The sequence below is a fragment of the Phoca vitulina genome, unplaced genomic scaffold, assembly GCF_004348235.1.
Source record: "Phoca vitulina isolate PV1807 unplaced genomic scaffold, GSC_HSeal_1.0 scaffold37, whole genome shotgun sequence".
Classification (NCBI taxonomy): Eukaryota; Metazoa; Chordata; class Mammalia; order Carnivora; family Phocidae; genus Phoca; species Phoca vitulina.
In genome coordinates, this window is record NW_022589740.1 from 11,892,371 (window position 1) to 12,014,266 (window position 121,896).

Genomic DNA, 121,896 nt, shown 5'->3' on the forward strand with positions numbered 1-121,896 from the left:
AACACTGTGGCTCATAAACGGGGAGGCTCTGTAATAAGGACTCATTAGCAAACAGGTTACCTTAAAGCAGCAATCGGGCAGGACTGCTAAAAGTCCGTGTCTTTCCTTTGGGCTGGATTATGTGACCTGAAGTCCTTTTTTCCACTCTGAATTAACTTCCCAAAATGGATCCCCTATTTTGAAACAGTGTGATTAATGGATTTTCAAAAATGTCCCAGGAGAAACACTGTAGTCATTGACTTAACTGGCATTGAGAGTAAAACAATTATTAGTTTTAGAAATTTTCCTTGCCTCTTTAATTATGGAGGCTAAATATTTCGTCATTCCTGATGATTAACATGCTAGCGCACATGAAAAGGTAAGGGGGAGGTCTCTTTAAACAGGTGCTGAATGCCGTACTTGCAATAAACATCCCCAGCCACCATGAGTCCCTACATCTGGTAGAGATTTTGTAGCCACCAACATCTGGAATTTAATTTGCTACATGTAGTAGAAACCCTTTTCATTAAAAAAATAAAAAAAATTCTTCTTTATTCAAAGTAATTTGCAGTCTTTTATAATCCACTCACACGCACCCCTACACACCCCCTTTGGAAAAAGAAAAAAAAAAAATCTCCACAATGCCTACTGTGAAGACCCTAGGAATTTTTTGGCTTTGCAAAATAGTAACTTAATGCAATTCAAGCGAGGTTATTCCAATTCCTTTTTCCTCATTTCAATGCATTGATGAGCTCTGGCCTTATAATTAAAGTGGCCTCTTATGTTATTTCAGCCTAATTATTCAATGCTGTCATCTACCTATTCCATGGCCTGTGGATTCAACAGTACATAGGAAGGCATGGTAAGAGGTGGCAGGATGAGCGTGAGGGGTGCAGCAGCGAGTTCATTTGTGTTTATTGCATACAATGTTCTTTTCCTGTGGAAATGGGCTTTTGTGACAGTTCTTTTCCTAGTTTCATGGATTGCCTGCCCCACTGCAAAAGGCCTATCAATAGACACCCTTACTTTCATTTGTGAGACCCCACCACCATTTCCTGGAGATAAAAGTGGCTTAGATTTCAGCACAACATAAAACATATTCCAAGACATTTCTTGAATGGAGTTAGGATATTTTTTTTTTTAGATTTTATTTATTTATTTGACAGAGAGAGACACAGCGAGAGAGGGAACACAAGCACGGGGAGTGGGAGAGGGAGAAGCAGGCTTCCCGCTGAGCAGGGAGCCCGATGTGGGGCTCGATCCCAGGACCCTGGGATCATGACCTGAGCCACTCAGGCACCCCTGGAGTTAGGATATTTAAAGAAAACCTAACAGACAGACCTTAGGTAAGATGGCTCTTGCTCTTTTATGTTTTGCCATCTTCAAATATGGCGTCAACCCAGGTCCAGAAAGCAAGAAGGAACCATTCGATAATATTAGCCCCCTTGGTCAGTCTCAGTGATGGCAGGATGCCCCACAGGACAAAAGGCTAGAAGCTGACATTTAGATCCTGAATGTGTCTTTCTCAATTCTTTTGTAAACTTGGCCTATGGACAGTGTCCTGCGCCATATAAGTCAGTAAGTACTTCTCAGAATGATTCCCTCCTCCTTTGAAACATCCCGAAAGGAAAGGAAACGTTGACTCTGACTTTTCCCTCAATTACTCATACTCAGCATTTCCTACCATCACTAACACCCATCTCATTAAAAGAAAACTGTCCTCAAACAGTTACAGCTGTTACAAAAATGTTATGTTCCTTTCTTTCATCTATTTCTCCTTACAACAAATTTTCCCTTTGGGTCAAATACATCAGATTCAATCTGCTAAAGCACTCCGTTATTTTTCTAATAATTGAAATGTGAATTGATTGCCTGCAAAAAACATGTTTGGTCCAGAAAAACACATCCCTTTTGAAATGGGAAGGTTACATATGGGAAATATACAATATGGCAACAGTTTAGGTTGGTTCCCCTATGTCGGTAGCAGCTGACCTTCCAGTAGTCTTTAGCTTTAAGACAAAATGAAACCTAAAGTTGGGGGAGTAAAGGAGGACTTGTGGTGGGCTTTGTATTGTATATGAGATTGGGAACATATGTTTTTTAAGGAAAGGAAGCCTGACACAGTGAAACATTTTGACACAACAAAGGAAGGAAATTGATCTAAGGGTCTGTCTGTAATGTGCCATTTGCTGTGATCAGTCTCTCATTCAAGCCTGATCTCTGGCATCCCTGTTTGTATTGGAGCCATTTCCTGCATGATAGTACATTCCTGTTTGACACACCATGCCTGGGAAAAGGCAGTATCACCTACCCCCACCCAGGCAGACACAAGCTGTAAGACGTCATCAGAACTCTTCCGTTTCCGTTGCTGGGCGTTGGTTATTCTGCAGGGCTTGCATCTTTCTCTACTGACTTCCTGCTCAGTTAAGGGAAAACTATCGAAGTGTCCAAAGACTTGGTTTCAAGATGAATTGGCAAAGCTTAGAAAAGGAAGACAAGAAAGAGGAGGAAATCTATTTCAAGGTCAAAGATTTTATCACCAGAATTTTGAAGCCTCGTAGACTTTATCTGTTCCTTGCTACTCAAAGTGTGATCCCTGGACCAGCAGCATCGAATTACATGGTTGCCTATTACAGATGCAAAACCTCAGACCCTACCTAAGAGCTACTAAATCAGAATCTGTATTTAAACATGATACTCAAGTAATTTGTGTGCACCCTTCAGTTTGAGAGACAAGGATCTCAACCCATTTATTTACAGACAAAGAAACAGTCTCAAGTAAGTGGCTTGTGCCAAACCATAAAGTTATACACCAGAGCAGCTATGACAAGGACCTTAATGAATACGAATGCTTCAGTTAATCTACTTTTGCCGTTATGTGAAAGGAAGACATACAGCTCAAATGCCCCAGGAGCAAAATTCCTTCAAACTCATCACCATCTTTCAACTCACAGGCCAAGCCAATTTCCCCTTATCCACCAGAGACTCTTCACTTCTGTCTTCATCATCTTGGAGTCCATTACAATCCTCCTCCTCCTGCAAACCCCTGAACTTTTTAGGCTCCTTTCTCATAGCACCTACCGTGAATGAACTCAACCACCCACGTTCTCCATACCTGTACCCAAACAGCTGAGTAAACCTGGAGAAAAATCACTCCACTGAATAGGTTGCTATCACTTCACATTTAAAATCAAACCTCAGCCAAACCCTTAGCAGGGCCGATTAATCTTGCTGTTTTTCTCTAGGAGTAGCTTTTCCACCATTTTTATACCTTTTCCAATTTCCTTACACTTACCATCATGCACTCTCAAGTAATGACTTATCTCCAACTTCAGAGGTCATAAAAGGAATTAGCCATCAAAACCCTCAATTTCCCACCACTGATTCTAAATCGACATAACTTCCTGCATCTGCCCACACTCATCTTCTCCTGGTCCCCTTTTTGCAGTAGTTAAATCACCCATCTCCTAACAAAGGCTGGGTCAGAATAGATGCTGTGAAACTCATTCACTGTCCTCTTTGGAAGGGACTGCCGCTCCATAGATCACCTCTCTTCCCTAAATATGCCACATGCACACATTCTTGCTTCTGAGTCCATTTCATCAGCATTCAGGTTTATTCTAGTACCTCCCTTCTTAAACAAGAAGCAAACTAGCAAAATCTTAGAGAAAACCTCTCTAATTCGATCCCTATTTCAATGCTTTCATTCATAGGTAGCTTGTAAAGTTCTCCACACATGTAGTCTGTGCTTTTTCATCTCTCATTCACTATTTTTCTAAAGATTTTATTTATTTATTTATTTATTTATTTATTTATTTATTTATTTATTTGACAGAGAGAGAGAGAGAACAAGCAGGGGGAGCAGGGATGGAGAGGGAGAATCAGGCTCCCTCCTGAGCAGAGAGCCCGATGTGGGACTCCATCCCAGGACGCTGGGATCATGACCCGAGCTGAAGGGAGATGCTTAAGGGACTGAGCCACCCAGGCACCCCACTTATTCACTATTTTTCAGAATAACTTCATTGCTGTATGATCATTTTTTTATTTAATTAATAGGAAAAAATTAAAGAAGAAAGCAAAAAAAAAATTACTGGAACTCTCACAATCCCAAAATACGCATCTTTTTTCCTTTGTAACATTTTTTCATCCAAAAAGAAGATGCATAGGTAGGGGAGGAGATGTAAAATGTAAAGTGAAATTGTACTCTAAGTACAATCTTTTTAAAGTAAAATTTAATTTTTCTTGAATTTAACAGAAGAAATGTTTAGAAAATAAAATTAAGACTGACTCCCTACTTTGAACAATAAGGAAATTCGCCTTTTGTAATTCACATTTTTAGTTTCATAAGTTATATTATTATTTGAACTTTGTCAAGGTTTTTAATACTTAAAATCTGTTTTGTGATTATAAGCCTCCAAGTACTCAGTCCTGGTTTTCCATTTAAATGTATCTCATCCTGAACACTGATCATTTTTACCATAGGTTTTCCATTCCTGAGTATATTCAATACATATGTTTGGGGTATCTGGACACTGGGGAGATGAGTATGAAAAATGGGTAAGATCCCTGCACTCACAGAACTTAAATTCTAAAGGGGGAGAAAGAAAATAAGGCAAAACAAAACAAGATACTTCTCAGACTGTGTGCAATCAGTGCTATGTATGTAAGGATACCTGATGAATAAGTAGGGGAGAAAGGTATTTTAGCAAAGAAAGACGCCTCTTTAGATGTGACATGTAAGCTGAGTCCTGAATAATTCAAAAGACTCCATCACTAAAAGGCCTTAGAGGAGAAACCTTCTACATGGAAGGAACAGAAAATGCCTAAGGTAAAAATAAGTGCCGCTTGTTTAAGTACCAGAAAGAAGGTCAAGGTAGCTACAGCTTAGTGGGAGAGTAGGAGAGGAGCTTATATGGTCAGAGAGATAGTCAGGAGTCATTTCACACAGATAATTTCAGATGATGAAATTCAAAATGCAATGTAAAAGCTTTAGAAGGTGTAAGCAAGAGGCAGGAAGAGGGATGTGAACTGACTGACATTTTTAGAAGACCTATTTGACTGCTGTGTAGAGGATGACCTGAAAGAAGAGGTGGGATGAAAAAATAGAAGCAGAAAGTCCAGTTAGGAGATAATAGTAGTAATCCAGGCAAGAGATGATGATGTGGACTAGGGCAGTAAGAGTGAAGACACGGAGAGTGACATCTTTGGGATATACATCACAAGTAAAATGGATGGAACTTCCTAGAGTGGATGGAATGACTGATGGAGGAATAAGAAAAATGGAACCAAGGACAAATTCTAATGCTTTGTTTGTTTGGTTGGTTGGCTGGTTGGTTGGTTGGTTGGTTGGTTTTGTTCTACTTGAGCAACTGGGTTAAAATTAGTGCCACTTACTGAAATGGGCAAGGCTGGAGAAGTAATAGGTTGGATTAAGAAAAGGGATCCAGGAGTGTCACATTTCAGATATCTATCAGAAATCCAGTAGACAAGAGGTATCTATGTCTAGTCTAGAGTTCAGTGGAGAGAGAAATTTAGAAGTGGTCAACATATGGGTAAAATTAACACCAGGAGGAAAATCACCACGGGTAGACAGTGATCTTCAGTCCTCACTGTGCAACAAAATCCTTTGAGTTTTAAGAAATACTCACGCCCAGTTCTCTAACCCCAAAACAGCATATGTGAAGATTGAACATGGCACCAATGTACATAGAAAAGTGGACCCAGGACTAAGCCTTTGGATACAGTCACCTCTGGAGGTTGGGAAAAGGAGAATCCAGTAAAGAAGACCGAGAAGGAAGAGCTAGGGAGAAAGGAGAAGTAGGTGTTGTCCTAGAAGCCAAGCAAAGAAAGTGACTCATGAAGGACGGCGAGGCCACTCTGCTGCTGAGACATTGAGAAAGATGAGAATCAAGTATCTATGGAGGAGGAAGCCAAATGACCATCTGTTTATTTTTATCAGGTAAAGGGAAGCCATCAGCTAAGAAAGTGTAGGGACAGAGTGATACTAAAGGTTGTAGGAGGGAGAGGAAAGTATATAAAGATCATTTTGAAGATTTAGAGAGGAAGGAGAACACAAAGAAAGCCAGGAAGTGTCAAATGCTCTTCTGAAAATAATGGGCATAAATTTAAAGTGGGACTGGTCATTCTGTTTGTATTATTTACTCCAACCTCATTCAGGTGCTCAAAGAAGCAGATGGTTGGATTTAATCATGGTAGGGTTTTTGTTTAGAGTTTTGTTTTATTGTTTGTTTGTTTGCCAAGTGAATATAATAAAAGAAGAGAGAGAGGCAACACAGTGAACTTATACCCTCGCTTCCTCAGGGTTGATTGCAGTGACAGCCCATAGCAGAAAAGCCTTCAATATGGGATATCTCTTGCTCTAAACCAAGCACCAGCCATACCAGAAACGCTATCGTTCCAGGGAGAATTTGCCAAAAAGAGAAAATAAAACAACAACAGAAGTATTACTCCTACTTTCAAGGAGTGCATTAAGTAAAGCTAAGCTGGATACAGGGAGTGAGAGGAGAAAGGTTGATGAATTATGAAACGCGGCAGGTCATTGGGCTGATAATCCCAGTGAAGTGGAAGAATTGGTAGGATGTGGACTTGAGAGTGAGCCAGAAGCCCAGTCATGTGAGACTCTGTTCTAATTGCTTTCAAACCTTACATTTTCCTTCTGGGTGCACTCTGAAATCTTCAGCTTTCTCTCTATGGAAATCATTTGAATTTCAGCTGTGTGTACTCTGTTCTTTGTTGTCTTTAATTTATGCAAAAGTTTTGTAATGACGTTGTTTTGGTCCTTAATTTGTTCCCTTAGCTCTGAAATTTTCTGCATTTCATGCTGTTGTTTTTTACCACTCTATCCTTCAGTTCTTATTTTTTATGTTCCTGTTCTAATAAAGAATGCCTGGGGTACCTGGGTAGCTCAATCGGTTATGCAACCAACTCTTGATTTCGGCTCAGGTCATGATCTCAGGGTCATGATCTCAGGGTGGTGAGATTGGGCCCTGCGCTGGGCTCCGCACTGAGCATGGAGCCTGCTTACAATTCTCTCTCCCTCTCCTGCCCCTCCCCGCTCTAAAAAAAATTCCTGTTCATACTTCTTTTATGACCCAAAGCACCCATGGAAATATGGATTGAACTATTCATTTGTGTTTTACCCACTATGTTCTCACTCCTTCCCTTCTTCACCCTCTCCTTCCCTTCCTTCTTTCCTTTTTTCTTTTCATTCCCTTGTTCCTTCCTCCCTCCCTTCCTTCCATCCATCCATCCTTCCTTCCTTCTACCTTGGCCCTTCCTTCCTTATCTCCTTCCCCTTACTTCCTTCAACTCTCTCTTCCTTTCTTCCCACTTCCCTTTTTTCCTTCCTTCCTTCTTCTCCATCTATCTAGCACCATGTGTTTTGTTTTTTACCCATCTTTAAGGCGGACAGCTCTAACCAAAGTTCTCTTTGCTCAGACAGAATGCAAGTCAGTTCTCACTGACATCTTTGCAGCTCATTTGAGACTGCACTGTTTTCTCCCGAGTTATGGGCTAAAGAGTGAATATTGTTTTAGATTCATTTTTCCATAATCTGTGGTGCAAAGAAAAAGGAGAGAGCTCTGCTGGGGCTCTGGGTAACCTTAATTTGAGGACACAAGTTCTTCTATTTTTTCAGAAATTTTCTTAATATCCTAAGAATTCACATCACCTAACTGTGAGTGCTGTCCCCGCTAAAACTATTCCCATGGGGCAAGGGTGCCCAGACTCTTTCCTATGCTGTCTACTCACTTCATTCATCTGCTTCTCCAGAAATTTGGCAATATTCATAAAAATTTTATAAGAACTTTCACCTACTGGGGCATCTGGCTCAGTTAAGCGTCCAACTCTTGATTTTAGCTCAGGTCATGATCTTAGGGTCATGAGATCAATTCCCTGTGTCAGGCTCCAGGCTAGGCGTGGAGCTTGCTTAAGATTATCTCTCCCTCTTCCTCTCTTATTAAAAAAAAAAAAAAATTCACCTGCTATCTCCCCTTGTACTGCTTCTGGAAGGTGGAAGTGGGCAAGAAGCCATGCTAAGCACAGCCACCACAGAATCTCCTGATTCTCTCTATGGCTACCAGGTTCTCACAGTTAGAGAGTGAGATTATAACCATTTCCCTGCTCGCTTGCTGCCGCTGAACTCATTGCTGGTTTCTAGCATGTTTGCTGTTTGAGGAACAGAGATTTTTCTGATCCTCTTTCACACTACTGTCTAGCAGGGAAGCAGCAGAAATGGAGTCTCTGCCCTCGGAGAGCTCACATTCTAGTGGAGGAAGAAAACCAACCAAACAACCAACCTCGCAAAGACAGGAAAGTTTCACGGTATTCCAACAGAAATAAAAGGCAGGGAAAATAACATCTCTTTAGAAGTGTCTCACTAATTTTACCGTTTGCTCCGTGGATCAATGACTCACAGGAGTCCAGTCCTACAAAAGAGCACATCACAGGCAGCCCCGTGGCTTAGATGCATGGAAGCTTGACGGGAGACTGCTGTTACGTGGGCTGAGATCCCACACTTAATGGCAACACTAGGTACTTGGGATAGTCATGGAAGAAGTCACAGGTTAGACCCACTAAACCAGTTCTGTCAACTGGCTTGCAGCACGTACGGGGAAGCCCAGATCTGTAGGGTTCGCAAATTTCTGTGGTCGACTCAGACCGTGCGATTTCAAGCTACGAGCAATCTCATAACCAGCTTGAAAAGTCCTGACTATTTAACAGTGGACTCTGGGAGCAAGAGGCAAGCCTTTGAGCCTGTGACCATGAGGACGGCTGCTCTGGGACCCGAGCTGCCGTCCTCGCTTTTGGAATGGCTTTGCCTGTCTTTGTCTCCATATTGTCATTTTTATAAGAGGATCAATGGCATCTAGCTGAGGGAAGTTTGTGAAGGTTAAATCAGATGACGAGTTGTCCATAAAATCTCCCTAATTCATCAAGAACATACAGTGGAGGGTCTACTTGTGAGCTGAGCTCTGAACCAGGGATTTTGAGGAATCTCAAAATCACCGAAGACAGGTTTGCACACGTGGTCTCAGTATAACTCAGGCATGAAGGTGCGTTTCCTTCTCTCAGGTCCTATTTCTCCCACACATATGTGTCCAGTTTAAGCCACCTGAGTGTCCAGGAGTGACAACCGAGCCTCCTACTCTAGTCCTGACTCCGTGGGGACTTCGGACCAGGTATTCTGGCTTTCGTTCTGCGACCTCCTCATTTGGAAGAAGCAGCTCGTTCTCAGCACTCAGGCCTGGAGACCTCAGAGGGAAGTTTTGCACAGTAGATGGGATTAAGTAAGAATTTTACCTCCCTCCATAGCCCCTGGTCCATTATTATATGTGACCCTGAGAATCCCTCTGCTCAAAGTCTCCTAAATAGGGAAATCCACGAAGGGCACCCAGGTCGCCAGCGGCCACATCAGCCAAGGCCTGTTTCTATCCTGGAAGACAAAGTACAGCCCGTGTCTTCCCTGGATAGCTGAGCTCTGCCCCCTGAGCAAAAACCTCCTATGGCAAGGCAGAAAGCACTAGGTCTGGATCCAGACAAAGGCCTCAGTTTTCTCATCAATAACCTGGGCATCATATACACACTTCACAGTGTCATGTAAACACCAACTCAGATCATGTATGTAAAACATTCAGTCTAGCGGCTCATTAATGTTAGCTCACATTATTGTTAAGTACATCTGCTTATGATTAAGGATCTCTTTCTAGTCTTTGAGAAGCATTACCTCATATGACTGTCTTAAAACATGTGCCTTTAAGTAAACCTCCAACTTACTATTCAGGACTTGTTTCACTGTGTTGCTATTTTTTAATTATTTCAAAAAGTCTTCTACGATCCTTTATGCTGTTTTGCCAACAGGAATTTCTTTGTGTGGTTTCGCTGTAGATGTCAGTTTTGACTGTTATAAAAATCTTATTCAAGAGTCATTTGTTCAACCTTTTTTGAAAAATCCTTTTATCTAATTTCTATTACTTCCCTTTTTTCTTTATTTTTATAATGCAGACTGCGAAGGAACCAGGGCCAGGATGATAGCCGTGGGGAAATTTTTAGGGGAGGCTAGACCCATTTATTCACTTCACACACATCTGTTGAGTACATGTCTCATGCCCCTGTGCCAGGCACTACTCTACGAACTGAGGCCACAGAGAACACAAACACAGTCCTTGGCCTCAAGGACCCTAGTGATTAAGTAGAAGATACAGACAAGCCAAGTGGTAATAAATGTATGGTGTGAGAAACGCTAGATACAAAACTTCTGACGCTACAGAGCCTGTGGGTCAGAGTAAGCTACACTGGGAAGGAAGGAGACAGAGAAGCATTTTGTAGTTTGGAAGTGACAACTGAGTGACTGAGGTATAGTCAGCCAAGAAAGGTGACAAGGAAGTCCCAGACAGAGGGAACAGCACATGCATAATTACAGAACCACGACAGAGACTGGTATGCTCAGAGAACCATGTGCAGTTTGATTTTGTGAGAAATCAGGAACAGGGAATGGAGGTTCCTGAGGTGAGGCTCTGTGAGCCAGTTCAACCAGCTTATACTGCACCCTGATGGCAATGGGGAGTGATCAAAGGACCTTAATCAGGGGAATGAAGAGACCAGATCTGTTCTTGGAGAGGTTGCTTGGGAGGGATATGGAAAGACTTAAAGGGGGAGAAAGCCTGAAGATGGAGAGACCACTTAGTAGATGAGTACAACAGGCAGGAAATGAGGAAGGTCAAAGCCAAGGCAATAGCAGTGGGATGCAGAGAAGCAGAGAGCTAAAGAGACATGAAATAGCCAGATCAATAACTTTTGGTCACCATATAGATGTGGTAGGTAAGGGGGACAGAAGGATCAAAGTTGATTCTTAAACGCTTGACCTAGGCATCTAGACAGAGAGATTACAGTGGCATTCATTGACAGGAAGCACAGGGGGAAGGTGGATGTAAGGGGTAAATAGTTACCCCTTTTAGGTATCCTAGGTTGAACTGCCCATAAAATATCCAGACCAGATAGAAAGAGTGGTGCAGTAAACAGGTTACAATATGTATGCGTACAAATCATTACATTGTGTGTCTTAAATTTACAGAGTGTTATCAGTGATATCTCAACAAAGCCTGTGGTGGGGGAAGTGGTGAAATAAATCTAGTTTGGAGTCTAAGAGACAGATCTAAGGAGGACATAAGTGGTAATCAAAGTCAGAGACACATGTCAAGAATGAGCAGAACGTGGGGCACCTGGGTGGCTCAGTCGGTTAAGCATCTGCCTTCGGCTCAGGTCATGATCCCAGGGTCCTGGGATCGAGCCCCACATCGGGCTCCCTGCTCGGCGGGAAGCCTGCTTCTCCCTCTCCCACCCCCCACTGCTTGTGTTCCCTCACTTGCTGTGTCTCTCTCTGTCAAATAAATGAATAAAATCTTTAAAAAAAAAAAAAAAAAGAATGAGCAGAATGAGAAGAGAATGGAGGATCAAGGAAGCAAGCCTGAGGATCATAAATACCAAAAAAGAAGAGACGTGGAAAGACAAAGCCAAAGAGTTATAAAGGAAATAAGAAGAGTTGGAAATCATATTAATACTCAAGTTTCAAGACTCAGGTCAGGTACCACCTTCTCCAGAAAAGCCTTCTCTTGGTCTCCCCCCACCTCACCACCCTGTTTCTGCCGTTTGCTCATGAGCAGAGTTATAGCCCAGCACCCATGACCTTCTATTGAAGCACAATTTCCCTGTCTCCTCCATACCCCCAATCTCCAGCCTCTAAAGCTCTCAAGGACAGGGTCCAAATCTTACTCATCTCCATACCTCTGGCACCTAGGTTGGTTTCTGGTACATCCTATCTGTCCCATCAATAAATGTTCATTCAACTAAATTGAAATCATGGCAGGAAAGGCATTCAATAAGAGGAAAGAATCCACTTTATGGACTACTTCCAAGAAGCCAAGTCAAAACACGGTACTTAGCCACAGACAGTGAACTGACAATGTTCTTGGCAAGAGAACTTAGTGAACTAAGGGAGGCAGAAACCAAACCACCATGGAAGTGGATGGAGAGAGTGTCAAAAGTACCAGCAGCTTTCTCTTTTAGGGAATTTGATGGTCAAGGGTTATGTCACTGCATGTAAGAGCTGGTCGGAAAAGGATTTTCACCCTAATGTCTTCATTTAGTGACAAAGTTCTCAAAAATCAATGCTGTTAAAGGAAAATGAATAAGCATAGTGGAAATGGGAAGGTCACGGAAAATCAAGAGGGATTTTTTTTTTTTAAGTTGGAAGATAGTGAAGCATAACTGTAGACCAAAGGGAAATAAAAACACGTGAGGAGAGAATAAAAACACCAGAGTCAGAGGCACCACTGATAAACTGATGTTCTGAGAAAGCAAAATGGGAGGAGATCCAGTGAATAGATGTAGAAGGAAGGCCACTGTTCTCACAGAAACGGACGGGAATGAAAGGAATTAAGGCTTTGGATTCAGACCCATGGGTCAGGAAGCAGAGGAGGAGAAGCTCAGGTGGGAATGCCTACTGACCTCTATTTTCCTGATTGAATGCTAGACGGCATCCTCTGCTGAGTGTGGGGCACTGCTCGGGAGCGTTAGGAGACTGGTGAAGGTGTGTGCAGTTGAGGACAAACAAGAAGTTGCTAACTGGAGAAGTGCAGGAAGGTTACCATGCGGTGTGAAAGATGCTGCCAGCTTGCTGCTTGCCAACAGCCCACTCCTGCCCCCACAGGGCCCCTGCTGCAGGACTTCCACAGGTTTGCATAGCACCTGTATGAATAAAAGACCCGAGCTGACACAGGAGGATGGAGAAGGACCCTGCTGTGTGGCACTGGGTTATAAGAATTATGTTTATGAGGGAAGGAACACATTTTTTTACATACCTTTAACTCACATTCTGTAATCTAAATAAGAATACATGATGGCTTATCCTTTTAAAATCCAAGTATCCAAATATCTAAGTTCTCACCACCTACATTCAACAAAAGTTATTTCTGCCGTATTTGCATCATTTAAGAAATAAACAGGACAGTGGTGGTTACCGGGGACTGTGGAAAATGCGGAGACATTGGTCAAAGGGTACAAACTTCCAGTTACGAGATTAACAAATTCTGGGATCTAATGTACAGCGTGGTGATTATAGTGAATAATACTGCATTATAGGGATGGCCGCGTGGCTCAGTCATTAAGTGTCTGCCTTCAGCTCGGGTCATGATCCCGGGGTCCTAGGATAGAGTCCCTCATCGGGCTCCCTGCTCAGCAGGGAGCCTGCTTCTCCCTCTCCCTCTGCCCCTACTTGTGCTCTCTCTCTCTCTCTCTCTGACAAATAAGTAAAATCTTTTTAAAAAAAATATTGCATTATATACTTGAAAGTTTCTAAAGAGTAGAACTTAAATGTTCTCACCATACACACAAAATGGTAATTATGTGACAAGATGGAGGTGTGAGCTTATGCTATGGTGGTAATCATATATATGATTATCAATATGAAATCAATATATGAGTGTATCAAATCAACACATGTACTCCTTAAACTTACACAGGGTTATATGTCAATTATAGCTCAATAAAGCTAGGAAAAAAGAAAAAGAAACATGACAGGTATCATTGAAGCCTCTTAGTACCTCTTCCTTCTTCTGTCCCCAGAAATCACCAGATTCTTTCACTACGCTCTGTTTTCATAATTTATCACCAAGGTATATTATCTATAAGCAATATTGATGTTAACATGACACTACAGTTTCCAGTAAAAGAATATTATACGGAATATATATATATACACAGTATTGTTTTGAATGTTTAAATTGTTTAAATAAGTGTCACTTCAAGGTACAAATTCAACAATTTGCTTTTTTCACTCTACTTTTTGTTTTTGAGATTGACCATATTAATACATGTAACTGAGAAATTAGATTTATTATGGTTTTAAGTGAATGTTGGAAACACTAGTTAATTTTACTTCAAAAAAATCCTTTTACAGAGAGCTAGGTTTTAGTCATGCCTTTCTTAATTTAATTTTATTTTTTTAAAGAGTTTTTTTTTAATTTATTCATTTGAAAGAGAAAGCAAGTGAGAGCATGGGGGGGGGGGGCAGAGGAGAAGGAGAAGCAAACTCCCCGCTGAGCAGGGAGCCCCATGTGGGGCTTGATCTCAGGACCCTGAGCTGAAGGCAGCCGCTTAACTGACTGAGCCACCCAGGCACTCCATGTTTTCTTAATTTTAATGAACTTTTAAAATATACTGGTTGTATTAATTGAAACAAGAACAGAAGAACACTTTATTTCTTTGTGAGAAATACAAAGATATTACAATACAATAGATATTACAAATTCTTTGACAAACATAAAATAAACAGACATTGTTTTAAGTTCACAAGTCAATCATCTTTGGATAAGAACTATTAAACAAACTCCTGCATATTATACAAAGTTCTTTGTTCTGTTTAGTAAACAGACTTAGACAGAGATAACTTTATGATAACAAAATATAAAAGAAGCATAGATTAATTTAAAGACGGTGGTTACTGGAATGGAAATACTCTAACTTTTCTGCATTATCTTTCTAATCTAAACAAATAGTGGCTTAACCCAATGTTTTGTGTTCACAAAAGCCCTTATGCCAAGGACTTCATAGAAATTTCTTATTTATCACTGAAACTGCAAACTACATGTTTTGATGATAATTTTAGCTGAGGCTACTTCCAAGTATTTGGGGTCAACAATGTTGTCTAGTAAAGAGCATTAGAGAACCTATAGGTAGAATTTATCTCCACATAGTACCAATTCATTTTAATTCTTTGCAGTATTCCATTTTATGTGAAGATCCGACATTTTTATCCACTTGCTGGTGAAAGAGTTAGGTTATTTCCAGCTTTTGATTCTCACAAGCAATGCTGCAAGACCATTCCATGCCCACACCTCTGTGTACACAGATGCAAGAGTTCTGATAGGATCCTAGTAGGCAGAACTGCTGGGTCCCAGAGAATATGCATTTTTAGTTGGATATGATATGAGGACCATATCCTTATGAGATAGTATCAGATTGTTCACAAAGGAATTATCCCAGTGCACCCGCTCACCACCTGGGTGGGAGACCTCGGTCTTGTTTCTCCACATCCCCACTCACATTTAGAATTATCAGGCTTTTAAGTTTTCATGGATCTGTTGGATAAGAACCCATGTTTTAATTTGTGTCTCTTTGGTTGCAGATGAGACAAAACACTTCCCTGGGCTTCTTGGTCATGCTGGTTTCCTTTTATGTGAATTGCCTAATCATATCATTTGCAAAAATTCTCAAGGTTTTGTCCTTTTCTTTAAAGATTGGCAAGGGTTCTTAATATATTCTAGATACAAATTCCTTTTCAGTTTGACATGTTGCAAAAACTGTCTTCCAGTCTATAGATTCAGTTTTACTGTCTTCATTTGTTTACTATTCTCCTTTTCTTCCTCATTATGTTTTCTTCTTTCTTGCCTTCTGTTATACTTATAACATTTTTATATACATTTTTTTCTCCTTTGTGGTTTTAAAGCTATACATTGTTTCTATGCTTTTCATGGTTACTCAGTTTTTTGACCTACAGAGTTAGCTACAATATTTTTCTAGTGAAGTCTGGAGGAATGGTTCTCAAAGTGTGGACCCCAAAACAGTGGCCCAGTATCACCTGGTAATTGTTAGAAATGCAAATTCTCAGGTCCCACCACAGACCTAATGAATCAGAAACTCCAGGTGGGGCCCGTAACCTGTGTGTTCTTTTTTTTTTTTTTTAAAGATTTTATTTATTTATTTGAGACAGAGAGAGAGCACATGAGAGGGGTGAGGGTCATAGGGAGAAGCGCGGGACTCGAGGATCATGACCTGAGCTGAAGGCAGTCGCTTAACCAACTGAGCCACCCAGGCGCCCAACCTGTGTGTTCTAAATGATTCTTAACACATGCCAAAGTTTGAGAATTATTGAACATCTCTACCCACCTCCTAAACAACCAAAGTCTTCTTTTCCTACCCAATCAAAAGACCTCAACTCCCACTTCTGCCTTTCCTGCTTCCTTGGTATTCTTATGTAGAATTTTGAGTGTGTGCACGTGTGTGTGTATGTGAATAGTGCCAATCGTTAATTAAAATAATAACATTATTTTCTGGGTTTTTGCATCCCAATTCTTAGATATCTGTTAATAGCTCTTTCACTGAGAATGTTAAGCAGCAAATTTTCCTAATGTTTTTTGAAACTGTATGGTCCTTATTTTTGAGTCATACTTTATCTGGATTTAGAATTCAATTTTTGCACTTATTTGCTATCAGCACCTTGAAAGTGTTACTTTGTTATTATCTGGCATCGGCTGCAGGTAAGAAGCCTGTTGTCCATCTAATAGGTATTTATTAGCAGGCATTCTGTCTCTCTCGTGGTTTTTAAGACTTTTCTCTCCATGCTTGGAGTTCCACAATATTACCGTTTTGTGTCTACATGTGCATCTATTTCTATTTATTCTCTTCATTATCCTTTGTGTTCATTTACATGTGAGGATTTGTGACTTCAAATCTGAAAAGTCCTCAGTCTCTCTTTGAATATTGCTTCTCACCCTCCTTCCTTTCTTCTGAACTTCCTGTTGGATATAAGCTTCTCGGTCAATCTTCCATGTCCTTCCCTTATTTCTCCATATTTTTTTTTTCTCTTCCCTCTGTACTACATTCTTGGTGACGTTCTTTTTTTTTTTTTTTTTAAGATTTTATTTATTTATTTGAGAGAGAGAATGAGAAACAGAGAGCACGAGAGGGAAGAGGGTCAGAGGGAGAAGCAGACCCCCTGCTGAGCGGGGAGCCTGATGTGGGACTCGATCCCGGGACTCCAGGATCATGACCTGAGCCGAAGGCAGTCGCTTAACCAACTGAGCCACCCAGGCGCCCCTCTTGGTGACGTTCTAATACAATTATTGAGAGCACACTATTTTTCTTCACATGTGTCAGCCTAATGTTGATGCAACCTATTGTGTGCTTTATTTCAGTCTATGTTTTTCATGCACAAGATACCTAAGTGGCTCTATTTCATATATACTTCTTAATTCCATTTCTGCTTATTTTTGTTTGGTTAATTCTTGCTCTTTCTTTGGAAGTCCTTATTTCATTTACCACCCTGAGGATCCTAAAAACATGTACTTAAAATCTTTTTCATATTTCTCTATTATTTTCACTGTATCTAAAGTCAATTTGTCTCCAGTGGTTGGCCGTCATAGGCTAGATTTCTTCATATGTTCTGGAATTTGCACCTCAAGTTCTCTTTGATGAAATCTTTCTTTCCTTCCCTTCCAGCCAGCCCCCACTTCTAGTGGTGGACCTCTAACTGCCTCTGGCCCTCCGTGCCCTTTATGGTACTGCAGATAGTGAGGATCTGCCACTGTCTGGGGCTTGCCTCATTTTGGGGGTGTGAACTAGTACAGTGTCTTTCTTTCCTGGACACAAAGTTTCATAGACGTAGCAGCCCTAAGGAGCTTTCCAGTCTCCTTTCTTAACTAGGGGAGCCTTACTCCAGACCCTAGTTTCTAGAAGCTCCTATCTACTTTCAGACGTACAGCCCAGGGGGGTCCAACCCCAACCCCAAACATAGCTTTGTCTTTTTGTTGTGTTTCTGGTATGGGAAAATGTTATTCTTTCTTGTTAATGTATCTATTTCTTTCATTTTCTCTTTTTATACTGTTACATGTTTGGAGCAAAGATGAAGCTTCAAAAAATAAATTTATAACGTCTCCTTGATACCCAAGGTCTGACGAGGAATCTGCTTTATTATGTTTTTAGGACCCAGGAAGGTATACAGAATGCTGTAGACTTCCAGTTTCCAGTCTGGCACGTAAAGAGCTTGGAAGCTGTCATTCCATCCTAACAACGAGTTAAAAGCTGAATAAACTGAAGATCAACAACTGAACACACACAGAATCACAGCAGAAACCTCCATTGCAACCAGTACCAGGGGAGGAAACCTCAGAGTAATTGACAAATTGCTGGAGGCTCAGTGCTGACAAGTAGACAGTGAGTATCAGAGAAAAATCCTCTCCTGCTCCCAGCAGGGGAAAAGGATCCATTTTGAAATACTCTAGAGAATTCTGTTCTTCTTAACAAGACCTGCTCTCAAGAGAGCCTAACCTGCTGGGATTTTATCAGAGCCTAACCCATTTCTGGGATGGGAACTCTCCAACCAGAGCCCACTCCCATCCTACCCCACCTAAGTGGAGGGGCAGGGGAGGAGGAAGCTTGTGTGAAGTTGATAGTGTGGAGGCACAGCCTCACTCAAAGACTGAGACCTAATCCTAGGACTAGCAAACACTTCCCCGCCACCCCCCCCCATACCTCACCACCACATTACTAAAGATCTATTTACTGGAGTTTTTTTTTTAACCCAGTACATCATGTCTAGCTTTTAACAAAAAAGCACAAAACATGCTAAAGCAAAAACAAAAAACAAAAAACAAAAAAAAAAACCAGTTTGAAGAGACAGAACAAGCATCAGAACCAGACTCAGATATGCCAGGAATGAGAACTGTTATTAGGTCTATTATTATGAGACCGGGAATTTAAAACCACTGTGATTAATATGCCTGAGGCTCTAATGGAAAAAATTGAAAACATACAAGAATAGATGGGTAACCAGAGAGATGGGAATTCTAAAAAAGAATCAAAAAGAAATGCTAATCACTGTAACAGAAATGAAAAACGCCTTCAATGAGCTTGTTTGTAGACCAGAAACGGCTGAGGAAAGAATCTCTAGGTTTGTGCAAATGTCAATAGGAACTTCAAAATCTGAAAAACAAAAAGAATGAGGACTGAATAAAAACAGAATATTGAAGGGCTGTGCACCAATTACAAGAAGTGTAACATAAGTGTAATGGGAATATCAGAAGCGGAACGATGTATAGTAATCAAGTCTGCATCTGTAGGACCAATTAAATTTCATCTTCCAAGCACTTCTCCTGGAACATAAGACAAGTACTCTCCCCGTAACTCTTTGTGAAATTTTCTCATCACTAGATCATAAGCCACCCAAGAAGAGCATCTTTGAAGTCACATCTCATGTGCAGCAGGGATCGAGGTAGGAACGGTATAGACCATCACTGTAGTGTAGTTTGAGTAAGACCTAAACAAGTGCTGACAAATGCTATCACAGATACATGGCTGGTCTAGGTAAGATTGCTGTATTCCTCCCACAGTCCCTTGGCCGTTACCTCGTGACCCTTCTCAGTGCAATGCTCTGGTCAGTCACTTCCAATTTACTGGAGCTAGCATCCAAAATCAATTGTTATCCGTATTTCCTAAGCTGTGTCTGAGGAAGCTTCCTTCTATAAAACATTATTAATTGGTAAAAAAAAAAATACTATTATTATTATTAAAATGTCAAATGAATTTGCAAATACTGAATCAAAATTATACAGTTGTTTTTTAACTGCCAAACTTCACCATGTATGTTATTCATTTCTATTTTCCGAACTTCCTAAACCAGGAAGGAGCAGCTCATAGAATGAGTGTTCCCTGGAACAGACTTGGAGACATATGGTTCTAGAAGCATTCATGGATCCATCATGTATGGGAAGGTAGAGAAGTCTGGAGGTAAAGCAGCGGTTAGCAAATTTTCTCCATAAAAGGCCAGTTAGGAAGTATGTGGGGTTTTACAGGCCAGAAGGTCTCTCACAACTACTAACCTCTGTTATGGTAGCAAAAAAAGCAGCCATAGTCAACACTGGGTGTAGCTGCATTCCAATAAAACTTTATTTAGGAAAAGAGGCCTGTGAGCTGTAATCGGCCTGCTGCTGCTCTAGAACATAACGATGATACTTTGACACACATACTAACTGGGTGCCCACTATGTATGCTCTGTCTCCACAAAGACGAAGCTATGTGTTGGGGGAGACCACAGAATTTAGGGCACAGACACATACAAAGTCACGAGAACGTCATAGTTTATATTTACAGGCAGTTTTTCACTTGACTTGTTTTAAAACTGCTATTTTTAGGAGCATCTGGGTGGCTCAGTCGGTTAAGCATCTGCCTTCAGCTCGGGTCATGATCCCAGGGTCTTGGGATCGAGCCCCGCATGGGGCTCCCTGCTCAGCAAGGAGTCTGCTTCTCCCTCTCCCTCTGCCCGCCCTATCCCCCTGCCCTACCTTGTGCTCTCTCTCTCTCTCACTCTCAATAAAATCTTTAAAAACTAAAATAAAATTGGTATTTTTAGTACTACCATTGCACAGAAAAGGATGCTGAGACTCAAACTTCCTCTGGTGACCATGCTGGGGAAGGAAGCTAGAAATCGAAAGTGGATAGCCACACTGCTACTACAGCATTTTTAGGTCACTTATACTTTCTGTGTCAACTTAACATTGCCTCCAATATATATTCAACCACAATAAAAAATCAGGAAAAATTAACTAATTAGCTTTTGCCTTACATGATAGAAATAAATCCAAGCCCAGGGCGTTCTGGGTTCCCGGGCGGAATAGATTCTTGGGTTGTTCAAAGAGGCTGACTGCATCTCTTCCAACTCACTAGTCGTGGAACTCAAAACCTGGCCAGTAGGAAGGAAAGATAGAGACACCCTCTGTTCTTTTTCAATGTTTTGTTTCAAAATCCTGATGGAAGAGTTTTATTGATCCAACTAGCCTTTATCCTACAAAACTTTCCAAACAACGGCTCCACAGCTTGGTTCTTTTCCAGGTTCTGTTGATTCTGGTAAATCAAGCTAACCCCAGGCATGTTTGGGCTTTGTTCAAATCACCACCAGCCTCCATTTACACGCCTGTTCCCCGAGCCAGCTGTTGGGCTGCAGCATTCCAGTGTCCGCTGCCCCCCGTTACACCACGGCCTTCCCTAGGAAAAGAGAACCCCAGGACGAGTCAAGCATTTGGCATCGCCCCACTACAGAAGCAGGGAAAAGGAAGCGACTTACAATGAAAGGGGATATTGGTGCCCACGATTACTTTCTCAAGCTCTATTCCCATATCCTTTCTTTTTTTTTTTTTTAAGATTTTATTTATTTATTTGACAGAGAGAGACACAGCAAAAGAGGGAAAACAAGCAGGGGGAGCGGGAGAGGGAGAAGCAGGCTTCCCGCCAAGCAGGGAGCCCGATGCGGGGCTCCATCCCAGGACCTTGAGATTATGACCTGAGCTGAAGGCAGACCCTTAACGACTGAGCCACCCAGGCGCCCCTCCGGTATCCTTTCTAACTGTAACCTTTTTTTATTTTGTTTTGTTTTTTAAAGATTTATTTGACAGGGAGAGACACAGCGAGAGAAGGAACACAAGCAGGAGGAGTGGGAGAGGGAGAAGCAGACTCCCCACTGAGCAGGGAGCCCGATGTGGGGCTCGATCCCAGGATCCTGGGACCATGACCTGAGCCAAAGGCAGATACTTAACGACTGGGCTACCCAGGCGCCCTAATTGTAACCTTTTTGAATAAGCACTAGGAGTTAGACTGTTTCAGACAAAAGAAACCATTGAAGTCCCCATAACACTATAGACCAAGTGGCTATTGTGAAACAATTAGCATTGTGGCCAGACAGAGGGCTCCAATTTTAAAAAAGTGCTGCGTTCCTTGAAATTCCGTAGGCTTTGGCTGCCCCACTGGCCACAGACTGAGCTGCTGGATTGTTTCATGGAGCAAATGTGGCTCTCAGCCTAGGTCATTCGTTTCTCTTCCTAGAATTCCTATGGAAAATCTCCTATGAAACAGATTTGAGAGAATGAATAAAGAGCTTCCCTTTGAACAATTGTCTTCCACTCCCCCAATCCCTGCCAACCCAGATGAAAGAAAAAAAAAATTATCCTCAGACTGCACAAGAGAATTTGGGCCTCCTAAGGGCTTATGAAAGCTAAAGAAAGTGGGGGCCATTCTTCAATGTGTTTAAATGAATGATCGACACGAAAGCAAATTCCTGAAATCCCGTTTCGGCTGACATCATTCAGGATAGCCCATTCCCAAACAGAAGTATTGCGCCTACATCCACCAACGGGGATCGTCGCCACTCCTAAACATCTGTAACTTTACCTCACCCCAGAGCTCTGAAGAAGGGGAATCATTCAGGCATTTGTTATTTCTGCAGAACAAGCCAAACTTGACCCAACAGGGGACAAAAACAAAGCAAAGCAAATGAAATGGCAAGAAATAGGTATGATTGTTGGAAGGCAGAATACAGAGACAGGGGATGGAGGAGAGGGTTTGTGCTTGGGACTGTGTAACGGACAGTAAAGAACACCTGCCCAGCATTGAGAACCCTGGCTTCTGTTAAATTTTAATTAAATAGGGAGCCCACTGATTAATGGGGCTCTAATGCTGTTGCAGCTTACGTAAGCAAACCAAAATCTCAGCCTACACAGACTGTTCCTGACTTCCTATGGTGTAAGATTTTCCTACTTTAGGATGGTGCAAAAGCGACATACATTCAGTAGAAACTGTACTTCGGATTTCGGATTTGGATCTTTTCCCGGCTTAGCGGCACGCAGTACCATACCCTCTCCTGAGCTGGGCGGGGGCAGCGAGCCACAGCCCCAGCCGGCCCCACAATCACCAGGGTAGGTAACAGATAGGCTTACAACTGGTCTGTACCCACTCAGCCATTCTGGTTTTCATTTTCAGTGCAGTAGTCAATAAATTACATCAGATATTCAAAACGTGGCTATAAAATTGGCTTTGCGTTAGATGATTTTGCCCAACTGTAAGCTGATGTGTTCTGAGCACGATGAAGGCAGGCTAGGCTAAGCTATGGTGTTCCTCAGGTTAGGTGTACTAAATGCATTTTCAACTTAAGACGATATTGTCAACTTACAAAGGCTTTATGGAGATGTAACCCCATCTGAAGTGCAGGAGGATCTGTCTCTGCCTCGAGGTTGCAAAATCAAAACACCGATCCCAGCCAACCAGGTTTTAGGTTGTAGCCAATCAGTCATTTCCTTACCTTGCTTCCACCTTGTCTCCAGAAGAAACTCTCCCCAGCTGCTGTGGGTGGAGTGTGCCTAGTCACTTGCAGGTCGGGGCTGCTGGATTTGACTCACTTTTTGCTCAAACAAAGTCTTAAAATTTTACATGTGCCTCAGTTTATCTTTTAACAGTTCTGATGTCAGGAGTGGGAACTTAAGGAGACCCCCCCCAACCCTCTCCAAGCGCCCCCACCGCCACCACGTGTCCCGGCAGCAGTGAGCAAGCCCACCCACCCACCTGCTGAAGCCCTTCAGCTCACTGCATTCCGGCTGGCTCTGGCGGTTGCCTCCCCATCCCAGCTTCACGGATTTTGTGAGGAGCTTTCACACTCGCCAAGCACTTCTTTCTCCAGGACTGAGTCCGGAAACTGGCCCGAGTCAGACTGGGTCCGACTTGGAAACCAGCCCGGATTTGGGTCCGACTTGGAAACCAGACCGAGTATTGGTCGGACTGAGTCTGACTTGGAAACTAATCCCGACCTGGGTCAGACTGGGTACAACTGGGTGCAACTCGGAAATTGGAGCAAGGTTGGGGTCAGACTGGGTCCAACTTAGAAAAGGGACTCTGTCAGACTTAGACTTTCTGTGTTTGATTTCCATCTTAGTAGAAGATCTCCTCCCTGATATAAAGAAGTAAATTAATAATGGGCTTGGGTGGGTGGGTCGACCTGGGTATCATTCAATTTGAAACATCGTGGTTCTTTAATGTTTTGTTTTTCCAGATTTAAGGAAAGCTTTTTCTCTTTTCTCTAAGCTATCAGCAATTTTGGAAAGTATGCTTTTGTGAACAGAATTCAAACATTTGCTATTTCTCCCTACCTGAGCCCTGTGGTTCTAGAGGCCAGGAGTCCAAAATCAAGGCTGTCATTCATGTTGGTACCTTCTCGAGGCTCTGAGGGAGAACCCATTTCTTACCTCTTCTCTGCTGTGTCTGGCTGCTGGCAATCCTTGGCGTTCCTTGGCTTGTGATCTCATGACTCTAGTCCCTGTCCCCAGCTTCGCATGGCCTTTGCCCTGTATCTCTGTGCCAAATCTTCCTCCCCTTCCTCTTAGAAGGCTGCTTGCCATGGTATTTAGAGGCCATCCTAAATGTAGGGTAATCTCATCCCAGGATCCTTAACTTTATTACATCTGCAAACACCCAACTTCCAAATAAGGTCACATTCAAAGGTACTGGGGATTAAGACTTGAACAGATCTTTTGGGGGAACACGGCACAGTCCTTTTGGAAGCATGAGAACAAGGATTCCACACCCCCCTCTTTCATTCCAGGTACCGGAAACCCATAAATGAGTAAAATCAATGCAGTCCTTACCCTCAGGCTCAGACTATTCTTCACCTTCCCTCCTGCCAGTACCCCATTGGAAACGGTCTCCTAATTTTTCTCTTGGCTTCAAGTCCAACAAGTGTTACATCTGAAACAAAATTAAAAACCTATAATAGCCCAAACAGGCAAGCTCATGCTACAGTAACAACCACCATGTCTCCGTATCTTAAAACAATGGTTTATGTCTTATTTGTGTCTGTGACAAACGAGCTGAGGATCTTCTCTATGTCATTCTCACTCGAGGACAAAGGCTCATGCTTCCATAGTAGCTCAGGCAGGAAAAGGCTCAATGACAAATCAGATAGCATCTCTTAGGGTTTCTGCCCCAAAATGGCATGGGTCACGTTCACTCATTAGCCCCGGTCAATGACATAAGTTCTGTGGCCATGCCAACTTTAAGGCAGGCAGAGAAGTACAATCCTGATAGAGGCTTTGAAGTGGGAACTACTGGAAATATTCAGTGAATAGCTCTAACAGCTACCACAATCATCCTACTGTTTAAATATTTTCCGTGGATACATCCACCTGCAGGGAAAAGTGTACACTCCTTAGCATGGCATCCCAGGCTCTATGTAGTGACCCCACTCTTGATTTTCAGCTTCATTTCTCCCTCCTCCATTAACACACACACACACACACACACTCCAGCTACACTAAATTTGACTACTCAAAATTCCCTGGTAGCGTCAGGACATTTGTTCACACTGCTCCCTTTACCCGGAGCAACCTCTGCCCTTATTCTTTCTCCAAGATTCTTCTTAAAGGGCATTTCCTCTTTGAAGTCAATTCCTCAGGTCGAATTAAACCCCCCATCTGTGGTCACATTTCCTTCTTGCATATCTCATCTCTGCACTGATCTAAGCACTCGAGGAGCAAATCGTGTGCTGAGCACTGTGTTGCAATAGGGAAAAGGGCCCAGCCCCAGTCCTCCAATGCTTGTGTCACTTGTGTCGTGGGGGAGAGATCTGGGTAGAGAGCAAAGCGTGTATGAAGCCCAGAGATAAGAAAACATGTGGTGGTTTGGAGAACTGAAAATATGTACTTAGGAAATATGGGGGAAATATGTGGCCTTCACCATAAAGCAAACTGAACCATGGATCTTGAATTGGAGAACAAGAGAGTGCCTATTTCCTACTTTCATGATTCATCAAGGTGACTCCTTAATTTGGCTCCTTATCAGTCTCTAAGAGGGATATTCCTCTTTGTCTCTCTTTTTATTTTTTTAAATGTTTTATTTATTTATTCATGAGAGACAGAGAGACAGAGAGGCAGAGGCAGAGGCAGAGGGAGAAGCAGGCTCCCCATGGAGCAGGGAGCCCGATGCGGGACTCGATCCCAGGACCCTGGGATCATGACCTGAGCCGAAGGCAGACGCTTAACCATCTGAGCCACCCAGGCGCCCTCTCTTTTTTTTTTTTTAAGTAAACTCTACCCCCAACATGGGGTTCAAACTCACAACCCCAAGAGCAAGAGTCGGATGCTCTACCCACTGAGCCAGCCAGACACCTCCTCCTCTTCATCTCTCAGGGCCAACTCCTATCATTATGTATTTTCTTTCTTTTTCTCTACTCAATTTCTTGCTTAATATCCTATTAGAATTCTCTTAATATAAACATTTTTCAATATTAATATTGTTTATCAAATTTCTCAGTTAGTATATCTTTTCTCTCATTTTGATCATTCCAAATCCTTTTGTTTAAGGTATATCTATAAATAGCATATAATTATTACGTTTTTTTTAAATTGAGGTATAAGTGCCATATAACCTTATATTAGTTCCAGGTGTACAACATAATGATTCGGTATTTGTATTTACTGCAAAATGATCGTCACAAATCTAGTTAACAAGTCACCATACATATTTACATGATTTTTTCTTGCGAAGAGAACTTTTAGGATCTACCTTCTTACAAATTTCACTTTTTAATCTCAAACTGATTTTTGTATCCAGTATTAGAAAAGTGAGTATAACCTGCATCTATGCATTATAATTACTGATGTATTTGGATTAATTTCTACCATCTTTGTATTTTTTTTTTTTTTTTACTATTCATTCTTACTGCTTTTCTTCTTTTTGTTTTCATTAAATAGATCAATTTTTTAAACTTCTTTCTTTTCACTTTCCAGTTTGGAATTTATGCCTTTTGTTAATTTTTAGCATACATTCTTACACTTAAAATATGCTGACAAAGTCAAAGTTAATCAGTATCTCTTTTCCCTACTGAAAGAGATAGGACCTTGGCACAGAGTAACTTCCTCTGCCTCCCGAAGAGGCCGGACACTTGGTTCCCGGACCTGTTTTGAAAACATAAGCAGAATTGTAGTTGTTAGTTGTGCTATTAACTTAGCTCCACGTTCTGTTTTGTTCCCTACTTAAGTATGTTTTATGCATCTCTTAACCTCATGCACAGTCATTGACTTGGCCTTTTTATCCCAACTCTCTGTTTACATACTGATTGTAGAAACCTAATGGGACTGGACGGTAACATTTGTCTTGAAATTCTCTGATGTACCTGATAGAAGCAGGTCTGAAGGGTGCCTTGTTGTCCAAAAGAATGCATAGCTCGGGGCGCCTGGGTGGCTCAGTCGTTCAGCGTCTGCCTTCGGCTCAGGTCCCAGTGTTCTGGGATCGAGCCCCGCGTCAGGCTCCCTGCTCAGTGGGGAGCCTGCTTCTCCCTCTCCCACTCCCCCTGCTTGTGTTCCCTCTCTCACTGTGTCTCTGTCAAATAAATAAATAAATAAATAAATCTTTAAAAAAAAAAAAAAAAGAACGCATAGCTCTAGGTTGTCTCAAGCCCCGCCCCCTTAAAGGTTTCAAGAAACCCCTCACTCTCCTCTCATGTATCCACCTCCTTCACCAAACGTATATAAGCTGCCCCTGGGCTCAACATGGCAAGACAGCTTCAAGAATGATCCCTTGCCTTCCTTTGGGCTGCCCTTCTGATAATAAAACTTTCATTGCTTCAAACCCAGTGTCTCAGACATTGGCTTGCCACATGTCAGGTGCACGGACAAGTTGAGTTGGGTAACAATGACTTCCAATTTATTACAAAGTGTTTTATTTCCAGGTTGTTTCCAAACACAAACACAAATATTGTTATACTTGTTATTTTACAGAAAGTACTTTTCAAAATCATGTTCCATGTTTTACTGCTCTCTTTATTCATCGTTGCTTCTCGGACCCCATAGCTTCACTCTGCAAACATTTTTCTTCATCGTCAGGTAGAGTCCCCATGGCTGTTTACAGCACCACCCTCAGAACTGGATATCTGGGACCTCGGCGTGTGACCCAGCATTTAGAGGGTTTCTCTTGCCCGCCATTCACAGTGGCCATCTTCAAGAACCAAGGAATCCAGGAGCCCAAGAAGACACACCCTTCTGGGCATGCACCTCTTGTCCTCTTCTGGACCATGTTTCAAAGATTCAGGACTCTGGACTCTCCTGTGTGGATGGCAAACTGTTAGGGGCTGGCTTTCAGTATAAGTTTCTAGTCCCAGTGAAACTTTAGCTCCTGTTCTTTGAACTAGTTCCTTCCTAGTTTCCAACATGTATACATTTTCCTTTATTCATTTTGAGCTCAGCTATGTGTGTGCGGCGGTGGGGTGAATTTGAAAAAAATACATTATCTAATAATTCTCTATGTTTTGAGTAGAAGGGTTGTTGGGGGCTAAGGGAAGCTAGATTGTGTACGTACTAAATCCACCGCCTTAACCTTAATTTGACATGTAAATTAAAGTAAAATTTAAGTAAAATAAAATTTGTTGAATCACATTGATTAGTTTTAAAATGAAACTAGTGGGGCGCCTGGGTGGCTCAGTCGATTAAGCGTCTGCCTTCAGTTCAGGTCATGATCCCAGGGTCCTGGGATCGAGCTCTGCATCGGGCTCCCTGCTCAGCGGGGAGCCTGCTTCTCCCTCTGCCTGCCGCTCCCCCTGCTTGTGCGCGCTCGCTCTCTCTCTCTCTCTCTGGCAAATACATGAATAAAATATTTTTGTTAAAAAAACTATTATACATTAAGTAATCCTCTTACTGTTGCCCAAATCATACCTTGGACTAAGTATGATTAAAGCTATGGCCTAGGGCAAATTACTTTATCATTCTGCACTACAATTTCTCTTTTTTTTAAAAAAAAGATTTTATTTATTTATTTGAGAGACAGAGAAAGCACGAGTGGAAGGAGGGGCAGAGGGAGAGGGAGAAGCAGACTCCCCACTGAGCAGGGAGCCCAAAATGGGCTCGACATGGGGCTCAATCCCAGGACCTTGGGATCATGACCTGAGCCGAAGTCAGACACTTAACCAACTGAGCCACCCAGGCACCCCTACAATTTCTCTTTTTAAAAAAGGAGAGTGGTGTGGGCTGCACATAGCGACTTCCTTCCAAACATTACAGCATAGAAAGAGGAGAAAACAGAATGACTTTACAAATGAGAAGCCTGACAAACACTACCTCTACCAGAGGATCAAGGTTAACATCAAAGATAAGTCATGTTGGGGCACCTGGGTGGCTCAGTTGTTAAGCGTCTGCCTTCAGCTCAGGTCATGATCCAGGGTCCTGGGATCGAGCCCCGCATCAGGCTCCCTGCTCCGTGGGAAGCCTGCTTCTCCCTCTCCCACTCCCCCTGCTTGTGTTCCCTCTCTCGTTGTGTCTCTCTCTGTCAAATAAATAAATAAAATCTTAAAAAAGAAAAAAAGATAAGCCATGTTAATAATATGTACACTTTATACAATGTGATGAGAATGGTATTTTACTTCTGTGGTGTTCTTCTCCAGTATAATTATGAGAAAAATATCAGACAGATTCCAGTGAAGGACATTCTATGAATTACCTGACCATTACAACTCAAAACTGGCAAAGTCATTAAAAACAATAAAAAAGGGAAAGTCTGAGAAACTGCTATACTTGAGAGGAGCCCAAGGAGACATGACAAACACATTTACATAGTATCCTAGATAGGATTCTAGAACAGATAAAGTACATCAGCTAAAAACTAACATAGACTGAATAAAACATAACCTCTATGTAGTTCATTAATTGTAGCAAATGTACCAACTACTCTAAGATGTTAATATATGGAAAACTAGGGCGCCTGGGTGGCTCAGTTGGTTAAGCGACTGCCTTCGGCTCAGGTCATGATCCTGGAGTCCCTGGATCGAGTCCCACATCGGGCTCCCTGCTCAGCAGGGAGTCTGCTTCTCCCTCTGACCCTAACCCCTCTCATGTGCTCTCTCTCATTCTCTCTCTCTCAAATAAATAAATAAATAAATCTTTAAAAAAAAAAAAAATATGGAAAACTAGGTGTGGGGATATATGGGAACTCTATGTACCGTACAATCTTCACAATTTTTCTATCCATCTAAAACTATTCTAAAATTAAAAGTTTATTTAAAAAGATCTTTTTAAAAAGGAAAAAAATTGGATGAGATGAGTTTTAAGAGAGTTTTTAACCTCAACATTCTGATATCTAAATATAAAATAATGAATCACTATATCTAAATATAAAATAATGAATCACTAAGGTTAGCAAGAGTAGAAGGAAATTGGATCATGCAGCTTCAACAATATGTTTGCAACCATAAATACCATGTCACCAATACTTATGTATTTGTTTGTACCTTCTCTATGTAAGGGCCAAGGGCAGGCCACCCCAAGATGGGCCACTTTGGCAGGAACGTTATTTTCAGTTAAAAGCAATAAAAACCCAGCAGATTCTGGAAAAGCTGTTTATCTCCAACCCCTCAACTGCCTGCTTACACCAGGAAGAAAGCTATTTAACAGAGATTCCTCTTTACCTACAAAACTTACCTACATAATAGGGAAACCTTTGCTCTCCAAACATCTCCTCTCACCTTCTTGTTAATGGTCTTTCTCCCCTTTGTATCCTCAGACCCCTACCCCTCTTCTTAGCTCACAGAAGCATCATGTTGCCTCATTGTCTTTGGAATTTCCATGTCTGTGTGGATTCCTTGTACATATGTGATTAAATTTGATTTTCTCCTGTTAATCTGTCTCATGTCAATTTGATTCTTAGTCCAGCTACAAGGACCTTGAAGAGAAGAGTACATTTTTCCTCTCCAACAACTGACATAGTTGGTAGGATACTTTAACTCACCGGACACCGCTTGCCCCGGACACAGCTGCAGCTGAGAGGTCCTTGGGAAATCTGACAAACAGCCAGCCCAAGTTAACATTTCTTGCCGTGGAAGCCTCCTGACATCTCTATATCTGTGGACTCAGATGAAGGGAGAGTAGTGAGAGTCCTTTTTCTCTCCTTGTAAATTTAGATTAGCAGGAGAAAATACTCATGGAACCAGTTCCTTGGGCCTAGTTTGGTAGAGTACTCTTTGGTTACCGATGCATTTCTTCCCAGAGATGGTCTTTGTTTTCTTTTGTCCGTGTCATTTGATGTGCACATGAGGTAAAGGCTGTTGCTAAGGGACATCTTGGAAGCCAAAGCCACAAAACCGATGGGTGCAGATTGAGCATTTAAAAGCTATTAAGTGCTCACACGTCAAGAAGACGCGCATGATGGGGTAAGTTGGTCACAGAATGGGTTACATTGACACTAGGTCACCTGCTAACCTCAAGAAAACTTCCGTGCATGAGGTACACTGTAAAACCACACACAGTCACCAACCCCGTGGCATATACCTCTTAGGTGTTAATATGGCTCCAACAGACCCAAAGCTCAGCTAAAGCTGAGCTAAAGTACATATATTTTTCCTTTTATCTTGTTCTATGTCCTAAGAGCTTGGCTTTGTGACCAATGAGAATATTCTCTTTGGTCTCCACCACCCTGAGGGTGCACTTAACTGAGGTGAACTTTGGAGTCCAAACAGACTGGGGATCCAAGTGTCTCTCGCTCTCCCTTTCTTTCTCTGCATCTGGCCATGCCAGCTCTCAGGGGTGTTTGTCGTGAGACGTCCCAACCCACAGGAACCTTTGTCATGTCAACTTTTGTTGCTTGGTGGTGCGGAAAGTCCCATTCCAGTATTGCCATCCCAGTGTCGAAGATTAGCAGGTCTGTGGCTAGAGGCATCTCATGTTTTGGCGGGAGGCTGGAGACACTGTTTCCATTCCACCATCCCTGCCATGTGCTACAAACATCTTTACTTTCTTAGGCTAATTTTGAGAGCGAACTTTTGGATCTTGGGGCTGCTTCATCTATATGCCCTCTTTGGACACCTCTTGCATTTTGGTTAAGCCATTAAGGCATACTGGTTTGAGTCGCTCTTAATAGATCCTACTCACCAATGGCCAGATGATGGATCCTTTAAATTGCCTGTATCTAAAAGAAAACTATTCTTGGAGCGTCCGGGTGGCTCAGTCGTTAAGCGTCTGCCTTCGGCTCAGGTCATGATCCCAGGGTCCTGGGATCGAGCCCCGCATCGGGCTCCCTGCTCCACGGGAAGCCTGCTTCTCCCTCTCCCACTCCCCCTGCTTGTATCCCCTCTCGCTGTCTCTCTCTGTCAAATAAATAAATAAGATATTTTAAAAAATAAAAAGAAAAGAAAAATATTTTTCCATCTTTGGAATTTCCATGCCCATGTGGATTTCCCATATATATGCTATTAAATTTGACTTTTCTCCTATTAATCCGTCTCATGTCAATTTGATTCTCAGTCCAGCTAGAAAGACTTTGAAAGAAAGAGGAAATTCTTCCTCCCCAACATCTACCAGTATTACCTTTTCTAGATGTATTTATATTGATACTTAAACATAATTCATTCATTTTAATTGGAATATACTAATCCAATCTATGAGTACACTATAATGTATTTATATGATCCCTCAATAACGAACATCCACGTTCTGCCCGATTTTTTACTCATATAAACCCAGCCATAAATATCCCCACATATTTCCTTGCACACATGAACAGGAAACTCATAGGAATATATATAATTAGGGTAGCTTACATACAAAGCTAGTTGATACTACTAATTTGATCTCCAAAGTGTTTGTACTCACTTTCCAGCCAACAATGTCTCTAAAAGTTTCGTTTCCTCTACATATTCATGAACCCTTTGAATGGTATCTCACTTTTTTAAAGATTTATTTATTTATTTTAGAGAGAACACACAGTGGGGAGGGGCAGAGTCTTAAGCAGACTCCTGGCAGGGCTCAATCTCCCAACCCTGAGATCAGGACCTGAGCTGAAACCAAGAGTTGGTCCCTTAACCGACTGTGCCACCCATGTGCCCCAATATCTCACTTTTTAATTGCATTATCCCTAAACACTAATATAGTTAGACATCTTTTTCATGTATGTATTTGCCTCTCGGGTTTCCTGTTCTGAGTTGGATTATGATCAACATTTGCCCTTTTTTCCCTTGGTTTGCCTTTATTTTTGTTAATGATTTAGAGAAGTTCCTTATATGTTTTTGCTACTAATTCTTTTTTTGGTTATACTCGTTACAAATACCTTATCCAAGTTTACGCTGTGTCCCTTGCTTTGCTTAAGATATCTTTTGTCATACAAAATGATTACATTGTAATCTAGTAAATTTTTTCCTTTTTTTTTTTACGTTTTGTTTTTTATGTATTTTTTTTTAAGATTGATTTATTTATTTGAGAGAGGGAGGCAGGAGGGCCAGAGAGATAGGGAAAAAGAAACTTTAGCAGACTCTGCACTCAGCACAGAGCCCCACATGGGGCTCAATCTCACGACCCTGAGATCATGACCTGAGCCAAAACCAAGAGTCGGATGCTTAACCAACTGCGCCACCCAGGTGCCCCTATGTTTTTTATGTATTTAACATCTATTTCTCTCTTCCGATGTCAAAATCATATTCTTCTGTATTTTCTCTAAAAGTTTTATAGTTCTACTTTTCACACTTAAATGTTTAATTCATATAGAGTTTGTTTTTCTTTGTGGTGTTTGGTAGGAATCCAACTGCATCTTTTCCCCTGGAAAACCATTGATTCTCACACTATTTATTGAATAGTTTATCCCTTATCCAGTGATTGTAATGCCATCTTTGTTACAAGTCTATTTCTGGATACTGTGATTCATTCCACGATTTAGGCTGCTTATTTAAATGCACATTTGGGGGTTTCAACCATAGATTCTAACTCAATCCATCTAGAATGGAACCCATGAATCTGCAGTTTTAACAGTAAGCTCCATGGTTCTGATGGAAACAGCCCATAAACCTCACTTTTAAAAAGAAGATTCTGGGCTTTGGAAAACAATCAAGAATGCAAAACCCAGAAGATAATATTCCATAACAGTGATGTCTCGCCTTTGTAACTGTTCTTTTTCCATGTGGTACCTGAAACCTTAATACTCACCATTATAGCCCATTTCAAGGTAATCTCACAGAAGTGTAATCAGAGAGAAAGGCTAAACTGTTCTCTCTAAATTTACAAACTCATACCAATCAGACGGGTACATCTAAATAGCTAACTCCCCCCAAGGTCATTAGCAGTAGACTTAACTTCACCCACAAAGCAAGGTTCTACTTACCACTGATGAAGATGCTCTCCTTGACCAAAATGAGTCGGGCTCCTCTGGGTTCTTCTTCTGACTAGGCCCCTGACCTTGGGTTCATGGGACCTTTTGGCCCATTTAATCCAGTTTTAGCAGGAATCCTGCTGTGTCAGTTTAGGGAAAATCCCCCACCCTCGGCATCTTATCACACTGTCAAAAATCCTGTAAAGCCGGAATCCCCCTACTCGTGATGTTTCCTCTTAGTAATTTCCCATCACCCAATCCCCACCCTGCTCCTTGGCTACGAATGTCCATTTGTCCTTGTTGTATTCCGAATGGAGCTCCATCCACTCTCCTAGTACAAAACTCCATTATGATAACCCCTTGAATAAAGTCTACCTTAGCGTCTTTAACAAGAGTCCTGAGTATTTTTTTCTTTAACACTGTACACACCAGTAATATATTCTCTGTGTAGCCCTCACCAAGACAAAGTTCTTTAACAGGGTTGGAACCAAATTTCGTTTTTAAAATGTGAGTTTTTGAAATTTGGTGGATCTCATTCCAAATCCTCAATTATATAATTACCAAAAAAATCCATGTTTCAAAGAAACACACTTAATATAAAATTCATGTCACTTATCACAAAGTTAGACAGTCAAGTGCATTAAGGATAAACAAAACAGAAGCAGTATTTAAAAATTTAGATTACATGAAACATTGTGAAGAATCTGTTGTTAATAAACAACACAATGCATACTTTTTTACACACTAAAATGATACATCTGTGCATAATATGATAAAGGTCATAATGTTAAAGACTAAATTCAAGGTTGTCATGTTGAGGGCTTTTAATTAAATTCAAGTGAGATAGCATTGAAAACTGAATTCAAGGTGAAGGTCAAGTGATAAAGACTTTAATTTCATGGTTGTAGTGATGATATCAGTATAACGCATACACTCAGGTGTATTAGACAAAAACACACAGTAACAAGGAGGGCAGGATTTCTTTAAATTGAGCACTAGGTATTATATAAAACTGATGAATCACAGACCTGTACCCCTGAAACAAACAATACATTATGTTAATTTAATTGAATTTAAATTTTTAAAAAAGTTAATTGCTTTCTTATTAAAAATAAAACAACAAACTCAGAAACTTAGTGACGAGATTCCACTGGCTCTGACCTGCTAACTTAAGTGTAGAAATAGTTAATGGAGGGGCGCCTGGGTGGCTCAGTCGTTAAGCGTCTGCCTCCGGCTCAGGTCGTGATCCCAGGGTCCTGGGATCGAGCCCCGCATCAGGCTCCCTGCTCGGCGGGAAGCCTGCTTCTCCCTCTCCCACTCCCCCTGCTTGTGTTCCCTCTCTCGCTGTGTCTCTCTCTGTCAATAAATAAATAAAAATCTTCTTTAAAAAAAAAAAAGAAATAGTTAATGGAAAAAGTTAAAAACTCTCATTCTTTATTTCCAATTACTATTCTTTAAGTCTTTCATTGGTACTTTTATGCTTCATATTAATCACTTGTCTTTTGTAAACAGATAAAGAACCCAAATAAAATGAAAAGAACCTCTCCTGTTAATTCAAATATGTAGCAAGGATACAGGTATTAAGTTGATAATTTCAAAGTTGACTATCCAAAATATCCAATAATTATACTTGTCAATAGATTCTGAGTCCAATTATTTTAGATAATATCACATTAAAAATTCACAACTGAATTTTTTCACAACTGAAATCAAAAAATTATCCCATTTCAAGGAATTGGAAACAAGAGCCAGAAAACATAGATCATCAATATAATAAAATAACCCTGCCTTCACCCGCAACAATAATAATTTTGTATTTGTAATTGACCCTCTTCCTCTGGATAAAAGTGCACAGGAAACTCCTAATCCTTATGATCTCCAATTTTGTTTATATATCATCTATCTACCTGGATCCTCATTTAACCTTGCGGGCATATGTTTTCAATATAAAGCTGTAACAAAGGAAAGCTATAATTACCCAATCTCTTCCTTTCAGCTATTGAAATAAGGCAATTTACAGAAATGCAAGACACTATAAACAAAGGGATTTTCCAGTGCTCACAGAGCACATCTTCCAGGAAGATGCTGGGATAAATATGCTTTCTTGTGGCCAAGCCCCTGCACCTGGAATCCAAATGGATTATATGTTTTTTGGAGCCAGGTAGGGGTTACTCCTCTAGCCTGTGTTCTGAGAACATGGCTTAAGGGGGAGGAAAATCATAGTATTATCCATAACCTTCTTTTTTTTTTTTTAAAGATTTTTTATTTATTTATTTGACAGAGAGAGACACAGCGAGAGAGGGAACACAAGCAGGGGGAGTGGGAGAGGGAGAAGCAGGCCTCCCGGTGAGCAGGGAGCCCGATGTGGGGCTCGATCCCAGGACCCTGGGATCATGACCTGAGCCGAAGGCAGACGCTTAACCAACTGAGCCACCCAGGCGCCCCTATCCATAACCTTCTTGAAGATGATCAGAAGGGATTCCATTCAAATACAAATGCTGGTATATTGTCAATGATATTGACCCCATTACCCAGTGACTGATTATCTGGTTTGTGGATTTTCCAGATTGGTAACTTCCCCTAGGCTTTGATAGCATCAGCTTCATTTGTAGGTGAAGTATGCAGGAGAGCAAAATTCCTTCAAATCAGGTACACAAAACTTCCAGCAACACATTACTTGTAGCATTATAGACACTGTGGACTGATATTAAAATGGCATCATTGCCTAAGAGGAAACTAGTTTTAGACAGGAGGACTAATCTGACTTCGAATTCATTTAGCAAAGGCTCAGGATCCTGAGGGCTGGACATGGAATATGTGAGCAGGGGTGTGAGAGGTACAAAGAGGTCTGGGAATGTGGTCTTGCCCAGTCTGACCAGACCGCCGCAGTGGACCCCGGGGCAGTCCGGAGGAGGTGTGACAAGGAAGAAATGGGGGTGCAGAGAGACACGGGAAAGTTGGCTGCCAGAGGCGCTCATTTTCCAAGCCCTCCGCTCGGCTTCAGCTTGTCATATCAACCTAAGCTTTGAACAATTTCACCGTATGTTAGCATTTTTCCTGCTTGATAAGAAGCAAAAGGGAAATGTGGGTGAAGGACGGAGCAGGAATTAGAAATGAGTTGTTTCTAGCCCATGTGAGTGTAGGGCAGGAGGGATTGGAAGAGGCAAACTATCAGCTGAGCTGCAGTCTTCCCTCCCAGGACCAGGGAGCAGAAAGCCGCACACCACAGCTCTGGAACAGGGTGCAGACACATGGTCTCACTTCCTAGCTGCCTTTCCACATCTTGTAGCGCTAGCCCGTACCCAGCTGGCTTGCTGAGTTATAGGGCTGGCACAACAAAGGGCACAAATGCAGATTTCATGAGGACAGTCAAACTGAGTCACTGAACATGTACGTACGGCCTGGCCCAAAGTCCTGTTTTCTAGATACAAACAACTGAGTACAGAAAACGTGTTAGAACTAGACCACAGGCTTTCATAAGGACTTCTCAGGGGTTCCCAAATCTGGCATTATCTCCAAAGTCTGCTTTAAACAATACAGATTCCCTAATCCTTAGCCCTAAAACTACTAAATTAGAATTCACAGGTGTCTGGAAGTCTAAGGTTTTTGTTTTTCGTTTTTTGTAAACAAACCACCCACGCATTGTTATTGTTGATGATGAACCATGTTTGGGAGCTGTTCTCATTTAATCCCCTTTGTAATTTTACCCCAGTATCGGCAGTCCCATTTTACAGACGAGAGAGCTGAAGATCAGGACTAGGAATCCACTCAAAGTAACACACTGCTAGTGAAGACCCCTGATTGGCATCAAACCTAGCTTGGTCACCAGAACATCCACTGTATCTATAGCAATGAACTGTATTAGGCACTTCATTGTCTCAGATCCACTAACTACTCACGAAGAGCCAGTTTCCTTGGAAGACTGTGCACATGCACATTTTGGGAGGCAACCAGTTTTGGATGGTTTTTCTCTCCCCGATCAGAACTCTCTTCTTCCCTGCCGCATTGGGAGCTAACGATGCTCCTTGCCCCCTGAGATCTGCAAGATCCTACATTCTCCCACATGGGAAACCTATCTGATCTAAGCCTTCCACTCTCAGGAACTGGGTGTTTAAGACCAACAGGGGCTGGTGGGAGGAGGTGGAGTCTCCCACGGAGTGTCCCACCCTCTCTCAGCAAAGACCAATTTCATTATCCCCCAAGCCCTTCCAACCGCCTCCCACCCCCTCCATAAAGTTCATGTGTTAAAAGGCTTTCACTTACAAATCTAACTGCTTGTATGAAGTCATTCATTCTATCTTAAAAAAAAAAAAAAAATCTGCAATTGACAATCAGCGCTTCCAGGAATGTGAAATAACCAGGGTGGATACAGTTCCATCCCAAAGCAAAGAAACTATGCTTTTGTTAATCTGTGCAGCTTGATTGTAGCTGAATATACATTTTCCTTTAAACTCCTAAAACTAACAAGAACTTGCAGAAAACAAAGGATGGCTGGCACTCCATCGTGGGAATAACTAAGCCAAACAAATAATTCTAACAATGAGAATTTCAGATGATGGAGAGAGGCTTTTATCACGGGCTCCAAACCTCTGCCCCAGGAACAGTTACAGAATGTGCTGTTCACATCAGATCTGCCTTGCATCTGTCACACGAAGTTCTGTGGAAGACCACGGAGACCAGGGTTAAAAACACAATATTCAGACTTGTTCAGATGTGTTCTCTGCTGAAGGAAAGAAGTAACAGGAGCTCACTACACATTATGGGGTTCTCAAAAAAGTTCTCAGACTTTTCTTTAGAAGAAATACCTGGGGAGCTTGTTACAAAATTACATTCCCAGCTCCAACTCCCAGAGATGCCAATTCTCCAGTCTGAGTTGGGGCTGGAGATTCTCCACGTTCATCAAGCACCTCAGGTGATTCTGATGCTGGTTTTTTCCTTAACTTTCTAGTTAAAAAATTCTCAAACCTTATGAAAGTCCCAAGAAGAGAATAGTGAACACCAGCAGACGCTTCACCAAGAGCAAGGGTCAGCAAACTTCCTCAGTAAAGGAACAGAGTAAACATTTTCAGCTTTGAAGCCATGTAGACTCTGCACCCAGCTAGCTACTCAGGTCTGCCATTGGGACATCTAGTCCACACGGAAGCAAATGGGTGTGGCTGTCTTCCAGTAAGACTTCACTTACGAACACTGAACTTTAATTTTCACATCACAAAATTACGCTCTTCTTTTGACTTTTTCCAATGTGTTACCTTTAAAGGTGTAAACGCCATTCTTCGCTCAGAATTGGTACAAAACCAGTCAGGGGGCACATCTGGCCTCCGTGTCACTTTGCCAACCCCTGAGGAAGCCAGGTGTGGTCATACAGCCTAAGCTCTTCAGAGGATGAACTTGAAATTGATGACTTTTCTTTCCCTTTTTTTCTAAGATTTTATTTATTTATTTGACACAGAGAGAGAGCACAGAGGGAGCGGGAGAAGCAGGCTCCCCGTTGAGCAGAGAGCCCAATGTGGGGCTTGATCCCAGGACCCTGGGATCACAACCCGAGCTGAAGGCAGACGCTCAACCGACTGAGCCACCCAGGCGCCCAAAATTGATGACTTTTCATATCCAGACTAATCACACTGTCCATCTTAGGAATATTGAAAAACTGAATCTATGAGGTTGTTTTCTGACTGACTCTGATGTATTTTCAGATAGAACATTTCACAGCTTCCTATGGCTGATATTTTTGGATGCCCTGTGGGGCGCAGTTCCTCATTTAGAAATCTTCATAGTTCAGTCATTCTCTAATTTTATCACATAAAATAAAGTGTGTGTATGCCCTTCTCCACAACACCAGGGCCTGATTAGCATTTTTTCGGCTTCTCTCTCTTTTTTTTAAATTTTATTTATTTATGAGAGAGAGAGAGAGAGAGTATGAGCAGAGGCAGAGGGAGAAGCAGACTCCCCGCTGAGCAAGGAGCCCGACCCGGGGATCGATCTCAGGACCCTGGGATCATGACCTGAGGCCAAGGCAGCCACTTAACCAACTGAGCCACCCAGGTGTCCCCAGCTTCTCTCTTATTTTGAGGACAAATGGGTAAAAAACAGAACAAAACCCTCTGCCTTCCAAATGACTCCAAAAGTCCAGGAAGATGTGAATAGCATCTTGTTATTTGTGAACAAGGGACTGGGGATGCCTTTCTTTGATTTTTTTTTTCCTCCCTGATCTTTGGTTGAAAATCAGCTCCCGCCCAGAGTGTCTGCTTGCATTTCTAGCACACTGGGTTATTACCAAGTTAAGACAACAGTAATGATACAAATCTGTTACCCAATTACTCCCATTCACAGTCTTCACCTTTAGGGGAATTTCTCCAGTTATTAAACATCGTTTCCTAAGTATGTGAAAGCCAAACAAGAATTCTGGAGGGTAAGGTCCAACTTTGCATCACAGAATCAACAAACACAGTCATGATGAGCTCTGTGTACTTACCTACGAGCACCAAGTGCGGAGGGGGGGAACCCCACTTGAATTCACTAAGTGCATTCCTGTTTATTAAAATGCCTTCCACTGGACTTATCCAAACATGACCTCATCTCTTAGGGAATGAAGACCTAGTTATCTGAAGCCTTCAAGCATCTATCACCTCATGGCCCACCCCTCCTCACAACAAAGTTACCCACTTAATGGCAAGAGGATGTGTTCTCTTCTGATGAAGCTGCAGAACAGAGAAGTCATAATCCCCCCTCCCCCCCACCATCGCCATCCCTGCATCTGAGTGTCAGCTTTGGAGTCACATCCTGAGACCTGGTGCCTGCCTTTCATCTTCCTGCAAGCTCTCCTCCAGCTTCTGAAGAGACCACGTGGCATACCAGCTCAGGTGCGGAGGCAGGAACCTCAGAGCAAAGACTTAAAACCCTCATGTCTGTTGACATATGAGAAGGCCCTGTGTTTCTCATCAGCTGGCTGATTTGTGGACGGCCACATTTCTGGAGCTCCGCCAACTGCCTCACCTGATGGAAAATGCTTATGAACTTATAAATCACCTTTGAATCTAGTTTCCCCATAGAAATAAAACAGATTGCTGGTTCCCCCATTGCCGGAAATGTATTTAAAAGCTTAGCTGACTGACTTAACAATGTGAGGCGATTAAGGACTAAAAATCATATTTAAAATTCTATTAAAAGAAGACTAGTGAAGCGCTGTTTAGGGCTGGGGGTTCTGGAACATAGGAAGAGCAGGTAAAAATAATAGATACCTGTGATTTTGTTTGAGTCACAAAAAATTACAGACTCGAGTTAAACAGTGGACCTATTACATTAGTGCAGTGGTTTTTAAACCTGCCTGCAAGCTGGAATCACCCAGGGAGCTTTAAAAAAATTCCAATACCCAGGCTGCATCCCACCCCAATTAAATCTGAGTGTCGGGGGGGCGGGGGCAGGTCTTTATATTTTTTAAAGCTCCCAGGCAATTCCATTGCGCAGGCTCGGTGGAGAAGCTCTGCACTGCAGAATGGGTTCATCTACTTGGCAGACAGTTTCCCTTCGTCATCTCTGCCAAGAGCTTCTTCAGGGCTGGACGCTGGAATAAAAAATAGCTGATCGATTGACTGAGTCACACGCATATATAAAAAATACATGCACACATATTTTTATTTATTTAACTTAGGCCCTGACAATTAGCATACAAATCAGAAAAACTGAGTGCCTCGGAACTTACATCGCCTCTCCAAATCTTTAAAGAACCAAACTCTAAAAAACACACATCAAAGATATTTAAGTCATAAAAAAACACACACGCACACACAAACTTTAATCACCTTCAGGAACCATGATCCAATAATATATTTAATAGGTAAGATCTCGTTCATCAATATACAAAAGAAAAAAACAAAAACAACAACCCTCAACTTTAAGACACATGCCCTTAGCAAGAGCACTTAGAGTTAGAATGGTTTATCGGTAGCAGTTTGAGGTAGCATATTTTGTAAAGGAACAGAAGTCTCAGACCTGCTCTGCAGTGTCTCCTGGATGCCATGGGACAGGCCCTCAGCCTTTGCTCTTGGGAGAGGAGGGTGAATTTGTCCGTATTCACTGCCAAGTCAGCCTGAACTCACTTCCTACCCTCTCGCCATGGCCATGTCTTCAAACACTCCATGTATTGCAGGTTTGGGAAAGGGCGAAAGCATCCCCTCGGTGTGGTGTCATCCCTGGCTGAGGAGCTAATCTTTCTGCTACATGCAATTCTCACTGGCAGGACACACATGTACCCAGTGGGAAGGGAAATCTCGCATCATGGCACTTTGTTTTTAATTGGCTCTAACAATGTAATTAATTAAGAGTGACCAACTCCTCTAAGGCTCTACAGAGTACTGTTTCTGAATATCCCCCCCTCCGTGATTCTGGCCCTTCAAAGGCTCTCCCTTTTTTCTCCCCCTGAGTACAATATTTTGGGGTATCATTAAGCTTTCTGTAATTTTCCTGGCAGGATGGTGAGCAGGAAAGCTTAAAAAAAAAAAAAAAATCACATGAAAACAACAATGAAATCCAGCTACAGGAGCCCACCCCAAGAACAGACTTCCTTTGTGCCACTTGAAACGACCCACGCGGACAGTTCAGGAACACGGCCTTCTTCTTTTTAAAAAAATGTAAATATTCAGCTCAGCTCTGCATTTTAAACACAAATATACAGTCGAAACAGGCTAAGGATTAAAGCTGCAAATACGGTCCCAACAACTTCAAACCTTGGTGCAGATCAAATTTTTTGCCCCGGGGGCCCAAGTTTAAAGGGATGTCAGATCCCTAAAGCCCTTTCATCCCAGTATGCTTTCCGTGTGAAACTTCGACCCTGGGAAGGAATCAATGTACGAATGAATAAAAATAGCACATGCCCCAGGCAAAAAAAAGGGCATGAGCTGGGCCTGAGTTGCCAGTTAAGACTCTGTCATTGAGCATCCTATAAAATCTGCAAAGGCTGCCGGCCCCGATCCAGGGCCCAGGGCATCACTGAACACACCAGCCACCTGTCAACAGCTGACCCAAAGCAATGACACAACCGGGCATCAGACTTCAAGTATCCAATGTACTACAAGAGCTGGTCCGCTCAAGGACTCGGGCTGACCCTCAGAGGCCCCCACCACACCCCCACGGCATCCTGTCCTACAAAAGGTGAAGCTGCTTACAGTCACTAAGAGACACACGGAGTGGTGGGTGAGGGACAAGAGAAATGCTCTCCGAATATACCAGTCTAACAAACACAAATAAATTCTTCAACACTTTGTACAACTAGAAGGTGCGCGAGCTGGTATTCAAGCCATCCCTTTAAATTCTTTCGTCCCCTCTCTGTTATCAAACAGGAAAATGGTTCCATTGGGTTAACAGTGTCACTTTAAAATGCCATAAATTAAATAAGTTAGTTCACATTTTTTCTTCCCCCAGCACTTAAGTTACAGTGAGTCCCTAATGTGCTTTTGCAGTCTGCATTAACAGCTCCAGATCTCTCCGGCGGACAATGCTGGCTCGGGGACAACCGTATTCATCCAGCTGCAAAGGTAGGAATTGTTCGAGCAGCCCAAGGCCCTGGCCAGCAGGACTGGTAAACAGCTTAGCCCATGATGGTTTAAACTTTCCGCTGAATCCCAAAAATATTGTACTCCCTTAAAAAAAAAAAAAAAGTGCAATTTGTCCATCTACTCATTCCAGGCAAGACAATGCAGGAGGTGAGTCGGAGGTGAGCAAAACAAAGATAGCTATGAAACAGAAAAGCTACACTTCCTTACGTCAATGAACTCTGACCACCCACCTCTTGCCCCAAATAACAAACCACATCCCCAAACGCTTCCTGGAATAATGTCTCCTTATTTAAAAATTATCTTAATGATACCCACTCCAGCAAAATAAGCTCACGAAGACAGGCTAGGGGCTATAGTCCACCCTAAAAACGCATCTGTGGCTGGACTCATAAGAACTTCAAGGAATAATACAAATACAAACCTTTGTTATAAAGATGAGCTGGTTTGGCTAATCCCAGAGGTACTAATGAATCGGAAATATTTAAATGCTTTATTTCTCCTCTTGTGCTCAACAGAACAATTGACCTGTATGTAAAAGTCAGAAAATTGGAGGGAATTTAAATAAATCAGCATGTATTGAGTACCTTTCTGAACTTAATATAGCATAGAAATACTAGATAAAAGCAGAACTAAAAACAAACGGGGGGGCGGGGGGGAGCTCAGATGCTTTTCACTTCCCTGCTGTTACAAGTTCAGGCTCCCCAGCCCCACCCAGGATAGATGTTCTATCTATTCATGTCCTATTATCTACTTATAAAATAAATGAATAAACACCAATTTTAAAAAGAAATACAATCTGCGCCCCATGGTTTGGTTTAAATGCCATGTTTATTATGCAGCATATCAACACATATACTTAAATCTGTTTGTGGATTTTCTCTTCTCCTGATCTCTCTCGCTCTCTCTCTCCTCTTTCAATGCTATCCTGGCTTAATTACTATGGCCTTGTGATTTATTTTAGTATATTATAAAACAAGCCCCTTGTATTATTTTAAGTTGTTTACAAAGATTTTATTACTCTCCCACATTTATTCTTCTACTATCCTTTTCTTCAACTTTTATATAACCATTAGTATTCATTTTCTTAATGTGGGTCTTGACATGTCGATGTCATTCTAAAGCAGGGGTGACCATTCAGAGTCAGAACAGAGGTCCGACCACAGCAACCTTACAGGCCTGACCCTCTTCAGGCTCGTCCCATGAGATCACTTACAGGTCCCCAGGGACCCGCACACCCCAACAATCCTAGTTCTCTAAGAGACATTGGTAGTTGCTCCATAACCTCTTAACACTTAGTTAAGATACAACATACAGGGGCGCCTGGGTGGCTCAGTCAGTTAAGCCTTCGGCTCAGGTTATGATCCCAGGGTCCTGGGACTGAGTCCCATGTTGGGCTCCCTGCTCAGTAAAGAGTCTGCTATTCCCTCTCCCTCTATAGCTCCCCCTGCTTATGCTCTCTCTCTCTCAAATAAATAAATAAAATCTTAAGGAAAAAAAAAGGATACAACATACATACAGAAAAGTATCACTAAGTATATAGCATATTGAATTTCTGCACACTAAACGTACTCATGTAACCAGCCCAGATGAAGAAACAGAACACTACCCATATCTTAAAAGCCTTCCTTCAGTCCCCTTTCCAGAAACAACCTAGTGACTTTTTAATGAGTTGGTTTTAACTCTTAAATCTATAGGGTATCTTACAGGACTGCCATGTTATCCTAAAAATTTATGGTGAGCTGTATGCCCAGGATTGGTTTCAGTGAACTGAGTACATATTTTCACCATTAGGAAAAATCTTTAAATCCTTAAAGAAAATTGAGGCCTTGGAAAGGAACTCCCTAGAAGCATCTCAAAGCAGAAGACAGAGCTTCACCTGCACACTGAATATTACACTCAAATAATTCAATGACTTTACGGGACTCACTGAAATCTGGTTCTGTCATATGTAAAGAGCGTCAGGTCATCAGATGACTGAAGATGCGTTCAAAAACTAGACAGGACCTCACTCTCCAGGAAGCTTATGCCCTTCCCTTAGTTGCTTCATTAAGTATCTGCTTGTGAGTCAGCATCTGCAGCACATCGAAGGGAGGCAGGGAGGAGCCTGAATTCGGCTCCTTGCCTCTAGGAGGTGGGGTCTAACCAATCGCCAAAAAGAAAGGCTTTGCTTATGTGCATGCTTCTTCAGAGACCAACAAAACAAACTGCATCAGGCCAGGGCTCTTAAAAGAGAGACCAGATACCTGTCCACTTAAAACTCAGTGGACGGGGGCGCCTGGGTGGCTCAGTCGTTAAACATCTGCCTTCGGCTCAGGCCATGATCCCAGGGTCCTGGGATCGAGTCCCGCATCGGGTTCCCTGCTCAGCAGGGAGCCTGCCGCTCCCCCTGCTTGCGCTCTATCTCTCTGTCAAATAAATAAATAAAATCTTTAAAAATAATAATAATAATAAAAATAAAATAAAACTCAGTCGACTTTCCAATCACTTCCATGTGAGCTAGGCGGTGAATTCACAGCACAATGCTGTCTTATCAATAGGACAGATGGCCACAAAGGTCAAATCGTGTATAAAATTGCTTTAAACTGGAAATGAACCTTCTGAGTGAGTTAGGGGCAATGTAATCGACCAACTACTAAAAAGTGGGCAGAAAGGTTCCAAAATACCGAGCAATTCCCCTTCTAAGAGGTTTCACACCATTTGCAAACTCTGCTCACATCCAGGCTCTCACTGAGCAATACTATGCAGTTTAGACCACATGGGCGTCAATCTGAGATGGGAAAGGAATGACCACCTTTCAACAGTCCTAAATGCCCACACTGTAAAAGGGTGGAAAGACAAACCAAAGCTCGGCGTTAACCAGGAGTCACCTGTTCCGATGGCCTGTCCCCTCTTGCAGAGCAAGCGTCACCTACCTTGGAGGGATACCTGTTCTCAAATACTCTTCCATGCGACTGATATCGGCAGGAGAGAAAATCTTTCTTTCCGTTAACCGGAAGGGAACGCTGCAGGCATCCACAATGAGGAGGAGGATGCCCGCGTCTTGGATGGTAAAGTCGGTGCCATTGACCTGAGAACAGAGAAACACGTCTTCTGCTGTCATCACCCCATTCATATCTCCAAGATGCCTCATCTTTGATGAGTCCGAGCCCTTCCCTCGGTCTTCTAAACCCATGAATCAAATTCTATTTCCAGGATTCAAACTGCATCATCCAGTGACTCTTTCTCCGCCAACATCTGAAACCCTGCCAGTGTTCTAGATTGTGCCTCTGATTGGTCTTTACTGGTTGGATTGGATGCTCTGAGCAAGGCACAGCAGCTCACACTCAGATGAGCAGCGTGACTCTCGCTGCCGGCGTAAGAGCTTCATGCCTGCCCCACTCTCTCACTGGGGTCAAAGCTTCTAAACTCAGTGACCAGGCCCCAGGCTCTGTGCCACAGGTCCCATAGCTCACTTACGGTCACACTGGTTCAGAGGAAAATACCATGCCTTCCCCGACACAGAAACCCCCCAGCAGAGCTTAGGTTTGCAACACCAGAGGAGCTAGACGGCCTCATCTCCTTTGTCCCACCCATAGCTCTCCTTTAAAATCAAAATGGAGGGGCGCCTGGGTGGCTCAGTCGTCCAGTGTCTGCCTTTGGCTCAGGTCATGATCCCAGGGTCCTGGGATCGAGCCCGACATCGGGCTCCCTGCTCTGCGGGAAGCCTGCTTCTCCCTCTCCCACTCCCCCTGCTTCTGTTCCCTCTCTCACTGTGTCTCTGTCAAATAAATAAATAAAATCTTTTAAAAAATTAAATAAATAAATAAATAAATAAAATCTTTTAAAAAATTAAATAAATAAATAAAAAAAAATCAAAATGGAAAAGTGGTCATTTCATCAGGATATAAGCTACAAGGTATTAATAGATTTTGTTCACAATTATTGTGAGCTGAAATTTCCAGTAGTCCTCTTTAAAGTACATTAGCGGTTTGAGACCTCTTCAAGAAAAATGAACTCTAGACACATCCAAATATCATTAATTTGTCAGCCAAAAAAGAAGGAAAAAAGACTTGCTGGACTAAAAAATAATTGAACACTAATTTAAGCCATAGGCAATGTTCTTATTTTTAAATGTGTAAAATTGGGGCACCTGGCGGGCTCAGAGGAGCGTGCAGCTCTTGATCTCGGGGTCCTGAGTTTAAGCCCTGCACTGAACATAGAGGTTACTTAAATAAATAAATAAAAACTAAAAAAAAAAAAAAAAAAAAAGGTTTATCTTGAAAAAAAATAAAATGTGTAAAATTATAAACTATGCTAAAGCTAACAAAGGAGAAATGCCATCATCACTACACTTGTCCATGTTTGGGGAAATTTTATTTAAATTTTATTTCTTTTTTTTTTTAAGATTTTATTTATTTATTTGAGAGAGAGAGAGAAAGAACGAGCGCTAAGGGCAGAAGGACAAGCAGATTCCACACTGAGCACAGAGCCCAACACGGGACTCGATCCCAGGACCCCAAGATCATGACCCAAGCCGAAGTCAAACACCCAATCGACTGAGCCACCCAGGTGCCCCTAAATTTTATTTCTAATCGCTACTGGTCTCATAGGAATCGAATGATTTTTTTTGGCTATGTTTATATTGCTCTAATCCAGAGAACAATTCTGGAAATCCTTGAGGTAAAGTACCACTTTATATTTGGGAAGACTGGAAGTGATTCTCTTATTTTAAAAAATCTGAATGCTTCAAATTGAGATACATTTGAGAAAAAATATATAATGATTCTCAACACACTTAAACTGTCCTCTTGAAAAGAACCCCTTAAAACCTGTTACTTAAAGACAACACAAAAGTGTCCATAAAGACTTAAGAAACACCATGTCCTAGCAAAGATTCTTCAGGCAATGCTTGGGTAAAGTATCGGAGGTAAATATGACAAAACACAATACTGTAACTTTTCTGGGGTCCTGAGCACCCCATGTGCAGCAATGGAGTTAAAAAAACTGTCTTCAGGGCGCCTGGGTGGCTCAGTCGTTAAGCGGCTGCCTTCGGCTCAGGTCATGATCCCAGGGTCCTGGGATCGAGCCCGACATCGGGCTCCCTGCTCAGCGGGAAGCCTGCTTCTCCCTCTCCCACTCCCCCTGCGAGAGGAGGTGCTCCCCCCCTCGCTGTGTCTCTATCTGTCAAATAAATAAATAAAATTTTTAAAATATATATATATATATATATATAAAAACTGTCTTCAGACCCTGGAGCAGAGCCTGCCTGAGATTTTTTGGGCAAAACAGTATCTTCTTGAACTGTTTAGTGGACTTAGTGGAGCAGAGCTACTCAGCACCTACTTGCTTCCCTTCTGCAACTAACTCTCACCAGATACCATGACAACAAGGCTGGGATCAGGTTCTCCACGCAGCTGACTGCACTGAGATGCTGAGCTAACAAATTTTACGCCAAAAAAAATTACATCATGAACATGCTACAAAATGAACAGTTGCTAACAGAGGGCAATAGGCATACATATATAGTTGAGAAATCTTTGAGCTACATTTAAATAGAGATAGTCTGTCTTTCTTTTTAATTTTTTGTGTGTGAGGTCACAATATTCATCTGCTTAACAAATTTTAAGGGTACAATACATAATTACTGACTACAGGGACTATGTCATATAGCAGATCTGGAGAGCTTATTTATCTTACCTGAAACTACATGTCTGTTGATCAATAACACCCCATTTCACCCTCCCCTCCCCAAGTAGGGATATTCTTAATTCAGAGTTCAATCCTGGAGATGGGTGGTGGTGATGCTTGCATACCATATGAATGTACTTCACACCACTGAACTATACACTTAAAAATGGTTAAGACAATGAATTTTATGTGATGTATATTTTAACACAATAAAAGAAATTGGGAAAGAAAAAAAAAGAGTAAGATATAATTTTGTCCGCATACATGTGGATTTGTGATTGTGTTGCTCACTACTTTAAAAAACTGAGCTCCTATGGTTGGAGGATGCATCCAACAGGTGTAGGGGATTAAGAGATACAGATTTCTCCAGTATATGTATGTATAAAATACAGAAGTAAAAAAAAAGAAAAAAAGTAAGTCACAGGGAGGAAAACTACAGCATAGGGAATAGAGTCAGTATTATTGTAATAACTTTGTATGGTGACAGATGGTGACTACACTTACCATGGTGAACATTTCATAATGTACACAGATGTCAAATCACTATGTGGTACTCCTGAAGCTAATACAATATTGTATGTCAGCTATATTTCAATTATAAAAAAAATGAGCTCCTTAAAGAGACCACATGAGGGGCGCCTGGGTGGCTCAGTGGGTTAAGTGTCGGGGTCCTGGGATCGAGTCACGCATCGGGCTCCCTGCTCAGTGGGGAGCCTGCTTCTCCCTCGCCCACTCCCTCTGCTTGCGCTCTCTCCCTCTCTCTCAAATAAATAAACAAAACCTATAAAAAATAAAAATAAAGAAACCACATGAGGCTAGGACCAGGCCCTGGCTAGATATTAGTTAGATGTCTAGATAGCTGCCACCCCGAGAGCTCATTATACAGTGGCACTCTGGTCAACCTGATTTTGGACAGACCTCAAGCCAAGAGCTGGTTACCACCGGCTAGCTTGGCTCTTCACCCAAATTCTATGTGTTGACAATGAGGCTCAGGCCTATACTTCCATAAACCCGCTTAGAACAGAGGACTAATACTTGGTGAACCAATTTTAACATTCACCTCAAAGTCATCAATAAACACAATCCAGTGAGAAAAAAGACTTAATACATTTAACGTACTTAAAAACGCAAATGTTGGGCACCTGGGTGGCTCAGTCGGTTAAGCGACTGCCTTCAGCTCAGGTCATGATCTCAGGGTCCTGGGATCGAGCCCTACATCGGGCTCCTTGCTCCACGGGGAGCCTGCTTCTCCCTCTCCCACTCCCCCTGCTTGTGTTCCCTCTCTCGCTATGTCTCTCTCGGTCAAATAAATAAATAAAATCTTTAAAAAAAAAAAAAAAACGCAAATGTTTAGGAGGTAGTTACACCTCTATTATATTGCTTGCCACCAAGTGGCTGTTGCCAGAGATAATTCATGTCACCGGGATAAAACATAAGAAGTGAGAAGCTGAGGCAGGGTACGTGCCAGATGGTACTTACAGAGATAAAAGACAGGTCTCCACGCTGAGTCTCTGCTTTACTGGGTGACTGGAATTGCACGGGGAGGTAGCTTTTATGAGGATCACTAGTAAACACCACCTAAACAGGGAAGAAGTTCCATATTTCTGTCAACCACATCTTCCTTCAAAAGGGCCTCAAAATCAACTCAATTTTATCAAACCCAATGGTGTTTTTTCTCCCCTGTGAACTTTTTGTACAGATTGAATGGCCTGGATTTCCATCTTTTGATCCGGATTTAATATAAGAAATGTATGTTCCTCATTTTCTGGAATAATCCCAGTCTCAAATAACTGTAATCTTGTTCAGAAAATCAATTCTGCAAATGACTAAGTAAATGTGCTTTACACTTAGACGTTTGTCCTTTTCAGACCAGCTATCTTAAATTGGGACTCAGTCACTCCAGAACTGAGAGAAGTAACGGTGACAAGCATTACAGTGTTCAAAAGTGCATCACCAGGCTAATCTTCTACCTGACTTGCAACGTGTCCCATAAATGAAGCCACACCTTATATCCAGGCCCCTAATCTCCCTGTTCTATTGCCTTCTGTAGCTATCGCTTTCCCACAAGTGCTTCATCTCCTTTCCCACCACTCTGCCTTTGCAGATGCTGTTCCCTCCCCCAGAATGCCCTTCCTTGTTTCCTTCCACTCCTTGAAATCACTCCCAGCCTCCAAATCCCACCTTGCACCTCCTCCCTAAAGGCTTTCTTCTCATTCAAAAGCAGGCCGAACTCTCTCACAATTCAGCACTTAAAGTATATATTCCTGATGAATGCATGTCAACAACTTCATTCCAAGGGCAAACAATCATCATGATACTCAACGTTCAGAAGCTCAGGTTTGGAGTCAAAAACCTGTGTGAATTTTCCTACTTACTCCTCATGTACGTGTGTTTCTTTCTGATATTCAAAACAAACTCATTCTTCAAATTTCCAAGTAAAAGTGAGGTTCCCAAATGCTTCAAGTACTTTGCAACAGTACCAAGTCAGTAATCGATACATTTTTTAAAAAATAAATTCTAGGGGCGCCTGGGTGGCTCAGTCGTTAAGCGTCTGCCTTAACTCAGGTCAGGTCCCAGGGTCCTGGGATCGAGCCCCACATCAGGCTCCCTGCACCATGGGAAGCCTGCTTCTCCCTCTCCCACTCCCCCTGCTTGTGTTCCCTCTCTCGCTGTGTCTCTCTCTGTCAAATAAATAAAATCTTAAAAAAAATAAATAAATAAATAAATAAATTCTAATCAATGTTTCAAGCACAGATAAAAAAACAAGGAATGCTAAACATTAATGTATGGAACCATTTAAAAAGATAGGCTTAGGATATTTCCAATGATGATTATTTTTATAAATTATCATGTTGCAATTGTTATAATAAATTATATAATATTTTCTGTAATGAAGGATGTTAACAAATTCAGCTTGAGAATTAGGCTGGAGAACTTACTTCCCCACAAAGATTATCTAAAAATATCACTTTAGGGACGCCTGGGTGGCTAAGTCAGTTAAGCATCTGACTCTTGATTTCAGCTCAGGTCATGATCTCAAGGGTTGTGTCATCGAGCCCGGCGTAACAGGGCTCTGCACTGGGCATGGAACCTGCTTAAGATTCTCTCTCTCCCTCTCCCTCTGTCCCTCCCCCCAAGAAAATAAAAATTAAAATAAAATAAAAAATAAAATGTCACTTTAATAGTCAAGATATTACATGGTACAGGCAAGGATCTATATAAACTTCTTCATGTACATGGTTGGCTTGGTTGATGGGTTGGTTGGTGAGTTGGGTGGCTGGCTGGTAGGTTGGTAGGTGGGTTGGTGGGCTGGTTTTAAAACGCTGAGGTGGGAGAATAGAAGTGGCACAGGGATATGAAAGATTCAAACTGTGGATAGTGAATTGCCTTTGAAAAAATACTCATATATGATAACAGGAAGAATAAATCCATGTTCCTCTCTCAGACCTTACTGCTACCAATAGGCAAAAACAAATGAGAAACATTTTTGATTCAGTAGAACTAGGGTGGGACCAAGAATTCTAGTATTTTACAAGTTCCCAGGTGATGGCTGATACTTTAAGAACCATTTCCCTTGGGTGCCTGGGTGGCTCAGATGGTTAAGCGTCTGCCTTCGGCTCAGGTCATGATCCCGGGGTCCTGGGATCGAGTCCCACATCGGGCTCCCTGCTGAGCTGGGAGCCTGCTTCTCCCTCTGTCTCTGCCCCTCCCCTGCTTGTACACTCTCTCTGTCAAAAATAAATAAAATCTTTAAAAAAAAGAACCATTTCCCTTAACCTATATTTATCTGTGTAAAGGTTAAGTATTAATTAGAGCAATATTAACTCTATACTTCTTTTTCACTTGGAGCTGGTCTGACTTCCTTTGAAAATCCCATGCACAACTTGAGCTCATATTTTGGATTTACTTTCATTGCCATGTTTTCTCAAGATCCAGAGGGAGACCTTGTAATTAAGAAGGAGAAGAATTTTACTTCTAGCCAAAGTTAGTTTGTACTTTTAATTACAGGTAAATGTAATAGCACATGCTTCAAAATTAACAGTAGCTTTCCACCTTAAAAAAAGGTGGGGGGGACAATTTTCATATGAGTTGCATTTTTTTTTAAGATTTATTTATTTATTTTAGTGGAGGAGGGGCAGAGGCAGAGGGAGAGAGAATCTCAAGCAGACTCCATGCTTAGCACAGAGCTCAATGTGGGGCTGGATCCCACAACCCTGAGATCGTGACCTGAGCCAAAATTAAAAGTCAGACACTTAACTGACTGAGCCACCCAGGTGCCCCATATAGGAGTTGCATTTTTGGAAGAGAAATTTTATAGTCCTCAATAAAAGTATTTTTCTACATGACTGACATGTAAATCCAATAGCAATACTGTAACAGAGTCACATCTGAGGGGGGTAGGGGGAAGATGAGGACCAAAAAGTCTAGTCATCCAAGGTAAACGGATGTATCACGGGGTAAAATATTTCTATTATGAATTTGGACTAGTTTGCTTCTTAGGATTATCACATTCTAGAATGGGCCAAAATTCAGGAGAAATCATGCAGTATTTATAACCTGGCAAGACCGATGTTTCAAAGAAAAATGTGCCTACTACCAAAATAAAGAAACAAACAAAAAACTGCTTTTTGATTCTTTTCCGCCCACAGCCTACTCTTCCTCCTTGTTTACCTGGCGGGTCCCGCAGCCTTGACAGAGCTTGGTGAGCATGGAGGGCATGCGCTTGAGTGCTGATGGCTTCCTGTAGTACTGGGGATATGCTCTGGCCATGCAGTTACTGATGTCTTTTGAGTCTGTTGCTGCCTGGATCTTGACTCTTTCACATCCCTGAGATGAACAGTAACTGTGGCCGTCCCTGTAGCTTTTGGCTTTGAGATACAAAAACAGCAACCTGAGCGGAACACAAACCAATCCATGGGATGTTAGACGGACTCTCACAAACTCACAAAAATTCCTCACATTGGCCTCAACCCCATAGGGCTATTCCTCTAATAAAGTAACTTCTCCTTAAAAGAAAATAAATGACAAAACTAATGAAGTCGTTTCTCCTTCCTTTCTATCCTCCTAGGGCCCTAAGTCAAATGCAACACTACTTTCAGAAAATATTTTGATGACCCGATTCAGTCATTCTGGAACATATCAAAGTTAATTTCTGGAGTGAAATAGTTCAATAGGTAATTTGGGAGGACGGACTTTGGTTTGGTTCAAAACTTCCTTGGAAAATTTTAGACTTGTGTTGAGTTTAGGATTTCATAACTTAGTGTGGTGGTTTTTTGTTTTTTTCTTCTTTTGGTTTATAAATCATTTTGGTTTAAGGCATAAATTTGAAATAAATAAAAATAGCAACTGTGACTTGCTTGGCTAAGGCCAAGATATGGTCTCCCATCAATTCCTGTGATGATTACTAAGAGCAGATGGGCCTGAGGTCCTTCTGTCTGTACTTCGGCCAAAATCAAGGGAAAGGAACAGACCCGCCCACTCGGAATTATCCTCCTGCTGCCAAGATGAATGGAAAAGTAACTTCCAGGCAACAGTCCAACGTCTGTCAGCAAACCTAGTCTTTCTGAACCAAAGGAAGTCAAGACTATAAAGCATTTGATCAAATGTGATTGATTACTGGAGATCATGAATTCATATTTTAATATGAAGTCAGTGAACAATGAAAAGTTGCAGTTATGAGGTAAAAACCAGCCATTGTCCTAACATCAGTACTTTTAACATATATACATAAGGAATGAAAGGGGCCTAATTAAAAGTCATCAAAATGAATAGAATTAAAAAAGAATTAGAACCTCGAAGGCTGAGGGATTCTAAAAATGTTGGAATGGAGAAAAATATTTCCCAGCTAATCATTCATTTGTGATCCCTAGACCATCCTCACAAATTGGGGTGCTCCATTTATTTTTGTGGAAAATCAACAGGGAATGTGGAAGTTCTGTCATCTGTAGAATAAATGTCCAAATAGGTTGTTTTAAGTCTTACTGAAAATCAGCGACAATTATGGTAAGAAAAGACTTAAGCTCATCACACAGGCTGCTGGAGGGGCCCTGGAGGGCAAATGAGCTACATCTTCTTCAAAAAACTAACAAGACACTTAACTGAACCCCAACCTCATGCCCCTTCTCCCCATTCTGAACTTTCATCTTTCCCCCAAACATGCCATGCTGCGTTCTTCCATGCCTCCATGCACCTATCCGCACTGCTCCTGGGGACACCTGACCCCTCTCTTTTTCCATCTCCTCCTACTCATTCCTCAGGAGTTAGCCCCAGTGTCACCCTCTTGGGATGTCACTGGTCATCCTATGCTGGGCTTCTGGGTGACCTCAGAAGGCACAATGAATATCGCACTATAGGAATTACAGCATTTAAACCTCTAGCTCGCTAATGACTTGCTTTACGGGCCCATGTCCTTCAGTGGACTGTGAAAAATGGGTCTTATTCACATGAGTATCTTTACAGTACCTAGACAATGGCATGTGATAGGAATGTCAGCTTAAGGAATGGATACTGAAGGAGCATGCTACTTGCTGGAAGAGTACAGGAGATCAAGCCTACCATAGCCCAAAGGCTGAGAGACTGTAACTGGATAAAGGCAGACAAAGCCAACAGGACCCCGGGTGAACAGGATTAGAATTAAAAAGTGGAAAGACGCAGCCTAGAGAAAGTTGAAAGCAAATACGCCATGGTTATACAGTGGTTTGGTTTGGTTGTTTTTTTAAACTCAAGGTCAGCTTCAGAGATCACCTTAAAGGAAGAAAAAAATGAGCTTTTCTGAAATATGAATTCTTTCCCATGTAAATAATCATCTTAAGGGCTGTCATAGAAAAAAAAAATTATTTTAATTTTCAATTGGGCCTACTGGTTCTTCATTGACAAGGGTAATTTCTCTTTCCCAATTGCCTTAATAGGTATATGCAAACATCTTCATTTGATTCCTGCCGCCAACTATAATTACGAGTCCTTCTACTTCTCTAAACCTCTAATAGTGATGAGCAGAGAATTACCCACATCAGCTGCTTTCCTAAACAGCCGTCCCATCACAACCTATTCTTAGTTAGGCTGAAGAACTAGTAATTTCACCATTAAAGAAAAATAGCAATAATTCTCATTCACTGGTTGCACCCAATTACCCCGTGCTGGAGTCAAAATAGAATTTCCTCTCAGACTGCTTCCTCTGCAATTCTTCCAGTGAATGCACAGGCTCATATTCTTCCATTTTGGATAACGAGCCATTATGGCGCTGTAAAAAGCCAAAGGTAACCTGAAAACTTGTGTTTGATGGATAGCAGAGGCCAAGTCGAATCCAGTCATTCCTGTAAAGGAGAGACAATAAAACAATGAATTCACACTTGAGCCTATGTATCTTGAGTACTACAGCATATGTAAATTTCAGCCACGATTTCTCTCCTCCTTAAATTTCTGATGCGTATTGATTGAGCCACTAACAATGGAAGTTCTGTACCACGACATACTAGCAAATCGCCTGCCTCTGTACGTTCCCCAAACTTCTCTTACCAATATATTTACGACAATTGTCTCGCTTACAAAAATGTCTTGGTCTCAACAGGACTTAAGAGAATGTGAATAGAAGTTGGATAAAATGTACTTAGACACTGCAAGAGAATAATAAAATTAAGTGAGATGACTGGGAATGGGATGTATGAAAATGGAAGAAACACTAACAGCCTGACAGCGGGAGTGGAGTGTACGCTGGTAAAATCTTTCCAAAGAATTTTTTTTAATTTTACTTACTTTTTTTTTTTTTAAGTAATCTCTACACCCAATGGGGGACTCAAACTCACAACCCTGAGATGAGGAGTCACACGCTCCACAGACTGAGCCAGCCAGGTGCCCCTCCAAAGAATTTTTTTGTTCATAAATGTATTTTTTTCCTTTATGATTGCATTAGGATAAAAACTTAGTGGTAAAACTGCTGGATATAAAGGCATATGTATTTTATTTATTTATTTATTTAACAGAGAGAGAGAGAGAGAGAGAGAGAGCACAAGTAGGCAGAGCGGCAGGCAGAGGGAGAGGGAGAAGCAGGCTCTCCGCCGAGCAGGAAGCCTGATGTGGGGCTCGATATCAGGACCCCAGGATCATGACCTGAGCCGAAGGCAGATGCTTAATCAACTGAGCCACCCAGGTGCCCCAAGACATATGTATTTTTAAAGCTTTCGATGCATATTACCAAATTGCTGTGGTTTTTTTTTTTCTTACGTAATATCCTGTCTTTAGATACAAAATCAACACTTTCTGGAAACCATTAAAAATATTTCCCCTTTTTTAATCATTTGCTGATTGAAGGCATTTTCTAAGTTGTGGTAAAATATCCATAACCAAAAATTTATCTTTTTATCCACTTTTAACTCCACGGTTCAGTGGCATTAAGTACATTCACAAGGTTCTACACTTACCACCACTCTTCCAAAGAATATTTAAACAACAGGTAACAAGGCCTTAAAATTATTCATGCAGATTTTACCAGTAATCCCACTAAAGAATAACTAGTAACAAAGACCAGGAAAGATGCTTTACACAGTATCATTTATAATAGCAAAAAGGGGGTGTAGAGGGGCTGGCAGAAGTAAAACAAGGTATGTGCTCACGGAGGAAGAGAGTAGTCAAGTAAATTTTGGTATATCTATATGCTCCGAAAACACATAAGGGTGGAGAGAGACAGGAGAATAATACGTTTCTAATGCCTCACTCTGATTAGAAGAATTATAGGTTATTTCCATTTTCTTTGTTTTTCTCTATTCTCCTTATTTTATTTAATGAATAAGCACAGCTCTTACTGTTTTTAAAGTGTTATTTGTAGAAATGGCACTGTGACAGGATCTATGACCTCTCCATAATCACATTAAATTTGGGGGGGAAAACTGTCCTTCTCTTCCTCTTGCCTCTGACCATGATGTAATTTTTATAAACTTTCAGCTACTTAAGCCAGGAAAATCTGACTGAACTTCCAAAGCCCATGCGGATTTTTGAAACTTCTGGGTTCAGCCTCGTTTCACTTTAAAAGATTTTTATTCACTCAGTACTTTTCCAAAAGTTACGTGTGATCTTTACAGAACCCTGTATACCATTTGGTTGTAATCTCTCGCCTCAAATTCATACCCCGCCGGATAGAAGTCTCTGAATTACTGATCACTCTGACATTTCTCCTCGGTCCTCTCTGACCATCACTGTTTCTTTCACTGCCTTCTCTGCGGCTCATTCCTGGGACTGGTCATATTGGACTGGCTTTTGGAAACCTCATCCTGGACACAATGTGAACTAAGGATTGGAGGTGGGGAGATCACGTAGGATCCAGGAGAGAGATGATAACGGTCTGAACTCAGCCACAAGCAGTAGGGGTGGAAAGAAGTGGAGAGACTTGAACACCGTTAAGGAGACAGGACCAACAGGCTTTGGTCGCTGATGGGATGGGATGAAGGAGAAGAAGAGTCAGTGATGAGTCCTGGGATTTTTGCCTTGGTTGACTCAGTAGGTAGGGTGGCGATTCTCCAGCAAAGGCACAGAGAAATAGCAGTTAATGTTAGAGGAAAACAGTCATGGTCCGGTTTAGAGCAGGTGCTGGGGCCCTAACATCGCAGAAGGGCAACCACTGATATTCACAGCTCCTTGGAAGTGACCTACGTAGAGCTGAATTTCTACATGTTCTAGGCCCACCTCTGTTCATTTCAAGTGGGTGTTTTAAGAGAGCTGTGACAAGTCAGAGCATTAGGACCAGCCAGGGGAATAGGCCGTTTCAATTTTTCCAATACCTATCTGAGCAGTCTCATGGAGTCCCCAGCGTTCACCATCACACCCAACTAGACTGGTTACCATGGCCTTTCGAAATTGTCCCATTCCTCCTTTCCAGCATCATCTGTCACTTCCCCTGATGCACCCCATGCTCCCATCACACTGAATCCATCCGTCCCTGAGCAGAACCAGCCCTTTCTCAATGGTATTGCTTTTCCAACAAGACTGGTCCCTTAGTATCACTTCATCCGTGCAGCCTGGCCCAGGCCCCGGAGGCAGCATTATTGCTCTATCCTTTTTCCACTAAAAATAGCACTGGTTTGTCAATGTACTTAAAATTTTTTCTACCTGGGTAATAGGCGCTCCCGAAAAACAAGTCCTTTTCTCGTTCATCTTTAGATCAGCAGGCACACAGAAAACACTTGAATAAATTAATGTAAAAATAGAGCCTTTGATTGAAAGTAGTATTATTAGGACAGACAACTGAAATCAAGAAGGGACAGAAAGATGCTTTCCAGCAGGCGTGGTAAGTGCCTGGCATTCACACCCTGATTCTTCTCCCTCTTGCCTGTAGCTGACATTACTTAACAATCACGCCGCTCTCTTCTGTCAGGTCTAAACTGGGCCTCGAAAATTTTTTCATTTTCTAGATAACCAAGTGCTCAGTTGGAATGCCAGATAAAACTTCTTCCCATCCCAGCTATGGGGAATTAAAGCCCTCGACAGACTATAGTAAAGGCTCTTGTTAAGTGGCTTTCTGCACACAATACTTCGACCACAGACAAAAAGAAATGTTTTTTAGGGACGCCTGGGTGGCTCAGTCGGTTAAGCGGCTGCCTTCGGCTCAGGTCATGATTCCAGGGTCCTGGGATCGAGCCCCGCGTCGGGCTCCCTGCTCAGTGGAGAGTCTGCTTCTCCCTCTCCCTCTGCCTGCCTCTCTGCCTACCTGTGCTCTCTATCTATCTGTCAAATAAATAAATAAATAAATAAATCTTTAAAAAAAAAAAAGAAATGTTTTTTAAATGACAGGATTCAGTCTGTGAAACTGCTTAATTCCATCAACAAAAAACATGTAAGAAGAACAAAGTACGTGAAATCGGCATTCTTCACTTGCTACCAAAGCAATATGGTATCATTTGTCTCCACGAAATTATGACTTGCTCCACTATTTGAAATAACAGTAATGCAGACATACTTGTTGAAGTTTACGAGGTACAGAAAAGCAGTCCTTGGTGCCGGTCCATTCCAGTGGATGGTGTAGCCCTTTTCCAGCATGATCACAGGCTGGTACTGAGGAAAGGTAGCCTTCTGGTTAATGCCCCGGAGCACCATAGGGTAGGAGGGATACTCATCTCGCGTGATGGTCATAGTCAGATTCTGAGTGCTCCATGTCTGCACATAAACCTTCAAAAAGCAATTAAGAATTAAAGGGGAGAAGACTCTTAACTACAGAGAACACACTGGTGGTTACCGGAGGGGAGGTGAGGGGCGGGGGGTGAAATAGGAACTGGGGATTCAAGAGTACACTTATCGTGATGAGCACTGAGTCATGTGTAAGATTGCTGAATCACTACATCATACATCTAAAACTAATCGAACACTTTATGTTAACTATACTAGAATTAAAATTAAAAACCCAAGGGGCGCCTGGTGGCTCAGTCGGTTAAGCATCTGCCTTCGGCTCAGGTCATGATCTCGGGGTCCTGGGATCGAGTACCACGTGGGGCTCCCTGCTCAACGGGGAGTCTGCTTCTCCCTCTCCCTCTGCCCTTCCCCCTCTGTGCTCCTGCTCTCTCTCTCAAATAAATAAAAATCTTTTTAAAAAATTAAAAACTTAATAAATTTATTTTAAAAAAAGAATTAAAGAGGAGAGAACGAAAGCTTAGATAAGCTAAACAAACATCTGCAGCACAAAGTTCATTGTCTCTCCTTCCAGAACAGAGGTTCTGTGATCTGAGCCAGACTAAATGAGTAGTAGCCAACTTCATCCTAAGTTATACTTAAAATGAAGCCGACTTAAACTGGAATGGTAAAAACAGACCAAGCATTCTGCTAGCCAAGATCTTCATCATCTCTTCCACTACCACAGGCCAGCTTATTCATCAGAACATAAAACCTTTGCGGCTTATATAGCTTGTCAAAGAAATACCTCAGTCTGAAGAACACACATACAAATCTGTAAATTAATATGAAAACTGATACCCTCCAGTCAAATCTGAAAGCCTTTCCTCTAAAACAAGAGATGGAAAACTGAAATATCTTAGAGCTTTGGCTTTCAATTTTCCATGACCTACCTCAGCCCAAGAAGTCATTTTTCATGCATTCAAAAAAAAAGAAAAAAAAAAAGCTATAAAGCACTTTGCAAAAACTGGAAAAATATATTAAACAGAGACAAATTTGAAAATTCTGAATTTATTCCAGTGGCATTTGCGCCCCTCGCTGTGCCAAAATGAAACCTTCTCCAAATGCATCCTCCAAAGAACACACCTCAGAACAATTTCCTAAAACAAATCATTATCCTGTAACAGAATTCTCCAGGAGGATTAAAACATTTGCAGAAGACGGCATTTAATCCACAATAGTTCTTTTTCTTCCTGTCATTTCTACGTTTTGTCTGTATTGATTCCTCATGTATACAACCCGTGAGCCAGAAAAGCTCCTTAGGTCTCATTCATGTTTGACTATTTCAATATAATAACACTCTTCTTGGGGCGCCTGGGTGGCTCAGTCGTTGGGCATCTGCCTTCGGCTCAGGTCATGATCCCAGGGTCCTGGGATCGAGCCCCGCATCGGGCTCCCTGTTCAGCGGGAAGCCTGCTTCTCTCTCTGCCTCTCCCACTCCCCCTGCTTGTGTTCCCTCTCTCGCTGTCTCTGTCAAATAAATAAATAAAATCTTTAAAAAATAATAATAATAATAATACTCTTCTTTATGGACACCCCTTAAAGATTTAAAATAAAGATAGGAAATACATATTTTGAGACTACCAATTGTCTTCATTTAAATATATTTAGTATGTACTATATATTAAATTATAGTTACTAGACATACATATTATACTTATTTTTAAAAATGTTTATATTTAATCTATATTTATTATATAGATTATATAAATATATAATATAAAATATAAGTTAAAATAATATAACTTTAAAACTAGGTTGTAATATAAAAAACAGATTATATATATTAGGTTATATGTAATAGACAACAGGAGATAGATCAATCTCCTGCCTTCTTTCAAATCCAGAAAGGATAGGAAGTGACACGTGTAACTTTATTTTTTTTTTAAGATTTTATTTATTTATTTGAGGGGGGGAGAGAGCAAAAACGGGGAGCAGCAGAGGGAGAGGGAGAAGCAGACTTCCCACTGAGCAGGGAGCCTGATGTGGGACTCGATCCCAGGACCCTGGGATCATGATCTGAGTCGAAGGCAGACGCTCAACCGACTGAGCCACCCAGGCACCCCTGTAACTTTAATTCTCCTTATGTTTCCACCTTTCTTCCTGAGCCCCTTTAACCCTTGAGTTAGCGAAGAGTTAAAATATATTTATAAAAGCCAAACAATTATTATTGCATCTTGAGATCCAGGTGCTTCTACCTTTTGCCTAAAAACATATAGTCTTATTTTGTTTCTACCTTTTGCCTAAAAACATATAGTCTTATACATTATCTAAGTAACAAATGGCTGCAGATCTGGGCTCCCAGCCCAAAACTCAAATTCTCAGGAGAAGATTTCTGACTTGTGGTCCTACCATTCCCAGAACCTCCCAGGAAGCATTAGATGACTTACTTCTTTCTTCGTCCTCCAATAAAAATTGAATTACTACTCTGCTTTGTAAGATAGGATTAGGTTCACATTCTCGAATACATTTGAAATCCAAAGGGTTGATGGGCACATTTATAATAATTTTCTATTTCATTGGTGAGCACATACCACTTTCAGACACACACCCATGAAATTTAACTAAAACTGTAGCTACAAAAAAGAGCTAAAAGCTTTTTGGTTTTGTTTTATTTTAATTCTAGAATTTCTACAGCATCTTAGGTTAACGTAGGTTTGCTGGCAATTCTGATTAAGAATAAGATGAAAGGAAAAAAGAAATTACATTTCAAACCACATTCTTTTCTTCTCTACTCTAGTTAATTCTCCATTTTTTCCTTGTCTTTTCCAGAACTTAGGCAAGAATAACATTTTTTTTTCCTTATGGGGATGAGAAATCCCACAACAAAGAAGTTAATACTCCTTTAAAATTAAGCCAGAAAACTCCCTCCAATATTTATCCCTCTGCCTAATTCTCTAATTTAGTAGAGATAATGACCCTGAAAGCAAAGAATAAATCTCCCTCTCAGAGGGCACTGTGGTAGCATGGCAAGAAAACCTGGCCTAAGACTTAGGTAATACGGGTTCTCACCCCACCTATATCCCAAGCATATTTAACCAAGGGCAAATTGTCCTACCACTCTTGGACCCACGTTTCCACTTGTTTAATTGCTTTGGAGCAAGAGAACTTGAAATAAAATTGTATGAGTCCATGATCCCTCATGAATTTTTTTTCCCTTTTTTCCTAAAGAAAAATCATGCTTTGGAGTCCATGATCCCTCATGAATTTTTTTTCCCTTTTTTCCTAAAGAAAAATCATGCTTTGGAAAGGATCAATCACGCTGAAGAGCAGGAGAACCCTGCTCGTGGAAGCGATGCTGCTGGGAGCTGGTTCGGAGCCAGGCATCGTCATGCACAAGGGCTTACCTGGGCATAGTTCCCGCTGCAGACCACCGCGTTCCATTTGGTAATGTTCACACAGCTCGGGTGGCGGATCAGGTAGTTGTCAATTCTTCCCACATAAGCATCCTTGTATCCTGTCACAGAGCCATCAATGTCGTGGAATATGGAGTTCTTATCACCATCCAGCTCGCAATCTTCAAACCAGGGGCCAGGCTTTCCAAAGAAGACATTCAAAGACACCTGCCGGCAGTGAAAAAACAGGACCTCACAACATGAAGGCTGCTACCATCCTGGCTGGCATCCCCTGCAAGGATCCAACAGCATATCTATTTCAACCGCTTTAAGGTTAGAGCACTTGCGAGTCACAGTTCACGGTCATCAACAATGGCACCCAGTCAGTCAAACTGTTCAATTACTTATGACATGGTTGGGCAAAAAAAAAAAAAAAAAAGTTACAGAGCCTTGCGGATTGTGGAAGCCAAGTGGCAAATGTTTAAAACATATTTGGTGTTTTCCTTTTTTTCCATTTAAAAACGATTACCTGCTCTCCAGACAAAACTAACCTTGGTAAGAGACTCAGAACAGTCGTGGGAAGGGGAAATATGCAGTCATGCATATTTGTTAAAAATTATAAACTTTACACTCAAGGTGTGTGCATTTCCCTGCCTGCTAATTATAACTCAAGTAAATAAAAATCTATTATAAATTCTATCTTCTGAGCTAGTTCATCATTTTATTTCACTCCAAATGCTTTAGTTGCTTGTTCATTTGACTCCCCCTACCCATCCCACCACCAAAAAACAAGTATAGCTGCAAACTGAAACACCGTCCAAGTGTTGCCTTGGTATGCTGGGGGACCGCTGGACGCACCAGAATCTGCTGAAAAGTGTTACTGTCTCCTCAACATCGACCAAACCCAGCAGAGTAATTTCCATGTCAGGTAGAGTTAATTTAAGGCTTTTGTTAGACACATAGTTCACAGCTGCAAAGCAGGCTGCAGGTGACACGTTTTATAGTCCTTAGCTGCTTCTTATTAGTGGTAAATTATTCACGTTATGCAAAGCCTTGCAGATACACCTCTAAAATGCTTTCATGTACTCATCACCCTCGGATGTTGTAAAATCAGCTGAACATCTAAATGATGGGCAACTCAATGAAAAATCAGTGATGTTTGGGACAAGTGGCTCTCCATTCTTAGTTGTAGGCTTTTTTTTTTCATTTCCCTGTACCTTCTATGGTTGAATCTAAGAGACGTTTAGGGCATATTTCCCACCTTTTCGGAGAGAACGAAATTGGCAAACCATCCCCTTTACAGACTGTTCCCAGGGCATTAGCACCATCAGACCCCCCCAGGCTGATGACCACTACACTCGAACAGCACGGATGTTAGAACTCGGGAACCCCACAGCCAATGTTAACACCCGATGAACTGTTTTTCAGAACAACTGCATCAGGGGTCACTAGAACTCCGCGTACGGAAAGGTCTGTGTGGGCAGTAAGTGAACGCCCAACCTCTACCCTGGAAAGCTGCTCCAAGGACCGCCCTATTTACTTATATGGGAAGCTATCCACTAGTGTAGCCCTCCCTCTTTCCCCTGGAGTCACAGGACCTAAAAGAGAACCGGTCAACCAAGATGGCACCCCAATCTGCACCTGGGCTTCTGTTTCATGCCTCAGCCATTCTGGAAAACCAGATACAGACTCTGGTAAACTATCCCATGTTCTATTTTAAACGAGGCAGAGTCTGCCTGTGGACATGAATGAGAGAACTACGAGCCACTTCCCAGTTGCAGCCCCCGTGGGAGCGGTGAGCAAGGAGGCCTGAGACTCAACCTCCCTGTACCACAGTCATCTTGGAACAGGCAAGATGGCGGAGGGTGAGGTACGTAATCAACTATCCTGTGCGCTCAGGGTCCAGACGGCACTGATGAAACTACTAAGAAAACGATTTCTCTAGGCTACTGCATTGTTAACAATTATTTCTCAGTCTTCTTTGCAGTCTTCATAAAAACCTTCCAACAGTTTGTAGCTGTATCTGGCTTATACCAGCCCCGTACTCCTCTTCTTTCCCATCCTTTTATCCTCTGGTTCCCCAGAAGAATAAGCCCCAGACAAGTAAAATACCAGAAAGAACTCAGCTCTCTTCGTAGATTATTACAAAGAACTTCCCCAAATGCTATGTCCTGCTGTTCCTCTGAAACTCTCCCATACCCATGCCCGTGTCATCACTTTAAGCCAATGTCCCTTCTGAGGTATCACTTGAAGGTCAAAAATACCTTAGGTCACACAGGACTTCTGTTCTCAACTTGAACTCAACAGGACAGTGTGCATGGAATGAGGAGTCTCTCTTGCATCTACTTCTCCTGCCAGTTGTAAAGACTCAGTACAACTGAGTTACTTTGTTACTTTGTGTTTTTGTCTTTGGGAATGAGCTATTCTCCGCCCCCCCCCCCGCCCCCGCCCCCGCCACGGTCACCACATGGGTACAGTAAGGACATACTTACATGTGGACCAAACTTCACGAGGGAGATGTTATTCCTGGGAGTTATCTGCCAGGGATTCTTCACGAGGAACCCAATAGCACTGGTGTACCTATCCGGGGTGGGCACGTATTTTTTGAAAGTACACCTGGTTAGATGAATGGGTCCGTCATAAATCTGAAAGCCTCTAATGGGGAACGTCCTGTTGAAATACAAGATTTTGTTTAATGCACATGGGCCCCTCCCTGTATCGGCACTTCACTCACACATTTGTTTTATAAACACTATTGAATCTCCCGGACACACTAAGCACAATTCTAGGATCCAGTGGTACCAAGATAAGATCCCTGTTCAAACGAAACATACACTGCAGTGGGAGAGGCAAAGAGAACAACAACGGATAATTTCAGATAGTAAGTGCTGTGGGGGCAGTGAGAGATGGTACTACGACAGATTGGGGGTGAGAGACATGCTGTTTGGGACAGAATGGAGGCCCCTCTGAAGACGTGACTTTTACTGCCTTGAATCAACCCAGTTAAGACCTTTTATTTGGGAACGCATACACTTTCATTTTGATTCCAAAATCTCTGGCAGGAGAACAAAAGACAAATCTGTGCTTTCACAGAGAGAACCTCCTTTCAAGCCACTAAATGATAGTAATAAGATGAAATGATACACTTAAAAGTATAAAAGTGTAAATCCTCAAGGCTTACTATGTCAAAGGGGCTGGCTGGAATGAGAAATTCAGTTTATTCATTTTCCTCCTTTCTGTTCAAACACAAGCTCCTTAACCGACTAATCATATATCATTAATCATAATCAAGGTACAAAAACCCGTAATATTCTGTATCCTTTAGGTGTCTACCCTGTTAAATTCTTTTTTTTTTTTTAAAGATTTTATTTATTTATTTGACAGAGACAGAGATAGCGAGAGCAGGAACACAAGCAGGGGGAGTGGGAGAGGGAGAAGCAGGCTTCCCCTCGAGGAGGGAGCCCGATGTGGGACTCGATCCCAGGACCCTGGGATCATGACCTGAGCCGAAGGCAGACGCTTAACGACTGAGCCACCCAGGCGCCCTACCCTGTTAAATTCTTTAATGGCACTGCCGAGGATTTCTACAGCAACTTTAGTTTACAACTTGGCAGTGTTTTACAGTAAAAGCGTACATGCTAGCAAGGAAATGAAATAGTCTGGTTAAAAAATCTATGCATCTTGATATATTTCTAAGGATAGATCCCAAAATGGTTCTCTCTCATAGAAAAAGTCGTCAAGACCCAGTAAAATAAAGACTGGATCCATTGACCAATGAGGAGTCTTTGTTTTGGAAAATCCTCCTTCACAAAGAAGCAGTAAGCATTTTGAAATAAAACTGGAGGCCACATAATGTATATGATTGTCGAGTCAGGATTTTGCACACCTGAAACATAATACTGTAAGTCAACTATACTTCAATTAAAAAAAAAGAGGGGCGCCTGAGTGGCTCAGTCGTTAAGCGTCTGCCTTCGGTTCAGGTCATGATCCCGGGGTCCTGGGATCGAGTCCCGCATCGGGCTCCCTGCTCGGCGGGGAGTCTGCTTCTCCCTCTCCCACTCCCCCTGCTTGTGTTCCCTCTCTCACTGTGTATCCCTCTGTCAAATAAATAAAATCTTTAAAAATAAATAAATAAATAAATAAAAAGAGAAAAGAAAAAGAAACTGCAGGCTAATGTAAAATAAAAGAATGGAGCTGGCCACCATCAAACTCCCACCATCTGCCAACCAACAAGGCCGTTTTTCGTTACACATCAGAAGAGACAGCCACAGCGTAACTGTGACAGGCACCGTACTGAAGGCAAACTCACAGGATTTGAATCCCACCTCAGCCGCTTTTAGTAAGCTCCTCATTTGTAAAGCAGGACAATGTCAGTACCTACCTCATTGGGCTTTGCAAGGATTAAGCGAAGAATGAAGTATTTAGGACGGGGCCTGACACATTGTCAGCGTTTAATAAATGTTAGCTATTAAAAATCCATGAAGTTTCTGTCCCAGTGGTTTCCACATAGTCTGGCCAACAGCAGTGCTACACAGAGCGTAGCTTATAATGGCATTCAAGATTTCCCAATGACAAGCACAGGGGGAGTGGGACCAAACTCACTCTTGGCCAGAAGCTAGGAAAGCCTGTTTGGCCCTCAAAGCTAGCAGCCCGTTGGGCCCATCCCCCCCGACCCGTCCTGGCCCAACAGCCACAGACGGTGCACAACTTCAAGGGAATCGCTGCTTGATGGATTCTGGCAGTAGCTCTAATGTGAGACCTTTAGAACATGAGTTGTCAGGAAACAAACTGAGGGTTGCTGGAGTGGGGGGTGGGGTGGGAGGGATGGGGTGACTGGGTGATGGACACTGGGGAGGGTATGTGTTCTGGTAAGCGCTGTGAATTGTGCAAGACTGTTGAATCTCAGATCCGTACCTCTGAAACAAATAATGCAATATATGTTAAGAAAGAAAAAAAGAAGAAGAAGAATGTAGCAGGAGGGGAAGAATGAAGGGGGGGAAATCGGAGGGGGAGACGAACCATGAGAGACGATGGACTCTAAAAAACAAACTGAGGGTTCTAGAGGGGAGGGGGGTGGGAGGATGGGTTAGCCTGGTGATGGGTATTGAGGAGGGCACGTTCTGCATGGAGCACTGGGTGTTATGCACAAACAATGAATCATGGAACACTATATCTAAAACTAATGATGTAATGTATGGGGATTAACATAACAATAAAAAAATTAAAAAAAAATAGAACATGAGTTGTCTTTCTCACAAGGAAAATGAGGACAATTCCAAACTTCGTCTCAGAACTAAGGTATGGATTACTTAGTTAACAGTTCCCTAAAAGCTCTGAACAATCTTTCTGGGGGTAAGTACTATTTTAATGACTCTGTGATTATTTTGACAGAAAATATGCCAGTAGTCTCCTCCGTACAACTGAAACACTGGTAATTATATGGCCGGGGTTAGGGTTTGAGGCAGCTTCGGCTTCTACCACTCTTATTTTCTAGGACTCGTTTCAATAGGTTATTTCCTTTTTCCGGTGGCTATTTCTGCAAGCCAACCTCACAAATTGAGGCAAAAGTGACCTCATGTCATAGTTTACAATTTGGCCAACTTTCTGTGGCTCAAGAAAGAAGAAAACAAAAAAAGCGGCAGCTTATATAAGGCCTCACGCAAGAAATGAAAAACGAGGTTGCTTCCTTCGTTAAACAATTGATAATGAAATCTATAAAGCGTTTGATTGTTCATGCTCCAGAATTCCAGAAGATAACATACACAACGGTAATAGCAATGATACCAAAAATAATAATAGTGGTAATTAGATAAGGTGGGAAAAGTGTCACAGTGGGAACCAGTCCACCCAGGATTACTACAGAATCTTCCGTAAAGGGTTAGGTTTTCATTTACTGTTCAAATGTAACAGTCTGCTGCTAAGCAATGCTTACCTGTTCCGAGGCAGGGTCCGGGGCTTCTGGTCTATTCCTCCAGTACCCACATACTTGTTCTGACCACCCTGGAAGCCGTAATTCCTGCTCTCCCCAACAAAGAGAGATTCGGACACCTCTTGGCTGGAGCCTTCATCACTTGGGAAGCTTCCATCGCTGTGAAAACGAGTATAACCATTACCCTCCCCTCTCCGGGAGATTTAAATTGACCCTCAGATAAAGGCAAGCGATAGCTGGGGACCCCTGGGTGGCTCAGTCGGTTGGGCGTCTGCCTTCGGCTCGGGTCATGATCCTAGGGTCCTGGGATCGAGTCCTGCATCGGGCTCCCTGCTCAGTGGGGACCATGCTTCTCCCTCTCCCTCTGCTGTTCCCCCTGCTTGCGCTCTCTCTCTCTGACAAATAAATAAATAAAATCTTAAAAAAAAAAAAAAAAAAAAAGGCAAGCTACAGCTGGAAAAGCTGAAAGTTTTCAAAACAGCCAGGAGCTTCTTCGAATACATTATTATCAAGTCATCAGAAAGTCCTTCTAAACTGTGAACATACCTCATAGAAATCAATACGTGGTTTGCGGAGTAAACAAACGAAACTGCATTCAGCAGCAACAATGGATTAGTCCCAAGCAACAGCACTGCAACCGGGAGAATGAACTTGCCCAGAAAGTAACAGTTTCGAGGGCAAGCACGTTTACGACAACAGCCCAAATAACAGTTCTCCGGAGACAAAGATGTCACATGACAAGTTCAGGTCTGAAAGATCACTGCGAAGTTAGACCAGCTTCTAGGAAAGAAGTTACTTAGTATGTTCCCAACTGTTATTCTTCCTCTCAAGTGTATTCTTCTTTTTTTTTTTTAAGATTTTATTTATTTATTTATGAGAGAGAGAGAGAGAGCACAAGCAGGGGGAGTGGCAGAGGCAGAGGGAGAAGCAGTGTCCCCACTGAGCAGGGAGCCCGACGCAGGGCTCGATCCCAGGACGCCGGGATCATGACCTGAGCCAAAGGCAGACACTCAACCGACTGAGCCACCCAGGGGTCCCTCAAGTGTTTTTGTCTAAGCAAAAAATTTGACGGACCTGCCTTTCTATGTAATTCCAGCTATATTAACCTCCAACTTTGGTACGAATTCAATTAAGAAAAATGTATTTTTGGCCCTCTAGTGGTATCAGGAAGTGGGTGCTGTTTTGTTTTTTTTTTTTAATGCTAATATAATGATATAACATTCCTATGTCTGATCAAACAAAAACAAAAAACCCAGGCTATTGTACCTTACAGCTTTAAAATAATCAAGGAAGTATTTTTAAAGTGACTACAAACCTGGCAAAGGTCAGTCCTATTCCATTATCTGCAAATCTAGAAGAGAAAAGAGAATAAAGAACACTTGATTTACCACCTCATGTGACAAGAGATCATTTCTCTCAGGATTCAAGTTTTAGGAAATGCAGAAGGTTCCAGTAATGTTTACTCTCCAAGACCACAGAAAGCCGTTTCACTTCCCAGTAGCTAAAAGCACAGACTCCACAGTGAAGGCACCCGGTTCAAACCGTGGCTTTGCCGATTACTGGTTGCGTGACCCTGCGTGACCCTGCGTGACCCTGCGTGACCTTGAGCAAGTGACTCGAGCTGACTCTCCCTCAGTCTGCTCACCTAGAAGTTGAAGCAATAACATAACCCTCCTCATCGGATACTCAGGGGCATTAAACATCCTAATTAATCGCACCCCTTTAGGACAGCGCCTGGCACAGAGTCAGCAGGCTGCAGTGTGGGCTGTCATTGTTACTTTTATAATTATTTTGGAAAACAATCAGATCATGGTATCCTCTTTAAAATCTTCAACACTAATACCCAAGCTACTTCTACAGACTTAATACAAAATTAATTTTTTGCACGATGGAAGTCAGAGGTGACGGTAAAATGCCAGGAGCTAACATCAGTGCTAGCCAGAAAAAACATGTTTTTCTAGACTCTTGAACACCAACTCTTAGCTCAACGTACATGAAGACTTCTCCTAAAATTATACAAATGGGAAAAAGTGAGATGCTTACTGATTCAAGTCATGTTAAGACATAAGTCAACAGACTTATTAAGGTGGAATTCACAACTTTTGTTTTGAATGGCAGTGGAAGAGTATCAGAAAAACTTCTGAGTTTCCAAAAGGAAAGGAAAAAAACCCAGGTAGTTTCAAAATCTTTATTTAGCTCTCTGACATAGACCATGTTTGTTCTATCAAGTTAAATCCCCAGTTTCTGCTCAATCTCATCAAAAAACTCTGTCACCAGACAAGTTCAGTTCCAATAAAAGCAGCAGAATTCCAAACATTTGCAGTCCGTGAGCGTGAGCATACTTCCTCAGAGCTCACCCTATTAGTAATAATAATATGATTCCAGGGGCGTCTGGCTGGCTCAGGCAGAAGAGCAGGCAACTCTTGATCTCAGGGTTGTGAGTTCGAGCCCCACGTTGAGTACAGAGATTATTAAAAACAAATAAACTTAAAAATAATAATAATACTAGGGGCGCCTGGGTGGCTCAGTCGTTAAGCGTCTGCCTTCGGCTCAGGTCATGATCCCAGGGTCCTGGGATTGAGCCCTGCATCGGGTTCCCTGCTCCGCGGGAAGCCTGCCTCTCCCTCTCCTACTCCCCCTGCTTGTGTTCCCTCTCTCACTGTCTCTCTCTCTGTCAAATAAATAAATAAAATCTTTAAAACAAACAAAAATAATAATAATAATAATAATAATAATAATAATAGAATTCCAGAAACTATCACTGTACTTTTAGTATACTGGGGTTTTTTTTTTAATAGCTTTAAAAAATAAATACATCAAAAATAAATAAATAAATTCATACATACATCGGTGTTATCAGATAATGACTTTGCAGAGAATACCTACGCTGAATTCTGAACGACAATGTCTCCCCCTCTGACCCAAGCTCCGTTGTCATTATTTTTAAAAGAAATGAGCCTGTCAATTAAAGCAGCAACACGTGGCTTTTCAGGGTCTGCATCCTGATGAGGCCTAAACCTTGGGGTTTAAAAAAAAAAAAAAAAGAACTTTTTAAAAAGGCACTGGAAACCAACTATTTACAATTTTAAGCTTAAGTGTCAAAAGGCAGGATTTATATTTGACCAAAACAAACAAACAAAATCTTAAGGCACAACTTACAAATTCATTATTTGTATTTCAGATATTGAAAAAAAAATTTACGTTTACTTACGTAAGATTCCAGAGAACTAGTTTCATAAATTCTTAGTTATTTTTTTAAATCAACTTATATTATAGAATGGGATACTGCAGAACATTCTAAACATGAAAACCATTTCAAAACAAACAAACAAACAAAAAAACCCTCAGACCAGGAAATCTGGTATGTTTTCACAAATTCTTAAGCTACATGACACTAATATATAAACATACTGAGGGACGCCTGGGTGGCTCAGTTGGTTAAGCAACTGCCTTCGGCTCTGGTCATGATCCTGGAGTCCTGGGATCGAGTCCCGCATCAGGCTCCCTGCTCGGCGGGGAGTCTGCTTCTCCCTCTGACCCTCCTCCCTCTCATGCTGTCTCTCATTCTCTCTCTCAAATAAATAAATAAAATCTTTAAAAAAAGAATTTCTTTAAAACATACTGAATAAATTCATCAGATATGTCAACATACATATATGTGAACTAGAATATTATTTGAGTTGTGTGCTGGTGAAATGTTTTAGATACAGAGATAAAACTGTTCAAGATCTTAAACATGCCTAAATTTAAGACAGATTGTATTTAATTAACTTATTCATTACAGAGACTGAATTTTACCTTCTTTATTCTCTTCTTTCTAGAACACTTACAAGGACCTTAATAAAAAGGTCAAAAAATTGGTGTCAAAAACTGTCCCCTACAACAAATTGAATAAATAATTCCATAAGGTCACCTATTTTTTTTAAAAAAAGATCATTTCTATCTTAATCTTAAAAAGCTTGGGGAGGGGGGGAGAGAAACAACTAGATAGCTTTTAAAAACCAATTCAGCAGTTTGAGATTTTTTCTTTTTTTTTTTTTTAAGATTTTGTTTATTTATTTGTCAGAGAGAGAAAGCACACAAGCAGGGGGAGTGGCAGGCAGAGAGAGAAGCAAACTCTCTGCTGAGCAAGGAGCCCGATGCAGGACTCGATCCTGGGACCCTGGGATCACGACCTGAGCCGAAGGCAGATGCCCAACCACCTGCGCCATCCAGGCGTCCCAACAGTTTGAGATTTTCAAACATGCAGTCACCAAATACCATTCGCTCAAATGTCACTACCTTGGTTGCTGGCCCACGGTAGGTACTGTGATGGGAGAAGAAACCAGAGAACAGCAAGTGCAAAGATCCTTAGGCACGGCTGAGCTTGGCACACTCGGAGAACAAGCAAGTTGGCTAGAGAGTAAAGAGCATCAGGCAGGGGTGCCTGGGTGGCTCAGTGGGGTTAAGCATCTGCCTTCTGCTCAGGTCATGATCCCGGGGTCCTGGGATCGAGCCCCGCATCTGACTCCCTGCTCAGGGTGGAGGCTGCTTCTCCCTCTCCCACTCCCCCTGCTTGTGCTCTCTCTCTCTCAAATAAATAAATAAAATCTTTAAAAAAGAAGAAGATAAAGAAAAAGCATGGGGCAGAGGATAGAGAGCTGAGCATGTGCCAGGCAAGGATGTGATTCTTTATTTTAAATGCAGTGGGAAAAGCGGAGCATAGAATAATAGCTGTGAGGGCCTGGGGGGAGCAGGATACAGGGAGGTGATGGCCAAACGGTACAAAATTTTACTTATGCAAGATAAACAAATTCTATTTTTTTTTTTTTTTTTTAGAGAGAGCACATGCGCATGCACCAAGGCTGGGAGGGGCAGAGGGAGAGGGAGAAAGAGAATCTCAAACAGTCTCCATGCTCAGCAAGAGCCCCACACAGGGCTCAATCTCATGACACTGAGATCATGACCTGAGCCGAAATCAAGTCAGACGCTTAACTGAGTGAGCCACCCAGGCACCCCTGTGCAAAATAAAAACATTCTAAGGATCTACCGTACAGCCTGGTGCCCATAGCTAATAATCCTCTATTGTGCACTTAACATTTGCTCGGAGTGTAGATCTTAGGGTAAATGCTCTTACCACAGATGCATGAAAAATATTCTTAAATTTTTAAAATGATAAAGGATATGAGAGAAAACTTTGGGAGGTGATGGCTAAGTCTATGACCTTGACGGTGGTGATGGTTTCATGGTTGTATACCTATCCCCAAACTCCCCGAATTGTATACATTAAATATGCACAGTTACATAGTAATCATACCTCAAAAAAGCAGGTGGATAAATAGAAAGACAGACAGATAGATGTGATGGACTGTCTTCAGAAACAGGGAAGCAAGGATACAACTAGATTTCATTTTTTTTTTTTTTTTTTAAACTGGTCACTAGCTGCTACTTGGTGAAAGGATTGTAGACAATGGACCACAGGAGACCAATCTGGCAAGCGTTATATCCGCCCTTCGACTGTGTATATGACCCCTTACACTAAATAGCTCTGACCTAAGGGGTGAAAAGTCTGACTCTAGGCCATCACCCACTCTCTGGCATTGTGCTTGCTGGAAAACAGATGCGCAGTCATTACATAATATCAAGCAAACGGAAGAGTTCTGGAAAGAAAACTAGACAATGTTCTAAAAGCAGGCAAAAAAAAGAAAGTATCATAAGGCAACACTGTGCTGCCATCTTGTCTTTTCTGAAATTCCTTTTTTTTTTTAAGATTTTATTTATTTATTTGACAGAGAGAGACACAGCGAGAGAGGGAACACAAGCAGGGGGAGTGGGAGAGGGAGAAGCAGGTTTCCTGCTAAGCAGGGAGCCCAATGCAGGGCTCGATCCCAGGACCCTGGGATCATGACCTGAGCCGAAGGCAGATGCTTAATGACTGAGCCACCCAGATGCCCCTTTTCTGAAATTCCTATCCATATAAATCAACTGTTGACCACTTGCTTGGATACTCTTTATTTTCAACCTCTTTCCTACTTGATGTGTAGATGATAGCTATCTTTCCCAATTTTTCATCATCCTCATTCATGAGCTTTCAGCATGCTTTCCAACCTCCCTTAATTGTCCACGGCTTTAAATACTAGTTGGTTTTCATGCTCTTTCATTCCTTTGGATGAAATGTCCCAATCTCAAACCAAGTTTTCTTGGGTTACAATTTCCCATATTTGGATGCCTGTCATTTCAGATCTTGAAGACACAAGGAAAGGCTCATCTGATTAACTGTTGAGTCAACTTCTCCTCTGTTGAACAGACTAAAAATCTTCTGGATCCCATGAGCCTGATGTTTAATTCATGGGCTGGCTTTTTACTCATTGTGTTAGAGTTTTATCATTTTTACTCATGTCTGGACTGCATGAATGCATGTGGGCATAGTCTACACATTAGTTTATACAAAATTAAATGTATACACCAGCTGCCAAATGTTTTGTTACTCATCTTCTATAATCAGTTCTTCTCAATAACAACTTCCAAATGGAGTCTAATTCCCAATATGTGTGCATTTATAAACTGGCAAGAGAAATAATAGAGAGCAGGGAAAAAACTACCATCATCATAATATCATATACACATACCCGGTAAAGAACTCAGGCCATTATGGATAAATTGTTTTATTGTCAAGTCTAATTCAGAATTCTAATGAATTCTGAAATATATATATTCTCATCCATCCACTCATATACTCACACATCACTTTTAGGGCAGGGAAGAGAGTCAACTGTGTTGTGTTTAAGGATCTTTCTGTTAATGCTAAGTAAAGTACACACTATTAGTTCTACCAGTTAAAATAAACTCTTAAAAAAGCAGGAGTGTCCTGCCAGCAAAGATTTCTTTGTTTTGCCAGTTACTATTCTCTTCTTGGTTCATCATTGGTTGTCATCTCTACGCTCCTTTTTCATTTTTAAGTTCATCTCCTCTTTCCCTATTTCATATCTTACCTGGCTATTACGTGTCTGGTAACTTGTGTTTTATTTAAATCATGTCCGTAGTTTCTTGGCTTCTCAAATGCCATCTGATCATTGCCTGAAGATATTTCAGGCTCAACTTGACCTTTAAGGAATCCTGATGAGTAATTTTACTAACTGTACTTTGCCCAGTTTTCTCCTGACCTCATGCTTTATTACTGTGTTGGAAGAACCCTGCCTTGCACTTAAATGCACTCACCAACCCACAGTGTGGCTCTTATCTTATTCCCTCATGAACAACAGGGCCTGGTATCTTTTTCTTAAATGTCTATCAACAGAGCCTATTAAATCTAGCACCCTTTCAAAACCGGATGTCGGTCAGTCAACTTAAAGTATCAGGAAAATAACACGTATGCAGTTTCTGCTGAATAGGACTTTAAGTTGCTATCTCTTTTCCAGAAACTCTTATTTCCACTGGGGACACGTTATTTATTTTGGCTCTTATTTAGCATGGAAGAGAACTTTGTTGAAATGTTCTCCCTATTCCAACCACATTTTGCGGTTATAAAAGAGAGTAACATAGAGCCCAGCAATGATGGGACTCTGAGCCTACAGACAACTGAACCAAACTAGCTTGCTCATCAAGTTCAAGACCTTTCCCTGTGAAATACATGCAGTGCAATGCTCCATTTTGACCACTAACAATAAATTCTACATGCCTTGGTTTTCAGGAATGACACTAAAACATCTTAGCTCGTTTTTTCAAGGAATCATGCTCTACTTTAGGCCAAATGTAGACCCTGTTTTTCACATCTCTCTCTCCTTCTTCTTTCTCATTCTGCATCTCTCTCTAAGATCAATTTACAACTGTGAAAAAAATGGAGAAAGTACTGACTTCTTTGGCATCTCAGTAAGATTTTAAAATAAACACACCAGCCACAGGACTTAGAACAGCAGAAAAAAATATTTTCCCAATGCCCTCCTGCAAACTTTGAGAACTTCAGTTTAAATGTGTTAGCAGAGGGGCACGTGGGTGGCTCAGTTGGTTGAGCGTCTGCCTTTGGCTCAGGTCACGATCCTGTAGTCCCAGGATCGAGCCCCGGATCCGGCCCCCTGCTCAGCGGGGAGCCTGCCTCTCTGCCCCCCACCCCGCTCATGCTCTCCTGTGCTCTCTCTCTGAAATAAATAAAATCTTTTAAAAAATAAATTGAATAATTAATTAAATAAAAATAATAAATGTGTTAGTGGAGAAGAGAGCACAATGGCTTAACTCAGGAAGTTTTGCTTTGGCAAGATATGGCTGGAGCGTGAGGTCCGACGATGAGCCCTACCTTGCACTGTTATCCAAACAGAGGTACTCCCTTGGGTCTGCCGCACTAGCATTGGTTGTTTTGACACCTTTGTCAATAAACAAGCCAGCCTGGAAAATATAATAATGGACCAAAATGAATATGAATCCTAAAGAATCAATCTAGACATATATAAGGATTCATGAAAATTAATTGTAGCTTCTCACATCCACCAAAAAGAGGCAAAAGGAACAAACAGCAAAGGTTTTATGAAAACAATTACTTTTCTGGATATTTTACTTAATATAATTTTACTTAGTCATTCAACAAATATTTATTTAGTGCCTACCTTATGGGAGGCACCAAGTATTATACATTAACAAGAAAGCCATTGTCTTTGCTGTTGCTGACATATAAACTAGCAGGAAGAGGTGCAATTAAATAAACAATTACAATCCAGTATGATACGCATATGATGAAGGAAGTAGACGATGCTTTAGCAACACAGAAGAGAGGCACCAAATGAGATCTTTCTCATAGGTGGGAGACACAGGGTGCAGGGGAGGTCCCCGCAAAGCAGTGACCTCCTAAAGCTGAACCAGGAAGGATGGGGAGGACACAGCCACAAAAAAGAATGGGTTGGGATAAAGGGCGGGGACTGCATGGGAAGCAGCTGAAGAGCCCAGAGGAAAGTACTCAGGGATATCGTTTGTACAAAAAGCCTGGAGGTGAGGGAGAGCATGGCACATCTGAGAAGAAAGTCTCAGATGGACTCACAGGAAACGTATGGAGGGAGGAATGGCAAGGAAGAAGGCTAAAGAGAAGCAAATGGTGGACGATGTAGAGTCGAGACATTAGAATCAATTCAACGGGACTTTTAACAAAGGCAATGTAATTAACTGTATGTTAAGAAGGAATGCTCTAGCCAACAGGATGGATAATGGATTAGAAGGGGACAAAAACTGGGTAACTGGGTGATGGATATTTAGGAGGGCACTTGATGGAATGAGCACTGGGTGTTCTATGCAACTGATGAATCACTAAGTTCTACCTCTGAAATGAATAATACACTCTATGTTACTTAAATTGAATTTAAATAAATAAATAAATAAATAAATAAATAAATAAAAATTTAAAAAAAGAAAAAAGAAAGGGACAAAAAGAGAGATAAGAGATAAGGTAAGACATGACCTCGATAATCCAGAAGAAAAATTAAGGTGACCTAGACCTGTGCCAGCCTAGTTAACGGGGGAAAATGGATAGAGCGAGACTTCTTCACGAGGTACGATATGCTTTAGGAATTAACAAAATGTCTAAGGGTGAGGGAAAGGGCGTGATAAAGATTCATATGTTTCTAAGTTTGGGCAATGGGGAAACCAGTGGTTTCATTCAGTGAAACAGAGCTAGGGGAATGGGTCTGAGGATAAAAATAAGCATTTTTAGTTTTGGACACGTTACTTATATGTCCCTGAGACATCCAGATGGTACTCGGTTGGTGCTCAGACAGACGTGACTGACCTGGACTAGATACAGATTTGGGGGCATGAGCAACCACAGCAGAAGGGTCAGTGTTGCTGTACTGACGACTGATCCAAAGATGACAGGTTACTCTCAGAGGACTCCCAGGGGTCAGTTTCCCTTAGCTATAAAGTATCATTCTGGACAGTCAGCCCAAAATTAAACAAGTTAAAACCTAATCATCTACTCATAATTTAGGCCTCATATTCTTATAATTAATAGATTATTACATGTCCTCATGGCATATGACATTAAAAAATTAATTAGAATGAGATGTTTTTTATATCACATAATTAGAAAATTTTGAGGATTTCCACTTTGAAATGGTACTCTCAACAATGATTAGCTTTAATCAGCTACTCAGCTCACAAAAAACATAATTCTGACTAAGGTTTTTTGCTCTCTCAAGTCTTCAAGTGATTCCACTCATCAAATTACAGCACACTTAGGTTTCTAAAGGATCCTCTCAGTATCGGAAATGGGAAGTATTAATTGAACTTTGATGTGGATCACATCAGGGTAAAGAATCTGGGCACTGTATCATATAAATGAAAATATCAAAGTGCCTTGTGAGTACAAAATGAGGCAAATATAAGTTATCACTCGAGGGTGGGGATGAATGCTAAATATCGTGGAAACTGGACTTCCTAAGTGGCCTTCCGTTTACTTATCTGCATCATTTTAAGTTAGGTCAAATACCGTAAATAATATTTTACTACATAATCAGGATTAAATGCCCAAGAGGAAGTTCTACTGACATTGTGAACTGAGAGAAGAGAGAAAGTGTGCTTCTTATCTAATGTGTACATCCTCAAAACATGGTATTAACCATTGAAAAGAAGGTGAGAGGGAGGGAGGGAAGGAATGAGGGAGGGGACGAGGACACAGGGATCAAGTGCATCATTATAATTATTCATTTTGTATGCACATGCGTTTTGTTGGTGGACATGCCTGTGCATGTATAAATGGGATACTGTACATAATCCTGAATGTGGAAGGGTTATGGGTCTGTTATTTTAATCACAAATTACTTTTTCTGATGACAAGTTTTACCGAAAACTGACATTTCTCACTTGTATTTCTCAGCCTTCCATCCTTCACCCTGGAAATCACATGAACTGATTTTGTTAAAACCTAGGAACCTACCTTAAAACTTGAATGGACCCTGTTGTTATAAAATATACCCAATGGAGTGAGTTCTGGTTTTGCTAAGAGTTGCAATCCACTGGATTCTCCCGTAGGTTCCTTGTGGAATAAATACCATATTCCAGCATCCTGTCATTAAAAGGGCAAGATCATTAAAAGCCTTACTTTATAAAGCCACTCTAGGAAACATGCTCAATGAACTCAGTGCTTCATAAGCAAACTGAATCTTTTCAACACTAATTTTTCATTGTTTCGGGCTCAGAATTGACTATGAAAGTTGTGCACTCATTTAGCCCCCTCAAAGTCATTATAATCATGCTTTAAAAAAACAAATTTAATTCTACTTGCAGTACTGGATAGAAATAATTGGCTGATACCAAAACTCATTTTCAAAATATACTTCTCCCGTCATTATCTACGTTCAAAAGTTATGCAGAATTAGAACGAAACAAGCCTTCCTTCCTTCCGTGTGCCTCGGACAGCTCGGCCTTTTAGCAATAGGAGTGTTTTTCTGTTTACCTCCAAACCTGATCAATAGATGAGTCATACTCATTAAACAACTATCCGCCAACACGCAGAGCTCACTGACTTCTTTCAAACAACTCCAATGCCCTTCCTGTCCCAAGGCAAGTTTTTGCCAAAGAAAAAAAACCACCACACGCATGAATCAGGATGCTGTCTCAGTCTGGATCCTGTCTGTTCACTTTCAGTATTACTGACCTAACAGCACTAACAGAGCAGTTTTCACAATTTTTGACCCTCAAAATGAGATACAAAAATCAAAATTAGTGGTCTTACTCCCCACGACAAGTGGTTTTGGTTCTTTTTTTTATTGTATGGTTTAATTAAAAACCAGCCCCATGCGAAGAACAAGTTCAAGCAATAGAACTTTGATTGAATAGGTTGTTCATACTTTAACATACAGTCCAAAACGTATGCTATAGATTCACTTTTGGCAAACATTTGTTTAGTGACCACTCTGTGCCATGTGTGGAGTAAGGCTATTCTCAAAGAATTCATAGTCTGATGGGAAATAGAGAACTAAAATATATGTATTAGGTATTACACTCATTGCAACAAAGTTTTTTAGAAGCATAGAGAGATGAACTGAGGGAAGCATATACACCCACCCACCAAAATGAATGCAATATTTAACATTTTTCCATGATACAGGTTTAGAGATGGGTCTTAATAAAACAAACTACCCTGAGAAAACGTCTTTGCCTCCTCTAGTCTTTGGGGCACAAAACGGAGCACAGTAGAAGACCTGCAGGCTCCATACCACGGCCCTAAAAGCTGAGGGTAGAGAAAACCCTCCCAGGACGCAATGGAGTCTGGGGAGGGGGTGGGGGGGGCATCAAGGGGGTAGCAACTGTTTCCTGTTAAACACTGTGGTGTCAAAACAGGTAAAGGGAGCTTTGTAAAAGGCAGTGGAAACGTACAAGAAGAAAGAGTTTGGTTTATTTTGGGAGGAAAATCCTTGCCAAAACATGAGTTTTACTGGAACAGTTTTTCTAGAAAGAAAAGAAAGAACTCACAGAATGACAAGGAAGAAGAACGAATATAAGATGGAAAACGAGAGACCCGCTTTCTTCTCATCCCACATGAGCCCCAGGAAGGGTTTCTGGCAACCTCACCTTACATTTTTTCATGAACCATTTGCAATTTGCTTTCATCTTCAACCCAGGACTTCTGAAACAAGCTGAAAGGAACCTCTGCTCTGGGTGTTCATTTGAAATGTAACACAGATCAGAAGATGATCCCAGGGTAAGGCTGTGTATCAAACCCGTGGCCATCTTGGCTCCAAAACTCATCTTCTAATTAGAAACTCTCAGCACAAACTTGATAGAGACTCAACAAACATTTGACAAAAAATTAATGGATGGAAAGCTGAAATGATTACATGTCCAAGTCTCTGCCCTGTTAAGTAAGAATTTTATGTTTTGGGCGCCTGGGTGGCTCAGTGGGTTAAGCATCTGCCTTCAGCTCGGGTCATGATCCCAGGGTCCTGGGATTGAGTCCCACATCAGACTCCCTGCTCAGCGGGGAGCCTGCTTCTCCCTCTGCCCCTCACCTGACTTGTGCTGTCTCTCTCGCTCTGTCTCTCAAATAAATAAATAAAATCTAGGAAAAAAAAGAATTTTATGTTTTATGTTTTTAAGGAAAAGCACGTAAGTGAATTCCACCATCACCCAGTGATGCCCGTATCCTAGTTATCTGGAAGAAATATTCCCTTCCACTAATCTTTTACTTGGTCCTGGGAAATAATGCTAGGTATCTCTTTCCTTTTAAAAATTTTAATAGCCGCGGGCGCCTGGGTGGCTCAGTTGGTTAAGCGACTGCCTTCGGCTCAGGTCATGATCCCGGAGTCCCAGGATCGAGTCCCGCATCGGGCTCCCTGCTCAGCGAGGAGCCTGCTTCTCCCTCTGACCCTACCCCCTCTCATGTACTCTCTCTCTCTCTCTCTCTCATTCTCGCTCTCTCAAATAAATAAATAAATCTTTAAAAAAAAAAAATTTTAATAGCCGCAATATATAAATATGAATAGGCACTGCTACAAAGCTCATATTTCTGTACTACAGTTTGCAGCATAGATATAATCATAATAGTATAACGTCTTCAAGATTCACTTTTCCACTATAAATTAACAGTTTTAAATCACACTCAACTATAAATGTAAATCTCTCCCAAGTTTCTCCAGGAGACATTTCTGCCATCCAAAAATAGTTCATTTATTCTCTTAAGTTATTCTTGTGTATGTGCATGTCTCTGAAATTCAAGACAAACAGTTAATTTAAGGCACAGAGTTTAGCTGCTTTACCAAGGAGATGAAGCCCCTAAGTGTGTATGATCCCTGCACTGAACAAAAGGATATACACTTTGACCAGAATGACCCCTGTCATAATGTTCTACAGAATAATCCATTCCCATAAAGAAAAGCTAAAGCTTTCTTTGTTCATCAAAATTAAAAACTGAAATGATGAGGCACTTGGCCATGCATGTCTTGAATATGAGAAGCCAGAAAGATTGCACACGATTCACTAAAAATGCACTCTGAAGGTCCAATAACCCCACCCATCAGCCCACCTCTTTTCCTCCATTTGGCATCCATGTTACCACACTCATAACTACTACCTGGCATGAATGATGCAGAAGAAACAAAAAAGCATCTCAACCATATCCTGCTTTCAGTGAAATAAGCAGTATAGAAAACAATGCCATGCTTGAACTAGATTGTCACACATGACATTACATCCATATACACCAGAATACTTCTAAACATGAAGACCAAACACCTGAAAGCATTTAACGTTACTTACCTGCGAGCCCGCAGCTGCATTACTAATCAGGTTATTGTTCGGATGAGCAATCCAGAAAGTTGAAACAGCCCTGCAAGGCATTTTTTAAAAGTGACTTAAACACGAGTCATGCAAAAATCCTGCCCACTAAAAAAACCTCCCCCAAAACATCTACCCCACAAAGTTAAAGGCCTTGGGCGCCTGGGTGGCTCAGGTGGTCAAGCGACTGCCTTCGGCTCAGGTCATGATCCTGGAGGCCCAGGATCGAGTCCCGCATTGGGCTCCCTGCTCAGCAGGGAGTCTGCTTCTCCCTCTGACTCCCCCTCTCATGCTCTCTCTCTCTCTCTCTCTCATTCTCTCGCTCAAATAAATAAATAAAATCTTTAAAAAAAAACAAAGTTAAAGGCCTTGAACCGCACATATGAGTTTTTCTCTCTGCCAGTTACTCACATGCAGTCCGTGGAGGGCACAGGGACGTAACTGCCGAACACTTTGTCTCGCATGGTGGTGCACATGGAGTTATTCCTATCAGTGGGGAGGAGGGTGCCGGGTTTGGTGAGGAGGCCCAGATTGTGGAACAAAGTATTTCTCTGTTCGACACCATCTTCCAAAAAGAAACAATGACCCAGTGTGTCAAATCCGATTGTGTCTTTAATCTGCAAAAACACAAGTGTGCAATGTCAATGGTAACATGAGTGACTGCGGTTTAAATGACAAGTGCTATCTACGCGGCACACTTGGTACAGACGCAAAGAGAAGTTTTCATCTTAACTGAAGGGGCAGAGTCAAATGCCAGGTGTTATCGATCTCTTCATAGAGAAAAACGCCAGAATTCTCAGGAAAAGGAGGCTAGAGTAAGGCATGCGCTACAAGAGCTTAGTGACACCAAATGGAGAGGTTGTGACAATGCAGGAGAGTTAACATGCATCCGTGTGGTGAGAGGCTACGTACCAGCAGACCATTTGTCCCATGCACAGTGATGCAGCGTGAGAAGCTGTGATGAATAGATAAGCCATCCACAAACGTCGCGTGTCTGTACCCCCCCTTGTAATCCACGTCTCCACACAGGTGAAAATGAACAGGATACCGCCCCAGCTGCTGCTGACCCATGTGTTTCAATTCCACGTAAGAAAGATGGACGGAAGTGAAATTTTTCTTTATCTGTAGGACAAGATAACCGAAATCAAACCGATACACTTTGGAATATTCACGTAGCAAAAAAATACGTTTCTTTTCTTTTTTTTTTTTAAAGATTTTTTTTAATTTATTTGACAGAGAGAGACACAGCGAGAGAGGGAACACAAGCAGGGGGAGTGGGAGAGGGAGAAGCAGGCTTCCCGCCAAGCAGGGAGCCCGATGAGGGGCTCGATCCCAGGACCCTGGGATCAGGACCTGAGCTGAAGGCAGACACTTAACGACTGAGCCACCCAGGCGCCCCGCAAAAAAATACGTTTCTAATAGAAAATGTCTAAAGGGGAATGCATATTAAAATATTTCTTTTTTTTGGGACCTGGCTTTCCTGGATCTCCAGTTACTAATTTAGCAAATGCTTTTTTTTTTTCTTCTAAGTAATCTCCATGCCCAACATGGGACTCAAACTCACGACCCTCAGATCAAGAGTCGCATGCTCTACTGACTGAGCCAGCCAGACACCCCAGCAAATGCTTCTTAACATAAGTGAATACTTTCAAGAGCCATAAAAATAGCCTCTAATTAGGAATAAAAGGAAATGTAACCAGAAGAGCTACAGGAATGATTTCTATATATGTAACATGTTTTGATTTGTTCAAATATTTTGGTCATTTCCAGTCTTGTCTTGTTCTTTCATTTCTATAAACGCCACCATAGTTTGATAAATAGTTATCTGTAAATTTTCCCTCAATGTTCTAGCACATAATATTATTTACTTCAATTCTTTTTAAAAATTTCTCTGTGGGGTGCCTGGGTGGCTCAGTCCATTAAGCATCTGCCTTCAGCTCAGGTCATGATCCCAGGGTCCTGGGATCGAGCCCCGCCTCGGGCTCCCTGCTTGGCGGGAAGCCTGCTTCTCCCTCTCCCACTCCCCCTGCTTGTGTTCCCTCTCTCGCTGTGTGTCTCTCTCTCTGTCAAATAAATAAATGAAATCTTAAAAAAAAAATTTCTCTGTGATCCACAATTTAAGCATTCTATTTTTAAACACTGGATTTTTAATCATACTACTAAAAACAAAGGAATAACACTGACCAACATTTCAGTAAACAGTGTAACAGAAATGTTGTTAACAAGCATAACCTACTCAGTGCACAAAAACTGATTTTAAAACACATGTAGCCAAAACGCAGCCCAGAAGTCCAATCAGTTAGTATGCAGTGCAAGGCTTACCATATGGTAAGTGCTCAGTACTTTTAGAGAATAAAAATCTGCATACAAAAAATATTTTTACAGAAAGATATTACTACTGCTTACCCTTCCATAATATCAAGTTTTCAAAAAGAATCATCTGATCCTTTCAGAGATTGCATGCATGGGACAAAATGGTTTAACTACAGGTTGAGGTCAACTAAATGAAGATAGTAACTTTCTCTTTTAATTATGCAAAATCTCTTTACTGTCACTGAATAGAAAACTAAAATATGATTTCTTTTTAATATCCATATAGATCTCATTCCAAAACTTGAAAGTTTTGGGGTTCCTAGATGGCTCAGTTGGTTAAGCGTCTGCCTTTGGCTCGGGTCATGATCCCAGGGTCCTGGGATCGAGCCCTGCGTTGGGCTTCCTGCTCAGTGGGGAGTCAGCTTCTCCCTCGCCTTCTGCTCTTCCCTGCCCTGCTCATTCTCTCTCTAATAAATAAATTTTTTTAAATGTTAAAAAAAAAAAAAAAACTTGAAAGTTATTGCAAACATGTATTTGGCAACCAAGTCTCATTAAATCTTTTTGCCTACCATGACATGTCCCCCAAAGGTATCATAATCAAAGAATTGGCACTGGTTTCCAGCATAGCATGAGTCCTCCATCTCTCCTTGGATTACAACGTTCCGGGTGAGAATTCCGACCTCTGCTCTCATGTCTACACCATCGGTGATCTCACCCATGTGCAGGAACTGAGGGGCTTCTGGTTGACGTGGGCAAGAGACAAAAAATATTTTAAAAAAGAACATATGAAACATCAAAAAGGCAGTCCTATTTATTCTGCAATTCCAAGATACCAAAATTTATTGTCTGCTTCCATTCCTTAATACCTCAGAATCACAGACTACAAGGAAGCAAGGATTTTAAAGATTATTTACTCTAACCACTCACTCAATGTCAAAGCCACACACAGGGAGCTTAATCCTCTCCTGAATGGCACCAACATTCTGGAATATATGTAAGTATCCTCTTTCTCTCTCTCTATCTCACTCTCTCAGGTTCCTGTCCATATGCTCTTGTTCTTATCCCCGAGGGCACATGAAGAACCAAACGCATGGTGAATCCAGAAAAATGAATGGTTTTGTAGATGTTGATAACGAGGTATTAAGTTATTCTTGCTTTTACTTCAAAGCTAAACTAATATGCATTTAAATATTAACATTACAAACATTACCATCTTTCTTACTTCTTATTTTAATATTAGCATGCATTCTTTTAAATTTCCACCTTTTTGGAAGTCTAGAAACACTTTAATAATGAGCTTTTCTCTGATGTTTTTATTACATAAACTCAGGAAGGAAAAATACAAATAAATCAAGCAGTTGAGATCATGGGAGATTCATTATCATGTAGACTTGTTAACAAGAGTGGGAATTTCCAAAACAAAATTAATGCCAGATGGTAACATAGTTTTTTTGGGGTTTTGTTTTCTGCTTATGCTCTATATTATCAAGAAGGAAAAGTACAACATTGAATGAAGCACAGAGAGAAAGTGCCAAGTGAGCCAATCGTCCTATTTTTTTTTAAAGCAAAAGCTGTTTCCCTTAAACTGCAAAGCTCTAAATTACCCATGAGTGTGTGCTTATTAAATAGTTACTGTAAACTCTTTGGTTTTATATCATAAATGTATATAATCTTGAGTACAGAAGGAAGGGAGACAATGTAATAAATGAAATGCATAGTAAATTCCACAAGTGAGGCAACATATAAAGGAGCTTTGCCTATTACCTGGCTCAGGATAAGTACCTGGTAAATGTCAGCAATTCTTCCTAAACACAGCTTATAGTACGGATCTCACTGCATATTGCTTTCCTTCAAAAAACATGATTCAAGCTTATGATAAAAAAATGTAGTCTATGAAAATACCTTTCTGGTTCTATTTTAAATATTAGTGAGATCTGTTTTTTTGCCAAAGAAGTAGGCACTCAAAAATCATGAGATTTAGGGGCGCCTGGGTGGCTCAGTCGTTAAGCGTCTGCCTTCGGCTCAGGTCATGACCCTGGGGTCCTGGGATCAAGCCCCGCATCGGGCTCCCTGCTCCGTGGGAAGCCTGCTTCTCCCTCTCCCACTCCCCCTGCTTGTGTTCCCTCTCTGGCTGTCTCTCTGTCAAATAAATAAAATCTTAAAAAAAAAAAAAAATCATGAGATTTTGTTTTAATTAAGAAGAAATTCATATGTAAATATGAATCAGTTGATAATTGGATGATTATTTGATAGTAGAAAATTAATAAGAAAGAAGTTGGAATCTTGGATCTTGGGGGAAAAAAAATCAATCCATCTAGTCCACATCATTTTTTTTCTTTTTAACAAAAAAAGAGCACAAAAACACTGATTTGCCTGCTACATATCATTAACAGCAACACTACTGTTCTCTAACTACTCTTATCTAACATCCTCTGGGATCTAGTGTTCAAAGCACCCCAGTGCTAAGATCTTCAATATCCAGATGATGATGGTGATGACACCTTGGCTTTGGGGTAAGGTTGGCAGGGCGGTGGGGGGGGGGGGGAGAGACTGCAGGAATCAAATGCCAAGAAGGATTCTGAGCAGTCCGATACCTTTGACTTTGACCTGGAAGCGGTTGCACTCAGGACAGGGGAGTAGAGTAAACTCCTCTGCTTGGTACATAGAATAGTCTGTGCTTGCAACCACGATCTGGTCTCCAGGTTTCCAACTACTAACATCATCCAGCAGATGAAGCTTCACTCCATCCACAGCCTCCACCCGGAAGCCTGAAAGAGAAACACCTAAACCAAAAAGCAAGAAAGAAAATGATGCATTAGTAGGCACTTCCCCCTAAAATCAACCTCCCCACTGACGCACAAATCCAAAGTTAAGATAGACACAAGTCAGTATATTTTTACCAGCGCTAACTATGTGCCTGTCATTCTGCAGATACTGATGATAAAAAGATGAACATGGACAGCCCTGACCTCCAGGGTAGAGAGCCCCATGTTCCCCTAACCACGATGGTATAGGAAATGTCCCACTATTCTTCTTGATCCCCAATCTCTCGCTGTACTTCAACTCAGTGCTAAAACTATATTACTGCTTCCAAGCAGTCCTGAAATGTAGTAAGAACATATCACACATAAGTAGACGCCGCCAAACACGGAATAGGTATGTAATAAATACTCAGTGCTTCAATGTGATCCAAACACAGGATGAGAGATAGAACATTAGCACACACATAATCTTAAGAATAAAAGTCTGCCTTAGGCAATCTCTCATTTCTGGGCCTTTGTTCATACTTAATTCTTTAGCTACAATGTACTTCCACTCTTAATCCACCAACCAAGATACCATCCCCATCTTATAAAGGTCAGGCAAATCTTTTTTTTTTTAAAGTAATCTCCCCCCAATGTGGGGCTCGAACTCACAATCCTGAGATCAAGAGCCACATGCTCTACTAACTGAGCCAGCCAGGCCCCCCCAAGATCAGGCAAACCTTTAAAGACTTCCCCAATATCCTTGCTGGAAGCAACCTCCTTCTCCAGTATTCTCATTCTAGTGTTCCCTCTGGTATTATTCATACCTGTCCAACGGGAGACTAGCTCACTTCCTTGGAAGGTGCATTCATGAAGGCAGCAGAGTACGTCCACCTGCATATTTGCTCCTCTATTTCGTCATGCAAACTCACAGATGTCTGCTGAAGGGATGAGCATTCCCACTATGATCTGCAATGTCACCCAGAGACCACAGGATAGTGTCCCTGTCCAACTCCGCTCCTTCCCTGTAATAACACCAACTCTGCAATCTATGTGACCCAGGGACTACTAATCACTGATCTCTCCCAATGCCTTCTTTTGAAACTCGAAGTTGGTTCCCAATTAGGCAGGCAAAAACTGCAAAGTTGATCCAACATCTCCTTCATTTACTCTTTTATGTGCAACCAAGTATAGAAGCATTTCCTGCTTCTAAAACATCCATGATAGAATCTGTCACAAACCAAAAGCTGACTTAATGCAACTGTATACACAATAGATAGAAGCTACTTCATAAGCTCGATGGAGAAGAGAAAACACCGCATCTCAAAGGTATCTGGTGCAACCATCCTTCCAATTAACTGCACACTGCTCTGGGGTGACTTTAAGATTCCGACACTAAGGGTCAATGGCAGGAGCGAAGAAACACATTGACTCAAGTGAGGGAACTCAGAAAGAGGGAAATTCGGGCAAGGCACAAGGAATGCCGCAAATAACCCTGACAATCCTGAGCCAACTCTCCTGATAAAACCTAACCTGAGCAAGTGTTCCTTCAGATGCCAAACTACCATACGTTTGTTTTCACAAAGGACCAAAAGAAAAGTACCGGAAAAAAAAAAAAAGTAAAGTAGCTTTTTTCTTTTACATATTTCTTGCATCCAGATACTAAAGCCTATGATGGGATTTGGTCTAAATAATAAGACTAACAATAATGACTCTAATAACAACAGCTAATAGTTGCTGGGACTTCCCATGCATAATAAATTTTTTTTAAGCACAAAAATAACCAAGAACCCCTAGCAGCAATGACAATCGTTGCCCAAATTTTCAGATTTTACCAAAAAAAAAAAAAATCTAAAAAAGAACAACTAAGAAACATTAATTTTTTTCACAGAATTTTTCAAAAACTGCTTTTTAAAGAAGAGGACTGCTAGATACATCAGGTTCAATGCCAAAGACCATTAGAATTTGTTTCTGTTTAAAAAAAGAATTCAGATGGTTAGAGCGGGAAGATCCGTATCATTCACTAGGTCCTCACTTTTTCCTAGCTTCAGAAGAAAATCCTGCCTAAGATTTCCTCCCATTAACACTAGCGAATTGGAAATACGAAAGGCAATAAGCTCACCCTCCTTGCTTCCTGGAGAGATTCTCCACCTCTTCCAGAAAGTAAGAGTCATTGAGAACACGGGACCCAATATCCTATGATAGCTAGAGTGGACCCTCTTCCAGAAATGAGTAGTCACTGGTAATGTAGAAATGAAAACAAAATTTTCCACAGAGGAAATGTTGATTGAGGTTCGTCAGTAATTATCCTCTACATGAACTTTTACTGGAAGCAATTCCACTAACCTCTTCACGCAGGACCAAATTCTTGCTAAGAAATGTTTCTTGTCCACCTATGCTTTTTGCCAGAGGCAACCACGATGGGGTAGAAAGCAGTGGTCCTAGAGGCAGAAAGCAGAGCTTCCTCGTCCATAGTAAGTACCATCTCCTCAGCCCAAACCCAGAAGGCTGCTTAGAAGCAACATGTGAAAGTCTCTGTTACATACAAGGAACTCTATTTACCTGTTTATTTTTTTTTTTTAAGATTTTATTAATTTATTTGAGAGAGAGTGAGTGAGCACGAGCTGGGTGAGGGGCCGAGGGAGCAGACTCCCCGCCGAGCAGGGAACCCGACAAGGGGCTCGATCCTGAACTCCGGGACCATGACCCGAGCCGAAGGCAGCTGCCCAACCAACTGAGCCACCCAGGCGCCCCTACCTGTTTATTTTAAAGCAAAAGATTTTGTCTCTTTAATTACAGTGGTACAAAATACACCATTATAACCCAAGTCATGTTTGGATCATCAATAAAATAGCTAACACCGGGATGCCTGAGTGGCTCAGTTGGTTAAGCGACTGCCTTCGGCTCAGGTCATGATCCTGGAGTCCCGGGATTGAGTCCCGCATCGGGCTCCCTGCTCGGTGGGGAGTCTGCTTCTCCCTCTGACCCTCCCCCATCTCATGCTCGCTCTCTCATTCTCTCTCTCTCAAATAAATAAATAAAATCTTAAAAAAAAAAAAATAGCTAACACCCAGTGCTTCCTAGGCACACTGTGTGAAAAACTTCATATTCTTCCCCCTGGATACCCACAGCAGCCCTATGTGGTAGTTTCTCTCATCATGCCCATTTTTCAGATGAGGAAACTGAGGGTTAGGAAGTTAAAGTCACACGCCCACCATCACATAGTAAGTGAAAGAGCTGGGCTCTCTGTCTCCAGAAATCCATCTTAGTAAACAGTGCTACCCTGCTGCTCAAAACCGAGGTATGAGCCCTAAAATCAACCCTTCTGGGTAATAAGGCACTTCTCAGTTACTCATTTCACAATAATTTTGGTATAATTTTTGCTTGCAAAAGAAAGGTAGTGGGCAAGCACAGACAGGAGGCTGCCAATCCATACCTGGCGCCAAAAAACCTGGCCGCAAAGTAGGTGAGTAAACATCCTTAAAGAAACAAGTCAGGGCTACCCTAAACACCCAGTACTGGGCATTATTTGAACAAATTATGGTTCCTCTAAAAGGTGAATGAGAATAAAAATTATGTTGAAAAAAAAAAAAGTTGAAGATCTAAAATATTATTTAAAGCGAGGGAAACAAGTCAAAACAAAATGAGCACTAGGGGAGAAAACACATAGAAGATAAAAAATGACTAGATTATTTGCACAAAAACAATTCTCTCTGAATGATAGGGTTAGAGCTTAATTTTTACTTTGTACTTTTCTGTGCTTTCCAATTCGTTTAGAAGATAAATGCATTAGCTGGATCATCAAGGAAAAACTGCTGAGAAAATGAGAGGTTTGTTTGTATAGCGTGTGTGCAAAAGTAATACTTACTACATGTCTACATAAAGAGAAGATCCAAAGTACAAGAGCATATTCATACAAGGCAGCTCACCCTGTCACATCTAGATTGGTTCAAAGGGTACCAAATCCAGGAAACAAATCCATCTCTAATAGTTAACCACACTTTATGACTCGAGGATCAAGAACAAAGTGACCAAACTAGAAAAGAGCATTCTCCAATCCAGCAAGAACTCTTTGAGTTGAAAGGATCAACTGTAGGAGGGAAACTATAGGTTTCACCTTCAACCAGTTGAGAAATCGAATCAGATTGTCCTTTGAATACAATACCACCCAAAGAAACCAGTCTTCCACAGTACTTACCAATGTCTTACAAGGGTCTAAACCGTACTTGCTCACCTTCAATCCATTCACTATAAGCTGTCACGGTGAATTTCTGACCATCCACAGTATAAAATTCTCTTTGGGCAAGAGCCTTCCCTCCACTGCTATGATTTTCATAGTTTCTCACAGACTCATTGCAAGAAATACTTCCTCCATCGATGACACCAACCAAAGCCCACGCTTGCCTAGAAGGGAAAAGAGCATGTGCCTTATTTGTCATGGTACCAGCTCAGATCCTTGACACACATGTTGTGTCAGGTGCTGCTTAATGCATGTATTTCATTTTTATCAATCCCGCTCTCTCTTTTTCCATGAGGCTGCAAGTCCAAACCTTGACTGAAGTCACCGACGTCACAGAAGGAAATGCATCTGGATTTTAAATCCTTGTTTGTTCAGCTCTGTAAGAGGCGAAACACCGATGGTTGGGACTAAAATGAATCACTGTCTTCCTTCCTCAATACACACCCCTATTATTCACCCATCATTCTGGCCACAAACCCATCTATTCCCCTTGTTTTAAAATGAGTATGGCATGCACCCCAATGTTTAGAGCAGCATTATCAACAATAGCCAAAATATGGAAAGAGCCCAGACGTCCACCAACTGATGAATGAATAAAGAAGATGTGGTGTATATATACAATGGAATGTTACTCAGTCATAAAAAAGAATAAAATCTTGCCATTTGCGAAGACACAGATGGAGCTAGAGTTTATTATGCTAAGAGAAATAAGTCAGTCACCGAAAGACAAATACCATATGATTTCACTCATGTGGAATTTAAGAAACAAAACAGATGAACATAGGGGAAGGGGGAAAAAAAAGAGAGAGAGAGGGAAGCAAACCAGATGGGACTCTTATATATAGCGAACAAACTGACAGTTACCAGAGGGGAGGTGGGCTGGGGGCTGGATGAAACAGGTGATAGGGATTAAGGAATGCACCTGTCGTGATGAGCACGGGGTGATGTATGGAAGTATTCAATCACTATATTGTACACCCGAAACTAATATTACACTGTAGGTTAACTAACTGGAAACCTAAATAAAAACTTTAAAAAGAGAGAAAAGAAAAAATTAAAAAATAAAATGAGTATCAACTGCTCTCTTTTGAGTTCTCAGCAATGTTCTCAAATCTGGCTGCATCATGGAATGACATGGGGAGCTTTAGGAAGCCATCCACACTCAGACCCAGCCCAGACTGACGCCATCATCATTTCTCCAGGTGGGGCATGGCATTAGTATGTTTTCAAAGCTCCCCAGACGATTTGAATGTGCAGCCACACTTGAGAACCACTGAGTTAGAGAGTGGTTCTCACTTTGGTCAAATCAGATTTGATTTGGGGCCCCACCCACTGATTGCTTGAGGTGAGGCCAGAGCATGCGCATTTCTAACAAACACCCAGGTGACACTGATGCTCCTGGTCTGGGGACCACACTGAGAACCCCTAGGTTAGAGGTCAGAGGTGAGAGCATCAAACACCTGGGGGCCCTCCCCTTCAGAGATTCTTATGTAAAAATTTCTAAGGTGGCCTTGGGCATGGGATTTTAAAAAAAATCTCAGGAGCGCAAAGCTGAGAACCACTGGGTTACTGGTTTCTTAATAATCTTAAATCAAAGTTGTATAATCACTATCCAACAGATTGAAAATTTTGCATGTCATGTATCTATTTGTTAAAAAACAACTGTGTTTGAAAATGCCCCTTGGGGCGCCTGGGTGGCTTAGTCATTAGGCGTCTGCCTTCGGCTCGGGTCGTGATCCCACAGTCCTGGGATCGAGCCCCACATCGGGCTCCCTGCTCCCCGGGAGGCCTGCTTCTCCCTCTCCCACTCCCCCTGCTTGTGTTCCCTCTCTCGCTATGTATCTCTGTCATATAAATAAATAAAATCTTTAAAAAAAAAAAAGAAAAGAAAATGCCCCCTAATTTCATTTTATTTCTGTAATAAACATCCCAGGGACTTGCTCAAACTTGTGGCCAAACTAAAAAAAGAACAAAGACAAAAAGCCAAAAAAAATTTTGCCTTAAGATTCCTGGTTTAAAACCCGGAAAGAAAAATGTCAATTTCCTACTCTAGAGGGATATATATATATATATATATATATATATATATATATATATATATGCCAAATGTAATCTATGCCAGACAGATGGCTGGATACTCAGATAAAAGTTAACCAAAGCATGCCTATATCCTTATAAATTCCACACCTGCCCCTGCGTGGATTAGCTACTCTTCAGCTGACTACGCTTTATAGCTCTATTTATATTCCTTGATACAGCACAAAGAATCAAATGCCAAATGTCTCAATTTATTATCTCCTATGTGAGAGGAAAGGAGAAGAAATAGCAGAGGCTTCCTTTATTTACCAGAGCTGCCTCAGCAACTATAAAACAATGTTCTATTCTCCTGACATTATCTCCAAAACACTCCTACTTCCCTCCTCTACTTGAGAAAAATTTCACCACACAGAACAGTATCTTCAAAGGCGGGTGTTTATGTACATTGGAGATAAGGTCAAAGCAATGGAACATTGGCAAAGGATCACAACTCAAATTCCTCTGTCAAATCAGCAGCATTATTTTCAAGGGAATTTGGAAACCAGGAGGAAAGGAACCCAAAAAAGCCAAACAAAATATTCACCGCTGATGATCACACAAATCCAGGAAAATAATGGAGTAAACAGACAAAAGTTGTCATCCTGGCATATACTGGATAATGAAACGGAGAGATCGTGTTTCCACTCCTAGGTCTATAAATTACAGAACTACGGACACATGGGTTTTAAGAGATGGATAAAAGAACATTTGGAGAAAGCCTTTTTTTTTTTTAAAGATTTTATTTATTTATTTGACAGAGAGAGACACAGCGAGAGAGGGAACACAAGCAGGGGGAGCGGGAGAGGGAGAAGCAGGCTTCCCGCCGAGCAGGGAACCCGATGCGGGGCTCGATCCCAGGACCCTGGGATCACAACCTGAGCTGAAGGCAGACGCTTAACGACTGAGCCACCCAGGTGCCCCATGGAGAAGCCCTTTTTATAACAGAGGTCCGAACTGGATGGGATGTCCAGCAGTGCGCGCTGGGGTAGTCACACAATAGAAAATGAACAGCAATGAAAACAAACCAGCACCACACATACCAACACACATAACCGTTATGTTATGTACATATAACTCAGTTAACACAGAGTTGAGCAAAGAAGCCAGATGCAAAATAGGATATATTGTCTGCTCGCATTGACACGAAGTCCAGAAAGAGGCAAACCTGAACTTTTCGCGATCTCCACAAATTCCGGTGAGTGGTTATCTTTGCTGAGCAGAGGGAGTGATCAGTGAAACAGAGGTGACACAGCCAGGGGGCTTCCGGGCCACTGGCAATAATGATCTATGTCTTCACCTGGAGGGTGACTATCCAGGTGTCACGTTGTGATTAGACCCTGCATTCTTGTTTTTAGCACTTTTCTGCGTATTATATTTAATCCTGAAATTTTTAAGAACCCACCTCCGAGATTTGCCACCTGCTATTCCCTGTCTAGAAAGCCCTCCTTCTCCGACTGCCTACAGAGCATGCTCCTAAACTCCCCTCAGGCTTCTCACCTTTGGGAAGCCTCCACAGATTCCCCAAGCCGATCTGCGGGCTCCCTCTACCTGCACTCCCATTCCAGCCTATAAGCAAGGGTCTCACTGTACGCTCCCGTCTATTTAGGTGTGTTTATCCACCGGATTAAACAAGGGCTCCGAGGTAGTGTTCTTTCATCTCAGCACCTAGGGGTAACCCAGCACTCAGCACCTCCTCAATATCCCCGGGGTGAAGAAAAGGCATTTTGAGAACATTACAGACACTTTTCTTCATTAATTTTGTCTTCTTAACTTTCTCTAGAATTTCCGCAGATACTGTTCCATTCCAACAACCAACGGAAGGAAAATAATAACTAGATCCATCAACCATCCGAGGAAAAAAATAACTAGACCCTTTCAATATGTGAGTTTTTTAAGTCCTCTTCCTTTTCACGGCAGACTCATTCCCTGGCTTTACGAAGAACAGTAAGCAGAATTAAAACTTCTCTTTTCTGAATTACATGTTGAGCCGGCTACTTCCCCCAGCCTCAGGGCTGGATGAGGAAATCCTGGTGAGCTACAGGACGGGGGCCCAGGCTCCAGCAGCGGCGGCGGCCAGGACTCTGTGTGCATGAACTTGCTAGCCCTCCAGTCTCTTGCTTTCCTCACCTGCGCCCAGGCTCCATAGACCTGCCCCAATCAAACAAGCAGACGCAAATCAGCAGGCAGAGGACTCCAAAAAAGGAAAACAACACTGGGCACGTGCCCCTCCCTCAGGCTGTCCCCCGCAACTTTTATACCTTCGTGCAGAATCAAGTAGCCTGCGTTTCATTCGGTTTGCCCAAGGTGATGAAAGAGGGAAAGAAACTGCCCTGGAGCTGCCAGTCTCTCAGTAGCACATTTCCGTTCTTCACTTTTCAAAGCCCGACACTCTGGTTCACAGAGTGCTTCATCAACCGAAGCCAAGAGAAGAGCGTTTTGTAACCAGCATCCCGCGCCCCCCAGACCCATGTTTCAAAGCAAGAGTGGCCATATTCTGACACCCGAAGCCAGGCTGTGGCGTGTCCTGTCCCTTTCTGCAGCCCCTGTCATACAGACACAGACTCCAACACGGAGCTGGGGAGGAAGGTAAAAGGTCTGCCCACCTGTAGCCCAGTCCTTGGATCAGCTTACTTCCCAATCGGTCCTGGATCATCTGTATGGTTCCTTGCAAGAGGCTCTTGGCTGCCGAATCTCCGACCGCTATGGCGACAATCCGGCCTGGATCCTGTATTCTCAGAAATTCCTGCAGTCGTCTACTCTCATTGTGGTATTCATGGGTATCAAACCTCGCACTTTCCAAAATTTTGGCCGTGTCTTGGTCAATGATCCTCACGTTGAGGCCCCTAGAGAAGTCCTTTTCAAAGGCGTAGGACCCAAAGGTCAAGCCTGAGGAGTGCAGAGTTCTCGCCAACAACGTCCACGAGACCTTCTGTGTCCCGTGTATCTCCAGTGTCCCACCAGCTTCCACACCAATAAATTTCTTGCCAAATGTTGGCATACTTTCACCTTCATCTGACTTGCCATACAAGGCCATTGTCGCTTTGGATTTATAGCGGCATTTTTCTGCTCCAATATGAAGCGCCCCACCATCCTTGATCAGGATGTAACGAGTCCTCAAAGTAATATTTCTGGATCCATCTTTATCATCGCCAAATACAAGCAATCCTGCAAGGAACAACACTAGTATCAGCCAACTCCCAAAACATCTCTCAGGGATATAGAGAAACGGAGTTTACCTTAAGTGGGGGTGAGGAAGAAAAGACTTCTGCAGTTAAGTTGGGGAAAAAATTTATTAAGAGTCTGCTTAGAAAATTAAGCCTGTTTTCAAAATAGTAAAGGTAGAAATGGAGAGTTCATGTCTCAGCATGCTAGAAATGCCCAGGGGCATGAATTTCAACCCATTCACCCTAGGGCTAAATTATTTTTAGAAAAATATCCAAGAGCCTCCAAATCATTTTTACATATGTTAACCCATGTTAATTCTCTCATCACTCTCCGTAGCTGTAACAAAGATTTAGCTATGAGAGATCACCTTCTGGAACTGTTTCCTTTCCTTTCAATCCGAGGTCTTGACTTGAGTGATTTCTAAGGTCCTCTTAGCTCTTGAATTCTATGGTTCTACCTTAGGAACTTCTCATGCCCCATGGATAGACCAACACCACATTCTAAAGGCTAAGAACAGTTTTCTACATACAGAACATCAAATGCCCCCCACAGCAATGAGCAGCCTTGCAGCCCCCATAGGCAGGAACCATTCCTCACCTCCGTCCTGAATGACTATAGAATTCACCGTGGCATCTGAGGTCAGCCGGAACATATCTCCCTCCTTGATAACAACTTGCTTTGCAGAATCTTGTCCTGGATCCCAGTTCCTGAGACGTGGGTTCTGATCTGGGCAATTCTCTATAAAAAAAAATGCAACATCAGTATCGCATCAATGCAACAAAATGCAAGAATGCCTTTAGCCAGATCCAAGTACTACCCTCATTTTTTGCAATCTGCAGGGGATGGGCAGACCTGTTTTAAGTCCCTGCCATAAGGATGGAAATCCCATCCCATTCCACCTAGCAGATATATCCAATCCTTTACTTCAATGCATAAAAAAGGTTGCCCTACACAACTAAGTTGCTACCATCTAGTTCGGGTCTAACTCCACAAGGGAAACACGGAGTTCCCCTGAATCATCTACTCTGGAAATAAATTAACAGCAAGAGGCAAAACTGTGATTTGTCTTTGGACCCACACTAGGAAGCAGTTTTAGAAAACAAAATATATTCACAACATACTAGTAAATTAAAAATGGGAACTGCTAAGTAATAGGTATGTCAGGTCTTCCCAGGTTCCTTCCTGTGCACAGTAGGTGACAGAAGCACCTCTATCATTCCACAGACCGCAGCTGATAAATACCAGCTGATAAATACCAGCTATCTGCAGATAGGCACGTTTTCCCAGTGAAACTGGAAGAGGCAAATGGCCCAAGGCATGACTTCTCATTTTCAGAGATGAGGAAACTACAGACCAGAGAAGCTAAATCCAAGATTACTCAGCAAGCTGAGTGACATGCAAGTTCCCCCTTAAGAAATGAGGTTTACTGGACGTGTCGCGTTCCTTTACTAGAATTAGGATTTGCCCCTTGAACAGAGGATGGAAACATAAAAGTATTCTGCATTGCCACAGCTATTTAATGCATGAGACCTTTAGTTGCTGCTATAATTGGGGGGGAGGGCAGGAATCACACGGGTTTCGATCAACTCCTGACCAAGTATTTACAGGGGATCCATTTGCTCACTTTGTACTAGATACTGTAAAATTTATAAAGCACAGGATGAACTCACAGCCTGCAGAGCTTATACTATAGCTTGGGAGAGAAGCCACCAGCTAGGCAATAATTAAACACTGAAGAATGTGGTAGTCGCGTGATGCGCAAATGAGCTCAGAGAAAGGAGGGGTGGGCTGGAGCACCTGAGACAGTTTCAACGGAACAGGACCCTAGACCTGGACCCTCAAAGGGTGGATGGTACTTAAATAAGAGGAGCATGGGGGCGCCTGGGTGGCTCAGTAGGTTAAACATCCGACTCTTGATTTCGGCTCGGGTCATGATCTCAGGGTCCTGAGATGGAGCCCTGTGTCGAGCTCCATGCTGGGGCGTGGAGCTTGCTTAAGATTCTCGCTCTCTCTCTCCCCCGCTCTGCGCCTCCGCGGGCTCCCTCTCCAAAAAAAAAAAAAAAAAAAAAAAGAAAGGAGCATGAAGGTGAGAGATGCCAAGTACCCCTCGCTACCCAAGTCCGTTGGTTGCTCAGTTAGAAGGGCAAGGTGCAGCCCATATTTAAACTCAGCCAAGGGAGGGATAGGCAAGGTGTGCTTGGGAATCATATGAAGGTGAAAGGTACATGTTGGGAAATCATAGGAGGAAAAGTAGAGAGGCTGACTGCAGCACCAAGATATTAATTTTTATGGAAAGAAAATTCTGATTCCTCGTTTTGAATTGTGTAACCCTTAATGCAAACATCTCATTTCTAAGCACTCGTGTTGCCCTAGGCTCATGCTCTCTCTTTGAGGTGACAGTAACTACTGCAGTTAAAATCAGCCTCACTAGTTAAGTCCTTGGCAATTATCTCATGTAATTTTTCTCAAAGCAGTTTCATAATCACCGACATTTAATTCAGATAAATCAGTGATCGTTACTATTAGACTAGAAATAATCCTTAAATGTTTCTTTCCGCTGAAGAAACAAGAAATCTCTTAAATGTGTTCTGACTTACTACTAAGGATTTCTTAAACTTCTCTTCAACCTCCCTCTCTTCCCATAAAACATCGAGCTGGAACTCTCCATGATGTTACATCACAAGCAAATGCATGCCCCATATAACAAGCACTATATACCCAGCTACTGAGAAGGAAATCCAGCCTTTTGACATGAAGAGCCTACCAAATGGTTATATAATTTCTCTTGGTTTTTGTTTTGTTGTTGTTGTTTTGTTGTTTTGTTTTTTTTTAGAGAGGAAAAGAGAGAATCTTAAGCAAGCTCCATGCCCAGTGCAGAGCCCCCTGCTGGGCTCGATCTCACAACCCTGAGATCATGACCTGAGCTGAAATCAAGAGTCAGACGCTTAATTGACTGAGCCACCCAAGTGCCCCAATTCCTCTTGTTTTTAATTATTTCCCAGGAGAGCATGCTTCCTTAGGAACCATCACCAAAAATTCTCATCTATTTCCTTCCAGTAAAGTACACTTAATGAGGAAATCCATGGTCTGCAGAAAGCGCTGACAAATAGCTCGACAGCCCCGCCTTCCCGGCTGCCCACTGTTAAGCTGCAGGTTCATTATTAAGATTATATAACAGCAATAACCAAAGTGAGGCTGACCCCGAAGGATGTCAGCATACCACGTATTTCTACCAAAGTTCTACACTTATACTGCCAAAATGTGAAACTACAGAACGTTGATTCAAAGGAACCACATCAGTGATTCACGGTCTTAGATGGAAAGTGAAAACATCAATTAAGGCCACGGATTTCAGCTCTGATCTTCCCCCCAGATCTGGCATCTCTTTACTGCAGATTACTTGTGAAGAATGACTCAACTGCAGCGAACTTGGTTATTTTGCTGGAGAAAAGGGAAGAGAAAATCAATTTGAGGAGCCAACAGAAAGCAGTGTGACAAATTCATTCCGTGGTCGACTGGCCTGGTCAACAAAGATGTTGATATGAACATCTCTTACTTCAGGTCTATTTTCTTAGAAGCATTGACACAATCTCCCCCAGGACTTCAAAGTCTATAAAACCGCTAAAGCACTCATGGAAAGTAAATAAAATAGTATTTGTAAGTCTTGCAAATAATAACATGCTTCTCAGATGCTGTATCCATTTAAGGAGGCATCTAATTTGACAAAAATCTGTCCTAGATAGTAAAAGAAAAAAAAAACTGCAGACAAAAATGATGCCCCAGTCCAGGTTGTTATGGTCCGCTTCTCCTTCAACAGCCCTGAGCCATCTGATTTTCAGCCTGGTAGATGGGACTCTATCCTGAGCCCATTCTTTATTGATACTAGATTGAGACTGACAATGAATTTCTTCAAAACCATTTGAAGTACTGACATATTACCAACTTGCAAAGCAAAGGCCATTTAAGAAATAAAAACGTGCCACAAGATATTTAATTATGAAGTAATAAGGGATTTTTAGATAAATGTATCAGACCTTAAAGCTCCTAATGGATGTTTTCCTTTCAGGATACACATTGTTCCTCAAAAATACTTGAAGCTTCTCTTTTAGAACTGTCTCCTAGCCGGTTACAAGCCACAGAATACAAATCTTAGTATTTTCACTCATTTAAAAATAAAATCAAATGTAGTTTTATCACTACATCTAGTGAATTTTTTAAATATATATATATTTTTAATTTTATTTTAAGTAGGCTCCACCCCAACATGGGGCTCGAACTCATAACCATGAAATCAAGTCACACACTCTACAGACTAAGCCAGCCAGATGCCCCTACATTCAGTAATTTTTATCACTAAAAACTTTTGGCAATCAGAAAATCATAGCTACCACAAAGGATGAAATTATGCTACCTCAAGAATTAGGTAAAGATTCTTAAAATGAACATTTTGAAAAGAAATGCTCCAAAAACATCTTGAGCACTGGGACAAAATAGCAAAATGGAAGGAAGAGCAATCCTTCGGCTGTATCATTTCCAGTGGATTCCTTTAACAATTGCTTTAATAAGCAGTTAGGCCTTCTATTCTCTAATTATATATGAATTAGCTAGAGCCAAGTTAAGATAACACAAGCTTTTCTTTTTAATTCTATTCTCCTATTTCCTTCCCTCCTCCTCCTCCTAGAACATGTGCTCTGTACACGTGGGTGCCCACACGTGCGTACACACGCACTTACCATCTGGAGCGTATTTTGAGGAGATCCCTAAAATGACCGCGAGTGCAACAAAAAATGAGAAACTAGTGAAAGCAAAGCAAATGAAGGTATTTTTGTGCCTCTTCTGCTTCTGTCTTTCTCTCTGGGCTTGCTGCTCTTCAGGGGAGAAAGCAAAGGTGGCCCGGGCTTCCTGTCTGATGGAGGTCAGTTTGGCTGAAGCTTGGCTCTTTGGAGGAGGAGGGGGCCGCAGGGGCACAACCTTCCCTGGCACGTAGCCAGACGAGCGATGGCTGCTTCCATTCTGAGGCTGGAGGAAAGCAGGGGAGTGTCCCCTGGAATCAGTGGCATGCATGATAAACTGTCACTGCGAAAAGAAAAAAAATTAAGGTTCAGAAATGTGAGAATTGGGGCACCTGGGTGGCTCAGTCGTTTAAGCGTCTGCCTTCAGGTCAGGTCACGATCTCAGAGTCCTGGGATCGAGCCCTACATCGGGCTCCCTGCTTGGCGGGGAGCCTGCTTCTCCCTCTCCCACTCCCCCTGCTTGTGTTCCCTCTCTCGCTATGTCTCTCTCCGTCAAATAAATAAATAAATAAATAAATAAATAAATAAATAAATACTAAAAAAAAAAAGAAATGTGAGAATTGTAATGGCTTTTTTTTTTAAAGATTTATTTATTTGAGAGCGCGCGCGCGTGACCGAGCAGGGGAGGGACAGAGGGAGAGAGAGAGAATCCTCAAGCAGACTCCATGCTGAGTGCAGAGCCTGACGTGGGGCTCGATCCCAGGACCCTGAGATCACGACCTGGGCCGAAACCAAGAGTTGGCCGCTCAACCGACCACGCCACCCAGGCGCCCCTGTAATGGCTTTACAAAGTGTTTTTTATTGTGATCAAATCACGTCGCATGAAACTCACAACTTAAACCATTTTTAAAGTGCACAATCTGGTGACATTCAGTACCTTCACAATTTTGCACAACCGTCACCACCAACCATCTCCAGGACATTTTCATCATCCCAAACAGAAACTCTGTAGCCATTATGCAAGAATTCCCCATTCCTCCCTTCCCCCCGGTCCCTGGTAACCACTGTAACGACTCTGAAAATACCAAGTCAGCTCACACCCCTGAGAGAGTCACTGTCTTCTAATGTCACTGCTTCTTGAGCCTGGCTGCACATCTGAATCACCCACTAACATTAAAGCCCCGTGCCACACCCCAAACAATGAAGTCAGGATCCAAGCATCTCTAGCTTTTAAATGCCCCCCACAAAGCGAGTCTAACGAGCACCTTGGTTGAGAGCCACTCTAAGGCAACCGTTCTCAATTTGCATTGTGCCTAAGAATCACCAGGGATATTTGTTATTTCCAGCTCAATTGGTGCATGGATTTTGTATCTTTAACACATACCCTGGTGAGACACTGAAGCAAGTGGTCACACTTTTTGAGTATCATGACTCTAAGCTCTTCCAGCTGAAGTTAAAGTCCATGCATCTTACGAAGACCGTAAGTTCCAATAGACAATCTTTCATGTTTAGGTGTTCGATTTCCCTGCTAGATTTTTCTTTTTCTCTTTTTTTTTTTAATTTATAGATTTTTTTTTTAAGATCTTTATTTATTTATTTGACAGAGAGAGAGAGAGAGACAGTGAGAGAGGGAACACAAGCAGGGAGAGTGGAAGAGGGAGAAGCAGGCTTCCCGCCGAGCAGGGAGCCCGACGTGGGGCTCGATCCCAGGACCCGGGAATCATGACCTGAGCCGAAGGCAGACGCTTAACGACTAAGCCACTCAGGCGCCCCTCCCTGCTAGATTTTTCTTTTGGTGAAGCAACTTAAGCATTCGTACCTGTGTTATCTCTTACCTATAGACTATGAATTCATTTACTGAGGAAACCTAAAATCTACATTCTCTGGTTAAAAAAGAGACAACAGGCCCAAAATGGAGTCCCTTGTGCTAAGGCCATGTCACCAAACCAAGACTTAACATCTAACCTAATTGTGGTTTCAGACTCTCTCAGGAACGTAACCTTTAACCAGTCTGAAGTTACCTGGTCAGCACTAGTAAGATAATCTGCTTGACAGACCCCTGCCTTCCCCCAAAGGAAGGTGACCTCGCCTGAAACAATCCACTCTTTGCTAGAAACTTCTTTTTCTGCCCTCTGCCTCCCATTTTGTAAAGCTCCTTGGAGCCCCTTTCTATCTGCTAACATAAGATGCTGCCTGATCCATGAATCATTAAGTAAAGCCAATTAGATCTTCAAATTCACTCAACTGAATGCTGTTTTTTAACAATCTCTTTAAATCTTCAAATTTTGTTTAAAAAATAGGCATTCAAATATTATGGTTAGAATAATTTAAAAAAAAAATCTAACTCAGAATCCTTACTGCCAGGCACTGTTCTAAACCTCTCACCTATATTACTCATCTAATACATTTAATACAACAATTCTCAGTAGCTCCCATGGTCCCCATTGTACACATGAGAAAAACTGAGGCCTACAAAGGTTAATTAGCAAGTATATGGGTAAACCAGGACTCAAACCCAGGGCGCTAGAGTTCAGGCTCTTAACCATTATACTAATGTGTCTTTCAGAACAACTGAGAGGCGATAATGTCAAAGAAATCAGTTTTCTGATTTGCAAGGGTGTAACTAGAATGAGTTGAGTCTGAAAGAGCACATTAATATTTTCAAGAATTCTTCATGCAGAAGTTCACTACAAATGATTCTTATCTAAGAGAAGCTGACACATAAACCAAGGTCCTTTTTATTCTTTATAGTAAGCACCTGTTAAGTTTCTGAATGAAAGAGTAAGTTTTGAATGCAACCCTATTCTGTTACTTTGCAAAGTCAAAGAAAGAATGCAAGGAAGCAAGAAATGCTATGCTTATATCATGTTCTTATTGCAAGGACTGTGGGTAAATAAGATGTGTTCAGTGGCTTCGGAAACATGGTGTTCAACCTCTTTCCTTACTTCCCTTCCTTAATAAGTAGAGCATCTCAGAGTCACCTGATTTCATTCAGTACCCTTATGATTAATCCCCTCATCTTCTGCCAAAACAATGAATAAGATCCAAGTCACAGGTGACCCCCAAATTGCTCTAAACTACAGCAAATCCATGAAACACAAAATGTGGTCATTAGAAAAGCCATTAATAAGCATTCCCAGGAACCAAACGACCTGGAAATTAATGGGGACAGAAAGGGAATTTAATCAGGAATTGATGCGGATTTTACATGGGGCAAAGAACATTCCCAGAGTCAGAGTGTCTGTCAAAAACAATTGGTTAGTGGGGTTTGATTTCTGAACAAAGTAATTATTGAGATGAAGCTTAAGCTCCGTGACAAAGGGAAGAGAACACGATTCAAGGTGCTATTGAAGAAACTGCTGCATGTGCCAAACAGAACGAAATAATGGAGACATCCTGCTGGAACAAATGAGAGAGTATAACAAAGACCCCTTTATGATCCTCTATTAACAAAGACAGGATGAAACTAGATATTCTTGAGTGCCAGGCTCACCAGGGTGGGAGGGGAAGCAGGACTATAATCTGCTCTGAAAGGGAGTGGGAAGCTTTTGTTCGAGGCTGCAATCATCTGATACTTCATTGTTTCAGGGTGAGAAAGGTTGTTATTACTTAACAGGCTGGAGGGCCCTTTTGTGGGCGATGATGTGTCTCCAGATGTACCCACAATATAATAACAGGCAGTAAGAGGCTAAATGAAGCCGCCAACCCACTGGGAATAATTTGTGTCTTCACATTCACAAAACGATATCCTAACGTGGAAAACTCTGATGGTGTCTGCCACAAATTAAAATGGTGAATAAATGAAAAATAACTGTGGCTCTGTTTTCCCCATAACTCTTTTGTAAAACTAAATATATATATATTTTTTAATTTTTATTTTTTTTGAGTAAACTCTACACCCAACATGGGGCTTGAACTCATGACTCCCCGAGATCGAGTGGCTTGCTCTGCCAGCCAGGCACCCCAAAACTAAATATATTTATGTTCATATATTCCGAGCCCATTAGCTCCACTTTACTGGAAAACATGTAAATGCATAAGCGACAGATACAAACATTCTTTTCCTAAAAAGTAAACACACTGTTGAAACCATCTTAAAAATTACAACCAGGGACACCTGGTTGGTTCAGTCAGAAGAACATGCAACGCTTGACCTCGGGGTCATGAGTTCAAGCTCCATGTTGGGTGTAGAGATTACTTAAATAAACAAATAAATAAACATTTAAAACATTACAACTAAAAAAATCATTTTATGCAGACTTCTCTTTCAATTTATCATCATTTTTTAAAGATACAAGATACAAATGCACTGCTTTAGAATTTCACTTTACATTTATGAGTTTACTTTAGGAGTAGGATTATGAATCAATTACTTAAAAATATGATTGCTAGTTACAGATTTCAATTCTTTGTGGGAAGAATTGACATTTCACTCATTCCATAAGCAATTGTGAGCTCTCCTGCAGTCACTAGAGAATTGTGGTAAGCACCACGGAGGACAGACAAAAGATTTGCAGCATCCCTAAGAAATACAATTCCTAAGTTCAATTTTAATGACTTGCTTGAAGGCAGAGTGGAATTGACCAAGGAAATACAGTTGACCCTTGAACTAAGGGGCGGTTAGGGGCACTGATCCCCACCTCCCCCACCAAGCAGTCAAAAATCCATGAATAACTTTTGACTCTCCAAAAATTTAACTACTAATAGCTTACTGTTGACCGGAAGCCTATGGATGACATAAAACAGTGGATTACCACACATTTCGTATGTTATATGTATCATATACTGTATTCTTACAATAAATGAAGCTAGAGAAAAGAAAATGCTATTAAGAAAACACATTTACAGCTTGGATTAGTGTGAGTTTAAGGTTCTGAGAACAAAGAGGCACCTAACAGAAGAAAACATGAAGAGTTCCCTCCAGCTCTCAAGACTTCAAGGTGAGTCTGAGCTGTCATTTTAAACTTTTTATGACAGACCAATGTTTTTATTCAATACACTAATAAATTTGCTCATATTACATGTCATTTTTAAGAGGGCTGTCTCCCTCGCGTAAAGAACACAGTACTCTATGGAAGGAACACGTTCGTATTTTATGATGTATTAGAAGAACTAGTACAGCCTGAGCTAAATCCCTAAACACTGACAGATAATCCAAAACGGGGCAAAACCAAGTCATTCGAGTTCGGAAATGCACCCCATGAGGGTTTTGAAACATAACTTTTGGCATTTGAAAGTATTCTCTCATATGTATTTCCTGGATGGTAAAAAGTGGTAGCCCGAAAGGCTTAGTAATAATTAACTAAGAAGTAAAATCATTAATAAGTAAATATCATCTGTCATATTTCATGCTATCATAAAAATAAATATCATGCCATTAAAGATCTTCACAGGCAATTTAGGCAAAGATTTAAAGTAGGTAATACAAGAAATTACTAAGAACATGAAACCATATCAACTTGAAAGATATAAATGCAAATGCTGAAAAAGGGGAAGCATTCAAAATCTACTATTTTTGTCAAAAAAAAAACCTCACAAAAAACATCTTTAAAACTTGCTATTATTTTATTTATTTTTTTAAGGATTTTATTTATTTATCTGTCAGAGAGAGAGGGAACACAAGCAGGGGGAGTGGGAGAGGGAGAAGCAGGCTTCCCGCCGAGCAGGGAGCCCGAGGCGGGGCTCGATCCCAGGACCCTGGGATCATGACCTGAGCCGAAGGCAGACACTTAACGACTGAGCCACCCAGGCGCCCCAAAAACTTGCTATTATTTTAAATAAAATTCTTCTGTTGGATAAAAAAGAGTGTACAACCTCAAACAGTAACTCAAGGTGGGAGGAGTCTGTGCATTTGGCAAGAGCACTCAATTATAAGAAGTAATCGCAGAAAATAATTTATTTTGGAATTTCAATAACATTAAAGGAGATCAGGTTGGTGAGAGTTTCTTGCGCCTATAAAAAAAAAAAGAGCATGATTTTAAGAAAATTGATATATTCTCTTTTAAAGTCGTCAAACACCGTGCTATCCCATCCATGAAGCCCTGTCATCTCAGGATTCTACAAGAAGTTCCCTGGCTGTTCTTCCCTGCACTGTCTAAAACTCTTGGTCGGATGGCTCAGTTGGTAGAGCCTGTAACTCTTGACCTTGAGTTCAAGCCCCACGTTGAGTGTAGAGATTACTAAAAAAAAAAATTTTTAAATAAAACTCGAGTTGGATCATCTTGCTTTCTGCCTTATGTTTCAGTTAACATGTGGACTTGCCCATCCATCCCCTGCAGTTGACTATAAGCTTCTTGAGAACAGGGACTAGTCTTACTTATCTTAGGATTCTCACAGGACCTTCCACATCGTAGGTCCTCACTAGGTGCTTGTTGAACTCAGATCACTCTAGCTCTATAAACCACACACACACGCACACAAAGATTGGGATTTCCCACTCAATCTCTCCTTGACATCCTTGAGGCTCTGGGAAATTTGTCTCATCCATCTGGATCTGTTGCCCTGATTTGGGAAAAACTGAGAACATTTACTACTTGCAGCAGAAAAAGCCAAAGCATTAATTTTTACAAAACGCAATCCTAGTGTGCAATCTAGCGGGTGACTAAAGGTATAATTACCAACTGCAAATAGGCATTCTAAGGATAAAGAGTGGCAAACTAGACAAGCTCAGCCTTTCACAATATTTTGTAATACTTGGAGCAGAACAGTAGGAAATGCAGTAGGCACACAGGAAAAAGGAAAGCGTTCCATTCCACTTCGTATTGTCATGCTGACAGCCAGTAAGGGCTGCGATCTGGGGCACCTGGCTGGCTCAGTCGGTGGAGCGACTCTTGAGCAGCGGGTCGTGAGTTTGAGCCCCGCTTTGGGCACAGAGCTTACTTTGAAAACAATGCTGTGATCAAAGGGAAAGTCTTCTCAATACAGACATAGCAGTAATTCAAAGCCAATAAGTGCTCTTTAAAAGGACTGAGTTTTCAAGTTCTTTCTACTGCTGAGATGCTAACATAGAAGACAAACCGCCTACTATACGTGCTTATCATTCACAGGGTGGTTGAGGACGCTTGCCCTCGAAGCTGTATATTCAGTCCCCCAAATCCCCCAGCCTCTCCAACCCAGTGGAGAGGGGTTCTCACAGCCCACTGCCACGCCATGGGTATCAACCCCATCATACCCAACACCTAATGAAAATGCACTACTTTTGACTCATTTTAAGTCTTTGAAATCCTACCTACACTTGTCATGAGAACTGGTTTTTGAATGGAAAATCCAGGCTTACAGGGACAATCAAGAAGCTGGTATGATCTCAAGTTTACTCTTCTTTGATGAAGCGCATAATTTTTGAAACAGTATCCAGTCTAAAGATCAATTCTGCAAGTTACAGTCGAGTTTAGGGAACAACTGGCCAAAGTCTGGCTGAGGAAACTTCCTTTTATTAAGATCCTGGTAGGTCTTTACCACACACCCACTGGTATGCTCTCGGTCACAACAAAATGTAACACATGCCAGGAACAAGAGGTGTTCATGAATTATCCTGAAAACAAATGACAGATGTTTGTAATTATTAGTAATTATGACCTAATTAAAATTTTAACCAGCTCTTAATGGTCTTGAACTTCCAATTAATGGTTCCAACTTCCAATCTCCCATTTTTAGGAGGAAGATAACATCAAGGAATCAGGTTTAGGGTGTTGGGGGACGGCAGTAGGGTGTTTCTTTAGTTTTGTTGTAGATTCAGAGTATGTCTATAGTTGATAAACAGTGAGCTCAACACTTTAATCATATAAAGCTGTTGTGTAAGAAATAAGCTTAGCAGGGGCACCAGGGTGGTTCAGTCATTAAGCGTCTGCCTTCAGCTCAGGTCATGATCTCAGGGTCCTGGGATCGAGCCCCGCATCGGGCTCCCTGTTCAGCAGGAAGCCTGCTTCTCCCTCTCCCGCTCCCTCTGCTTGTGTTCCCTCTCTCGCTGTGTCTCTGTCAAATAAATAAACAAAATCTTTAAAAAAAAGAAAAAAAGAAAGAAGCTTACCAAAACTGACTTTTAGGCCCTTTAGTTTCTCAAAACATCAAATAAATACTTAAGTGTGATCAATATTTTCATGAAGATTATGTATTTAAATACATATTATACAGATTTTTCAAAAACAATGGCTGAAAAGTTTCTGGGGGAACATTCTTCTACACATAGTTTAGAGGAATATATTTTATTGCATATCCTATTCCCAGAGCATGCAGGATAACATATATTTTTAAACAACAATCCCTGCAACAGAATTCAATAGAAATGCTAGGTCTGTACTTATAGCTCTTTGGGAGAAAACAGACAGATGGTGGAGGAAAATTAAGTTCAGTTTCATTCAGAGAACAGCTTGGTTTGTGCAAGCATACACCCAAAGAATCCAATCCCCTGAGACCTCCAAACAGAACAGTGCTCTCAGACAAGACATACTCTCCATCATTACCTTGTACGGGTAGGCCTTTTGTCTTTTCTTTCAACTCTCCAAACCAAGATGAGTCACTATCACTTGCAATTGCCTGACATGGTCCCAAGAAATAAGACATTTGTCATGGTTAGTTTATTTACATTCATTCTGGGTCACTTTTACTAAGCTGATTGTGCCTGGGCCAATGTTGCAGAGACAGAGGGGAAGCTCCAACCCTCCATTAAAAACCTCTCCCTGTGCAGGGGAAGGATACGGGGCCGAGAAATGTTCATTTTTATTCCCTACCTTCTTTTTCCACTTGGTCAATTTAGACACGTATGATGAATGATACTCCCCACAGTTGAGCTACTATTACATATAAACACCAATACACCCAGACCTGAAGTCTAGCACCATGGATCATTGTTCACATTACCTCCACCCTCAAAAGGAAACCACTCTCCCAGTACATACTAACTCCGTTAAAATATAATACAGAGAAATGACAAGGAATTTTTCAAACCTATAATCTCCTAAAAAGGCTAAATTGACTAGAAATTATTTTTTGTCACTAAGCATTTGAGTCAGAAAAAGTATTATTGAAAGCCAGAAGACATTTGTTTTTTCCTGCTTAGCAATTCACTTTTTGTTAAGCTCTACTGTTAAGCTCTTTGCCAGAAAACCATAGTCGGAAAATAATAAATCCCCGGAAAACAAAAATTAACTAAAAATACTAAGAGTTGGATTATGTTGAAAACAACGAAGCAACAAACGCTGAGTTTATGGGTCAGCGTTTGACTACTTTTGAAGGAATTCAGATGAGCAAATCAGCTACAGTTTCACGAAAGCGGATATATCCTCGAAAATTATGTTGGAATCTCCTGTTAAATATGGATCCCTCTGAACAAAGAGTCCGTATTTATAATATCTAACGCCCAAAGTAAACCAAGTGAACACTTTCCCATCTTAAAGTTATATAGGCGACCTTTAAGAAATATTTTTAGTTCATTCTTATAGTCCTCTCATTTATGCAGGGTAGGAGGCAGATGTCTGATTTTCCTGACACCAAACATACTCATTAATCCTGTCTTTTTCAAATCTGTTACGCGTCTCCATGAAAAGCAGTGCTTGACCCCACAGCCAAGATGGCTGACAGAGCGAAAAGGCTGAAGAACATTACCATGGGCAACAAAAGAGAAGCAAAAGGAAAAAGGCAACAGATCCACAAACCAACAGGGGAGAAAGGCTGACAAGGAAGAATATCTAACACTCCTTACCAGGTCAAAAACAAATTTTAAGAAAGCAAAGTAGGTAGGCCCCTGGGTAGAAAGAAAGAACTAAAGGATAAACAAAACTGAAGGCAGAACAATCTTCATCTTGGAAAACTGGAGAAAGGAGAGGGTGGGTCCTTTTACCTACCAGTCCTCTGCTCTTCACTCCTATTTCCTTCTCCCAATTATTATTCCTCAGCTTCCTTTTTCTCCTTCATGCTTTCTAGTGAAAAGCTGCCCTCTTTTCTCCCCTCCTTCCCAATGCTCCTTAGACCATCCCCCTTCGCCCTCGTTCCCCACAGGATGGGAGGGCCCAGGCCCCCAGCCTGCTGACGGTGACGGATGGCTGTCAGAGAGGTACACAATGGCGGATGCAGGCGTGTCATCAGCCTTGCAGCTGGCCTTCGAAAGAAAGAACCAAAGCCCACGTCTGACCTGAGGGAGGCTGATTTAATTAAGGTTACAGCAAAGGGCAGAGCCGCCTGTGGGCTGCATTCTCTGCCGAGCGCCAGGGACAAAGCCTGAAAATACTTCTCAAGAAGAAAGAGCCAAGAAAGTTATGTTGGTTAAAGTGCTGAAAGTAGGGGAAAAGAAAAGGCAACAGAGATTGGTTTGATAAAGAAGCAGAGATGGACCAAAAGTCCACAATCTCTTGAGATACAGACATCAAAATGCAAGAACAGTAGAAAACGGGTAACGAGGATGTCTGGACATGCCTTTCAAACTAGGAAATATTCCAGATGAATAATGAGATGCCCAGATTGAAGTGATCTGGGGCCACTCAATCCAGGATCAAAGCAAAATCTCTATCAATGGCAGGGCCGGGACGGGAATCCAAATGTACTATTTCTTTTACCTACAACACATAGCCTATTTTTTTTTTAAAGATTGTATTTATTTATTTGAGAGAGAGAGAAAGAGAGAGAGAGCACATGAGAGGGGGGAGAGAAGAGGGAGAAGCAGACTCCCTGCTGAGCAGGGAGCCCGATGCGGGACTCGATCCCGGGACTCCAGGATAATGACCTGAGCCGAAGGCAGTCGCTTAACCAACTGAGCCACCCAGGCGCCCCAACACATAGCCTATTTTTAATACAATGTTCACCCCTGGGAGTAAAGGCTTGCCCGACAGGGAACACATTTAGGCTTGAACATCTCTTATGAGACAAGGACTCTGCTAGATGATGGGGACCCAGTGGTGTACAAACAAATCTCTACCTTCCAGGAGCTCAGAGCTCAGTGTTGGGGGGGTCAGGAGAGGACCCAAGGAAACAAGTAAGTACAATGCATGTCAGGGCAAAGACATTGACTGGGCTGGTGGGTCTGAAAAGGTGATCGCCTGAGTTTATTAGATCTCTACAAATGGAATAATTTTTAAAAGCCCTGGCAAACTGACTTACCCAAATGCATGCCACCAGACCACTACGAATAGCTTCCTTTGCATGTATAAACTAAAATCTACCACAGAACCCAGCCACTACCATGACAACGTACTGTCCAACGATGACCAATATGGGAGGAAACAACAGAAGTCTCTTGTATTTTGTGGAAGGCTGCAGATGAGTCCCTGGCCAAAACAAAAACAATGCCTGATCTCCTGGGGCGTCTGAAACCTAGGCCTACGGACAAGACCATATTATACCTCCTCCACTCTCAAAGTTCATCAAAACTCAATGGTGCCAGAGAGTCAGCAGGGAAGACCAACGAATGAGCAATTACTCAGCACTAGAGGGTGCTTAGACTTTGCATAGCCGAGCAGGGACAGGTTCTGGCCAGCAGCAATGAGACAGGCAAACGGGGGCTGCATGATGGGCTCAAGGGCCTTAAGCACAAACACGGAGCAAGAAGAAATACTTGAAGGTACTTGAAGGTTAAAGCCAAGCCCAGACCACATGGTAACTCAGCAGCGGGGGGGAGGGGGGGTACAGACACACCGACAGACAGTTATCCATGAGCTGACCATACATTGTGAAGCGTGACCATATGGAGAGGACAGGCAGTGTCTAAATCAGCACAAGCACTTGGGAAAGCAGCTATTAACATTCATCAAAAGACGTCATTAACTGTGCTGAAAAGCCGATTCATCTTCCATTTGGCCTTTTCAGCTCTATCCCCATACACAGCCCACTTGCTACCAAACTGCTAGCTTCTCAATATTACTAGCACTTCGCTTCTATCGGAGCATGTCCTAGGGCGGCTGGGGAATGGCTGTCATCAAGTACCCGTTGCACAATTAAAGCCACATCTTTGGCATTAAGGAAAGAGACTTTTATAAATCCTCATACGAAGTGGATTTTCAGGGTACCACTGGCAGTAGTAAAAACCAAAATGACTCATTTTTCTCATTCCTTCTGAAACAGGAATCAGGCATTTGTCCTTGTGCTCAACTTAATCTGTCCACTGCCTAAAATGTTAATAATTAATTTTCCAACCTCACTGTATGCAAAAAAAAATCATTCATTCTTCAGGGAAGCGAGTCACCATCAATAAGAACAGGAAATGGGCAGTATCCAAGTACGAGCCAGTAATCAGGCAGAAGCCCCCAAATCGGTAACAATTCACTCTTCGGAGAGACTTCATAATTAGATATGACCAAGACATCTGGCTTGTGGTGGATACTCCTATGTTTTAAGATACTTATATCAAACTCAGAGTCAATGAGGACAATTCTTTTCTCAGTGGCTCAACATGGATCGTCTTAAATTGCAATCCTTTCAGGCAACAATGTTCCAATCACACTTCTATGCAGTGTTAAGACCATTTTAAAAACTATATTGAAGCTAAGACTGCTACAAGCTCTCTGAGGCAAACTTTTCATAATATAAAGTCTCCAAATGCTGTCAATTTTTTACTTATTGTCCAAACTAAGATAGAGCCCTGATAAAATAAATATCAAAGGCTGATCACTTGTGACCATGTAATGGAAATAAATGTCATGTTACAAATCTGGCTACAAGGTTAGACTAATAATAACAATTTCAAGGCAGATTTGCCTAATCGATCAAAGGACTGATTTGATGGGAGATAGCAATTCTGTGCTTTAAGTCATACACAGCGTCCCAGTCTGTGCCATTTTTTTTAAAGAGGCATTTTAATAAAGACCCTATGCTTCATTCATCTTGGTACTGCTCACAGCAAGCAGCACAGAGCCTTGCACATCTTAGGAATGCAATAAAATATTTGCTGAACATAGTTCCTGACAACCAACATTAATGGCTTCCCAAAGCAAGTACAGGGAAAACAAAAGACCATGCCAACATATTTCTAACACACTTTTATCCTATGATTCACAACACAAATCGGAATAATGTTTCCAGGAACTCGCTTTTTAAAAAATGTGCACTTCTACAATATTTTACATTCGTGTACTATTTGTGAAAAATGCAAGTAAAGCTAACATTATTTTTACACTTAGTTCCCTATTTGCCAGAAATTTCTTACAAGTAACATCACCCCACTGCGTACATCATATCATGGGTAAATCCTCCCAAACAAAAAAGGTAGAGTGTCTGCTTTAAACTTGGGTGCAATGGGTTTCTAAGCCCAAATGCAAATTACTTCCCCATTAAAACATTAAAATAACTAAATTGCTAACAAAACCAAACAGGAACAAATTAAGAGTATATTAGAGGGGGGGAAAAACGCTGACTGGAAATAAGGACAAAGGGGTTCTTGTCCCTGCTCAGCCATTAATTTACTATATGACCTTACCTAATTAGTTAGCCTCTCTGGGTCTCAACTTTCTCATTTTAATATTATTTTTAAAGCCCTTTCAAACTACATGCTAAGATTCACCATGTCCTGAAAAGTGATTTACATTCGTACTGCCCCCCTGCCCCCAAATCACATTGAACATGATAGTTTTAAATATGTTGAGTATGGATTTCCATCAAAAGCAACTTATTAAAATGTCAGATGAGCTTAAGTCCATTTCAAGTGGAGAATAAGGCAAGTAGGTTAAAACAAATAGTGCTTCCAGATTCACGTTTCACCCAGACAGCAACTGTTCTTACTGGGGGAACAGGCTTTTCTTTAATAGCATCGTTGAAAATTCCACCTCTTTAAAAACGAAGTAAACTAGTCAGGGTCACTGTCAGGGTCTCAAAAATGCAGATGCATGGCTTTTCCTTCCTTTTCCCTATTCATCTTGTTGGGAGAGAGAAAAGCAGAAGGGCTAGCTTGACTTGGGAGATTGGGGCGGGGGGGGGAGGGAAGAACGTGGCAGTTACTGTACAAACCGAGACAAGCCCCTGTCAATTGAGGTACTGTACGAGCCAGCCCATCCTTCTAATTAGTGCTCACAACCCAAATGCAATGAAAGGGTTTCCTGTGGCTGGGATGGGAAGATGCCTGGACACGTTGAGGAATGCTCTATGACAATAACCAACACAACCATCTGAAAAACTGCACTCAAGCTGCGATTCAGAACACTCTGGAAAGGGCACTTTATTATATACACAGCGAATTAAATAAAAGTTAATCCTCAAAGAATTCAATAAAGTATTCTTAAACTAATTTTACAGATGAACAAACGTGAAGAAGTAGGGCATTTGGCCAGCAGCAAATGGTTAACAAATGTCAGAGCCTCGTTTGAAACTCAATTCTGACTTCAAGTACTCCAATCTTTACGTTTCAAAATAATACCACTGACACCACTGTTCAGCCCCTGTTATTTCTGTCTGATTTTGAAAACTTTATTTTTCACTAAATTGCTTCCTCATTACTGTCCCCCCCCCCCCATTCCCACTCTGGTCCTCTTCTGGATTCTTAAAGCATTCTATGCATGATGCTCCAAACACTCATACACACTTACTGGGCTTTCTCTAATTGTTCATTTCCTTTTCCCCCAGCCTAGACTCATTCCTTTCAACAGCAGAGACCAGCTCCTCTTTCCTTACAGACAGAAGCCACCACACAGATGATCTTGGCTCCCTGTGACTTCCAAGCTTGAACCACTCCATCCAACTCCCTCTCCCTACCGACAAGCACACAGTGGGCGTTCAGAGTGCTTCCCAAGTGCCTGACACACAGTAGGTGAATAATAATTGTTAGTTGAACGCATGGTTGGTGGGTGGGTGGATGATGCAAGATCCTATTTTATAGCACTTTACAAAGTACACCCTTACATCCAATATGCCATGGGAGTCTAAAACTGTACTTAATAATAAGCATTCCAATGTTCTCTTTCTGCACCGTGGCTCGTCATATCATTCTCAAATTCAGGGCCCAGAGGTGCAGAGCTGGTAAGTTAGTGGTAGCCTTTCGACTTCAGAAATGGCCCAACGCTACTTTACTTTGTAGTCTGTCTTCCCGCCATTCCCAAAGTAGCTTGGGAACAGGCTAAATTAGGTTCATTAGAACACGAAGGAGGTGTGGTCCCATTCTGGTTTCCTGTTGTGAAATCTGAGACTTCGGAAAATCTGCAGGTTACAGGTTAGATCAACAAAGGAGCCTGGACTCAAACAATTCACAGTGACCAAGAAAACCTAAACAAGCACAGGAGAAGAATGTACTGATCCGACCTCCCTGTCCACACATGCCTCGGCTTCGTTCACAGGCTGTTAAAGCAGAACAGGTAGGTGAGGACTCAAAATTCCCTTCTAACCTTAATTTTCTGAGCTTAAACCCCATTCATCAGCTAAAGCAGCATCAGGTGGAATGAACTGAAACCCAGAGGCAGACTTCTAGTTCCACCCCACACACTGACCCTGGAGTGCAGGTCCGCAGAAAGTCAGGGGAGTAACTTTAAGGTAAAGGACACACCACCAGAAGGTACTACCTAGTGTCTCCTAAGCACCAGTGCCTACCGCACTTCCTTCTGCTTTGCCCAAAAATGCAAGCCCTAAAGAGCCCTTTGAATAGCTAATCAAAGGTGCACAAACCAGAGCATGATGCCCAGACCAATTCTGAAAATAGCAAGTTTCCTTCAAGATTAATACCTCCTTTTTGCCCACCAAAGAACCCTAAGGCTAAATACCTGAAATGCATTTCTAACACAGAGCCCCTGCCAAGACGTATGTCTACGTCTGGCCGCCCCCATGGCGGAGGCCTCCCTCAGCTCAGGTGAAATCTCCCACCAGCCCACTGCCTCTAAATTCACATTCCGTCCGGGGAAGGGCTCCCGAACACAACATCTGCACACCCTCAACACGTGCAATTATGCAACAGCGCATCACATTGTCACTCTGAGACCAGGAGAGTGGCCACAAGCCAGTGAGTGGCTCCCGAGTGGAATGAAAGTTCTTAAAATTATTAAGCACTCCATCCGTAACCCCGACTGTTGATGAAAGGAGAAGTATATCAAAGTCTGTTTTCCTAACCTTAGGCAGAGAATTTGAGTGAGTGGTTTCTGCTCCACAGCGAGGTCTGGTGACAATCCTCAGCAGAGAGCATCCAGGGACATCGGGACCTTGGTTTTATTGCAAAGGATACAGCAACTGGCATTAACTACTGACCTCCTCACAGAGCAGGACCCCCTCCCTTGCCAAGACCTCCCAACTCTGCAGAGTAAAGCTGGGAGTGGGGTCCAGTGCTAAGGCTACCCCCAGGTGTAAAGAAAGCTGCGAGCGATTTTTAAGTCCCCCCTTACTTTTACTAACACAAAGCGGGGTAAGGGGCGAGGGGTCGGTTCACCAACCCAGGGGAATAGTAAAGAGACAAAGGTCACCCCCAAACGCGTCCCGTGCGCGCACCGAAGCCGAGACTCTGCAATGCACATTCCACCAACCTTTCACCGTGGTCGGCTTCCTGTGGGGTTTATCCCCCCCACCCCAACCCTCTCCGGAAAGTTTGAGGCTGTTCACACCGACTTTCAAAGGTCCATTGTTTCCTTCTCCGTAAACGTAATGAAAAGAGAGACGGAGAGAAAGAAATCTAGACGCGGTTCCCCAGACCCTTTCTTACGGAGAGGATTTACTCCGGGGGAGTCCGGTTACTCCGGATCGAGAGGAGAGACCGGGAATCGCGGAGCGCGGGGGGAGGGCGGGAGAATGTTTGCCATTTCAGCAGAAATGCCTAAATGCCAGGCCGCCGGGAGCCGGGAGCCGGGAGCCGGGACGGTGCGCGGGGCCGCGGGCGGCGACCTCGCGGTGGCCCCTGCGCGCAGCTGGGGAGGCGGGGCGGGGGGGGAAGCCCTCCGCTGCTTACCTTCCCCTCCCCCACTTAGCGTCGGCTACTCCAGGTGCCTACAGCGCGGTCCAAAGAGACGGAGCCGAGCTCCTAGCGTCCCCGTGTCCGGATCTTCTCTCCATGGCCAGAGAGCCCCGGGAGCCCCGCGCCCGCCGCCGCCGCCGCTGCTGCTTTTATGCAACTGGCAGCCGCAGCCTCTCTCTGCCTGGAGGTGAAACGCTCTCCTCCCGGGAATGACGCGCACTTCCCTCCGCCTCCGCCTCCGCCTCCTCCAGCCCCGAGCCTCGGGGGCAGGGGCCTCGGCTCGCTCGCTCCGGGAGCAGCCGCTCAGCTTTCTCCGCTCCTTCCCCTCCGGGAGGAAGGGAGCCTCGGCCCCGGCGGCGCGCGCCCCAGCGTCCCCGCCACGAAGGGAGATGGCGGCAGCGCGGGGCAGAGCGGGGTCCCGGGAGTCGCGCTTGCCCCTGGTCGGCGGGCGCCGCGGCTCGCGAGGGTCGCGCTCAGCCTCCGCTGGCCAGACAAGCGGCCCCGCTCTGCTGGGCGGAGGGCTGCCGATTGGGCGGGCGGGCGGACGAGACGGAGGAGGCGGGGGGAGAGGAGGAGCCTGCGGCCGGAGGAGGCGGTGGCCACGCTGGGCTCCTCCCGCCGCCCGGCTCCGCGGGAGCTCCGGACCCCTGCGCTCAGTGCCTCCCGCTGCGGCGCCGGGAACCGCGGCCCCGGCTGCGGCAGCAAACTCCTACCCGGCCAGTGTGAACCTGAGCCGGCGCCCCCGCACCTCGCGGCCGAGCCTGACAATGAGCCCCCATCACCCCCGGCTGAACCTGACACTGAGCCCCCATCACCCCCAGCTGAACCTGACACTGAGCCCCCATCATCCCCGGGGGAGCCAGCCCCCCCATCCTGTCCTGGCTGAGCCTGACACTGCGCCCCCATCACTCCACGGCTGAGCTGTACCCTGCACCCCCAGCGCCTCCCGGCTGAGCCTGACTGCGCCCCAACACCCCACGGCTGAGCTGGACACTGCGCCTTCATCGCTCCCGCCAGAGCCAGACTCTGAGCCGCATCATCCCCAAAGGGACTTCTATAATTCCCGAAAATGTTCTGTGAGTCCGGCCGGCGCACCACGGCCGCCCCCACCTGGCCAACCGCGGGCGCCGGGTTCTTAGCGCTTTCCGGAGAACCAGCCGGCTCTCTGACTCGGGACAGCTCCTCCGGCCGCGCAGAGCCGCCCCGGCACCCGGCTCTCCGGCCAGAATAAATACAACGACGCTTCCCCACGCCCCCTGCCCGCGTCACTCCGGAGTGGCTGCCCGCCCACCCCAATGCCTACGGACGGGTCTACGGACTCCCGCACCCGGGCTGGAGTAGCCCAGCCGCCACCACCCCGCCCCTCGCTGGAGCTGCTCCCACCGAGGAAGAGGCTTGGCTACCGCCGAGGGCGCGGCCGGGGCTTGATTAGTCAGACCCACGAGGTCCCCAGCTAGTGACAGCGGCAGGACTGCCAAATCCAGGCAGTCGTCATCCTCTGTTTAATTCGGAATTGGAAGCTGTCCCGAAAGGGAACTCTTTCAGTGAATACTGTACAGATAAGAGTGTTCATTTTTCAGGGTTGCTCTTCCTCCCCTCCCCCCCCTTCCACCCTTTTAATAAAACCTTAGTCATGTAACCATGACACACCCAGCAGGCGGGAAAGGGAATTCCTTATTTCCACGAGTTTGGTGCAGGAGTTTGTAGAAATCAAAAAGGTGCCAAATCTTGGCTGATGATAAGCTTCCCCTGGGGAGCTTTGAAAAATTCAGATTCCCAAACTTCACACGACCTACTGAATCACAGGTGCCTGGAATATGTAAGTTTGAGAAACGGTGCTACATCCTCGAATTAATTAAAACCTTGGAAAGATGCCTCCACAATAGCAACATCGTCCAGTGCTGAGACCTTAATGAAACTACCCAACTTTGGGAGCCCCTGTCCCTCCAGGAGAGGGAGGAAGTTTCTTGAAATAAGGCAGTTGCGGGTGCCCGGGTGGCTCAGTTGGTTAAGCATCTGCCTTCAGCTAGGGTCCTGAGCTCAGGCTCCTGGGATCCAGCCCCATAAGGGGCTCCCTGCTCAGTGGGGAGTCTGCTCTTCCTTCTCCCTCTGCCCCTCCTACCTGCTCCTTCTCTCTCTCAAATAAGTAAAATCTTAAAAAAAAAAAAAAAAAAGCAGGGGCACCTGGGTGGCACAGTCGGTTAAGCGTCTGCCTTCA

General features: G+C 42.3%; 1 protein-coding gene across 6 annotated transcripts; it reads right to left on the bottom strand.

Annotated features, from left to right (window-relative positions):
• Positions 1-38,127: 38,127 nt before the first annotated feature.
• Positions 38,128-120,876, bottom strand: CEMIP2 (cell migration inducing hyaluronidase 2). Of its 6 annotated transcripts, XM_032427470.1 has the most exons (25): positions 119,673-120,191; positions 118,847-118,935; positions 102,839-103,181; positions 98,703-98,843; positions 97,544-98,105; positions 92,859-93,028; positions 88,475-88,663; positions 86,450-86,619; positions 84,480-84,689; positions 83,979-84,184; positions 83,550-83,619; positions 80,230-80,358; positions 77,608-77,696; positions 72,225-72,356; positions 70,654-70,689; positions 69,342-69,497; positions 65,902-66,079; positions 63,422-63,637; positions 59,869-60,077; positions 56,054-56,236; positions 53,595-53,814; positions 50,403-50,501; positions 46,169-46,323; positions 43,678-43,781; positions 42,177-43,340 (listed from the first exon to the last, which is right to left on the bottom strand). In XM_032427470.1, exons 3-25 carry the CDS (start codon positions 103,167-103,169, stop codon positions 43,144-43,146), a joined length of 4,152 nt encoding a protein of 1,383 aa, XP_032283361.1. In that variant the 5' UTR covers positions 103,170-103,181; positions 118,847-118,935; positions 119,673-120,191; the 3' UTR covers positions 42,177-43,143. The 6 variants fall into 6 exon arrangements, 5 of the variants coding, with proteins under 5 accessions (XP_032283363.1, XP_032283361.1, XP_032283362.1 ...); XM_032427471.1 differs by lacking the exons at positions 118,847-118,935; positions 119,673-120,191 and adding an exon at positions 120,789-120,876; XM_032427469.1 differs by lacking the exon at positions 118,847-118,935.
• Positions 120,877-121,896: the final 1,020 nt, after the last annotated feature.

Excerpts from the sequence above, each read along its gene's own strand:
- CEMIP2 (XM_032427471.1), bottom strand. The coding sequence starts at position 103,169 with ATGCATGCCACTGATTCCAGGGGACACTCCCCTGCTTTCCTCCAGCCT. Across the intron at positions 84,185-84,479 it reads ATGGGACAAATGGTCTGCTG|ATTAAAGACACAATCGGATT; the intron begins GTACGTAGCCTC and ends GTGTTTTTGCAG. Across the intron at positions 60,078-63,421 it reads GCAGCGGGAACTATGCCCAG|GTTTATGTGCAGACATGGAG; the intron begins GTAAGCCCTTGT and ends TGCTTTTTGAAG.